At 40.8% G+C, this 129,240-nt stretch overlaps 4 protein-coding genes and 1 non-coding gene across 12 annotated transcripts in view; 2 read left to right on the plus strand and 3 right to left on the minus strand.

The window, feature by feature from the left end:
- Nucleotides 1-1,197, plus strand: part of fhdc3 (FH2 domain containing 3) — a 7,373-nt gene extending 6,176 nt beyond the window's left edge. For all 3 annotated transcript variants that reach the window (XM_039617933.1, XM_039617934.1, XM_039617935.1), the window contains one exon: nt 1-1,197. This exon is cut by the window's left edge and continues 145 nt beyond it. In XM_039617933.1, the coding sequence (XP_039473867.1) occupies nt 1-86 (86 nt within the window). In that variant the 3' untranslated portion in view covers nt 87-1,197.
- A 1,493-nt stretch (nt 1,198-2,690) lies between these two features.
- Nucleotides 2,691-34,497, plus strand: trim3b (tripartite motif containing 3b). 6 transcript variants are annotated; one of them, XM_039618866.1, is made up of 17 exons: nt 2,691-2,721; nt 4,120-4,191; nt 22,289-22,464; nt 24,342-24,471; nt 24,580-24,690; nt 24,843-24,994; nt 25,146-25,326; nt 25,541-25,642; nt 25,832-25,930; nt 26,787-26,939; nt 27,303-27,681; nt 28,199-28,302; nt 29,065-29,232; nt 29,397-29,565; nt 31,062-31,132; nt 31,246-31,386; nt 31,490-34,497. In XM_039618866.1, the coding sequence occupies exons 3-17, from the start codon at nt 22,331-22,333 to the stop codon at nt 31,640-31,642; spliced, it is 2,247 nt and encodes a 748-aa protein (XP_039474800.1). In that variant the 5' UTR covers nt 2,691-2,721; nt 4,120-4,191; nt 22,289-22,330; the 3' UTR covers nt 31,643-34,497. The 6 variants fall into 6 exon arrangements, with proteins under 6 accessions (XP_039474800.1, XP_039474801.1, XP_039474803.1 ...); XM_039618867.1 differs by having other exon boundaries at nt 2,718-2,779; XM_039618869.1 differs by lacking the exons at nt 2,691-2,721; nt 4,120-4,191 and adding exons at nt 6,702-6,764; nt 7,861-7,944.
- On the minus strand, nt 3,438-3,509 carry trnaw-cca. Its single transcript has one exon. It is a non-coding gene; the product is annotated as a tRNA-Trp (tRNA).
- Nucleotides 34,498-36,535: 2,038 nt separating the features above from the next.
- Nucleotides 36,536-47,834, minus strand: trim47 (tripartite motif containing 47). Its single transcript, XM_031754087.2, has 8 exons — nt 47,595-47,834; nt 47,018-47,229; nt 41,128-41,173; nt 40,894-40,989; nt 40,188-40,412; nt 39,286-39,308; nt 39,087-39,208; nt 36,536-37,946 (listed from the first exon to the last, which is right to left on the minus strand). Exons 1-8 carry the CDS (start codon nt 47,775-47,777, stop codon nt 37,417-37,419), a joined length of 1,437 nt encoding a protein of 478 aa, XP_031609947.1. The 5' UTR covers nt 47,778-47,834; the 3' UTR covers nt 36,536-37,416.
- Nucleotides 47,835-49,912: 2,078 nt separating this feature from the next.
- Nucleotides 49,913-121,630, minus strand: LOC116331405 (FRAS1-related extracellular matrix protein 2-like). The gene is given in 25 exon segments (XM_039618099.1): nt 49,913-52,520; nt 52,913-53,059; nt 53,170-53,357; nt 53,689-53,815; nt 53,989-54,123; nt 54,246-54,370; nt 54,465-54,590; nt 54,719-54,911; nt 57,065-57,396; nt 57,777-57,908; nt 59,459-59,762; nt 60,571-60,729; nt 61,168-61,298; nt 62,351-62,533; nt 63,967-63,997; nt 63,999-64,132; nt 64,515-64,712; nt 65,210-65,419; nt 65,527-65,676; nt 70,783-71,034; nt 73,130-73,255; nt 78,291-78,521; nt 94,282-94,428; nt 113,676-113,765; nt 116,490-121,630. Coding segments are annotated over 25 exon segments (9,384 nt in total). The 5' UTR covers nt 121,474-121,630; the 3' UTR covers nt 49,913-51,971.
- Nucleotides 121,631-129,240: the final 7,610 nt, after the last annotated feature.

Raw genomic sequence — 129,240 nt, forward strand, 5'->3', positions numbered from 1 at the left:
CCTGTCCCAGAAGGTTTGGCCAGGTGCAGAAAGAATGCACTGCCCCCAATCGAAGGGTCACCCTCGGAGTGCACTTCCCAGAGTGATTCATCGGTAGAAACATCTGAGCAAAGTCCCCATTCTAACCAAGAGAGTCATAAGAAACCATTCCAAGTACAAAAAGAGGATAAAGACATGTCAAAACTGGAAAACAAAGAAGCCAAGAAGATGGAAAAGATCTCTCTGAATGTGCTTTGCTACCAAAAAAGCACAAAAAGCCTCAACTGTGAGAGAGGTTCAGGTACTCCTTGTCGTTTGCAGAGAGAGCAAGACACACTCGCTACCCCAAAAACACCTCGGCCTAGGACCAGAGACTACTTCTTTGCCAGCAATGGGGATGTGAGCTCCCCATGGACTATCCTGAGCCCTTTTACTTGCACTCAGAAAACCAGCCCTCAGAGAAACAGACCAGCCCACCAACGCAGGCTGTCATCCACATATGGTGGCGACAACCTTGATGATGGTGTGTGGAAGAGCGATGAGGGCAATGATGCACCCAAATCCCTCAGTGAGACGTCTCCATCTAGGGGTTCTGGTTTTCTTCCTGAATGCCCCAATCGGAGAGGTTTGTCGCAGGGTACCACCCACAGGTCTCGTTCTGTTGATGAAACTGTGCAGTCCCCTCCATCTGGCTTCCGACTGGGAGACCTGCTGCAGAAAAACGCATCTCAAAGGTCATTCTCCTCTGGCTCAAGGACGGAAAGTGTAACAAAAGAGGAAACTGGAATCAGTAAGGCTGGGAATAATGCAGAAGGGCAGGTGAGCGCCTCTGGATTTATATCCTTCTTCAGGCGTATTGGAGGCAGAAGCAAACCCGGTGATTTGGAAGAGCAAAATTGCAAAGGCTCTAGTACTTAATATAAGATTTTTTTTTGGAGATGGAAACCAAGCTTTGCCTTTTTTTTGTTAAAAACTTGTCTGTCTTTTTTTAATGTTATGGTTTTACCCTTCAGTGGAAACAAGGCAAACATGGACTTGCTTTGAACTGTGAAGGTTTTGATTTTTGAGAGTAACCACATTCAAAAATCGCAACAGGTTCCTCACTTTTTGTCTTTTTGTATTAAATAAAGGCTGACATTCTACCTTTTAATTTTTTCTGTAATATTGACTGTACTCTCAAATGGTAAATAACTTTTCAAATTAAATTGTTGTCTCATATACTGTTGTTGTGACTTTCTTGGATGTCTGACTGAGGGTAACTTCATCTTGGTGATACCTGCTCAGTTTCCAGTTAGCCTTTAACCTCATCTATTATTTCTGTAGTCCTTATTTCTTTAATGGGGAGCAAAGGAGTAAGCCTTGGATTTGAGGTATATCAATTATGCTTTTAGCTCACACAGTAGTCAGGGGCGCCTCCAGAATTGTTTCATAGGGTAGGCCATTTCGGGGTCGCACACCACAAACAGAATTTGCAGTTTTATTATTCTGCTTTCAAATATAGGTTACTTGGAAAATTTGGCAAAAAAGGGAGAAAGTAAAGAATTTGTATGCTCAGATAAGTTTATAGTGGAGTTTATATTACTGAAAATAGGTATGGATTTTGAAATCCATAATTGTTTTGATTTGTTTGACTCCCAATCATCACTTTAATTATTCTCAGCAAAGCTGAGCAGAAGCACCTTAACTCCCTTCTGGGAGAGTGAATCTCAACTTAAAAGCAAACTTGTTCAGAAAAGACAAATGAGTATTACATCATGTAAGAGTGTGAACTGTTGCCCGTCTATGTTGGCCCTGAGATGAACCAGTTTTTCTGCAACCTTATTACCATATTAAAAGCATAGGACAGTCTTGCCTGGGTCCCGGTGCCCCTACTGCCCCCTCTTTGATGGGGCCCCTGACTGTAGTAACTAAAATGAGCCTTTGCTGAGGACACATTGCTGTTGATCTCCTCATGCTGTCCTGGTGTCTCCGCTCAGCAGCAGATAAGATTTTGGATAAAACGAGGCATTCAGTGGTGTTGCTTGGGTTACAGGGTTTGTTTACAGCCATTTTGAGCTCACAGTATAATAATGCATCCTGGAACAAACTGCTTCATACAGGCTCCTTTCTGACTGTTCTTTGGCCTCCCACATCCATCCCTCCCACCAGCAAGTGCTCCGTGTGGACATTTGCAGTTGCCTGGCATTTCAAATTAAAGGGTAGAGTGAATAGGGAGTTTTGGAAAGATTTGGACTACTTGGTCTGACAAACTTGTGGCTATAAGCATGTAAAAAGCTCTTTAGTGTCAGAGGTGCTTACTTTCAGTGCATGGGCTTCCATTAAGTGGAGATGAAAGTAAAGGAGCACTACATAAGCAGCAACTGGCCTGTCTGATGTAAAACTAGAGCTCCAGAGTACAATCGGACCATTGTGATAGACTGTTGAGCACAGTGAGTCTGTCTCATGTGAGTCAACTCCCTAGGACAAGAGGTGACCTGCTGTCTTAGCCAAGCTGCACTCTCACCAGGGCCATGCTAATGAACTGTTCGGAGTTTAGTGTGTCCCAGTGAAAGATGAGAAAGGGGGTGGGGAGGGGGAAACTTGGACTGAGAAGTGAGAGAGGGAGGGAGACTTTCAACTTGTTTTGTGATGAAGCATTTAAGCAGAGAGGAGCATTTGAGAGGAGAGAGGGAGTCATTGTCTTCATAACACAGAAAACTAAAAGGGAATGTAGAGGACAACCGAGGAACACAAGCCAATAAGGTGACCACCCTGGATGTTTGTTTTGTTAAATGTGGGGACTGGAATTTGGACCAAAAAGGTAGATAAACACCAAACATATTCATAGAATGCATTACAACATAATAGGCAAGTGTTTTTAGTCAGGCGTTGTTTTAATTTATCCTGCTGAAAAATGTTTGTGTGTCTAGTGTAGTAATAGATAGAGGAGTTAGACTGTTTGCAAGTGCTCCATTTAGATTTGAGGTTGGACAGGAAAACCACGAAGAATCCACTCGTGATAAACTCAAGCGTGTTCCCAGAACAGCACTTTGAATCACATTAAAGGTTAAAGTCTAAAGTCAGGGATCCTCTGTGATGCACCTCTGCTTTACAGGGAAAAGGGAATGGTTAAGCTTTTCGCTAACCACGGGGAAACAGGACTGTGTTTGTGGTTGAAGACCATTCCTCAGCCTCCGTGGCTATCACCACATACGTGTACATTTTAATGCGCTGCTAAACCGATGTGAAGTTACTCTGACAGGTTATGATGATTCACTCAGGTTCGTTCAGATTTTTTAAAACTCAGATTAATAAAATTAACTGGACTTGCGTAAACGCACTGTCGGTAGACGGTCAACGTAAACGCATTCTTAAAGGGATTAACCCGTTCAGCGTTAAGACACCTTGGTTGTATTGTTTTTCCGTTATAATTTGCAAATTTAAGGCAAATTGCAACCGTGTGAAAGAAGAAATAGATATGACCCCGACGTGATTTGAACACGCAACCTTCTGATCTGGAGTCAGACGCGCTACCGTTGCGCCACGAGGTCTCTGCGATGGCCAGCCAGACGCCGGTGCTCATGTGGCTGTGTCGACCGTTATGTCTGCGTATTTTATTCCCCCGTCTATCCGTGCCGAACGTTTATCTCATTAGTCACTAAGAAATCGTTTCTTTAATGAAAGTTTCAGCGTGCTCCTCGAATACCAAAATCATCGCATGTGTTTCACTTTGTAAATACTTTCAAACCAAAAGTATTTACACCACACCTGTTGTCAGATTTTACCAAAATTTTAGATCTCATGTACGATACTTTGTCGGTTTATGTTTTTTTTTTTTGCACAGCATGTACGTCCACCATATAAAACAATTCATCGATCTCCATATTAAATATGAACGCGTTGCAGGGTCCAAATCTTTCAGTAGATGGCGCAATTTATCCGAGGTTAATCATAGAGTGCCAAGCCACAGAGGAATCCACAAAATAAAAGTTTTAAAATTCATGCTTTTGAAAAAGTAATGCAGTATGGTGAAGTGCACGTGACATATTGTGTTGTGTTGTTGGATGTAAATTAATCGCTCAAACGTAATGTCGAAGGTGTTTGGTTTGTTTGCTTTGAGTTATGCGGGTTTGTTGCTAATCCCGGCTATTCTCTGTCCAGGGGGAAAAGAATTTTGGACACTTACCTGCTGTCATTTATTAGCTGCTGGATTGTACATTGCAAAATGGATAGGTAAGTACATACAATTCATATAACAACTTATTTTGTGTATGTGTGTGTTTTCCCCTTTGACCACATTTTGTTTTTATTTTTATCATCATTATACTTTTTTTTAAATGTTCTGATACATCATTTGTTGTCATCACTGTAACCCAAAGCAGTCATATCCATTAGTCACATATAAATAATCCTGCACAGGGCTGAAAGTGGTTACTCACATTAGGCTGTTCGCTGGTGAGATGGGTGTTAGCATCATTGAGCTCCAGCAGTGCAGGGCTCATTGATTAACTGGGTAAATGTCAGCGTTGGAGCATGCAATTAATATTAATATCTTCTCTGGTAATTTATTTTTTATTGCAACTTCAAAGGCAAATTTACTTTCAGTCATTTTGTGATTTCATTTTAGAAGCAGCACTATTGACAGAGAGGACATGTTTTGCATGTCTATTAAAGTATCCATCACATAGCTGGTTTTGCACAGAAATTCTCGCTTAATATGAAGATATGCATGCCTAGATTGACCAACCCCAATAAACTGAACGTAGAGCAAACACTGTGACGTGTGCAAGCTGAGAGGCAGTCTGAAGTTTTCATATCTAACTTACAAATAAAAACACAATAAATTGTGCATGTTACCAGATTTTCATTTAGACCAAATGTTTTATATTGCCAACACTCTCGTTGAGTAAATACGATAAAGACAAAAAGAAGCTTTTGTTTGTTCTTATGGCCTCATACGATGGTCTTGATATTCTCCCTTTGTCTGGTAACAACCAGTTTTAGTTTTGGGATCTTATGCATGTCTTTTAGGCTTCACTTTAGAGTATCCATAAAGTGGTATGCCTTTTTTGAGCCATAACCAACAGTTTTAGCTGTTGTCATCCAATTATGGCACACACATACTGATTGACTTCACACCATATTTTCCCTGTGTGCAAAACTGAAAAATAACTATCAAAAAAGCCAAATAAGAATATAATAGTTTCATTTTCTATGTGGTAGTTTCCATCATATTAACAAAATCTGGAAAGGTTGTGACTTTTTGTTGACTTGTAACTTTCCCGGATAAGTATGGCAATAGACAGGGCGACCTTCTTCTGGCTATAATAAAAGGCCATCCCTTAATATACTCTGGGTAATAGTCAGACTTCAGAAAAGTGTATGTTCTTCAGAGCCAACCAGTCAAAATGTGGGACATTGGCTCAAGATGTAGTTTAGGGGGACAAGGAATAAAAATGTTGTGTTGCCCCACATAAAAAGGGACCCTAGGCATGCCTGTTGATGTGTATTTGTTTTGTTATTGGACAACACAAAAAGACTTATGCCACATGTCACAATTCCTCTTGTTGCTGTGAGGCAAAAAAAAAAAACACTACTAAAAAATAGTACTGAAAGACCTTCATTGGCTCCCAGTACAGTATAGAATTACCTTTCCTTTTTGTTAGTTAATAAATGGTTTGCCTCAGGGGCAGATCTACTGTGGTGGCATGGGGTGGTATGTGCCACCCCTAGTGCCACAGTAGTTTTGCATATGAATCAAAATAAGCTGGCATTAGGAATTTGAGCATAGTTACAACTGAGACCAATAACTGTGCAAGAGCACATTTTGAATTAATACCGTGGGCAATTCAGATTTCAACAAGGTCACATTTTTTTATGTAACTGAAATGTTTAGTAATTTGGGCTAAAGCCAATAAGAAAGTTACAGACTATGATTATATGAAATATGTGTATACCTGCTGCAGTTGATGTATTTTAACCATATGTAGTACATATTACAGAATGTAATACCTGCATATGTGTGACGAAATGGCTTTGATTTTGCCATCCCATCTGATTTCCATGCCACCCTTGTGTCACCCTAAAAAAATTCCTCTAGATCTGCCCCTGTTCGGCCTCACAGTTGATTTCTGACGTGCTCACTCTTTCTAACCCAGTCAGAGCTCTCAGGTCATCTGGCTTTTAACTGTTTCCAGTATTAACTCTAGGTGTGCTGAAGGTGCTTTCAGTTAATTGTAGTTCAGTTCTTTGGAACAAACCTGGAGACATGAAATAGGATACAATATACTTTACTGTCCCCTTAGGCAAATTTGTTGTGGACTTAAGTGCTGTTATAGGAGCTGCTTTTAAAGAAAGGAGAAATAATCAATAGATTAAAAACCAGACGTGTTTCTGTAATCACAGATCAATTACATATGTGCACGCATTTATAAACAGACCTTTTTATTTTTAATTCACACAAGCTTACACTTTTTAAAATCTCCTTAAAAATATATATATTGTGCTTTTTTCACTGCCTTACCTGTTATCATTCCTCAAATCCTGTTTTATTTTGGTAGTCATTTGCCACCAGTGCTTTGCATTTCCTTTTACTTCCCCTGTGGATTTATCCTAATTAGTTTCACCTGTGCCTCATCCCCCTGATTACCCCTCAGTGTGTGTCTGTGTGTGTGAATGTTAATTCAGTGCCTCTGGATTATTTACCCTTTAGTTGCCTCTTGTGGACATTACCATCCGCTTTAAAATAAAGCTCACCTTTTTGTTCAGCCCTGCATTCTGTTCTGGATTTGGGTTTGCTGCCACAGGTGAGCGGTGGTGAATCATGAACTCTTTTTCACTACATTTACTATAAGATCTTAATTTAGTTCTTGTTTATGAACGTCAACAAACCATAGCAGTGATTTACACTTTGAATGCATTATATGCAAATTGGCAAAAACAGTAATTTTTCAGTTATTCAACACAAAAGGCCGTTGACAAAATTTCAGTAGGTGCAGCTTTTGTGAATTTCATGTGAGGGATGAGAAGCTAACTGGACTGTTTGGGAAAGCGAGGGAGCAGCCATCTGCGTGTTCTGCTGCTCTGGATGCAGTCTCCATGGCAACATAGTGTTCCTGCAGCAAAAATCATGGGAAGACAGCTTGGTCCCAACCCCCAGGCGCATGCACACAGGCACTCCACTCACACTTTTGAGGCAAACGGTGCCTGTCCATACATATAGAGATCATACAAAAAACACTGCAGCAGTTTGCCTGTCAAAATTCTTTACGGTACTTTCCCATCTTCACCACTATGTTTCTCTAGATCTCTAAATAACTCACAAAGACGATGTCCTACCTCCCACCTTCCTCTGATTGTCTTTTATATGGCATTTAATAATTAATTTCATCACTCTTTTAAATTGATGTCCAACTAAATTAGAGTTTCCAACAGGGTTCAGGCGATTTTTGGTCCTCCCATCTCATCTTCCACATCTCTATGCGAAAAGAGAGCCTCTCCTCATGTCAGTGAGTGACTGTCTCACAGTTTGGCTGGTTGGAGATTTCTCATTATCCTTACACGCGCAATCAAAAGAGAGGCGGAAGAGTTGAGGGACACCGAGGGCAGGAAATGGGGAAAAAAAATCTGTCTTTGTTGCCATCTCCTCTTCACTCTGCTCATCTCTTACACTATTGGACAATTTGGCCCCCTCCCATTTTCACACCAGCCAGTCAGCTTGTACAATATCTCTGTATCTCTTGGCTCTCTCTCTTTCTCTCGCTCTCTCTCAGCTTCTATCTCTCCCTCCTGTTAGCACAAACATACATGTGTTAAAGCCAGATCCCACACGCGCACACACCCTGCTTCTGTCTGTCTTTCTAGTCTCTGTGTGTGAGGTGCTTTTTGCTTTGACAATGTCAGGTTTTGTGGACGGATATCGCTCCCTCCGGAGGAGAGCACGCTGAAACTTCCTCCCACCTCTCTTTCATCTGTCAGGAATCTGCTGTAAGTAAAAATTTTCCCCTCTGACATCCCATCTTATCTTTCACGCCATCCCACCGATATGCCAGCACATATTTGCTCCACCTACACAGTTTCCTTTCTCCCCTTTGCAGAGGGTGCATACCTCTCCTCCTCTCATGTCTCCCTCTCCACTCCATCACTCTCCCTTATTTCCCCTACCTCCCACTGGTGGATGCACACACCCTATGTTGTCTGTATGCAGAATAATGGTGCAGGCCATTTGCTGGCCTGAGATTTGGTTTTGCCATGTAAAATAACCTGAATAACCATATCTTGGTTGTGTATGCAAGACACCTTCTATGAGAGTGACTTGACTGTGATTATAGATGAGTGGCGAGATGATGTGTAGTTATCTGTGGTGAATAGGTTACTGTGTTCATAATCTGACATGATTGCAGACTCTGAGACACTCAAAAATGTAATTTGTGGCTTGAAGCAGCATGCTGTTAAAAGCTTTTTATACATAAAAATGGTTTGCATAAAGTATGAAAACACAGCTTGTTTTCAGCTTATACACCAATTTGCCATTATTATTCTCCACAATTTATAGGATAAATTATCTCTCACCATGAATGTTAGGTGACATCCTTCTACAGCCTGTTAGAAAGAAAAAATATCTTTCCAAGCTGTCTGTGTGGTAATAATGCTGTGGCATTATACTTGGGGCAAGATTGATTTCTCTGTTTCTGAAATGTCTTAACTAGAAGTGAAATGTAATGCAGGAGGTTTACACTTCAGCTGTCACCAGTATTACACTTTGATCTCAATGTAAATTCTTCCTAGCGCAACCTCACTTTGTTTTCAGGCATATGAGGGAATTAGTAGATGGCTATAACAGAGCTCTCAGATGGGATGGTCAATAAAGACTTGAAGCACTCTTGAAACAGTGATCCAGGAGAACGTTTGGTTACCAGAGTAACCCCGATTATCTGAAAGATCTCAATATGGGAAGTGCCTTGTGGACACCAATCTAACCATTCACTTCCAGGACATGGGTCCCCTGACCCCTTTCATAATGCCCTCTGGCCAAGTATCAGGCATTCTTCATGTATTTCTTCCATGTGCAAGTAGGGCAGTTTGGTGAGATACCTTGCTTGGTTTTCAGAGAACCAAGGTTACCCTGGTAACCAAATGTTCTCCTGGTTTTTGTGTATAGGACAAAGTGAACTTGCTCATGGCTGTCATTGGAAAATGGCAGTAGGCAAATAGTAGCTCCAGTGTAGGTACAGTACATAAGTAGATTGGATAACCTTAGAGTTGACGATGAAGTTGGAGGCAAAACTGCAGACAGGAAGTATGGCTAGATAAATCGTATCACTGATTGTTTTTGCCGTTGCAAAAGGACATTTTTGAGTGGAAGTGCCTTTAAGTCAATGTAGTCCAAAGGTAGTTCTGAGAGTGGCTCCAAGATTGTGAGTAAATCCCAGGACAGAACAACAAAATTAGGCAGTGAGTGAATGCCAACCCCAGCTCAGTAGCCAGACCCTGAACTTCAACATGTAACAAAAGCAGTGATGAGTAGACAGGCTGTGCTGTTGACTTGTAAACCTTTTGGTACATGGAGGCTTTGAAATATTCCCTTTTTACATGGGAGAGCTGGTCTTGGTGATGTGAGTGCAGGGTTTTGATTTGGGTGGAGATGATGTACCAGCATCTGCTTCTCCCACTTGGCATCCAGCTTTCCAGGCTAGTTAATGAACAGTCTGACTGCCACATCCTTGTATATCTCATATAGGTCAACCTCACGGGGAGATGGAGAGGCCTGAGTTTCCCCGCTGATGGAGCTGCTCCTGATAAGGAGTGCGAATAGCATCCTCCTCATCTTTATCCATTGTCATCTATAAGTTCCATGTTAATGTCATTCTTATCTTCTCCATACTCCCCTTCAGAGTCGAGGAGCTGCTTAAAAGAGGCGAAAATTCAGCCCCAGGGTCTCAAGTGCCTGCTGAGCTGGATTTATCATTGGGACCAGGTTTTGAGGCCACCAACATTAGCAAATGGTGTTCCAGGATTTTGGCTTGCATTCTGCAGCAATTCTGTCAGCGACAGTTGTGCCTGTTTGACACCCATACATGTGATGCAGAGGAGATGGAGGTCTTTCCTCGACATGGTCAACCCATAAATGGCTGAGCAACAGCAGACTGTGTCCCTAACCTTGCCATTGTCAGCGTTTCCTTGAGAGGATTCAGTGGTTGTCATAACCACTAATGCTTAGCTCTGACAACTAGCAAATAGTAACACAAGCACACTTGTACTTGACATATAAGCTTGATAAGGCATCAGTCTGCATCAATGTGACAACTACTACCAGAAAAATATATTTATGTAATGAAAATATAATTACAACATTATAAAAAATAATCCTGAAATCAGGAAAAACCCACGTTCGGGGATTACCTTGACATCCCAAACTGTAGGACAGATGAATGGATAATCCAGGTTCTTGACTGCTGAGGAGCTCTTGTGATCTTCTCAGGGAAGAAAGTGAGAGTGTTGTGGGGCCAGGGGCTGCTATTAAAGGGTTTCGGAGGACCCGTGACTTTGAGGTGATTGGGCTGTCTTAGACAGATGTAGGGGTAGTGGAGCTTCCGTGATTGGTCACGCCAGAAGGCGCCTCTCATAGAGATACTGAGTGAGGTTTGAAAGAGAACCTCTGGTCATCGTGGGGGGAAGTGGAGACTGGAATGTCCAGCTGGCACGGGAGGAATGTCACTGGAGCTGCATGGGAGGGTGAGAGCCAGGCGAGATGTAAACTTAACCATGAAAACATAATCAATGGATACTGTTACTACTGGATTTTCAGCTCTGTTTGTGCTGTAGCTGTTATACACACCTATTTGACTTGTTAGGGTGTTTGTCACAGTGTTGGAAAGCTGTTATGCTCAAATTTGTAATTGTTCCCTTCATGCACAGTTAAGTATTTACTAACAGCGTGACAGAAATATATTAATTACATCATATATCACAAAAGTAACAGCTGAGCATGATTTGTGAAGATGATCATCCTTGCGTTTTTTTTAAATTCTTTGTCTTCCTTGCAGACCTGAGCAGTGTTAAGATGATTGTGGTGCCTGTTGAACCCGCTCTGCACTGTCAAATGTTTGTTGCTGTTTTGATATGAACCCCTCAGTGAGGGGATCAGGTCTGTGATGAACATACTTATGGCACGCAAACACACAAGTGCAGCTCAAACTTAAAAGTTTTAACTTTGTGAAGTCTGAAGAAGAGTGTGTCTTTTATTATAGTCCATCTGAGAGATGCAACGGCATATATGAACTTTATGTTTTGTACATTTGCTATTTAGTTTCTATTTGAATTTGGTTTGTATCTGTGCCTTTGGGGCAAAAAATACATCAATAAAGTCAAAGATTATTGGCCAACATATCATTGTACTTTATATACATAATACCTATCATTGATACACATTGTTATATGTTGATAATGTCTGTAGTGTCCATTTCTTTTGGGCTATTCTGTTTATATTGAGAACAGAACCCAGTTCTTTGTGTGTGTACACATACTTGGACAATAAAGCTGATTCTGATAATAGATTTGCCAGGCACAGTTGGATATGCAGCAGTGAAGTGTTCCTTTGTGGATTCTTGCCCTTGTTTGTTTGCAAAATAAATCTGTATGTGTATGCTTACATATGCACAGTATTTATCTGTGTGATAAATAACTGAGGTTTTCCACATTTAGCTGTATTTATTTGTAAGTAGAGAGTCATGTAGTGACAGCTTAGTGACGGAGCTGAGAGACGTAGTCATGTCAATGGATATATTTAGACAGGTCCCTGTGGGGGGGCTCAGCAATAGTAAAGACCTTACTGTAAGAACATTTCATGTAACAACAGCAAACAAAGCTTCCATTTGGCACTCTTCTGTTACACATAGTTGCACAGAGATGCTTCAGTTCATATATCTTATACACTGTGATCTGAATGTCCAGAGAGGGTAAAAAAAATCTGTCACTATATACACAGGCATTTCCTGCTCTATGGTAGAGGTAAGGGTGTCCGCTGAATATACTGTACATACAACTGAAGAATAAATGGGTCGCTTATGTCAAACTGATATAATTACTGTCATGACAGTATTCCTAAAACAGATCCCAGATAGTTACTGCAATGGCTGCATACCAAGCAGGCCTGTGGAACATGTGATCTGTGCTACATGTTGTAATAAGTATGAGAAACAAAAACCACAAAAATTATTTTGATTTCTGTATACCACAATTTACCACTGCTAGAAATGAAAGAATTAAGACTGTGGTGTCTCTGTGGTTGTAAAATAGTGTGCACTTGCTAGGATCAGCAGGTTTAATGTTGTAGCATATTGCAGGCTGTAGCCTGACACAAAAACAATGTTTTTAAAGATACACAGGGCATATAGGAGAATTTACTGTGGATTAATGATGGTATTTTGTAGCTCTTAGTGTCTGAATGCTCTTCTGGGATCAAATTAAAATTGTAAAAGTACTTGAAATCAGCTTTGATCAAACATCTCTAAATAAAATATTTTAAAAAATGCTTTCCTCACGCTCCAAGTCCAGTTAGGAAGGCAGCTGATTTGAAAGATCATCTAAACTCTATTAGTATCTGTGTATGGGGAAAATCTGTCATTTTATTTATTTGTTTTTAAATGATATCCTTCCACAGTAGTGATGTGCAGCTGAAGCTTTGCACACCTGCACACTTGCGTGTGTTCATGCGTACTTGCGTGCAGGGGCGTGAGCGGTGTGTTAATATGTTGATACAGGCGGTTCCTGTGACACATTCCTGCACAGCTTGGCTCAGATCAGACCAACTGATAATTTTAGCTGTGTGCCTCTGTTGGTCTGTCCTGCTGTGTGTGGACAGTGAATAGAAGGTAGCACTTAAAGTTTGTCATCCACCGCATCATTCTTGCCAGAGAACCACACGTTGTTTGTGTGTGAGTGTTTGTAACATGTCAGTTAGCAATCCGTCCTCCCTGTTTTCCTGGTTTGCCAGCATAGCAGCAATCTGGCCTTAAAAGCAGACAGACTACTGTAAACATTAGGTTTGGCATCACAAATGACTGGTTGTTATAGTATAGTTTTAGAGAGAGGCAGCAATCCACTAGAATCCTGCAATCCTGAACTATACTTCCAAACTACATTTGAAAACCTTTTGAATTAAGATGGATTCGTCTCTGTCGTCATTCTGGTCCAAGTCTTGTCAAACTGAGCTGTTATTTTGTGAACCTGGAGAATGTTTTAAACATTCGTCCCAGGTCTCTGGTTCATGCACAGAGTTTGAAGGACGTGCAAATGATTAATCCGCTGACCTATCGGCGTGACGAACAAATGACGGAATTTCTAATCCCCTCAAGTTAATGACTTTTCACCCTGTTAGGGATCCCAGCTGTAATGCACATTTATGATTCAGCATGGCAAGGCCTGCTTAGAATGAGCACCATGAGAAAATACATTTTCACACTGAAACGAGATGTTCTGCCCCTTGCAACCAGAGAGTTAGTTTTCTCCTTTATGAGGTGATGGTGTGTTTCTGCTATGTGATGGGCATGTTAGCAAAATTCCCATCTCACGTGGTTACCTGAACTCCTAAATACTAAAAAAACCCATAGATGAGGAAGGTCCCATATACTTCAGCGTACCTGAAACTAATATCACTTGGTTTTATTATGCCATGTTAGATTAAACTAGCTGTTTATGTAAATATATGTTTAGCTCAGGGCATCTACTCCCCCAGTTATTTAAAGAAACAAATTATTTCAGGATCAGCTCCTCTACCCCGTGGCACATGCTCTTCTTTCGCTGAAATAATTCTCTCTGCTGGGAAAGGGAGAGTTGAATAGGGAAAAGAAAGAAATGGAAGAATCTGCGAATCATGTCATTTCTCTTTGAATGTGCTGTATCTAACTTCAGTATTCTGGACTATATTTTACACTGTGGGATAAAATTTGCACACACTGCTGTGTTACAGGCTCATAAATGGCTATTTGAATGCTCTGATGTTCTGTGTAAAAACCATTCAAGACTAATGAATACCAATGTCACAAGAACTTTTGTTATTCTGTTCAAATGAGAGCCAAAACGAGAGGGGTTGCATCTTTTTCTCTCCAAATTTGGTCACGTATTAGGAGGTTGTTACAATCTGAGAGTTCTCATACACTGGCCCTTAATCATACACACTAAGAGATGTGAAGGAGGCTGTATCTCCCTATCTGAGCTGCTCGTGTATCTGTTTCTCAAGGCTCAGTGCAGCTGAACTTCTGTGCTGATGTCTGCCTTGATCTTATTCATGCAAGAATCTCTTGATGAAGTTCTGTTTGCATCAAAGTGAATACGTCGATGGATAAAATGGCTTTCAGGTTGCAGCAGACACAGAAACATGTTTTGTTTATGGTTTATTCCACAGGTCTATCGGTTGAACATTAAACTCCAGCAAATGCATAAGGATTAAAAAGTGTTGCTCCAGGGTACGGCTTTACTCTGCTGCTACACTGATTTTAGAGGCTGTACTTGCCAATTATTCTGCAGGTTTTGCAAGTTAACTATGAAGACTTCAGAGTATGATGTGATGTTGTTTAAAGTTCATCATCAGAAAGGGTTTAGGGGTATGACATGCCAGTACTGAAGATAACTTAATACTCACTTAATGTTATTACCACACATAATAATATGTGTAAATAATCTATTAGCGGGGAATTATAATATTATTTTGACAGACCTTAATGCACATTGCCATCCAGCACAAAACAAGGAAGACAATGCAGTACCTGTCTAACAGACTGCTATGAAAACATGCAGGCAGTAGTGGCAATATTATCGAATGAGCAGGTCGACAATAATTGAAACAATTTGCCAGTGTTGTTTGAGTAGAAGAAAACAACACTGATTATATACACTGATTGACCATTTTATTAGCTACACTTTGCTAGCAGGTTATCAGAAGACAGTTACACTAGTCATAAAGGGATAGCAATAATACTCAAGTAGGATGTGGCATTTAAACAATGCTTAGTTGGCACTAAGGGGCCCAAAATGTGCCAGGAAACTACCCCCCACACCTTCAACCACCACTAGCCTGGATTGTTGATACAAGACAGGATGGATTCATGCTTTCATGCTGTTTACATACAAAAGTTGCAGCAGAAATCAAGACTCAGACCAGGTAACGAGTCCAAAGTTAGTTGACATGAGTGATGCCGACTGCACTGTTCTGTTACTGTGGCCCATCTGCTTTAAGGTTCAACACGTTGTGTTCTGAGAGATGCCGTTCTACATATCTTTGACTGTAACGAGTGGTTATTTGAGTCACTGTTGCCTTCCTATGAGCACACTGCATGTCTGCCCATTATTTTTTGACCTCTGGCATCAACAAAGCATTTTTTCTATTTTCTTTTTCAGACCATTGTCTGTAAAGCCTAGAGATGGTTGTGCAGGAAAAGCCCAGTAGATCAATACAGATCAGTCTATCTGCTACATTCAGAGTCACTTATATCAGCTTTCTTCCTCATTCTGATGCTCTGTTTGAACTTCGCCAGGCTGTCTTGGAGACGATCGCGCTCTACTTTCAAAAGTTTGCTTGCCAGTTTGGGTTTTTTCTGCTCATATACACAGCTTGAAAAAATTATTTCTAGTTGAAACTCTTTAATCGTGTAATTTCTTACGAACTAAATGACATAGTGGTCAGTGGGAACCAAAATCCTTAACCCTTTGAGGTTTTAGATTGTTTAAGTCCTCATACTTAATTTTTAATTTTTCAGCAGTTTACAATTAGAATATAGAACTAATGGTCTAAGAAGAGAGTGTGGAGTAAAAAGTGTGACATTTAACATTTACAGAATAATTCCAGAAGGAAATGTGTCAACACTATTGGTACTTAGACACTGGCCTCCGCTAATTTGTAAAGCCGAAAGGAAATTTGTGTTAAGTGGAACATCCGCTGCACAATTTATGCATGCACACACCTGCTTTCCCCGAGGCCAGCTGTTGTGTAAAGACAGCTTGATAACTGCCACTGTATTTGACAGAAAGCATCACTATTTTCTTTTCACCCATCAGTCAAGCGACATTCATGTACAGTATACCTGTGTTTACTGCATGCTGACAGTAACTGGTCTTTCTTACAATAGTAGATATATATAGTCTTTAGCATCTGCGTAGCCTAAAACAATCTGTCTGATGAATTAATGATCTGTATTTAGACAATAACTTGGAGAAATCCTGAACACTTGCCGAGAATTCAATGAGAAAACCTTATATAATAAAACGTTATGCAGGCATAACAGCCAGCATTATGCAAGTCAGTACTTGCTCTGATGCTCTTTATTTTTTTTCATTGGTAACTTTGCACACATTCGCACATGCTGATGGGGTACTAAAAAACAAATGAACCCTGACGTCTTTGTGGCCATGCTTTGAAGTGTTGATGCTATAGCCAGTTTACATGAATGTGTGCGCAAGAGCATGCATAAAAAGACTGCAGGTCTATACTGTGTGTGGTAGTTATGCACAAGAGAACCTGATGTGAATGTTTGGCTCCTTCTTAATGTTTGAGTCATTTTTATGCTGGTCATCTGAGGATCCCTGTGCTTTTGCACAGTGCGTTTGCAATGCTGGGCACGTGCCTGGTGTGTGAAGGGAATGAGAACTGATAGCTCTATATATAGAAATACATACATGTATGTAGGGATTTAAGAGTGGACTGCGCAAGAGAATAAAAGGTTGCTGAGCACACAAAGGGGGATTACACGTGCTGGTCCATACACACCGTCTTTGTATTTTATGCTGGTATATATATCTTTGTGAGAACAAATTTGAGAGTGAGGTGTGTTTTTTTTATGTGATTGCTGGCTGCCGTGTGACTGCTGTGGGGCTATAGTATGACTCAGAATTGAAGAGCTTATGTGTGTTTGAGGAATGGTGTCAGGCATGGAGCTGTCAAACTCTAGCACCATCACAGCAGTCTCTGAGATCTCAGAATCATGTTCCTTTTCATCTTTCCTGTTCAATTTGTAATTGTAGAATAAATAACCAACAGTATTTGGGTGTTCCTTGTGTTGCTTCTGATTAATTGTTTTTTCTAATTCTCTGAATTTCCATCATTTCCACATCTTTCCAAATGTTCTCAGCAGAGCTTCCAGAGAGTTTGGCAGAGGAACACTACATCATGTAGGTAGAGCACCTAACAGAAAACAAGATCAAGCAAAAAATAGCAAAATATCAGGTGTGCAGCACTGGGAGTCGCTATGTTATTGGCTCCAAGCAAGTACAGCAACACCCTTACCCCTTGTTACTCACGCTTATGTAACATTTCTTGTCACATCATTTGCCACTTTGTGTCAGTTCTCACAGGACTGACAAAAAGAAAAAGAACACCAAAGGCCCCACCAAAAAAATAATTAAAAATAAACGCAGCGTGAAAGCTATTTGATTACTTGATCATTCTTTGTTCACTCCCTGAAGTGAGGGTTGGATTTTATTTCTTTGGGGTTTTAAGGGAACGTCCCTTTCATTGCTGTCATTACTCCGACCCTGAGGCAGAACGGTTTCTTTTGACTGTTGACATTACACAAGTCGCAGGTTTGACTGCAGCTGTGTGTTCATCCAAAAGCATTAGTGTAATAAAAATGAAAAAGACTTAATTGCAATCTTTATTTATTTTGGAATAAAAAAGAGAACCTGTAATTCAAATAAAATATTTTCATATCTCAAAGCACATAATTCCTCTGGTCTTTTTCGGCACACTCCTTTCATATTACCTTTACTTATTTCAAGGGACTCATTGGTGATACCAGTGGTGGTTCATCTTCTTCCCATTTAATAACTGCAGGAGTCATATATTCTGAAAGAACTGTCGCTTCAGCAGAAACTGTGGAGAACCAATAATGCTTTCGAGTGCGAGTGCGAGTGCTCACTGCAGGGATGACAAGGGCCCTTTTGAAAAGGCGGCCCATGCTGCAGTGATGCATTGAGCATATTGGTCACACCAGATACCCTCTCTATGGAACACGAAAACAAGATATGCTTGTAGACTGTTTCATCCAATGGTGACATGTTAGTAAGTGCAATCTTGTAACTATCAAGTTGCACAAGTTTTCAAACCGCTTGTTATAAGTGGCTATAAAAATTCCTTGTGCTTTGAAAGTGCCGTACAATGCCACACAAAAATGTACAAAACTGTGCCAGAGCATCGATGAGGCAACAATAAATTCCCTTCAGACGGCTGCTCATATCTCATTCGTTCTTCATCCTCTTATCCCTCTACTTCCTGTTACATTCAGCACATCAGTCTGCGCTTTTGAGTTTAGGATGACAGAATTTTGGAAAAGTAGGTGTGTGTGTGTGTGTGGGTGCAGAGGAAGTAGAGCGTGGGAGGAGAGAAGACTGGACTTAATCCGAACAGATTAAATGTAGATTGATGTTTTTTGTCAGGGAATCGTCACCTCTGGCTTCAGATTATACTCTGACCACATCACAAGGACGGGGCATTTAAGGGATTGAGTGCAAAATTATCCCACGGCAAGAAATTTCATAATGATAATCCCCTTTTCAGTTCAGAGTGTCCGTCTTAATCCGTGCATATGTGTAATTTGATACTAGATGGAGAGGCATATGCTCGGATATTCTCACTTAAAGTTTGTTTTTTTGTAAGTGACTTCATGAATTATATAAGTCTGTTTTATTTGGCTGCCCTAAATGTGTCTGCAAGCATGCATCTGCATGCCTGGATGGCCAAGTAATGACATAATTCCTCATAACTGGATACTAGATTATACAAATATAACATATATTCTAATCATTGTGCAAAGTATTTCACAAATTTAATTATTACTCAGCAGGAGTTGTGTGCAACATGTTTTTGGATTGAAGATTTTTTGTCCAACACTCACACCCTCCAGTCCAGCGCAAATTGTTGGCCCATGATGCAATCCATCTTGCTTGCTGGTTTAGGTTTCCCAGCCAATCAGAGCGCAACAGTAGGAGGGCAGAGAGTGAGCTCATGCTTGTAAACGGCACTGACAGTAGGAGGGACTTTCAATTTTCAGTCCCACCCTTTGTTGTCAACCCCGCTCAGCCCTCTTCAGTGCGTGTGCCTTGCATGGAAAAGGGGAAAGCGAGAGAAGGAAAAGGGAAAAGGAAGAGCGGTCAGAGGAGAGAGACTAGAAGGCAAGAGTGTGTGAGTCAGGGCGTGTGCTGGTTCTTCAGTGCTACAGTGGCTTAACACAGAGTTGCCATGAAGTCTTCTAGAAAGAAGTACTCCACTTCACCGACAGTAGGTAGTCTCTCTGTCCACTTTGTTTGTGTTTGTTTTTGTTTTCATGTCCATGTTTGCCTGTGTGTGTGTGTGTAACTCTACAGTATCAGCTCACCTGTCATCACAGTGGAGTGTTGGAGTTTTGCGTGTTTACACAGGCTGTCAGCTCTTATCTGTTGGTGTTGCACAGGTGTATCACAGTGAGAAGACAACAGAGAGTATGATACTTCTCCTGCATTATTTCGGTGGCCTATTAAAATGTCTCGCGCTCTAACCAATCTCTCCCAACATGCTCCTTAAGCGAGAAGAAGACATTTAATATCCCGCCTTGCCACTTTTTCAAGTTTATCTGCATGTTTGTTCTGTAAGAGAGAGTTCACCCAAACTCTGAGGATCCTGTCGTACGGTAAAGCACCAGCAGAGGTTTCAGTTGTGAATGACACAAAGAACATGGTCACTTTAATGTTCTGTAAAGCCAATAGTGAACAGAAGGTGACACATGCGCTTAAGCACACACACAAAAACAATTAGCTCAGCATTCAAATACTATAATACTGCGAGTTTGGGGAATTACTTAATCTAAGGTCACCAGCAGCATTGCTGCTTTATTACTGTGTTTATAATGGCCAGGACAATTATGACACATTTTTGCTTTTATGGTATTAGTTGGCAGCTCTCTCAAAGACGCGTCCTCTCCATGCATAATTTTTCTTCATGCATCCTGAATGTGTTTGGCTTTATCCCATCCCACTGCCTTTAACTGCAGCGTCTAAATTCTAAATCTGCTTCCTTTCACTCACTTTAAAGCCTGTCAGTTAAAAACTGGTCATGGGTACTTTAGACCATCAAAACTAAGCATCGTGGCCTACTTAGGAGTTTAAGTGAGCATGAATGAAGATGGGGCCCGTGTCAAAACTTGGTCTGCTGAATTCATGTAACCGTGTACACGAACGAGTGTATTCAGTCATGTGCACCCACGGCGGTCAAATCTTCTTGATGTTACAGCATTTGCTTTTCATGTCTCCATCAAGTTCATTTTAAAGCTCGAAAGTGCAAAAGGCTTGCCTCAGCTATAGTTTAGATGCAAAAATAAATAAATAATTAAAAAAATGCATCGTCTCACACTGCTACTTTAATCTTTATTCCAGTGTTTTAAGAAAGAGTACTTATTATTTGGGACTTTTCACACTCCGCGTTCTTCTTTCACAGCGGTCCACCCAAGAAAAGTGCTGTGAAACCAGCAGTAGACGAATGGACACAAGTCACCTCACTGTCCTGCAGTCCCGAGGACCGGCGGTCTTATTTTAGCCTCACTGTCATTGCTTCCTCGTCTAGTCACTAATACACGAGTCTAAATTTAGACGGACGTCATAACAGATGATATTAGTATCGGTGTGTTCTAGTACAGAAAAACAGAATGACGGAGAAGTGTGAGAACTGTGCTGAAGAACTAAATACATCCTGTAGTTGATCCCCCCATTATTTCTACACTCGGGAGACATTCCAGCTTCTTTTCATTGGAGTCCAGCAGAGACAACTGGATACTCTTGAAATGCCGGTTTAAAGCAGAGGACTTATGGAGAACAATGCATATTTCGATTTAGACAAAACATAAGCTACTTACCACTAATCATTTCCGTTTGACACCCTGCATGTCTTTAACCCGAGTACAAATGTGACACGTTGTTCTTGGAGTTGATGGCTTAAGATATGACCTTTACCCCCCCAGTGTAGGGACTGTATGTCATTGGATCCTCTGTGCAAAGACTGGAAAGATACAGCTTGGCTTTTACCCACTCTGGTGTGTGAGTGTCCGTGCGCGTGCTCATGCTCGGTGGGCAACAACTAACAATAGGACATGAGCGGAGATGGGACAGGGGATTGAGAGCTGTATTAGATCCAGCAGCGACAGATGTGCAGACAGGAGGGAAAGTCTGGTGGGGGGATAATGATTGTCAGTGTGTGTGTGTGTGTGTGTGTGTAATGTTTATAACAACGTTCCTATCATTGTGTGTTTACTTGAGGCATGTACTACTCTTCGCTCACCCCTCCATCTGTATGAGCACATGAGTGCATGCCTGATGCATGAATAATGCATGTGCTGACCTACTGAGAAAATGTGGCTGAATTCATTGCTGTTAGCAACAGAGAGATGAAAATGATATGAACAGCATTCAACAAAAGTGCAAATTTAAGCCATGCATCGGGTCAAGCTATGTGGTTATGACCTCTTGTTACGTATGTACTATATTTGCACTGGATGCTTGTTTTCAGTTAACACCTGATCTTGCAGTAAGTGCACAGCGATGCTTCACTAGCATTTTTTTATTGCTGTAATTATTTTTGCCATACTTGCTGGCCTTGCACTGATGAATGTGAAAGTGGGCCATGTGGCGGCAGCAGGGGTTTGTGTTGCTAGGCAGAATATCCATACCTTGCATCATATATAAACCATTTTTTTCCTAATGTGAGAACAATAACAGACTTCTCTGTTCTGGTCACCCTACAATTGGATTTTGGCTTTCATGTAACTTCTACCTACAGAGGTGTACTGTGTACTGTTTGCTGTGAATGTGAAAATGTAGCTGTGTGGTTCATAAAATAAGAAATTAAGCCTATTCCAGCATAAACTCCTTATGTTTTTTTTTAATGTTTGTATGTTCAAAACTACGACTGTTTCAATGGATTATTGTGGATTTGTAAAAAAACCTTTTGTTGAGTGCTTACGTGCTCGTTACAAAGCCTTTTCTTTCTTACGCCTTCTTTGCTTATTTTTGTATTTTATAACTTTAATGTGTTACTCATGCATTTGGCCATACTGGTTCATCTGCATCTGCTGAGCATGAACTGCAAGCCTCTTTCAGCTCTCTTTCAGATGACGTTGCTCTGGTATTAACCTAGAAATAACTGCATAACAGTGTGCTTGTTCTGATCAAGGCATTAAACAGCTTTGTTTTGCTTTGGTTCCTGGTACCTTCTCTGAAAAGTTTGCTGAACCATAGCTCAGCAAAGAAGCCCGAAGAAAAAGCTGGAGTGCAGCATTTTTCTTTAATAGTTTCATCTTTCTCTTTCTCTTGTTAGGTTAACTGCTGTCGTTGTCCGTGGCTTTAAATTTCCTTTGCCATGGCCAAGCGTGAGGCTGGAAGTACCAGCCCTGTGGTGCGTCAGATAGACAAGCAGTTTCTGGTCTGCAGCATCTGCCTGGATCATTACCGCAACCCCAAGGTCCTGCCCTGCCTGCACACCTTCTGTGAAAGGTAACTAATGTTTGTGCTGTCTGCGTCAATGACAACGGTCAAGAGTCCTAATTACTGCTGCTCGCACTGTCTGCTGCATGTAGCTATTTCTGGCCATTCAAAAGAGCTACAGTACATTGTTTACCATACCTGTCTCTCTTCTAGTAAATCCTGTCTCTTACCCTGTTATCATAGAATTCCTGTCATACCTACATGCTGGCCAATAGAGGAACCTCATCTATTGCAAATCCCTACACACAATTAAAAAGCTCAGAGCGCTTCTCGTCATTGACGCTGCTGGGATAAGTGCATTCCTCAGCATCAGGGACTGTCAAGGACTGCAGTCTGAGAAAAGGCTCACTGTTGAGAGACACAATTACAGTGGCTCAATCCACAGTTTCTTGGGAAGGATGACACCCCCTCAGGCGATAATGCTAGAGCCGAGCCAAGCAGGAGGAAGCTTTTTGAAAGCTTGTTGTGGGTCATGGTGGGAGGCTGGAGAATGAAGAAGGGGCATGTTGTTGGCTACAGAAGAAAACCGGGATTATGTTTCAGACTGGTTTGCTCCTAAACCCACCATCTACCAAATATTTATCAAATGGCTTTTTAAAAGCCACACAGTATGAGATAATTCTCTTTTTTTCCCCATGCAGTCTGAGCTGCATTTGCCCACCGGAGGGCAAGTTTAATCCCTGGTTTAACTGGATAGCATGTGATGTGGAGTCCTGCTGAGGTGAACAGATTTTTGTCTAGGGCTATACGCAATATTTCCAGACAGATGTTTTAATGCTGGGGTGGGTTTATGTACTTTAAAGAGGGGTGTGGTGCAAACCCCTGCTGGGCCTATTCCTTTTGGGAGGGTGTTACAGCGCTTCATTTTGCTCCCGATGTCCTCTTTATGTGATAGTCATTTTTGCACATAACCTTAGGATACGACTACTTCATAATATAGAAATGATGCCAAAATATTACATTTTACAACAACAGTAAAAGCAATTACAGTAGATAAATGACATTTTCTTACCCTTGAATCCTCGCCTGCTGCTCCCAGCGAGCTTCGCGTTTGATTTTTGACAAAATATTTGATAGAAAAAAAATTGTTGTTCAACCTCTCAGTTGTTCTCAGAAGCAGAAACAGGGAGGCTTGGCTGATACGAGCTTGTATGGTGTCATAAATTAAATATAATTGTTCCAGCATGCAGCCCAAGCAGCTGCCAGACATACTTTTGTAAAACAACAGAGACGTATCCCGAGAACTGACTCAGGGTTTCTTACTGTATTAATCGCCAAATCATTAACTACAGAAACTAAGGAAATACAGCTGTACATCACCTGAGGGATGGCACCTGGGCTGCAGACAAGGAATGCATTGCAGTCTGCATACTGCACCTGAAAGTTACTGACTGGCTTTGGTTTTTTCCCTTGTTAGCGTCTAATGTTGTTGATGCGCTCCAGTGGGCTTGTTAACCAAACCTGGAAAAATAGCATGTAGAGCCAAGCAGGATAGATGTGACTGCTAGCATGCGTGAAGCCAGGCCAGAATCTAAACTACACAAACGCACACATAGATGCACAAACAGAAAAAGAGTCTTAAAAAATGCGCTTCACATGTATTCATGATTGAACTGTTTTGCCTCTTAGTGACTCTGTTAGTCAAATTGATTTGCCAGATGCTCACTTACTCAAAGAGAGTGTGCATGTTTTCTCCCAAGCCTGTGGGCTCTGTATTGATTTAAATCCACTCTATTCCCCTATTTGTTGTGACAGGAGCACTATTTAGGCACTGCCTCTCTTTATTATGTGACTGCTCTGTCTTCTTCACACCTTCCTCTTCTTTTTTTCTGCGGTATTGGTTATCTAAGTTTTATATTTATATATTTGTTGGACTCTTCCTTCAGCTGTCTCCAGAACTACATTCCCCCAGAGTCTCTGACACTCTCATGCCCAGTGTGCCGGCAGACATCTATCCTGCCAGAGAAAGGAGTTTGTGCCCTACAGAACAACTTCTTCATCACTAATCTTATGGAGGTTTGAAAACACAATGCATTAGCCAGATAATTCAAATGCGCATTACAAATAACGAAATAAAGAAATACTTCCTTGTTCCACACTGAATATAAGAATGTATTGCATTAGGTCCTTCAACGAGACCCAGAGTGCTCGCGGCCAGAGGCCTGCAGTGTGTTGGAATCAGTCAGTGCTGCAGCTGCAGGGAAGCCGCTCTGCTGCCCAAACCACGAAGGAAAGGTGAGAAGCTCTTTTGAGACATACTAGCCTTACCTAAATTCCTTTCCGTGTTATTTCAAGCAGTAATTGGTGTAAAAGAAACTGAATATTACATTCATTTCTTTTTCTGCAATTTTCAGCAAGAGAATGACTCACTCTGTCTCCCTCTGCAGGTGATGGAGTTCTACTGCGAGTCATGTGAGACAGCCATGTGTTTGGAGTGCACAGAGGGCGAGCACAGGGAGCACATGACTGTTCCTCTGCGGGATGTGGTGGAACAGCACAAGGCTGTGCTGAAGACACAGCTGGATGCCATACACAGCAGGTGGGGGTCTCGATACCTCGGGAAAGCTTTAAGCAGCTTAAGCATTTGGTCCAGACCTTAGGCGATCTGTGCACACCGTGCCTCGTCTGTCAGACATTTTCATTGTGTTCAGCTGCTATGGAATACATTTTCACCTTGTTTCATGTTGCAGGCTACCTCAGTTAACAGCAGCCATCGAGCTGGTGAGTGAGATCTCTCGACAGCTGAGTGGAAGGAAGAATGAAGCAGTAGCGGAAATTACAAGTACGTTTGAAGAGCTGGAACAGGCGCTGCATCAGCGCAAGACGGCCCTCATCACAGACTTGGAGAATATCTGCAGTGCCAAGCAGAAGGTTAGTTGATGACCAGTTCATTCACTCATGTATACGCACATGCATATGTTTTTGTCCTTGATACCACGGATTTATTGCTTTCTTGACATATAATTCCCAATTTTCCTCTTTTTATGTATTCAGCTGCTTTTTCTCATCTTCAGTATTGTTTTAACATGCTCTATTGACCCTCCTGTGTCCGTTTTCTCTTATTCCTTCTCATCCTTGAGCACAGGTCCTGCAGGCCCAGCTTTCAGCTCTCCTCCAGGGGAAGGAACATATTCAGAGCAGCTGCAGTTTCACAGAGCAAGCTCTCAGCCATGGTAGTGCTACTGAGGTGGGCAGGCAAATTGTTATATACCAGCAACCTGTCAAACAAGATTATAGGATTTGACTCTCAAGTTTCATGTAGCAACGTAGCAGAATGTCTGTTCTTCAGTAGTTATATAGTTCTGTATTAAAAGGTACAGATGGGGGGGGAAAGGGACTTTAAATAAAATACAGTATGTATCTCCTGTAAGAATAGGTGCTGCTGGTTCAGAAGCAAATGAGTGAGCGGGTAAACGCGCTGGCCAGACATGACTTCCCAGAGAAACCTCATCAGAATGCACACCTGGACTGCCAGGTAACGACTGCTGTCTGTTGTGACCTCTGTTTTTATTGTGGTGGTTTGACTGATTCTCCTCCATTGTCACATCGCAGGTCTGTGTGAGTCCTGACTAAACTTTTTATTTTTCATGTGACTGTAATTTGACTACATGTATAACAAGCAGTACTCAGAAAGGACAAATCTCCACCAAGGCAGCTCACTCTGTGGGCAGTGTTTTCTTATACAGGAATTTTTTTTATATTTTGTTTTCTTTGTTTTCTTTTTTTAAATGTAATGAAAGAAGCTTGTAGGGCAGCAAAAGTGATATTTACAATCCCCATATACCAGCATCATTTCCTAAATGTTGCCAATATAAACAATAGCAGTTTTAGATAGGTCTGTATAACATTGTTAGCACTCAGATGACCCTCAGATCAATATATTGACCTTGAAGGAGAGCTCAGAGGTCAGATGTAGCATGATAGTTTAAATCTTTTTATGGTATTTTCTATATGCTGACAATACACATCACACTTCTAAGAATAATATATAAACATAAGTTACACTTTCTTTTCAATTTTCGACCAATAAATCATTAAGTTGACCTTGAAGACTCTGATGGATGTGAGCTAAGTTTTAATGGACGGTTGGACATCATTGGACATGTCCCTGCTTTACCCCCAGAACTTTTTAACTGTTTACAGATTGAACAGCAGGCATGCAATGCTACAAAAACATTACCTCCTTGGTGTGGGTAATAAAACAAATGTATAAACCCAGTCGTAAAGTACCATTAGCTTGTTAGTAGTTACCAGCTGCAGACACAGAAAGACAAAAAAAATAATAAAAAGTATTAAGAAACTCAAAAATTCAAATGTGCTGTGTGTTCAAGGTGGAGACTGAGGGCCTGCGGCGCTCCATCCAGAACCTGGGTGTTCTCCTCACCACAGCAGCTGTGGCTCACACTTCCGTGGCCACAGGAGAGGGCCTCCGCCATGCAGCAACTGGGCAACACCAAACTATTACTGTGACAACAAAAGACAAAGTACTGTCTCTGAATTATATTACTTTACTATCATAATATTGTTCTGCTATATGTGTAAATTAAGCCGTTTACTTTTTGCTTTGGCTCTAATGGGTTTACTGACATTTATTTGCTTTTCTTGTGTGTGGCTATTTATATTTAGCTTTTCATTCAAATTCATAACATTTATTAGAGTCCGTTTCCAAAAGTTATTTCATGGTGGCTACTCTGGTCACCGAGGCAATTTTCAGGGATTACTTTTATCAAAAGAAATCTATTATAAGCTTCTCATGCATGTGTGGAAAGTGCTTCTTTAGTGGCTGCCATGTGCATATTGAAGAATTTGTGTTGTTCGGAAATTGACTCGGTGAACCCTATCTGCAGGACGGGGAGTTGGTGCGGACAGGAAACGCTGTTTTAAAAGCAGAGATAACGTCCGCTGATGGGAGCCGGGCTGCAGAGACGGAGATAACGGACAATAAGAATGGAACATACGAGGTGGGCTACACGTTACGCTCTGAGGGGGAGTACTCGTTTTCATTGCTGCTGTACGGACAGCCGGTACGTGGCAGCCCTTTCCGACTGCGAGCAGTTAAGCCGTCAGATGTTCCGCAATCTCCAGACGATGTGAAGCGGAGGGTGAAGTCCCCCAGTGGCACGGGGGGCCACATACGGCAGAAGGCAGTGCGACGGCCTTCCAGTATGTACAGCACGACTAAGAAAAAGGAGAACCCCATTGAAGATGAGCTCATCTACAGAGTGGGTAAGAGAGACATGGAAAAGCAAATAATGTCCTACACAAGTTACATTATCTTTGTTACAAATCAAGAATACTTATGTCATCATTTATTAGCTTCTAACCCACAAGACAGGCTTTTAAATTGACACACTCCACTCCAGGCAGTTGCAATTTCCAGTTCATACCAACAGACTACACAATAAAACTTTCATCTGGCTTGATTGTTTTATAGATTTTTTTTTTGTAGATAATTTGGCTTTGGCTGAGATAAAAAAAATGTCACTGGCATTCAAAGGTTTTGTAACTTCTTCATATGCTGCGATAGATTATTATTTAACTCAAGCAACTTTCTGTAATTTACTTTTGAACTCTTTTGCCGCTTTAAACATAAACTTTCCCAAGCCTGGGAGGTAGGAAATGAATCCAACAAAACTTATGTCATACTTTGGGAAATGATCGGCATGAGTGCACCGTGTATAAGACTGGTGAAAATGGTAAATGACACATTTCTTGAGTATTTGCCTTTTTTTTTGTCTGTCAGGTTCTCGGGGTAGAGAGAAAGGCGAGTTCACAAATCTCCAGGGGATCTCAGCCTCTAGTAATGGCAGAGTGGTGGTGGCTGACAGCAACAACCAGTGCATACAGGTGAGGCAGTGTAGCCACGTGTTTCACAGTGATCGCACAGAAGTGGATTGTTGGGTTTATCTAGGCACAAACCCCGCTGGAACACAAGACCAACAAACTGCATGACAAAACAGAACAAGACAGAGCTCTTTGTCTTTGTGGCTCGCGAGGGAAGTCGGTCGAAGTTGAGGAAAAGATTCCTTCACCTGAACTCAACCAACTTCGACTGATTCCTTCGCTACAGCCCTTTTTATTGTCAGCAAGCAATCATTCATGAATATGCAATTACAAATACACGTGACATTCTTAAGCAGGCACATCTGAACAACATCAGTGTCTGTATTCTGTGTGTGTGTGTGTGTTTCCAGCTATACCATACATAGACATATGACCTTTCAATGAACTTAAACTGTATGCAGAAAAGCAGAAGTACTGTAAGCGTCTCGCTAAATTATAAGAACAGGAACATGCAATAGGTCATGTCTTAAACGAACATTTAAAGGTGTGAAGTCTTACACTTTGAGATAACGAACAAGACAGTCGGGTCTCTACAGCTATAATGGAAATTATAACGTCAAGGCTGCTTCTTGTCATCTCATGGTACACAAGTGCACACAGAATCTTATCAGACCTAATAAGGATATGATTTTTATCAGCATGCAAATGATTAAATATTTCTAAGCATAAATGACAATCTTAAATTATTAATTCTGACATGGATATTCAGACGAGTGTATTCTGCAGTACACTCTAAACAGTTTGCTTTGATGGACACATTTGCAGGTTTTCTCCAATGACGGCCAATTCAAGATGCGCTTTGGGGTCAGAGGTCGGTCTCCAGGGCAGCTGCAAAGACCGACGGGTGTCACTGTTGACATGAACGGTGACATTGTGGTGGCCGACTATGACAATCGGTGGGTCAGCATCTTCTCTCCTGATGGGAAGTTTAAGGTAAGATCTCTGAGTTTGTGCTGGCTGAACAGCACTAAATGCCTCATTTAAGGGTTATTCATGTGCAAAATCTATTAAAAATAGTCTTTGGTGTTTTTCTGCCTCACCATTTGCCTTCAACTTGAAAAAGTACTAAACTACTTTTTTGTCTCTCTGCATTACAGAATAAGATCGGTGCAGGCCGGCTCATGGGTCCCAAGGGTGTGGCTGTGGATAAGAACGGACACATTATCACTGTGGACAACAAGGCTTGCTGCGTCTTCATCTTTCAATCCAATGGGAAACTTGTGACCAAGTTTGGAGGCAGAGGGACTTCTGACAGACAGTTTGCAGGTGAGAAGGAGGCAGCCGCTGACGGGGAGGAGACGAGCAAACATCTGTTATGAAATTTTGAATATTTTGCAAAATAATTGAAGTGAGTTAAAATATACTGAAAGAAATAAAAACACACTTCCATTATTTAGGATAACATTTTTTAGATTTCTTTAAAGGAAAATAGCAAAGGTAAATATCTGACTGCACAACAGTGAAATACATAAAAATCAACGGTTTATTTATTAAAATAATTAATCATTAAGGGAAATATAGTTGGTATAAACTCAATGTGTACCATTCGAGTAAATTTCGTTTGACCATATTCCATTAATGTAATGTTGTACACTGTAGTTACATGGAAAATTTACATGTAATCAGATTACTTCAAGTCTTCATTTTATGCGTAAATATTTTTTGAGTGTAAGTAACAGGATTTTTTTAGTAGACAGTAAATCATTAAGGATTTTGAAAGTGTTTGCAACGTGTTTTTCATCGTTTAGTATTAGCAACAAAAAAACCCTCATTGTGAGCACCATTACTAATGTAGGCACAGTTTAAAGCGTCAGCTCTGAGCAGCAAACAGCATGAAGAATATTAAAGACAACACTGGCTGTGTGCCTGTAACTCCCACGGTATTACTGCATTAGCCAGGCAGCAGCACCCCCCTGCACCTCCCTGAGCTTTTTCTTCTTTGGATGTCTTTATCTCTGACTAGCTATTTTTTTTCCTTCCTTTCTTTCTTTCTGTTCTTCCTTCTGTTTTCCAACTCAGAAAAACTTGGCCCAAACATAAATAAATCTGGCTCAGTTTTCAGTAAGTACTAAGTGTGGCCTTGCTGCAACCTTAATCCCACAGTGCAGTGCCCTCTGTCTAACCCAAATCCGTGATCATGTGTCTGACCTCCTGAGATCTCTGATTGTTTAAAAAAAAAAACCCTGCAGGATGAAGCTGTGCCTGTGCAACAATGATCAGAGATGAGATTACATGCCATTGTAATAATTACATGAATCATAATTATTCTTTTTTAAGATAAGTTTGTTGTGTGTATTGTGTTTTTGGTGAAAAACAGCTATGAAAAGAGAGATCAGTGTCAATGAATTTTACTGTTTCCAATAACTCATTCTGTGCTAGTTTAATATAATCAGTTTTGAGATCTGCTTAATGATAAGTTAACTGGACAAGTAACCCAACCATCAGTGTAAGCACTTACAGTATGACTAAGACAATATAAATATTCTGTGATTGGGCAGTGCATGCATAACAATGATTTAGGCCTTGAGCCTCTCCATATAATTTAACTTTCAGTATTGATTTGAAATGTTGCATGAAAAGAAGCACAACATACTACTCGCGTCCAATCAGAAGGGTTTCCTATTTTATAATTGCAGCTTTAGACAAACTATAGATGAAAACTACATTTAGTCAGCCTACTAACAGTGAAGGCAATGCATAAACAACAGGAAACAGTCTCTGGTTTAACTACCAACATAACCTGCTTCTGTCTCCTCATCCAGGCCCACATTTTGTTGCCGTGAACAACAAGAATGAAATTATCGTGACCGATTTTCACAATCACTCTGTGAAGGTAAGAAAAAAAGACGACCTGTCTGAGCTTGCGACCTTAGCTGTGATTTTTATTTTAAAGGGAGGACGTGCACATGAAGATGCTGACCAAACTTTTCTGGCTTTTTGCCTCAGGTGTACAGCGCTGATGGGGAGTTCCTGTTCAAGTTCGGCTCTCATGGCGAAGGGAACGGCCAATTCAACGCTCCCACTGGCGTGGCTGTGGATGCCAATGGAAACATCATTGTAGCTGACTGGGGTAACAGCAGAATACAGGTGAGGCAGCTTGCAGTTTACATGTGGATGTAATTTTAACGCCGTTGCTGTATTTTGTTGTGACAGAATTGCTGAAAATTCTGACCTTTTTTTCCTGCATCAGGTGTTTGACAGCACGGGGTCCTTCTTATCCTACATTAACACTTCGGCAGACCCGCTGTACGGCCCCCAGGGCCTAGCGCTCACCTCAGATGGACACGTGGCTGTTGCAGACTCTGGCAATCACTGCTTCAAAGTTTACAGATATCTGCAGTAGACTGAGGGGAAGACGTCGCCGCCACCACCAACTCCTGCTTTGAAAATCAATGTCACATATTTCTTGCAGAGAAAAAGTTGCAACATGCCTGCACGCTTCCCAGAGTCTCCATGTCCACAAATTAATTTCCTGTTCATTTTGTCTGTAAATACTTCAAGGATTTAATGTCCAGAGTTTAAGAACAAGGAATGATATTAACAACGAACTTCCAAAACGTGCAATTTTAATGTTTTCAGAGACAAAATTGGCTAGATATCACAAAAACTACTGCAAGAATAGAAACCATAATTAGTGAAACGGCAGTGAGTTCTTGGATTACTTCTATCTTAAAAAACAAACAATCAGGTAAACATATCTCATATAGAGACTTTCAAATACTCACGTTTTTTTTTTTAAAGAATGTGAGATAGGGGCAGGAAATGCCTCCATACTTTCAACAGCCTCTGCTCAACTATACACCTGCAAAGTTAAATGACTACATCTTGTACAGTCGCGTTGCTGTTACATGGCAAAATAGGTCCATAGACAGATATCCATACATCCTAAACACCTAAACAATCAATTAGGCATGTCTATATTTTGTCATTCTTGGTTTGTCTAACTTAAACTGTCCATAAAGTTGAGCTATAATGCTTCTCTCCAACTCATTTTTTTATTCTTGGACTCTACTAGAGTAGCTTTGCATGATTCTGTCTGAAACAAGCTGTTTTAGTTTGAGGTTTGAGATGGGCTTTATCAGCAGATGGGCAGTGTTGTGCTTCTCACAGAGCTGCGTGCCTGAAAATCAATAATTTGATTTGGGTATCTAAAAATTTTAGCTTAATAACTTGAAATGTCAAGTTATTGAGGGAAACAGAGTGCTTTAGGCAGCTAGAAGCCTGAGCTTTTAGCGCATGGGAAATATTTGCACAAACACTTGGCTAAATTTTTATTAGTATCAATGTCACAGTAAAAAAAAAAAGGAAGTGTGTGTGTGTGTATGAATGACATAGATTAGGTATAAGCATAATAGATTACTTTGATTGGCTTTGAGCCTAAAACTAACCAACTATCCACAGGAAAAAATGAACAGGAAATTAACCCCCTGGCTCAAAGGCCTTTTAGCTCTATTCCCCAAGTGTATCTTCACAGCCTGTCAGTCTTAAATTGTTTTGGCAATGCAGATGGGCAACACTCCAGTATCCAGCAAACAAGGCAACGCAATGAAGATTCCCTGTTTCCTGAAAGGAACATGATGCTTTATGAGTAAAAAAAAAAAAATGCTCAGGCCTTTCCTTGAACAACGTTGCATGTTCGTGTGCTCTGAAAATTATCTTCTTGTCACTGCCTTACAATATTCATCAGCGAACTCTGCAGAAACTTCAGGAATGTGTTGTTTTAAAAGGAACTGCTTATCATTCTCATTCTGCACCTTATCAGTCTGACATGATCACTGCACAATTAAAATTATTCTTATCATTGTTTTTTTTTTTAATTTCTGTTTAGCCATAAGATGAGTTTACGTATATGCAAGTTGTTTCATTTTGGGATCCAAAGACAAGCATCAAAAAGCACAGTAGTTTAAAAAAAAAAAAGGCTAAATATCTGAACCAGCTCCCCTTCACCCTAAAGTCGGAGCCCTTCTAGCAAAACAAAATAATAGTAACTAGTCCTTGCACTTTCGTATATTCATACCTACAATTCACTGTAGTTGTGCATATGCATATTTACATGTATGTATATATATATATATATATATATGGATTTGGTGTCTATATAGCCTACATATTCCAGCACTTAAACAGAAACAAGGTCACGCCAAGTAGTTGTCAACTGAATGAATGAAACATCAGTGGAACAAAGTTGTAATAAGTACATATTATTTGCTGTATTCTTTTTTTTCCTTTTTGCAAAAGAATTTATTTATTTACAAATTTCTTTTCTACATAATTTGTTTGACAAATTATTTTTCTAATTGGTCGGTTTGAACCTTCTCCTCCTCTTTGCCAAACCTAGCTATACCATTGTAACTTGTAGCACTCAAAGCTGTTTTGTTTTTGACTCTTCCCGGTCAAACAGTGACGTTTCCTTCTGCCAAAACCTATTGTTGTAAGTTGCTGTTGAACATTGCACAGAATACAAATAATGAGAGTTATATAGTTTGCAAGAGTAATATATGCCTCTATGTATAGTTCATTTTGACATAATCAGAACATGTACTGTATATTACAATCATATTCCTGTTGTAGCTGACAAGCACTTTTATTGTGGATTTTCCAGGATTTGTATTCATTTACTCTGTAGTTCAATGTTTAGAGGTTTTTGTTTTTTGTGCGTGTGGCTCTTACAAAAACAACACCAGCTAATATGCAGTGACACAAAATCATCTCTCACCTGTGTTTTATAAATACTGTCTGTCCCCCAGTACTGACTCTTTCATTCTGATTTTCCATCTGCATTTCCTATTTATTGGAAAACTGACAGATTGAGCTAAACTTCCCTTCTCATTAGACTGTATTTATTTTTGTCATTGCTATGAACTGTCAAAGACATGTGGGGGAAAAACTGAAGCACATACAGTATTAATAAAATTACATCAACCTTTGTGTATACAACTGTGTACTACAAGAGGCCATTTACAAGTAATCAGTCCGTTCATGTATCACGGAGAAGGTATGATTGTAAATTAAAGAATGACTAAACTACTGTGCAAATTGCCTGCTTTGTATAACTAAACTTTAGTTTATGTATTAGGGTTAGATGCAGGCAAGTGCCCTTTTATCTGAATTTTCAATTGTTTTCCTTTGTTTCTTGGCCAGATTAGATATCAGCGTCTCTCTTCGTGCCTACTTTGCCTACTAAAGATTACGCACTCAGTCATGCCAGTTGTTTTTTTTCCTGATGTCCTCTTTTTCTATTATTCTATTGTCAAATAAGATAAAAGGGCACTTGCCTGCATCTTGGCTCGACATCGTTGGGACTTGATAATATGATTCTCATGTCTTAAGGCTTTTTTGCACAGAAAAATGTTACTTAATACTTTATAAAACACATTTACAATACACTGACACGAAGCCTCTCTCTAGAGACCTTTGTATAAATCAAAGGAGTCATAACAGCCCGGCCTTTCCAGTTTCTTGCAAGACACCCCAGCAGCCAATAATATTTAAGCATTTGATGAATCAGTCTCCTCTGCTGAGGAAGATCCCAGGTGTATAACAAGTGTTTGCTACACACCAGGCATTCAGTGGTGCAGTGTATAAATAGTTTTAAGCCAACCTTAGATTTAAAAAATTTTCTGGTAAAGTTTTGTTTACAAAAAAAAAAAAAAAAAAAAAAAAAAAAAGGTTATAGGTTAATATTCATTCACTGTGGCCAAATTTTATTTTTTTTATTTTTTTTTTTAAATCAGCTTAATTGAATAAAACCCTGCCAGAAGAAAACTTTAATCAACAATGGTTCTCTGAAGTATTACTGCAAGTATGCATCTGATTGCCAACTGGAACACAATGGTCATTTGTATGGCCCGTCATTAAACCCAAATTATTTTAAGGAGTCAAGAACAAGTCAGTCATTATCAAAGAAAGGAGGACACAATAAGAACAGCCTTCTCACCTCTTCCTTAAATGTTCTTGCAGTATGAAATTAGCAAGACCACACCCAATTTCAAGATTAGGGAATGGAAGGATGAAAACATTGGGGCAAATAGCAAGCAGCCTGTTTTTGTTAGTAGAATGAACCAAAGCTATTAGCATTTTTAACAGCTGGATGTAATAACTCTCAGCGTAAATGAAAGCCGATCAAAACTACACAGTCATGGTAAACAAAAGTACAACTTCTTTAAATTCAAAAGGTGAAGTCTTAAAAGTAAAACCTCAGATAAACTACAAAATGTGGCCTTACACCATGGCATTTAACAAAAATTACACCCAACCACAGGAACAGCATGTGGAAAACATAAGTACACACTTAATGCTTTCATAGGAATTAAGGTGTCAGGTAGCATCTAATTGAAGACATACAAAAGTTTTGAAAGTCTGGAGAGTCTGTTAGGTCATTTCCAAACAAGTTCAAGTGTGTATCATTCTGTAATGAAAGATATATGCAACTGGAAAACATTCAGGACAAGTTTTCAAAAAACAAAAAACAAAGCCCACCACATTTGGACACCTAAAGTTTAACCCAAAGTATTCTAGAGTTCAACGTAAGGCCATCTGTCTGACAGCTAAAGCATGGCAAAAACTGAGGCATGTAACAAGACAACGAGCTCAAGTGCAGCAGGAAATACTAGATTGCAGAGACTTGTCTTGTTTTTGATCTTTAGTAACCTTATAGCAAAGATACCAAGTTCAGTTTAAAGGAAATTGCGGAAGAAGTTGCAATACTACTTTTCTAATTTCACTGCATTGTCTAAATACAAAGTGTTTTAAATGAATGACAGACTTACAAGTCACAAATACACTTTGCCTCTTTTAATCCTAATGTGAGAAACACCAAGCACATTAATAGAAGTCCCCCCAAAAAAAAAAAAAATTCAATACATTTCAGCAATAAAAAGTATGTATTGAATGAGATACACCATCTGAGACAACATTTACCAGCAAATACTCAAAGTTAAAGAGTAGAGTTTCAGTCCCAACGTGTGATGGCAGATCAACAAAATAGAATAGGGCTGCCATTCTCAAATACTGTCAGTGATCACATGGTGCGTTTTAAATGAGACCATTAAAAAAAAAAAAAAAAAAAAGTTAAATGGGACAGTAAGACTTAAAATACAATGGTGATGACTTGAAAACAAAATTCTGTTTATGACAAAAAAAATAAAAAAAAAAAAAATAAATTAGTATTGTGTAGGTTTTTTCCTCCTCTCCCTTTTAGGTCAGTCTTTCCAGTCCATGAGTTTCCCCAATTTTGTCATGACAAACAACAAGTGTGCACGCAAGTGTATGCAACAGCTAATGCTTGCTGAGCTGCAGTTAGAATACTGTGGTCGTTTTGCCTTCTATCCAGATCAATACCAACACGGACTGAAACTGATTTGCTTTCAACACCAGGGGGGAAACAAATTTAAAAAATAAATAAATAAAAAAAAAATTGCAGCATCAAAAATAAGCTGCAAGAAAGACGCAACTCAGCAATATACAGAGGAAAAGTCCAAAAATGGCAAGTGTGTGACTAATTTTATATAAGATGATAAAAACGCAAGTGATTAAAAGGTTTGTGATAAAATGATTTGTACTGATGGATGTTGCCACTTCCATTCATTCCTGGAAGTCTAATTGTGAGCTGAAATCAGTACAATATGGACAAAATTGAGTGTTCAGTCTCATATTGATGAGGGAATGTTTACCATGATAACTACAGACATTCAAACTATACCAGACAATGCTTCACCACCGACCCTTCTAATAGTGAGCTTTTATAGTAGTAGTATGGCATAGTTGTTGTTAACGGGATAACAGCTCTGAACAACAAGAGCATCCGAGGCATCTGCAACCCAGCAGACACAGTGATGAACAGCAAAGCACCTCTCCAAACCCCCAGCCAAAGGAGTCAGAGGTATGAGCCTACAGTGTGTGTCCAAGTTGAAAACTACCAAATTTGTGTACACCTGGTACTTTTTATTCAATGTAAAATGTACTTTCTAAAAACCAGTAAGACAACTCAAAAGCATACAGTACATGACTTCAAGGGTCAACATCAGCCTATCACTCCAGCCTGATCTATGAGATAAAGCCTTGCCAACAGGCAGAAATGAACACACTCAGGCGTTAGAGTTAAACTCGTTTAACCTCTCAGTAATAGTGGCATATTTGCAGTCTGCTGCCTGGGTCATTTTTCCCTGGGCTGAAGAAAGGGTAGACGGGCTCCTCAAAGCAGGTGTCAAACATGTACAGCCTCTTCATTGTTACAGCATCATAGAAGCTAAGACGCCCGTTGTCATAGTCCAGGTACACACCCACGCGAGGAGAATTCCAGTAGTCGGCAACTGGAATGCGTCCGTCCTCCCCATTGGCGTACAGCCGGTCCTGCAGACACAGGCTCCAGTATCCTGCGGAGGGGGTGAGGCTGACGAAGCCCTTCCTGTTGCTGCACTCTGTGGTCACTCCCAGGTACCACACACCTTTGTCCCTCACATCCACCTCCCAGTAGTGCTGGCCACTGGCATACTGGGCTGTGGAGAGGACGCCACAGAACCGATTGAAGCGGGCAGGCAGGTCTGGCTCCTGGCTGCGGACACGGCCCTCCTCCACTTTGGTGTCAAAGTCCGAGATAAGCAGGTTCGGGTGAGCGGTGTCTGGGTCCAAGGTGAGGTTCTGGGGCACTATGGAGACGCCATGACAGATTAAATGACATTAGTCTTAAGCTGACCTGGTACTACATTTTGAAAAGATTAAAAGAGCACACACTTGGTAGACAAACTGCCCTTAGAATTCCCTTAGTAAAGAGGCTCATGCACCCCAAATGGCTGGAGTCATGACATAGAGCCTCTTCAGTATGATTATCAGCAGCTGGGAACATCACCTCAAAGATGAGAGCAAGCCTCACTCCAGATCATGTCCACTGCAATCTTCAATTCATTAACTGAATCATTTGTAAACTTTGGATACTTGTCATTTTGACAGAAAATAAAGTTTGATTTAATTCTAAGCTTTATTTAGAATTAAATCCGGGGGCGATCGTGGCTCAAGAGTTGGGAGCTCGCCTTGGAATCGGAAGATTGCCGGTTCAAACCCCAGCTTGGACAGTCTCGGTCGTTGTGTCCTTGGGCAAGACACTTCACCCGTTGCCTACTGGTGGTGGTCAGAGGGCCTGGTGGCGCCAGTGTCCGGCAGCCTCGCCTCTGTCAGTGCGCCCCAGGGTGGCTGTGGCTACAACATAGCTTGCCATCACCAGTGTGTGAATGTGTGGATGAGTAAAGCGCTTTGGGGACAAGTACAGGCCATTTATTTGAACTAATGGACAGTTTCCCATTTGCACATACTACTAGCATTTTATTTTTGTTAATGTTTTGATTTATTTAGTAATGTTAAAAATACATTTAATCATTTTCAGATTCATATGTTTCCTGGATCATTATTTTTATTCGCTGTGGGACATAGGTGGGCAGACTTGAGCAGGTGAGGTACTGGAGCGTAGAACAACAGGTTTGCCCACAGGAAGCAGAGATAAGAGTGATTAAAATAATCATTGATAACAGACTTATCAAAGAAAAAAAAATTAGATTAGTCAACTATCAAAAATAATCATTAGTTGCAGCCCTATTAGACAGTAACCCAAGTTCGTTTCAAAAAGAAAGCATGCAGAAAAGTTAACCTACATTACTGCGGTTTCTTTAGAGACTTTAATATATTCACCATTCAGCAAGCTTCAGGCTTAAAATGCCCGACCTCATGCCTAAAATCAGTCTTACACTTCAAATAGCATCTCTTAAGCACTGACAGTGCATGATTCTTCAACTTACTGGTGTGCAGCACATGCATCATCTTTTTCCACATGATGAGCTGAAAGGGCCCTGAGAAGTCTGTAAATTCTGTTGGACAGTTAACTGGCTCCAAAGAGGTGAAAGGCTTGCACTGTACAACTCTGCAGAAGAAACATGGAAATTAACACACTGGGTTTTTGTAAAGCATTTTGTAATAAATGAACAAAAAGCTACTTACTCATTAAATGTCTCAGCAAGGCTCTATTGCAGGGGGGGAAGAAAAGAAAGAAAAGACTTAATTTGTTTAATGTATAATTCAAACCCTAACAAACAAGTTTCATAACATTTCTGTTGCTTTGAGCAGCCCCATGTGCCCATATGCCATTTTAAGGATGCTTTGATCCTTAATCCTTAGTGCACAGTGCTAAACTGTCATCAGGGTGTCTGCAGTTTACCACAAATTAATATTTAAAGTCATTTCATAAGAATATGAAATCAGACCAGTTTCATGACCGTTCGTCTTTGCATGATGAATGGCCATGCAGTGTGCTCACGTCCACAGCAACTCTGCTTTTAATGGTAATTTAGAGAAGCTTGTCAAAATAAAGAATGTTGGATGATGGCGGCTATTTGCTGGTGGGTTTTTACGTCACGTTTGACTGCCCATGTGACATTTAAATACAACAATTTGGGTTCCTGAGTATCTACAGTAAACAGTATTTAAGGCCACTCTGGTTGACTAGGGGCGTGTTCCTAGGTCTAATTTTATAACTACAAGTCTGTGCACCAAATTTTCCCATCCCATTGTCAACCTAAAGACAATGGCTGTGCTGTTATTTCAGCTTTAAAATGTATGATTATAACCCAGTTATAAACAAGCATTTTCACTTTTGTGTACAGTTTAAAGGGCATGTTTGTCATTTTCAGACAGCATGATTGCATTAACACAAAAAGGTAAAGGCAATAGTGCAGCCTGCTAAAGCTGTATTTAAGACATTCTCATTCTTAAGAATACTGCTTTATCCTTTTTGAAGCACAGCAGAAGGGGTTGGGATGGGGGACGCAGCAATATCGTTATGCAACTCTTATGCCATAGCCATGGTCTGACAACTTACAAGTTAACCTTTGAAGTCAACTGACCTCAAAGTTAGTTTTTCCATTGATCTGGCTGTGGATAGCTGCTATAGCTTTGTCCACGGCTGCTGCTTCCGTTTCCACAGTCTTCAAGTTGTCATCTATAACAGCCATGGTGGCCACTTCCTCAGCGTCCAGGCTCTCAAGCAGCGAGTCCCTCTCATCCAGCAAAAACTGGACCAAGGCACCGACGTCTGCTTCAATCTTTTCCTTGAGTCTCTGCTTTTTCAACTAGAGCAAAAGAAAAGTTTAAGATAAACGTGTCACATTACAGTTCTAGTGAAGCCCACCACAAACAACACGGTTGGTTTAAACTATGAATGACACACGATCTGCGGTTTAAGTCATCTTTTAAATGTGACCATGCATTTCCAAATAATATGGCAGAGTCATTTGTGCAAACAAGCATGTCAGCCTGAGCAAAGCGGAATAAAACAGAACTGAGAATCTGCTAGAGTCATCCTGACAAGGCTCTTACCCCCCACCAAAAAAAAAGAAAAAAAAAAAAAAAAAAAAAAAAAAGCCCCAATATTGACTGACCAGAACTATAATGTTAACATAACTTTAAGATGAATGCTCAAGAAATGCATGTTCAGCAGTCCACTAAAATTTCACCATGTACAACTGAATGTTTGCATGCAATATGCAAACATGGCCACTTGAACAAACACCAAGTTCACAAAAAGAGCAAGCAAGAATGGTCATTCCATACCCTCAGTTCACTTTTTGTGAGCTCATCAGCCGTAACGACTTTTACACATTGAGACTTCTGCCAGTTGAGCTCCATTAGCCTCAGTTTCAATTCCATCTGTAACAAATGTACAGGAAGACATGTAGTCAGGAAATCAGGGCAACAGTGCAAATACTAGAGCTGCAGTAAATAAGAGTCTGGGTTACCAATACAAAATAGGAGACTAAAAATAAATAAAAGGAACACTACTGCTACCTTCATGTCATTCACAACTTCTGGCACTGGTGCCACATCATGGTGTCTGAAACAAACCAATAAGCATGTTACAGAACAATTTGTTGCAATCAAAAATAAATAAACATTGGACTCACTGTGTCATCTAGAACTTCCTTTCAGACAGATGTTTAGATTGTGTTTCTCACAAATCCCAATTGATTAACTTTCCACAATATATTATTCAACAGAGCAAATGTTATTTTACATAATTCCTCAGCTGAGAATAAAAAGGAACAAATAAACACAATTCATGTGATCTGTTTTGCATACTGTCTCCTTTATAAGAGTTTTTTTTCTTGTTGTTTGAATTAACTGGGAAACTGCTATGACAGAAAAATAGCAGTTTCAGAACCTCTCATAGTGGATTAGAATGGTTGAAAATTTTCAGCGAGTCCTTTTAGTTATGAATAATGTTTAAAAAGTTACATGTAAATACCCCTAAGACAGGAACTAGCCACAATCCTCAGTTTTATGTTTCAGTCATCTTTCACTTTGATCAATTAACATTATTTCACATCAGGTCACAGAGATTACAAAAGTGAAGGATATGACATCAATATGGAGACAAATTTGCCTCAAGAGGGTTGCAAAAGTGTATGATATGATCCACAAGCATAAATTAAGCTTTACAAATGTGTGCAATGTTGTGTGTAACTTATGGACTCATGAACATGTGCTTCAATAAATAAAATATAAATAAATACTGATCAGTTATGCACAGTGAAGTTGAGCTCACAAATCTAATAAGTTTTCGAAAGGTAAAATTTTCTGTGTGTACAAATTGATTAATAATACTTTATTCATACCGAGGGAAATTGGGTTAAGGCTGCCAGCGCCATCTTACCCTTCTGACCATACATGCATTACATGGGGAAGGTCAGAGAGGTATAACAATGGAAAATGCACAACATGATGGAAGACGGAAAAAGGGGAGAACTCCCCCCAGACTGAGCTCCAAGAGGAAGATCAGTTTCAAAACACAACCCCCCCAGCACATAGCACATGAATCAGCACATCACACAACATAGAACCCACACATAAGCTTTGAAGGTCTGTGTCAGTGTACATGGGGAGTGTAGTGTTCTGTGCTGAGAGAAAGTGTGTCACCCGGTTGTTCAAAGTCAACAATCCAGATGACACGGGTGGCCTTGAAGGAGGGGGGAGAGAGTCAGTCTTGTTATCTAAGGAGAATTTTTGTTATTCCCGTCAGCTTTTGCCTTGAGCATCCAGCTGGCGCCAGGGGGGCCGCATGAGATGAAGATGGTAGGTTTTTGTTAGTGCAGAAAACTGCTTCCAATTTTACAGTTGGTCAAAATGTCCATCACTGGTCACCAGGTCTCTCAATGCTTTTTCATTCTTCTCCAAGATCTTATCCTATTGCAGAGACATGTGAAATGAGTTTTTCTAAGATCTTTTTGGCTTTCACCCATATTGTGTTCAATAAGGCACATTGATGGACACAGAGTACTCACAGCCCTGCCTTATCACTCATTAGCTACTATGTCGACCAGCCAGCAAACTTTGTGGGGTTTTTGAATAGCTGACCGTAGTGTGCGTGTGTAAAAGCTTGTTTCTTTAGTTCTGCAAGCAAGACAGGTCAGGGTGAAGAGCCAGCTCCAATCAACCAGAACTATGTTATGACGTGGTTGAGGCAAAAAATTGGTAGATGTTTCATGTTCAATGTCCTCCATCAATAGTGTTCTGCCAGACACTCGATATCTGAACAAGCGCCTTTGTTACCATCAAGTATCCGCAGCAAACTTCAGAAAGATTCAATGTCCAGTCTGCAGTATCTTTCCCAGAACAAACACGTTCAATTGATTAAACTAATTACAGAGAAGTCCTACAAAGGTAGCAAAAGGTATACCATTGGCAAAAAGGGTTAATATACTTAAGCGGAAGTTTAAATAATTGTAATTTTATACAGTTGCTGTGATTGATGTTTTGTTTCTGCTGGACGTCTTTCTGCTGGAAAAAGTCCATGCTCAGCTGCAGATGGGGGAACACCATGGTCCTACATCACTGGATCATCCTCTGCAGTAAGTATATGCTCCATATTTTGAATACAGATATAGTCGAGGTAAAGTGGAATAAACCCTTTATGTTAATCTGAGCATTCTCTAATGAAATCAGGCCAACATTGATGTTAGCTTAATTAATTATCCTTAACACTTCAGAATGTGGCAGGCTAGTGTGTAGGGTCTGTAATTAGTCCAAAACCAGAACTATTTCTTGTCCAAATTGGGATTACCAGCTGTTCTGTTTATTTGCCAGAAAAAACACAACACCATCAGTATCCGGCAGCAAATGCTTGAGGAATCAACTCTCCCAAGGCCAGATGTCCCAGTTTTTACACTGGGATTTGAACATAGCTTATATTTGTGGATCTGTAGCTGGTAGCGTTAAATTTGTCTCAAAGCCCCACATGGGCATAAGATGTGATCTGTGAGTATCGGCAATTCGGCCACACATATTTAAGGTTTTGTAAGTGAGCAAGAGAGGAGTTGCGGGTAGTTCTTAGATATTTGTACACACAGGAAGGTTTTCAAAAGGTAAAATGACCAGATTTGTGACCTAAACTGCAAAAATGATCGGCATTTATTCAGGTTTGGATGTATGCATTTGCTTCATATTTGTGTGGATTGAAGCATGCAGCTGTTGCTTGATTCACATGTATGCAATGGAAGGCCAGAAAAAAAAAAACCCTGCCGTTCACACTGAACACACAAACAAACAACAACACTCATGAGGGCAAAAAAAGTACACATTTGTATGAATCTTAGCTTGTGTGTGTGTGATCATATGTGTGTGTGCATTTGTGTGTGTGTGTGTGAGGCAGATTTCTGAAGTGCAACAGAAATTTGGCACATCAAATATTTTCTGTTTAGGGTAGGTCCATCTGGAAGGTTTCTCTAAAAAGTCACAGTGAAGCCTTTTCTGGGACTGATCAAAACAAAACCCAGATCAGTTTTTTTTAGAAAACAAGATCTGAGGTCATTTGTCTCATGGGCATAAGATGACCATCGGCTCATACCATATTTAAGCTTTTGTAAGTGAGCATCTGTATTTGTACACCTGGAGGTTTTCAAAAGGTGACCCCTGCAAAATATCCAGGTTTTGTATGCATTTGCTTAGCATTTAACAGATTGGACCAGTGTTGTAGAATGAGCACCAAGTTCCTTCTAAGTTAGGACAACCGAAGCCTGAAAGATTACTGCTTCACAATGCATTTAGTTAAGAGAATGGTGAGGTCAGGAACTTTGAGTATTAAGCTAGTTGAGACAGTCTAAATGTAGAGCTACAGAGGTGCACTTCTCTCATCTTTTCCTTAGCAACCCCTTGTGACAAGGGAGTGGCTGCAGAGGGTAGCTATGCATGTACGATTTGGCAATTTGAACCAGTAACCCCTCACCTGCCCAGTGAGCAAAGTAGTCACCATTTATCATGTTTGTACCATTTCACACCATCAGCTTCTGTTTGACATGCCAAGCAAAATTTGAGAAACAAATAAAGATGCAAATGCTTGCAAATCAGTTTCTAGGATACAGTTAAAAGCCATGACCAATGCTAGTTCTGAAATATTGTTTTGCTGAGCAAACAATTTAAATTTGGTCAGCTAAAGGCATGTCCACATAAGCACCAATGCACTCATCCCCGATTTGTTTATAATAACAACTTTGTTTATAAAGCGCTTTCAAACAAAGTTCTGAACAGTTATTTGAAGATAAAAAGATACTTTTTTAAAGTTGCTTTTTTGCAGACACTTTGTAGTTGACTAGTAGACTTTCCAGGCTCTGGTTGCCTAGGTACCACCACATGCTCATTGACAAGTTATTAGCAAGTAGAGCTGGGCGATATAAAATTTTTTCATATCACGATATGTTTTTTTTCCATTTCAGGCGATAACGATATATATCACGATATAAGCCAAATAACTATATTTGAAATAATCAGCAGCTTGTTTTGATTTAAATATTTATTTCCCATAATAAGTTCAACAGGGTAGATGTACTTAAGGAACATGAGTCTTTTTCAGATAAATAAAGGCAAATATTGCAAACTACACAAAAGGCAGCCACTAAAGCGTTTAAGTTTCAAAATAGAACAAACAAAACAGACTACTAAATTGTCAATTCCACTTAGAAACAAAATATTAATTCTAAAAAAAATAAATCTTAGTTTGTTTTACAGAAGAACAGACAAAATTGACTAACTTTTGTCAATATCAAATAAACTGAGAACTAAAAGGAAATTCTCAATCTCTCCTTGTTGTATAGCTTAGCTTTTCAAAAAGTTTTAACAGTTACTTTAGTCTGACAAAAGCCGAATGACAAAAGCCGAATGACAAATTAGCGCTTTCAGTCAGAGACTGAGCATGCACCGGTTTATTGTATTTCCAGACTTGCTTTCGGCACAATTTACAGTGCGCGCTACTCTGTTTTTTGTCAGACTTGAAATAGCTGAAATACCTTCACACTAAGAAACTTCTATGGCCCTTCCGTTCGACAATCTCTCCGGCATTGGAACCATCATCTGTTTTCTCTTCGATAACCTTCGGTCACGCTCTCGGTTGATTTTTCTCTAGTCGGCACACTCATTTCCTCCATTACCCGGGTGGCACGGCGGCTGGCTGCTTCCCAAACAAATACAGACGTGCGGCTTGGCACTTGTGCTGTACATAACAAGTCACGTGACGTGACGCTGACGTGACGCTGGTTCGGCTCTGCGCTACTTAATTTGGATTGGCTGTTCTGTTTTTTTCCTTTTTTTTTTTTAAAGCGCAAGAGAGATGAGGCCTATCGCGATAGTTTAATTTTTCTATCGAGAAAAAGTTATTTCGCAATACATATCGTTATCGTTCTATCGCCCTATCGCCCAGCTCTATTAGCAAGTGAACTTATTTTGGGTAATCAGCATTTCCTACACTTAAATGTACTGAAAGAAATTTGTTTCTCCTACAGTATGACCTGAATTGAGCAACCAAACCCATAAATGCAGGAGAAAATGATTAACAGTTGTGGCAGAGGGCAGTTTTCCCTATAGAGCTCCAAAAGATGGGAAGTCTTTTAGAACCATAACCAACATGCCCCAGTGCATATTTAAATAAAGCATGTTTAAAGCACTTTTGCATTGGCTTCACTTTTCAGAGGTACATCCTCTATATAATCTATGTGTGAGCCCCACCCACTTTGTCTGCCCTTGCTATAAGTCGCTCAATGTCTTGCTGAGGTCACTGCACACTGTGTGGCTGCCCCTCCTCAATACTGGTCTCAAACTAAAGTGAATTCACAGATGGACACTCGTACACTAGGCATTCACAATGATGCTTCCAAATTTCGTTGCCTTGTACCTGTGATGTGTGCAGTGACCATAAAGTTGAATCATATTCTATTCCAAATGTGTCTTGGGTACATCAGTGCCAAAAATCTCATTCTACAACACTCCTGTTACATTTATGCCTGGGATCTTACTATGAAATGAAAGAAGATATACTGCAGTGCTTCCCAAGCTTGGCGCGACCCATGCTATGGGTCCCAATTTCCAATGATAATGGCTGCATTAGTAAATGCTTGCAAGTTATTTAGGCTATACAGGATGCAAAAACAAAACAACCCCCCACAAAGCTACAAACTAAAAGTAAAAATGTGAAATTATTCTGCTAATATTAAGGTAATACCATTAAGCATGGCAGACAAAAGATAAGACATAAATGGTGCTTTTTACATCGCCCCTTATTATTTAAAAATCTGGTTCGTACTGTCCAGTGTACTACTAATATCTCACATTAATAAAATCTTTTCAGGGCACAGAGCTGTGGTGCGACATTTGTAAAGTCAATCATAAAAAACAAAAAACAAAAAAACCCAACCTGTGTGATCTAGATTCCCTGCAGACAACACAGATAGGCCTCTTATCGGTCTGGCAGTAGAGTTTCAGCTCTTCACCATGATGCTCACACTTTTCACCAAATTTCACAGGCTTGGAGGGGGCAGGACAAGCACCCAGGCACTCCAGATCATCCAGTTTGGCCACCAAGTTCTGCACCAGATAGTTCTTAGTGAAAGTCCTCTTGTTGAACACCTGACGGAATAAAGAAAGAAGCTAAGGACGACTAACCAAGCACAAGGTTGCGTACATCATATCATTTTTATTGGAGCTAAGCTTTTAACCTGCCAAGTGTTGACAGGTTGACTATCGTTAGCTAAGGGAAGGAGGAAAAAAACCACAACAACAACCAGCTATCATAGCAACTGCAAAATGCACTGCGTAGGTAACCGTTATTTTATTAGAAACAGTAGCCAAACACGCGGTGTTAGTCCTCGTAGATATTTATAAGAGAAAAAAAGACCTTCGAAGAAACACTGGCACCGCCGTGTTATTGTATTTGCCTTCAGACGAGGGTCAAAAAAGAAAAACAAAAAGGCGTATATAATGTATTAACTTACCGTTCGGCACTGAGGACACTGATACCCATAGTCTCCGCCATTTTCATCCCAGTGCATACAGATGCAAAAGCGGCAGAAATTATGGCCGCATTTCAGAATGACGGGGTCCTTGAAGAAGTCCAAACAAATAGCACATGTCAGCTCTTTCCTCAGGTCATCTCCAGATGTACCAGCAGTCGCCATGTTTACAAACCAACCAGCAGCGGAGAACTGCCACTGCAGGAAGTGAAGGAAGAGGATGGAGGGAGGGAAGTGGGCACATTTGTGGAGTGTCGCTTTCGCTCTCAGCCAATCAGATTTCACTTTCTCTCTATTCAATTGTATTTCAATTATATACCCTTGTCAGATGAAACATAGTCTTCAATCTAAGAAATCACAAATTGCACTTTTATTTTACTGCTTCCCAGGGGAGCATTTAAAACATTTTTCCCTACAGACATTGTGGAGCCTAACTCATTTCACTGACAGTCATAATTGTGCCATTTTTTCCTTCTTAATCGTTCCTACTTTGCCTAGGAAGGTGATTTAACAATGTGTGTGCTTACAGGTCAGCTGCTAACTGAGCTACTTTAACTTATTGCTCATCAGTCCAAATAAGCTCTTAAGTCTGTGATAGCAAATGGAAAATTACTAGTACAGTGGGGGAAATAGTCCCTAATTTTTATGGTAGTTTCACTTTAATGGTGAGAGACAGAATATCAACCAGGAATCTAGAACCAAAACACATTATATAAAAATTGATTTTCATGTCACTGAGTGAAATAAGTATTTGATCCCCAACAACCCAGCGAGAATACTGGCTCCCACCAATTGGTTGTGTGCCCACGTGGCACATAGATTACAGTTAATCAATTAATCAGTCAATTAAATAGAGATAGTACTGATCTCAACTCATTATGTGTATAAATCACACCGTTCACAGCATAAATATCTTCCAACCTCTCCCCCATCATGGGTAAGACCAAAGGACTTCGGGACCAGACTGTAGAGGGGCAAAAGACTGGGATAGACCAGAAGACCATCATCAAGAAGCTTGGTGAGATGGTGACTGTTGGTGTGATTCTTTGGAAATGAAAGAAGTATAAAATGGCTATCAGCCGCCCTCCGTCTGGTGATGCAATGCAAGGCCTTGCCTCATGGGGTGAGGATGATTATGAGAAATGTGACGGAGCCCAAACTGCAAGCGAGCAGCTTCATGATCTGAAGGCAGTTTGGACCACAGCCACCAAGAATACCACTGGTAACATGTTTTGCTGTATAACATGAATAACTGGATTGAAATGTTGAAGCGCCCGCAGGGTCCCCCTGTTTAAGAAGGCGCATGTACAGGCCCAACTCAAGTTTGTCAGTGAACACCTAAACGATTCAGAGAATTGTTGTGGGAAAGTACTATGGTCAGATTAAACCAAAATCGAGCTCTACTCGATCAGCTTGCAATCAACTTGACACATCATGTTTGATGGAAGAGAACTGCAGAGTGTGACTCAAAAACACAATCCCCTCAGTCAAGTCCACAGAGGTGGAACCATTATGCTTTGGGGTTGATTTTCTGTTCAAGTTATACGATGACTTCACCGCATTGAGGGACCAGTGACGGGGGAATGTAGTGTAAAATCTTGGACGAGAACCTCCTACCCTCAGCCAGAACACTGAAGATGGGTTAGTGATGGATTTTTTTTCAGCAACAAAGGAGTGGCCTGAAGAAGAACCACATTAGGGTCTCCAGACCTGGAGCTTCAAGTTGCCAAGTGGCTGCCAAGAAACCTGAAGGATTAAGGGAGTATCAGTAAAGAGGAGTGAGCCAAAATCCCTCCTGAGATATGTGCAAACCTGATGACCAACTGCAAGAAACATCTTACTGCTGTGCTTGCCAACAATGGTTTTTGCACCAAGCTTTAAGTCATGTTTTGCTTGGAGATCAAATACTTTTTTCGCTCAAAGACATGCAAATAAATTACCAACTTTTATGTAATGTGTGTTTTCTGGAGTTTTAATTGATATTTTATCAACTACTATAAAAATGAGAGAGGGTTCATTTCCCTATAAGTAAGCAAAGTTACAAATTCAGCAGGGCATCAAATAATTACTTCCTCCACTATATGTTTTTGTTTCTATGAACATAGACCAGTAAAACAGATGATTTTAACATGACAGAGACAAATTTGGGGAAAGTATTCTCAGTCTCAAAGCAGTGAAGTCAAATCAAGTATCAAAGCCTCATTTTCTTTGCAGCTAGACTAAAGTTCATATGCTCAACCCCACCTCTAAACCTAAATGTACTGATTAAATCAATGAAAATAACAAAAGGCACCGGTAAACAGTATTTATTCTTAAATACATATACATAAAAACCCATTCATAAAAAGACACAAAGTAAATATCAAGTTTGATTGTGCTAAATTTGTCATATTATGGGAATAACTGGCTGTGGGGTATACATTACATTGCATAGCTTGTAGTGGCGTGTGAGGGAGGCGATGCAAAAAAGTGCATTTGATGCCAGATATGGTGTTATTTCCAAGTTCATCAGGGTAGAATAAAAAAAAGGAAACGAAAAATAGAAAAATACACACACATACACACACAGCTGGCAATCAGATGTATAAATCCTGACATACCTCGAGGATTCGCACCTCAGCTGCTTTCCGGCTCATGTCCATCACATCAACTAACCCTGATGAATAGTAGAAATAATTATACAATGATGACTAACAACACCATAATAAGACAAATATTCAGGAACACTTACATCAGCATGTTGTATATTCATAGTAGAGTAAGACATAGTTTTAACAATACACATAAACAAGAACCTTCACCAGTGACATCGACAAAATTATGAGATTATATCAAAAGTCTCAAATGTGATATTTTCCATAGTGACATACTGATCTGTGAGCAGCTATTTTCTTTGCATCATTTGTTTGGGAAAAACAAAATGAGTCAGAACACTGAAATCCCACACAACACTAGTGACAAATAATATGAACATAATGTGGGAAGAACAGGGGGTTAATTCATTGGATATGGATACAGTATTTGAATGTTCACAGCACCACACTTATTAGCAGTGTAACACAGACGTTGAAAGTGGCTCTGGAGAGCTCTCCAGTCAGCAGTAGTAAATTGTGTTATAACACACAGTCCATTCTTTGTAAAAGAAATAACTCCTGAGATGCGTGTCTCATTACAAATGTACCTTAATCAGTGTTAAATAAAGAAACAAACAAAAAAAAAACCCTCAAAATGACAGAAAGTATTAGAAAAACACAGAGCAACAACACTGTGAGGATAGCAGTGACAGCAGTGAACATTGTGCTATCAGACGCAATGATGAGCTGAAAACTAAAGTGTTAAAACTGTACTAGTAATATTTAAAAAACTAAAATAAAAAGGAGCAACAGAGATGCCAAATACATGCAGGAAAACACTCTTCGGTATATGGTAAGCATGATAAGGAACAGTAGATATGGTAGAGGAATAAAAAAAAAGTTTAGCTGGTGATTAAACAATAAATTATATCAGTAGTTGTTTTCAATTCCTGGAGTTTGATAATAAGAGTTTTGCAAGGTTTAATTCACAGATAAAACACAAGTGGTGCCATCTTGTCTTTATGACTGCCCCAACAAATATCTTAAGACTAAACTGTAGGCTTAAAGGCACAGTTCACCCCAGATTTAACATGAATGTGCTCATACAGCAAATGCTTTGAAGCCAAACACTTAGTTCGCAGAAGTCCAGTATTTACCTTTTGTTTTCTATTATCTCCCACCAGTGGATGGAGTTTATAACAACCTCAGCTGCACAGCATGTGTACCGTAACCTATTTTATCCTCAGCATACTGCAGAAATGATGGGATAGTTTATCATTCATATTTTTAAAGGAAACATCTGAGGCTTCTTTGTGAGATGAAATATTCTTTCCTCTGATGCACATATCGTTAATATCTAGCCTCCTTTCCCGGAGGTGCACCCGCGGCGCTAAATCTCTCGACTTGTCCTGTGTGACGCTTTATCGTAAATGTTCACTGGGTGACTGGGACTGTCCTGAAGGGATGTAGTTGCTTCAGGCACTTTAACACCACAAAGCCACTAAGCGAGCACAGCAGTATTACGCTACTTGCAGGACAAGTCTGAGTATTAAATTAAAAATGTTGCTTTGCTGTTGCAGTGATAAGTATATATTCTGTACTGTAGAGCTCACCCCCATTTACAGGCACACTTAATACCATACGTGATGACTCTTGTGTTTTGGTGTTATGAAAGCAATTTAATGCCATTTTTTAAATATATTTTTTTAAGATATTCCAAAGAAAAACTTATAAAAGCTCCCATATATTTCCTACATGTCCATCTGTCTGTCCGTGCATTCATTGCTCAGACCTCTGAGCTGTTGCGGCAGTCTTGCATCCTCACCACCAACATAGGCTCTGTACTGACAGACCCTTTCACCACTTCCTGCACGCCCTCCCTCCATCCTTCCTTCCCATCCTTCTGTCTGGATCTGAGCACCAGCACAATGGAGACAATAATGAGGACGATGAGCAGGAGGCCGATCAGCGCCCCTACCACAGTTACCAGACTCTCCTCTTCGTCATCTGCGTGCAGCTCCCTGGGTTCCAGACCATCAGCAAAGAGTTCATTTGGCCCCGCTGACCTATGCTTGGTGCGATCCAGAGCTATGTGCATGATGTTAGTACCACGGTTCTTATCTACTCCAATATCTTCAGCGATTTCAGGAACTTTATTGGCAGCTGACCTCCTCCAGCGGTGGCCTTTTGAACTGGATGGGGTCAAGGCCACATCATTGCTTGTGAAAGTCACAGAGTGGTACTCTAGGCTGCGTTTTCCAATCCCTCTATTGGCATTCTCCTTGGAGCGAACTGTGTAGATGGTGTGAATGTACCATTCACGACCTGCAGCAACCTAAGAAGCAGTAAAAATGATGGATGTTTTAGAATTATATTCACCTTAAACTGATGCAAAAGACACAAAGACTAAAATCAAACAACTAAAAAAATAGAAACTGTAATCCTTAATTGTTCAAAATTAGCTAGTGCAATGAAAATCTGCTATCTATAGCCAATTTATAGTCAGTTTTCTACTGGCCCTAATTTAAGTAATTTTTTAAAGATTGAGATTTTTTACATCCCTCCAAGTAAAAGCATCACAAATGCATAAACAGGATTATGTTATTCTCCTCATATCCTGCAAAGTTGCAGGGTCTCGCAACTTCGTCATGCAGGTTATTTCTGTAGCTTTTGATTCATACAAAAAAATGAACTGTTGGCTTCAGGAAACATTAGCATATAGGATACCTGAAACATGGCTGCAGAGTCCAGTCTAAAGCCATCAGAACCTGGTTGCCAGATGAGTGACATGGCTGATGGATCGTCCGCTGCCAATACAGCATTAAAACTGACATCGCCGAATGCCCGTGCCTGAGTCTCCGGCTGAGCCTTGTCCTGGTGGAGTATTTTAGATCGAAAATCAAAAAGGGATGGAAGATTATTAAATGTTATTTTGCATGTCCGTGCATAATGAAATGTTATCATTAGAAAACAAGAATACTCACAAGAATCTTGAATCTATACAGCAATGAAGGGGAGTCTGCCAGGCATCCAAATTCAAACTTGGTCGGGTTATATTTGGGTACGTATCCATCGGCACCTGTGCAGAGGAACACCTTCTCGATGCTACAGAAGAAAGAATTTCCCAGGTTCTGCACAGGGTCCACCATGACACGGCCGTATATTGTATCACCTGAGGAAAGTAAAACGTAAAATCTAAATCGTACCTTTTTTAATTTATTTTATTTTCATTTTTGTCCAAAAACGAAACCATAGATGCATAATCTGCTGCCACTGCTTTAACAATTATTGTCAATCAAACCAAACCAAAACTCTAAATTAAATGCTTTGTAAAAAAATCTCATACGATATTTTCTTTTAATAGTATAAAGCAAATCATTTACTTGAAGCAACCCTATGTCTGCATGAAAGGTAAACATTTTCCTTTACCAAACTGACAAAAGCAATGTGAAATATTTTAGACTAGTATAGTTCTGTAAATCTTGGGACCTAATAGGTCTTACCCTCAGAAAAGGCAACATCACCCTCCTGTCCAAAACCCATGGATCCATCAGAAAGCCATAGGCTTCTTTTGGACAGCAAGAGCATCTGAGTGTTGAGACTGAATTCTACTGCAACTGGATCACTCACCTAAAAATGTATGCACATATTTAGAAAGTGATAGCATCATAGAAGAAGACAGATTGCCAGTGACAGCTGGAGACAGAGAATGGAATAAATAAATGAATACAAATGAATAAATCCTTCCTACAACAAGGAAACATGCCACTCTTGAATCTTAATCTTAGCTGATGCTGACTTACTTGCTGGAATCTGATGTCCAGATCAAAGGTGATGGGTTCTCTGGGACTGCAGGCAGGTGGAACAGAGTATTCCATATTTTGGGATGTTGTACAGGGAATCAGCTTCACTGTGTAGGTACCAGAGTAGTCTCTCACCTATATGCAGCAGTGGGGAGATATATAAAAACATCAGTCTGCATCTGCCCTTGTAGCTGCTTTGAAACAGACTACATGTCTCAGATTACATCGTGGCATTTAAAAGTTTCATGCAGTCTTACTGCAAAATCAGAGGTGAAGGTCCACTGCTGGACCGGTTGGTTGTAAGTGGGCTCACTCCTCACTAAGGTCAGATTAAATGTCATGCCAGGGTTGTCCACGCTCATCACCATGGATGACATTGAGACTGCAGGGTAATTTTGAGAGCAAAGTTTATACTTTATACTAAAATAATGGTCCCAGAATACAATTCTGATACGATGACAACATTTCAGTCTCACCAGATCGTTTTATTCTCCCAGAAGAATGAGACTTCACAAACAGACCCCTAAAGTGAGCTTTGGTATGGAAGTTTACCACCAAACGTCCCTGCTCATTGATGCGCATGCTCGTAGGATACAAAGCACCTTGAAAAAAAACACACACACATATATACATTCTGAATTCTCCAAGAACTGGTCTTGTTGATGTGGAGAGTATCCTGTGCAAGAACAAAAACACAAGCTATAATATTCTTTCTGTCTTGGTGACATACCGTGTAGCTCTGCCTGTGGGGGGCTGCCGATGCCATCCTTCCAGAGGATGGCCGTGTCGTACACAAAGGTGAGGCGCAGCTCGGACTGTAAATCAAAGTGCTGCCAGCCACCAGCAGCCACAGGGGAGTGGAACACATACGATACATAAAGAGGCACACGCAGGGTCACGTAGGACTGGACCAGGTTCAGCACCTGTAAAGATGTTTCAATGAAGAACTGGTCATTTGATTTTTTAAAATGAAACGAGCTTATTGAACTAAAGGGTGAAAAGACAACAGAAATCCTCAACATTGATGAAAACAGGTAAAACCTTTTCAGATTAAAGGGCGATTGTAGGTCGGTAAGCTATAATAAGTGCAGAGAAGATGTAACAGATGCACACAGTGTTCTCCTCCACAAGGTGTTTAATGTTTGAACTCTTTCACTCCTACTCAGTGTTTCTACAGAGATGCAGAAAACCCCTGTGTTGTACACAAAGAACCACAGTGGGCATTGGTGTGGGCTTGCATTGTTTTTTAAAAGGTTTTCCAAACATTTCAAAAAGTATAATTCATGTTGATCATTGATGAAATAAAGATGTGAAGCATATTTCCAAGTATTTAAAAGTGATTTAATTACATTTTGCTTTTTCTGCTGCTACAAGATATAGGCAATGTCCAGTGTTCCCTGGTAACGAACAAAACAAAATCACCACTAGGTGTCTCTGTTCACCAATTTATTTTTAGCAATGTTGTCTGACTTCACAGCTTTTGAACTATTTTATGTTCCTTAAAAAACATAAAATAGTTCAGTTTGACAGAAGCTGAAACTGTAGTAAATTATCATTGTTTGGCTTGAAGTGAAAATTACTCGATTTGCATAGTCAATAACAGAAGTGAATTCAGAGGGGAGATTAAACGATGAGAGAAACTACGAGAAGCAAAAAATGATTCCGTAACAAAAAAATTAGTGCGATTTTGTTCTGTCTTTTCTTTCTCTGATCAACTTTTGCTTGTCACTTGAGGACAGTTGATTTAAAATCCAGTCGTAGTTCTAAAACAGCATTTACATGCAAAGCACTGAACCGGTACTGAAAAAGGAAATCAAAAGCTGGCTGACTGAGAAACAAACTCGCTCTGTCCACAATTTCACTACAACGGCTTCCTAAAATTAGCCATTCTTTCCTTACTTTCTTGAAAAATCATTTTCTTGCACTTTTCTTGGGCATTCAAAGTTCCACTTTTTCAAATACACGCGCTCCACAAAGAACAAAATAACCTCGCAGTTATACAGAAAAGCAAAGCTGTTATAAAAAAGCAAGAATAAATCACGGCTCATGATTATTTCACCCAAAACTCAGGCAAAAGTTTGTCTTCTGACTTATTACATTTTTTTCTGTGCTCTTTGATATGAGCAGCTGCATGGTAGCGCCTGTCTTTTTTGTCTTCCACAGTCCTTGAGGAACCTAACAAATGACATGGACTAGAGACTAGTGGAAGACTTGCATCATGTGCAGCTAATTGGTGTTTGCTGCATGCTATGACTAGGGACAAGTACATTCATGTTTCCATCTATAATTCCCTTTCTCTCTCTCTCTCTCTCTCTCTCTCCATCTCTGTTTCACACACACACACTTAGCAGTCTGATCAACAGCAACAAGCTCACAGATAAAAAGCCAGTGGAACACTAAAGAACAGCAGGACATGAGCAAGGGAGCAAGGGTCTGTCTCCACAATAACAGGAAGCAAGAGAATAGTCCTTATAACATCACAACATTTGCAACATCTGCTGCAATGATGCAACAACAGAAAACAGCAACTGGAAGCTTGTTAGCACATAAATGACAGATTGCCACATTGCCAAAATTGAATGCGGTGCTTGACTTGGTAGTGAGCCCGACAGAAAGCCAGTAAAAGTACCAAAAAAAAGCTTTAGAAAAGCTTTTAGGTACCTTAGAATTGGGGATATTGGTGTAGATGCCCAGGACTCAGAGAAGATTTCATGAGGATGTAAGCTTTAGTGCTCTGTGTTGAGAATAGTATTGAGTATTTATGAGTGACTGACTGGCGTGTGTGTGTACCTTCACACTAAAAGCTGTCAATCAAATGCTTGTGTATAAAATTGGCAAACACACACACACACAAGCAGCAAATGAGACATAAAATGCAGGCAAACAGCTCTGGTGCCATTGAGTCTGGGTGTCCTCCTCATTCACAAGGCTGCAAATAAACTGAACATACAGGCAAGCACACATACAGGTGAGCACAAGCACTCACAGAGGAGAACAGTCAAACAGATGTACACACAAAGCCCAGATTGGAATTTATACATTGTGGAGAAAGGTACACAAACAAACAGACTCTCACCTGTCCATCAGTCCCTATGGTGCCTCCACAGTCAGTAAGCAGCTCAGACATGTGGTAGTAGCTGGTGAACTCCCAGAGACAGGCTTCCAGGTTGAGGTTCCTGTAGAAGCGCAGTGTGCTGTTCCCCCGCAGAGAGCTGCTGAACTGATACGGCGCAGAGTCCCCCATGCTCTCAGGGCTGCCCGTCGATGCAGTGATGAAGCCGTGAGCTGTGGTGACCTCGGTGTAGTCAAGCAAGTTAGAGCAGCGGTGGTTTCCGACCCGGGTTCCATCGGGACTGAGAGTCAGTTCAAAGTTCGTGAGACGGCGAGTTGAGATCACTGGAAGCATTCCTGCCAGACAAGGACATTTTTGATTTTGAGCGTGTCCAACTACCTTTGATATTCGAACTCAGAGAAACGATTATTGAAAAAAAAAAGTAATCCAGAGAAAAGAAAGAGTAGATAGACAGTTAAAACTGACGGGGGGTGAGGGGTGGGCATAAAAAAGGAGAAGTAAAAAGATGAAGCAGAAGGAAACTGATTAAAAATCAAGAAAGGATTGTTAAGTAGCAGGTGTGCTGGAGGGTTTCTACAGCAGGGTTCGGTACAACCCAGCGAGATCTATATTCTGGCTGTCACGCTCCTGAGGAGCCCCAGACGTGAATGTTACACACACTACATTACACCTCACTTCATCTGTGGTACGAGCTCTGCCTTCAGCTCCTACATACCATCTATGTGAGGCATGGTGACAGTCACTTTGATGAGGTTAGGGTGTTTTGGGTCGTCTGCTCCAGTGTAGCGTAGCTTGGCAGAGAAAGGCTCGGCACCAACAGTCCCCATCTTGCGTGGTTGACACATACCTTTTAATGACAGAAGAGCAGAGAAGAGATATTCTAACACAAGAACAGACACAAGACAGTTACAAAACATTAGAGAATGCAAGATATAGTAACTGGCAATGGCTTACAGCTAATTACATGTGATAAATCCTTATTTAGTTATTCTTTTTTTTACACATTACAAATGCAATATCCTCTTAAATCCCTTTCTGTTCATAACCTGCCCGAACTACTACTGAGTCATATAGTGATTTCCATATTTCTAAGAATACCCTGTGACCACCCTGAGAGAGTGAGTCTGAACTTGTTCCATTTGGGATGTGTAGGTGGAATGAGTGCGGCATAAGTGATAGCATAGCAACAGCAAAAAATTATTATTTTTTTCTTTCCCATTTGAGAAACGAGTGAGAGCTCTGACCCATTCTCATTGCACATAGCTTGTAGCTGCATTGGATTATGATTCATTAGGGCTATTGTAACCAATGAAAATGGTCTGTGGGTGTGTGTGTGTGTGTGTGTGTGTGTCTGTATGCCACTTGATTAATCTTATAAAATAGGACAAAGTTGCAGATTAGACAGTGTGTAAAATTGGTTCAGATCTTACCAGCTACAATAAAATTCCACTACATCAATTACCCAATAAATTATTCTTTAAAACTATAACATATGTAGAGGACACGGACCGTTTTCTCAATTAAGCGCTTTTTGTTTTATAATTAAGTACAGCAATAAGACTTACTTAATTTGATCAAGTACCATTGTGATTACAACCCTTATTTTGTTTAGTTTCCTTGCTGGCATTAATATTTTTTTTAAAGATCTGAATACTTGTCGAATAATTTAAATCATAATTCAAAGATAAAAATATTGAACTTCAGGCAACCTATCAATTTAATCACCTTATATCAGTGCCGACCCAAGTCAGTGGATTGCTCAGCTGTGGATTCAGCTTGCAAATCTCATATGGGAATCACTATTTAGACTGCTACAGCCTGCGTACATTTGCTGCTTCCTGCTTGCATGCAAGCCGCTTTGCAACCCACCTTTGCCTCCAGCTCATCATTTTCATCCTGTTTCTGACTTTTATCATTTTCATCTGTGTTGTCAATGATGGTACTTATAGAACATGTTTTTCTACCCATATTGAGTACTCAAAGAGTTTTGTTAATAAAAGCCTTATTCAAATATTTATGTGGGTGAATGAGGCAAAGGAGTTTTAATATAACGCTCACATTCCCTCCGATGCATTAATTGGAGTGTGAGTACGAGTGTGGGGATGACTGGGGATTCAGTATCTTGTCCAAGTATACTTTGACATGCAGGTTGGAGGAGCCAGGGATCGAACCATCACCCTTCCACGGGTGCCGCTTGTATACTTGCACTGATGTCCCCAAACAGGGCCAAATATAAATGACAGCTTGAATACCAATCCTATTTTATCAAACATTGCCCTGACTGAACAAAGCTGTAATGTATAGTAGGTTGTTTTTGCGATTCTTGTAGAATAATTCTCAAAAAAACACCTGGAAACATCAGGCCCAGATAAATTTAATTCATTTTTCAGTCCTCACCTTCCACCTGGCTGATTGTGACAACAGGGCTGCTGAGCTCTAAGCCCTCATCCCCGTTCGAATTAACAGCTCTAGCAGCACACTGGACCCTGGAGCCTGCTTGGAAGTAGACTGAATCCAGTGTGATCATCTTGGAGGATGTAAAGAATGTGTCAAAGTCCACCTCCCTCATGGGACTGGTGACGCCATCAGGGCCAGCTGGGGCACTGATGAGCCAGCGGTAGCGGGTCAAGGTGTTGTTGATGTGCTCGCTGACACAGATAGAGCCCGTCCTGTCATAATCTGGGTATTTTGTGTTGCAAGCCTGGAGGATGGATAAGGAATTTAGCAGGAGTGGGTGGGTAAGCAAGGACAGCAGAGAGATGGAGAAAGATACAGCACATGCCAGAGGAAAGAAGGAGACAGATAATACAAATGAGTAAGTGATGGTTGCTAAGGAAATCCAGATGTTTCAGTGGTTTATATTCTCACATTTGTGGTCTTGGAAAATTTTTTTTTTATATTTAGAAAGCTACAAATATTGGATCGAGGGTTAAGCCTCAAATAGATTCTGTAGATTTCCTTTGTAAACCTGTTGACACTGAGCTTCCTGCTACAGCACTCAACACTTCAATTTCGACAAGACTTCTTCATTTTGCCTCTCCAGGGAACCTCCTACGCAGCTGACCACACTGCACGAAAATAAACACACACATGCACTCTCTCTGCTCTCTGTCTCTCTCGCACACACAAACACACAGACACAGTTCTAGCCACATTCAGCAGTCACCTGAGGAGCAAATGACTTAACACATCACGACAATCCATTTAAGTTTCTCACTGAACACGTTTTCAAGAGTGGAAGATTCTCCTGTGTATGAGAGCATGGCGACTGTGGCCTACCAGGCTGTGTAATGTTTGTTTTAAGAACAGAATAGCTGATTCCTGGTGGACAGTTTGATCCTGAGGAAAAGCAATGCTACCTTCGTTACTGGAAAAAACCGTAATAAATGTAACTGTTTTCTATTAAGCTGCTCTCCCAGGTGTTTCTAGAAGGCATGTTGTTGTAGAGTGAGCAAGACTCTTCCTCCAGGGCCACTTGTGTCCCTAAATACCATTTAAGCTTGACTCACTGTGACACAGATGAGTGGATAGCCGGCTGGTGGGTGGAGGCTGTCTGGTGTCCTGGCGACATCATCGTAATGGAGCAACGACGCCACATGAGGAAGGGAGGGAAAGGTGACATCAGCCACGCTGTTGATCTCCTCGATGTAAACGATCACTTTAGTCACCTGGTTCAGAAAAAGAGCTTTAAGGACTACTGACACAGAGGTGTTTCTGAGTAACGAGTTACTATCAGTGAATGTGTTTAAATTCTCGGACATTTCACTCTTCAGACTTTCTGTTTCCTCTTTTATTTCTCTCTCTACTCCTTACTTCTCCTCACTTCTTCTGTCTTTTTTTTTTTAACATAATCTATTATTCATTGCAAAATGTTTTCATTGCCCTTTTGGTTGCAACTACAGTAAAGTGCTGCCGGTGTCTGGGCCAGGACACCCTTGTAAAAAAGATCCCTGATCTCACTGGGACTGACCTGGATAAATATGGGTCAAATCAAAAAAAAAAAGCTTTTAATCTTTTTACTTTTTCATTAAGCTTTAAATTCCTGAGCTGTCAGTTTGGATTTGTGTGATCGCTCTGTGGCGGTTAAGCATGCGCGCACTTCTGACCTGAGTTTCAGCCACCATGTTTTCATCAGGCTTCAGATGGAGAGTAAACGCTTCCCTCATTTCTCGGACTCCATCAAAAAGCACCTGCACCTCCACCACATTTTGCTTATCCCCCTGCTTGAACTCAAGGACTGGGCACACACAAATATAGAAACACACAATCATCAGGGAAACAGTTGGAAAATGTAACTGATTAACTGTGGACAAAGCACACGATATAGCACAAATAGATCATTATTAGCAAAAGTGTACTGCACCGATCGATATCTTTTCCTGAGATAAAAGTAATTGACTTGCAAGGCCAGATTTCCACCTCTTTTTTGCCGAATTTACATTTTTACAGGAAATAAAAAGGCCTCGCAGATTAGCCCAATGCACGTTTTATTGCTTCAGAAGAATATATCACTTAGCTAAAAAGCATTGCAGGTTTCTATTTGCATAGTGCCAAAGGTGGTCCATCTCCTTGCACGGTAAGTAATAGAGCTTTGCATTAGAAATGTGCTGCGGCGAGAAAATATTGTGCAATATGAGAAATTCACGGCTGTATGATTCAAAACTGCGGGGAAATTTTAACGGTGGGTAGGCAGGTATAATTTGAATTGACTGAATGTATTCTATAAATATTTCAAGCCTTGATTAAGCTTAGAAAAGTTCACTTTGGGCTAAAAGCTGAACAGATAGAACAAAAGACCTCATCCTGCTGACATGAAGACTGCTGAAATTTTATTAAAAATTACATAACCTCCCACTGGACTATTGCAGAAATCACCTTTCTCCATTTGAAATTATAAATTAATGACCCTTGCCCAAATAAAACCCTATGCCCACTTTCATTAATCTAACATTCCTATAGGGACCCTTGTTTCACCTCTCTGGCTGCCGCAAATGCATAATAGAAATCAATCAGGAGGATATGTGTAGGCCATTAAGTGCAAATTTGGTGTATCTCGTGATTACTAATGGTGCTGTAGAGGTTTATATTTATTAGTGAGTTACTGAAAGTTCTGCTTCACATGTTTCAACGCCACTAACGTGCTGAGAAAAGGGAATCAGAAGGAGAGGAAGACAGCTTTTGGTCTTTAATGGCAGTTCAAAAAGAGAACTGTGCACTGCATTGAAGCTGTTTTATGCATCTGGGGCTTTTAATCATATCACACCATAAGAGGATATGTGTGGGATTTACCTTGAGATACAGGATAATAGTCTTCTCCTGAGACAGCTGACCCATCTTTAGTGTGAACGCGAACCACCGACACTTTTGATGTGTCACCCACTCGTACCACAGGGATCTTCACAGTGGCTACAGCGCTGGCTTCCTTTGGTTCATTAACACTGAACTTGGTGTCCAGAAAACGGATGATGGGTTCTAAGGTGGACAGAATTAAAATGTAAAGCAAACTCATTGAAATGTATGCAAAAACTTTTACAACATCAGTTCCAAGTAGATCAAAAAACTGTGTAAAATGTAAATAAAATACAGAATGCAATAATTTGCATTAATTCATGCTTTATTCAGAGTAGAACATAAAAAACATATCAAATGTTTCAAGTGAGATATTTTACTATTTCATGAAAAATATTGGCGTATTTTGAATTTGATGGCTGCAAAAAGTCTTCAAAAAGTTGAGACAGTGGTAAAAAAAAAGGCTGGAAAACAGGTCAGAAACACGATTGGGAATAGAAAGAGTTTCTCAGAAGAACAGGTGGGCAGAGGTTCTTCAATGTGCAACCCCCCCCAAAATAATAATAGAACAATTTCAGAATATTGTTCATCAACATAAAATTGTGTAGATGTAAAATACCTCATCATCTACAGTGCATAATACCATCAAAAGATTCAGAGAATCTGGATGCAAGTAGTTTTCAGGCCTCTGAGTGGACGGCATTAAACACAGGCACGATTCTGTCATGCAAATCACTGCATGGGCTCAGAAACACTTCCAGAAATCATCGTCTTTGAACACAGTTCACTGTGCCGTCCACAAATGATGGATAAAGAAAATTTAACCAGTTCAAGAAGGATTTTAAATGAAAAGTTTATTTAAAATGTGGTAAATCATTGAAAGTGGTAAACCTCGTCCTCTGGAAGAGGAGAAATACCATCCAGCTTGTTGTCAGCGCTCAATTCAAAATCCTGCATCTATAGTGTCTATTGCACTGGCAGCTTGCATATCTAGAAAGACACCATCAGTGCTGAAAGTTATATACATTTATTTATAAGTCTTAGAGCAACATAAGCTTCCATCCAGACAGTGTCTTTTCCACACCTTGCATATGTCTGCAGCTATTACTGTCTAACAGCATTTATAGTAGTATGGGTGTTGACCTGACCTGCCTGGAGTGCCGACCTTTCACCAACTGAAAAAATTAGCTGTATAATGAAATTAAAAATAGGAAGAGCCAGGGCTGCTGAACAGCTAGAATCCTATATCAGATAAGAATGGGACAACATTCCTCTCCCAAAAATGCAGCTGGTTTCCTCAGTTCCCAGATGTTTACAGACTATTAAAAGAAGTTTAAACATTTGCTTTGCTTTCCATGTTCTCTTGTGAATAAAATAGAGGTTTTGAGATTTGCAAATCACTGCATTGTGTTTTTATATATATTCTACAAAGTGGCACAACTTTTTTGGAAGTCTGATTGTAATTACTACCTGGTCATCAACAATAATGATGTATTGGTGTACTTTAAATTTTCTCTGTGGATTATATTCAAAGCCAGTGCTCTTCATCGGCTTCTATTTTTTAAAGCAGTTAATTTCTGACCTTTTTCAACCTCTGCCTTCTTTCTTCCACTTACTGTCTGCCGTATCCTTGATTTTCACAAGCGATCTCATTCAGAGCTCCAACTGATGCGCCAAAATGTGAATTGCTCTTCGGGTTCCCTAAAAGCAGCCGGAGCTCTTCTCCATCCTCATACAGCGTGTCATCAACCAGAGACAGAATACACGGCTTCTCCACCTCGCCTAGAATGTACAGCAAAACGGGTGACAAGATGTGACATGTCAAAGAAATTGAAATGGAAGAAAAAAGGCTTCTACTCTTCTTTTATCTGTAGAGGATATAAAATCTTATTTATACAATTATTCTTCCCTTTATTCAGTCCCTCAATGGTTTAAGGAAGCTGTTTGCATGCTGAGTATGTTTGAAAAAAAATTAAATAAAGAGAACAAAAACAAGAAAAAAAAAGGGAACCGTTAAAGCAGTATTGGAGTATGTGGATTTTTTTCTTTTTACATTTCTGCGAAACTTGTTTATTCACCTGAAAAGGTGTCAGCTTTCACAGCACAGGGAACAAAAGAATTTAATGAAAGCATGCATGATGTAACAGTGCAATTACTGAAGAACCTGGTAAGAAACTGATGACAGAGGCATCTGTGTTTGGCCGCTCATCAAAGTCTGAGGCGACCTGCGCAGAGCCCTGACGGGTGTAACAGCGGACAGAAGATTTATGTCTGATGTCACCACTGCGGTACACCGTTGCTGTGATCTGGCCATCGCTCTCCTCTCCAGTGTACACCGGCTCACGAAACTGGACCTTTGGCACTGTAGTCAAAAAGGATAGTTCAGTCATTTCATAAGATTAACGCAGAGATAATTTCTCCCTGCTGGAATTGGAATAAGCTGAAATGAAAGACCAAATCAAATAACATAGCTGTCACATCAAGCTAACAGTGGTAATGATTGGAACTATGAACACACTGTGACAAATTAATTATAACTTTGCGTTTACTAAAGCAGCTAAATTAAAATCTGAAGAAGTTTGACAAACTTTCTAAGGCTTATTTATATATTTCTATACACATATATTAACAAATATCATTAATTTTATTATATCATTATCATTAATATAAAGAACAGAAAAAACAGGCTGGATAGTGATGCTCTAGCTCAATGCTAATATCATTTTCCTACAGTAATGTGTTCACAGTGCAATTCCAACACTTTGACCGTGTAAGTTTGAGTTAATCACATTAAACATAAAGTTAAGATGCCTTTATGAATGTATTTATGAAAATTCTCGGCAATATAGAGTGACTCACAGTCAGACACTGAGTCATTTATGAAGACTGTAGCCTTGCCAGGTTCTCCCAGGATGCCATTCACTGGCATGCGTAAGACCAGCTCAAAGCTCTCAATCCCCTCCAGCTCTGGCTGTCCCAGGTCATCCAGGATGATTACCCTGAACGTCTGCGTGCTGACGCCTGGAGCAAAGTCAAGGTTGTGACTGATGCCAACATAGTCAATACCGGCTGTAAATAAAATATACAGACACGCAGATAAATGACAAATAACGCTACTGGTCAATTCAATTATTCTCATCTGTCAGAAGCAATGCTTTAACTGTACGGGAGCTCACCTTCTGCAGAAACGGGCTCTGCCTTGCGAGAGCTGACAGTAACGGCTGCAGATTTGGACAAATCCGTTCCCGTCCTCCACACTTTGATCTCCACATACCCATCGCTCTCATCCACATGATACTCTACCTCCCCAAAGTAAAACACAGGAACTGGGGAGCAAAGACAAGAAATAAATAAATGGCTGTAATTACTGCTTCTCAATTCCAGACTACAGCTTCATAATGTCCATGTAGTTTCAATGATTTCTGTCTTTAAATGTATTAGTTGACTCATTTTTTTTTTATATTAACACTCTGAGATATTCAGTATTTGGGGGCTTTTAAGGTCAGCACACATGTGGCTTTTTCTTCATACTTTAACTTGACAGCTGACGTAGCATATATGAGCTAAATCAGCAGAAGTAGTGGTACTAATCTATAGATCTGTATAGATCTCCAGCAGCCACTTGCAGCCTGGCATGATTCATTTGTATAGCCAGTAGCTGGACACAACGGTCAAAAAGCGGCAGGCCATTAGTCTGAAGTTAAACTGCAGGGGAGTGTGACCTTTCAACATCTATCGGCCTTAAATCCACACATTTTTAATTTTAATTGTTTCTCCTGACAGAATAATTAAGCACTTTTAACAAATATGGATGCTGTTAACACTGAAACAAAGCCTGTGTGTGTATGTGTGAGTCTTTTTCCCTGACTGTAAAGTAGTGAGATGGAGAGACAAAGAGAATGCGGCCCCCCAGACTGCTCAAAGGCTTGTTTGAACTAGGATTGTTTCCTGAGGCAGCAAAGTGGAGGCAGTCCAGTGTGTATTTGACAGTTTCATCTCTCACAAGCCGCCCCCCCACCCCCACCCCTTTCCCCCGCACCCGCGTCGAGTCATAAAAAGTGACAGAATAAAAGTTCTTCTGTCTCCATTTTAAACTGGCCTGTTTCTTATATTCCGGCATATAATCCAAAAATAGCACGTGTGTTATCGTGTTTTCGTGTCACGATCAAATACTTAACAAGCCAGAGATTTTTTTTTTTATTCTGAATATTACTCTACTGATATATGAACTTTCATATTTTATTTATATACTTTAACTAGGGCCACATAACAAAAGCTAAGTGGAGTACTTAACAAAGGGACCGAGAAAAAAAAAATTCTGCAGTAGCATTTTGACTGCCAGCTTCACATAACAAGTGACAGCTCAGGGTAATAATATCCAGCGAGTATTGCACATCAAGTGCAGCCTGTGCCCTCTCTCGCCCCATCCAAAGACTTCTTTCCTCAATGCATCTGTCTTTCTCATTTACCTTTTCTTCCTACACACTCACTGTTATCTAACAGATGCATCACTGGCTTGTAATGCAAACAGAATGTGTGTATTTGCACAAAGGCAGAGTAAAAAGCAAAGTAACAGACTGCGTAGGTAGGAAAAACACATGGATAAAAACGTCTGACCGTAAACACTGGCAAACAAGGGGCTTGTAAGAGTGTGGACGTGTAGCTTATCTTTAAACACTAAATGCAAGCAATCTGGCTCCAGTTCCTTCTGTGCTCAGTGAGGACACTTCTGCTAGGATGCTAATAAACATGTCTGTATTCACACATGTCTTGACTGCGCTCCCCTCTGCGTGACACCACAAGAGGGAGGTGAGTGATGACTGATGAATGAGAAATGAATCCTCTCTCCCCTCTGGGACAACGCCTGTGGTTTAGCACTCTGAAGTGTGTGTGAAGGCTGGGGAAGGTGTAAAGCCAAATTATGATAATTACCAGTGTGTGGGTGTCTGTAGCCATTTGTGTGTCACTGCACCTTTAAATGCAGTTTATAGCACATTCTCAGCTGTCCTGTAAAGAATGGGCCCTTTTTTTGCAGGAAATGCAAAGTCTTATAGTATTTCACTTGGTAGGGAGGCAGGTAATAAACTGGGGCGACTGTGGCTCAGGGGTTGGGAAGTCCTGTAACCGGAAGATGGGACCTCTGTCCCGGTCGTTTGTTTTGGGCAAGACACTCCCTAATACACTGGTGTCTGCCGATGCAGTATATCACTTGGAAGGAGGCAGTGTTTTAGTAATGAAAACGTCATATCGGATGCGTGGAATGATTATTATTATTATATCGGATAGGATTAAGAAGGTAGGTCATATCTAACTATAATAAACAAACCTTTGTCTTTTAGTTGGCATTTAGCTTTTATTAGCTAGAATAGTGGAAAGGGTTGAAAACAGGGCATCGTGACACACAGGGAACAGGCTGGCTCACATTTGAACCCATGCCCCTGCAGCAGCCTTCAGCATATGGGTCACCTACTCCTCCAGGTTTTCTACAGTGGCACCTGTGAAATCTGTTGGTTTTTGGGGTTTTTTATTGTTCTTTTTTCTCCTCCTAGACCATCAAAACTTAGACCAAACCCTGCCACACACAGACTGCTCGAAGAAATTAAAGGAACACTTATTAATCAGAATATAGCATCAAATCAATTAAACTTTTGGGATATTGATTAAAACAGTGCTGTAAGTTAAACAGCAGAGGAGGTTAATCAGTTTTAGAAGCTGTACTAGAGGGGCAACAATGAGACAACCCCCAAACAGGAGTGGTTTTACAGGTGGAAGTCACTGACATTTTTTCCCCTTCTCATCTATTTTGAATGTTTTTGGGTTTTTTCATTAGTTTTGCATTTGGCTTGGTCACTTCTGTTGGCATGAGACGACACCTGGACCCTACAGAGGTTGCACAGGTAGTCCAACTCATCCAGGATGGCACATCAATACGTGCTGTTGCCAGATGGCCATGAAGGAGAGTCCAGCGGATGGACAGTTATTGTAGGATAGCTGGACAGAGCCATAGAAGGTTCTTAACTCAACAGCAGGACCAGTATCTGCTCCTTTGTGCATGTTGGCACATTTCAGTAAACGTGCAAACTGAATTTCAGTGGTCATATTTCGCATTTCCCTACCAAAAAATTAAGAAATAATGGGTAGTTGAAGACTTATACTGTAGAAAAATAGTATTGCTGATAACAGCACAAACAAAAACTCTCCTGTTCTAAGTTCACCTTCTGAAATGCAAAGTAACCCGACTGTTTCCCCTCAGTCAGGGCGTACAAAATAGCCAGAGGTATTCTGCAGCTTTGGTGTGACCAACACTCAGGCTGCCCTAATATTGAAATGAAGGCCTGGGTTTCCAAGAGATACTCAGAGCTAATCTACAATTCTACAAACTCAGCTGTGGCCATATGCACCCATCCGAAAAGTCTGCGCGTTCGTCTCTCCTTGGCAGGGTACAAGGAGATGACAACACTCACTTTGAGTCAAAATGTGCAACCATGCAGAGCGCAACACTCAGGGCGACAGGTACTGTAGAGTTTAATCTGATAAAGTACTAAATCAAGCAGATATCTCTGGGACTTTTTTTCTCAGATGAAGTGAGAAAACCCTGTGTGTGTGTGTGTGTGTGTGTGTGTGTGTGTGTGTGTGTGTGTGTGTGAGAGAGAGAGAGAGGTATAGTGGATAAATAGATGGAAGGAGAGCAGCCAGGTGAACTTGACTCTAACCTGAGGGAAGGAAAAATGGGGCTAGAGAGAGGACTACCAGTCACACTTAAGTGTTCTTTAAGTGCTTTTCTCACCATTTACCTTACCTTACCTTCACACATAAACATCCATGCAGATGCAAGGAACCATGTGACACAAGTAAACACATGCTGCATTACTCTTGTTTCACTATTTTCCTGGCCAATTGGAGGTTGCACTAAAGAAAATGAGGCTGCAGTTTGACTGCCTGGGTGCAGGTATTAGAGCACTGTCAGACAGCGTATTATCCTCTGGGAGGCTAAAAATGACACATAATCTCTCACTGGAGTTGGGCTCTCACAAACACATTTCCATTGCTTTGAACTCAGCACCAAGTCTGAAGTCTTCTGACAATTTACTAACAATCAGACAATGTGTCATGTTTCTTGTTAACTAGCCCCCAGATGCCTCCCCGCACATATGCACAGTCAATTTGGCACAATTGTCTGTATCCCTAAATGAGTTCTCAGTTGTAAGTCGTCATTGTTTTATTTATCCCAGGCTGCCGTTTGGCAGTAGCATGATGAGGCCTCCGTGACACAAACAGTTCATGACAAAATCAAAGACGTCCTAAAAGGAAAGCAAGATTATAAAATGTCTGTAAAATAACACTTCATTTTTCTACATTTTAATCTTAAACCCAATAAAGAGCCTTGCCACAAACTACAGAAAATGAGTAAGGATGTGTTCTCAGCTTGATTATATATATTACAATTTTTTGATTTGACTTTTTCCTTTGTCCTAAAACGTTGGCTCTTACTCTGCTGCTTTAAATCTGCCAGTCTGTATTTGTCCAGATAGATGACAAATGGGTGTCTGAACAACAAGCGTGTAAGCTGAGAACCACGTTGCGCATAAAGGCAATGAAGACCCAAATTCATTACAGACATTACAGCCTTATTTCCAAAAGAGATACAAAATATTGTGACTTTTACTGACTTTCACTTTTTAATCTATATGGTGGCATTTAGCAAAAAATCCAGAGCACAGACATCATTCTGTCACTGTGAAGTCTCTAAAGTAAATCAATGCAGAATAGTGAGATGGTGGAGAACGCATACAGATTGCAATAGGTATTTCCCAGCAGGCATGTCAGTCCCCAGATAAATCATCTACACATTTCTCTTGCTTTCAGAATATTTAATCTACTTTGGTCCATACCATGCTGTAACTGGATGAAAGCAGACAAGGGACACGTGTGATAATGCAGTCCCACCGGACTTGTGCTCGCTTCTCGACTGTAATTAAAAATTGTCAGAATAGCAGCGTGACAGGAGTTTGATTCCATCTGTCTGCTGTGAGTGCAGGGTCTATTTCAGCACTCTAATCCTGCGTGCCTTAACACCCGCTAAGTCTGTGAAACAAGCATAATTAAGAGAAATTCTGTGATATGAGGGCTCCGAAGACAATTCAAAACAACAGAAATTCAAGCACTTGTTTGAAAGAGTGCATATAAGCACGTGCGTTTTAACATTAATACCAAGCTGAAATAAATCAAATCTTCTAAATCTCTGGAGCGAGACAAGAACCTTTTGCAAAGTTCACCACAGCTGCTGTGGTTCAGGTTACGGTACATCACATCTGGCGGCAAAATGGTTTGACCACAAATAGATTTTGAAGTTTTCTCTATGAAGCTGTTAGAACTTCTAGAAATGATCACTTGAAATATAAAGTTAGAAAGCTATTATTAGAATGCATTACCATCATCCATATCTTCCAAGATGTTAACTTTGGTGGTGGGGTAGTGCATTCCCAGACGTCCTCCCACAGGCAGTGACAGAGTAACGTTGAAGCTCTCTTCTCCCTCGTACAGGGAGTCGTCTATGATCACCACGCGGCACAGCTTCTCCCTCTCACCCTTGTCGAAGCGAAGGAGGCTGCTGTTTTCCTCGGGACGGGAGATGTAGTCCGAGTAAGAGAGGACAGTGGTGGGAATGGTTCCTGAGGCCGAACCTTTAAAAAGACCAGCAACAAGAATGGTGAGTACAATGCACAAAAACATAAAAAGAATCAAATATGGTTGAAAAGACCTAATGAAAAGACCATAAATGGTATCCTCTGTACAAAGAGGATGTGTTATTGATACAAATCTTTTACTGTAATACACTGTTCAAAAAAAATTAAAGGAACACTTTGAAAACGCATCAGATCTCTGTGGGAAAAAATCATCGTGAATAATTATATGGATATGGACTGGGTAAAGTGTGTAAGCAATGGAAGGCTTGTCTAATGGAAATAAAATTTATCAACCTACAGAGGTTTGAATCAAAGTGAAAAAATGATGCAGCAGCTTGCCCATTTTGCTAAAATTCCATTGCAGCAACTTAAGATGGTACTCCGCAGTTTGTATGGCCCCCACGTTCTTGTATGCATGACTGACAATGTCGGGGCATGCTCCTAATGAGATGACACCAGGTGTCCTGGAGGGTCTCATCCCAGATCTGAACCAAGGCATCCTGGACAGTCTGGGTGCAACATAACAGCATCACAGGGACTTAAAATGATGTGCTAGAGGTGTTTTACTGGATTTATGTCAGCTAAGAGTGGGGGCCACTCACTGCACCAGCGTAGGGTCTAAACATTTGTTTCACGGTTTGTTCGTCTCTCCATCTGTGAACGATGTTACAAGCAGCATAATGTTCTCTGCGTCTTCTCCAGACCCTTTCACATCTGTCACATGTGCTTAGGGCGAACCTGCCCTCATCTATGAAAACAACAGGATGTCAGTGGTGGTCCTACCAATTCTGGTGTTCTTTGGAAAATACCAATCAGCTTCACAGTGTCAGGCAGCGAGCACAGGGCCCACTAAAAGATGTCGAGCCTTCAGGCCATCCTCATGAAGTCTATTTCTGATCAGAGACATTCACACCAGTGGCCTGCTGGAGGTCATTAGTGTGACCTGGAGGAACAGGATGGCAGTGCTCTTCCTGTTTCTCCTTGTACAGAGGAGCAGATACTGGTCCTCCTGATGGGTTAAGGACCTTCTACAACCGTGTCCAGCTCTCCTATAGTAACTGCTTGTCTCCTGTAATCTCCTCCATGCTCTTAAGTATGTGCAAACCTTCTGATAAACCCTCACTGTGCAATCCTGGATGAGTTGGACACTGAACCTACTGTTCATTTCATTAACACCAAAGTAGCTGAAACTAATTAACAACTCTCTTTGCTACTTAACTGACCAGATGATATTCTCTGATTAAAAATAGTTCCTTTAATTTTTTTGAGCTGTGTATAACAACTTGGATTAAGAGCATAAAAATAAATATGTAAATAATGAAATGAAGAAAACATGAAGGTGTTGTGTGTATCAGTGCTACAAATCTGTATTTGAATTTCATAAGATTCAGATTTTCAGCAGAGCTAAACTTTGACTTTTAATTGCAGCAAGTCCATTAGGTCTGTCAGTGTATGGCAAGGAGCACAGAAGTAAATTTCCATCAAGTTTTGCCAAATTTGTTAGAAATCTTTCATTTTTCACATGCTGTCCACTTCATTAACCGTGAAAAGCAACTAATAGTATGGCTGAATTATTAAAAGGGAAGAGGATGTTGTGGAGCATGTAAGGAATCAAGAATTCTTGCAAAACTTAACAGCTAAGTGTGATCCTGCTGTGCTAAGGCTGCTAACATGTGATTTGTGAAAATGCAAATGCCGTGTGAACAGCTTCTTTTCCAGAGAGCTGACTTGACTTTAAACAGATTTAATGGGTACTGTCAAACTGCATAGGTGGTGACAAAAGCTGCACCCGACACTCCACCTACACATGAATATAACAAAGACATCGCCTGTCATCCAGACGCATATATCACAAGACTGAAACATGCCTCGCTTTTCAGGTTTTAACAATTATATGAGCTATTTGTTTTGTTATTTGAAGTAAGGACAGCTGAGACTTCATTATACAGGTGAATATAACGTATGTAAATCAGACCCAGCTTTTTATACCATTAAACAAGTGGTGCGATCACTGTGTCCGCAAATATGGCAGGATTGCAGCGTATACTGGGGGGGAAATGGGTTAGATGAGGTGAAAAAGGCCAGCCTGTACCCTGCTGTGTGTAGCAGACCACCATGAGCTCCTCGCTGATGTCTCCACTGCGGTGCACTGGGATGAAAAGCTCTCCAACATCTTCCTCTACTGAGCGGATCTGTTCAGGGAAAAATACAGTCGACTCTGTTTGGAAGGGGAAAAGAGAAAACGAGACAGTGAAAGAGAGTGAGAGTCAGGGGAAAAAAGGAAAGGGTAATGATATGTATAACAATCTGCAAAAATCCACAGTGCATTAGGCCATCAAGGACTAATACAGGCTTTTGTTCTGGTTCTGCATTAGCGAGCTGCAGCTGACATTTTCCTTTAATTTTTTTTTTATTCCATTGAAGTGGTGGTCCTGCAGTGTGCTTATTCATATTCGAGAATAACTCTCCATCGGTCTTTTGGTTTGGTGTAACCAGACGGGCTCTTCAAAGAGACCGCTTTAGAAGTTTTTCTTCTTGCCTCACGTGTCGCGGACAATTACACATGCAAGAGTCTGAATTCATACCATAGAGTAAATCAGCTGTTAGTTTCACCCATCTACAGCTCCATACTCAGAGGGGTCAATCATCTCTCTCATATTTTTTTCCCCGCCTTTCTCTCCGTCTCTGACTGGAGTTTTTGATTGAGGGAGAAACTTTGAGCTAGTGAAAGCATCATCTATCAAAGCGCAGAACTTACTGGCATTATAGAAACAATAAATTTTGGAGGCTATTTTCCACAGACGCACTGGGACCAATAAAAATACTAACAGAGTGGCCGAAGCTTCAGCTCGTCCCAGTTCTTCGCGTGCCTTCGTTTCGTGCGCTCTCTGAAAGAATCGATGACTGAATGATGGGAGGTGAAAAAAACTGACGAAAACTTCAATTAAAAAGGCGAGGACTGGAGCGTGAAACAGATTTATATCTGACTCAATGCCCGGCGTAAAGAGAGATCAGCAACCTGAGCTGGCTGTTTGGGATGAAGTCATCAACATAAGACAATCTCACACACAGCTGGGGGGAGGGGGCAGGTCGAATATTTCTTTTCTCTTATGATAAGTCGCTAAATTGTTCTCACAGTCTTCTTCCACCTCCCCGACTTTTTTTTCATTCTCTTCCTGTCCACAATCTGTCACTCCCCGGGGACTCATACAAGGAGACTGAGGTCCACCGCTTACCTATTCCACACACACGAGTAACGTTACAACCTGATTTTCTTCCCTCTTTCCACACACGTACTGTACACTTAGTCTCCTCCTCGCACTCTTCTATTGCCTCTAAATCCACCTACGGTTTGGAAAAGCACATTTTCAGCCAAGTGGGTCAAGTTCACCTCTTGGAGGAAAACCCACAGTCATTTTTAAATCATTCATGGGGATTGGAACATAAACACAGGCTTTTATGCCGGGTGTTAAAACGGCGAATCCTTGCACCTGATTTTCCTATTGTTTCACCAAACAAAATAAAAACTGTTTTTGTTTTCTTTTAGTCCAGCTTTTCTTTTCTTCCTATGCCTTGAACTTCTCCATTATTGATAATTTCATAAATATTCTATGGATGCTGGGATATTTTCCTTGCTGCTGCTGTTTGACTGTGTTGTGATAAATGTGCATTTTACTCATTACCACCTTGTAATGCTGGTCATGCCCAAAATGGAGATGCACATGTATAACAAATGAGCCTCTAAAAACCTGCAGTTAATAGCACAATATAAGTAAAACACAATACAGCGTAAGAAGATGTAGCTCCTCGCTTGAAAGCTCTGTGTTTACGACTAGAGACAAGTGTCCATGATGACACACAAAACACAAGTACGTTCTTGTTTGTTTAGCAGAATGACCCTGGTGCAAACGCAGTAAAAGTTGTTCTGATGTATTGTGTTCTTACTGAGAACACAAGAACTATACGACCACCTGTAGCAATGTGGCTGCTGCTTAGAGTATGCAGTCCAACAACAGGCGTTTCCCGTCATCTTTAGTCATCATTGCGTATGCATTACATATATAAAGAAGAAAATTTTAGCAATCACATGGGCAAACTGCAGGTAAAAAGTAGAAACACACTCACACATCTCTATAAAGTATGTATTCTTGCTTAAAACACCAGAGAAAAACTCCCAGCATCGACACAGACAAGTGCAGTTTGTTCGAGCAAACTCCACTCCTTAATTTTGGAGCACTTTTACTTAACGATCCTCTCTCCTCCTCTAAAGCTGATATTAGCCAAGCTGACATGTTCTCCAGGGAGTGACTCTCCGGGATAACCAGACGACCAGACAAAGCCCGTTTTCATCATTAGAGAAAGAAGCTGGAGTACAGCTAACGCCACAGGCATAGCTAAAGCTTCACCAACCCATTAGAGTACAGAGTGGCACATCTCTGTCACATTAGACAGTCCCCCGAGAAGACGGAAAACAAACCAGCCCCTGCCCTCCACACACTTCATAATTAACCCACTGGGGAGGATAGATTGAGGAGGGAAAATGTGGCATGGGGAGTGATACTGAGAAACAAAGGACAAGAAAACAAATGAGAGAGGGGTTGAGAGCAACTGCTGTATGTCACTATAATGGACGCTTCAGCGTTTCCATCTTTGGTGCTCAACTGTAATTACTTGGAAGTTGCACTGAGGAGGGGGTAATGCATGCAAAAAACTGAAAGTAAAAGCAGAAGGAGAGTAAATCTCGTCTGGATGGAGCAGAGGAGTCAGTTTGTCGCACCACTCAATATTCCATTAACATTTCAATTTGCAGGAAAAGACACAAAGAACTATGAGAGTGAAAATGGCAGATTATAACCTATTTAAGAAAGAAAGCGAAAGACACTGTGTGTGTGTAGATGTGTGTGTGAGTGTGTCAGGGTGTGATTATTCTTCTTTTTTTTATGCCTTATTGGATTTTAAGAAGTACAGATTGTGCTCAGTATTTCCATTGGGTATAAAAAACACTACTACCATTAAGAGATGAGTATTATCCCTATAGTAATTTTTCACTGGCTATCATGTCAAATATGTATTTCTACTCCTTTCCTCAGGGCAGAGCTGACAAGGCCTTATATTAGAAAATACTTATATTGACAGTTCTCGATTCTGCGTGTCAGGCATATGTATTTTTCAGCCTTCTGTAAAGAAATACTTGAGTGACAGAGGAGAATCTTTGTGCTATGCTTTATGCATTGCAGAAACTTCGGTGAATCTTCAGCTGTATTCTTCGATCTGGGTTAACAAAGAAATTATTTCCACTATGCACAGTGGTTTTAATTGATTTTAATTTGTAATGCTGGGTACATCCTTCAGAATAAAATAACATTTTAGTTAACCAGTAATGATAAATAATGTTGTCTCAGTTCTTTCTACTGCAGCTCAATGTATAGAAGTAAATAAATCATTTTCAGCTTTCATGTTGTGTCTGTTGAGAAAACAAAGGACACAAATCAGTTTAGCAGGAAGAGCGAACTGGATCATCTAAACTACAATGAAATAAAATGACTGTAGATGCATGCCTCTGTCCCTCTTCCTTTTCTGTCCAAACACATATAATAAATACAGGTGACAGATTAAAGGAAAAACTTTCTTAAGAACATGACTTTCAGATACTATTGTTGCTACCCTTTTCATTTTGTCTTCCATTTCATGTCTAGTTTACTATTTCTTAAGAACATGACTTTTTGAAGGTTTTGTCTTCCACATGTCTAGTTTACTCAGATTTTTTGAAGGACACACTGTACACCATGTCAAGATATCACAAGTTTCGGGCTAATAGTTCTTTGGGAATCACCTTGTTGAGGAAAAAACATTTTCTGCCTGTCAAGCTCTGTTATTGTTGGCAGATGGGAACAAATTATGTTTTACGACCACTTGCCAGTAAAGTGCCTAAAGATATTATTTAAAATAGTTTCTTAATTAATTGCATATCATGTGTAAACATAAAAGTGATTAATCCCACGTGTTGAGTTCATTTTTATGATTCATAAGTTCATGTTAATTGGCTTAACAAACAAATATAAAAACATACCTGGGAAAATGGTCAGGTAAAAGATCTGAGCTCTTTGGAAGCCAAAAAATGAAAGAAAAAATGAAGACACAAGGGGCGGCTAGATAGTTTAGCACAGTAATATAATTTACCACATGCCTGTGTATGGAAGACGTAATTAAATAAAAGGTATCATGTGCATCATTGTTTGACCAATAAAACAGAACATAAAGTTGCTAATCAGGCTGCAGGGAGGCAAATATGGATGCTGTACCTACATTTTCAAACCAGCAGCACAAATGCTTTATAAAAGCAACACATTTCAAAGGTGGGCACCAAAGTGTCACTAAGTCAGTGCTCAAGCAGTTGTAACCTACTGTCACAAATGTGAAAAATGGCAAAAATGATGATGCTGTAGTGAAGGAGACCTTGGACTTCTAGGATATAGAGCACTTAGTATTGTTAGATTAAAGTATAGATTTTTCAGTTCTGGTCAAAAATGTGTTTTGCAAAGTCAACATGAGATTCTAATTAGTCCCTCATTTAATGCTTTGGCCAACTTTAGCAATATCCTTAATTATGGCTGTTTGAACATTAATAAAAGCTGCAACAATTTACTTTGTAAAACCATATCCTGTTATTTGTTCATGATTTGTTCTTTTCCATTTAACAGTCAGGAGCTAGCTTACCTGCAGTAACTCTGGCCATTATCATGCTTTTCCCGGTAATGTCACTCAGTTCATCTGCCTACTTCTCCCACATCCAACACGCTTTTCTCTTTTTATCTAGTACACTAGAGGCCATGTGCTCTTCTTATGAGATAATTCTCCACCTGCATCATTTGTGAATAGTTAATGTTTGGCCTCATCTGGACATTAGTTCATTAGAATTCATAGGAATTACCTTAAGGTTGCAAGCATTAAAGGGGCCTTGTTGTAACATCTTGAAACAGTGTGAGCAAGGATAATATATGTGCAATATTACATCATAATTCAGTAGGTGATTCTATAATGTGTCTGCAAATTATCAAGTCGCTAAAGCTCTCAGAAAAATCGAGTTATGAGAGCAATAACTGCCTTACTTAAGTAAATGTATTTTACCACTCATCACCGCTGATAATTGCCACATAAAACATCTGTGTGTGTGTGTGTGTGCGTGTGTGTGTATGTGTGTGTGTGTGTGTGTTTTGAAGGCAGGGTAAAAGGTGCATATGGTAAAGACTGACCATCACTGGGATCCAAGATCTCAACTGTTGCCATGACGGGGAACTCTATCACTCCCATCACCGGCTCCGATAATAAAATTTGAAAGGTCTCTGCCTGCTCGTACTTCCCATCATTCAGTATCCGAACACGCCACGTGGCTCTGGTCTGTCCCGGGTTGAACTGAATTTGCCGCTGGGACCTGCCCTTGAAGTCCTCCTCCTTCTTTGCGCTGCCGTCCTGGGTGCCAATCCCTGAGAGGTGAAGGCGGTGATGGGCATGAAAGAGAAGGAAAAGACAAGAAAAGCAAACCAGATGAGTTAAAAAAAATAACAAAGGAGCGGAGACAAAGAAAATGACAATGAAAGGGTGACAGGCGGGAGAGAGAAACAGATGACAAACAGATTAGATATTCACACCCTTTAATGTTGTTCAGAGAGGTGAGAAAAAGAGTGCTTTGCTTCTGGTTTTTTTTCTCCACTGATCACTACAGTGCCTCAATGTGTGAAATGAATTTGTGACTGAAGGATTTAAATAAGCATATTTTAGCTTACTGAGATGGATTAGCTACCATAGTTGTTAGGTACGCATACATGAATGGGTATATGCGTGTGTGCGCGTCACGACCCTTTCCCTTCAAATGCCGCTCACTTCGTCTATAGCACGTCTTTCATGTGAATCCACTTTGCAGCAATCCATCAGACATTCATGCTCGCTGATACATTTCATAAAATGAGGAAAGCTTACTGGTACCAATGGGGTTACACATTAAACAAAAAGGAATCCAGGTGGCACAGGCCATAAAATAAAGCCTTACATTTGCAAATATGCTGCTCAGATTCCTTCCTCTATATTCATAGTAGCTCATGAGAACAAGGTGTGCGTAGCCAAGCTCATGCATGTGTGTGTACATAAAAGGATTTGTTTTCTTTTTCAGATGCTCCCCCTCCCACAAAAAAAGGAGACAAACGTATGCAGATGGGCCTGGATCCATTCAATCATACGCACAACAAGATCGCAGAGGCGAGTATTGTATGCAAAATCTGAGCTGAAAATAAACACACATGCCGGAATGAAAACCTTCGGAGATTATAATTATTTGCAAAAGCTCTAATATTGCTGTACATGATTTTGGAGTTTCTCGTCTCATTTCCTTCTATATTCTTTTTTCAGTCCACCAAATGCTTCTCTTTGGGCAAAGTGCTTTGGATGATGTTCAACAATAACAAAATCAAGTGAAGCACACTGACGGTCAAACCCTGCCGAACTGTAGCCGGCAACGCATTCAGGGTAACATCCGCTTTTGCTGCGTTTTTGTCAACAGCTCCACAAGTATCACTCGGCCTTTACGTTTCCTGTTTTTTTTCTCTCTTTTTCTGTTTTTTTCTCAACAGGAAAAGCCAAAGATGCTTCTATTGCTCGGTGCAGCCAAACTATCACAACATAGAAAATCAATTTCTCTGGGGGTGTTGAAAGCCTTTCCAGAAAATCTAAGACATGCCTAACGGAAGTGCAGTCAGGAGAAGTCTTGGATCCCTTTTTCTTACTTGCAGTGCTATCATCTTAAGCTGGGTATGTGTCTAAGTGAGAGCTGGCTGGTGCAAGCCTGAATCCAAATGTGAATTCAAATATCATTATTGTTACAAAACTACTGCTAAATAACGACATTGTTGGATAGACTATCAATGCTGGTTTCATTTGCTATCAAGTTTAAAGTCCTGTTTCAGTTTCTTCATTTGAGTTTAAAGTTAAATAAAGCACAAATGCTTGGTTGATTGATTTCCTTAAAGCACAGTGGAAATCCCATCACCTTTTTCAATCCTAAACAAGACATGACGTCTGTCAACACGGTGACCTTCTTATAATGAGTGCTAGTAGTCATTAATCTATTATTTTGTGATTACGATCAGCAATAGATCCACCTCGTGATTCTGTCTGGCAATCTGTGTGTGTGTCGTCACAGCAAAATGTGGTCCTCGAGACATCAACTGTAGTGTGAACCACTACAAAGACAGTCTGAGTAGTTTGACAAGTGCTTTTGTCTGACTGTCACTATGGTGGGCAGCTTTACTCAAAACACCAGCCTCAAAATGTAACGTTCAAAATTCAGTCATGAAGCTCCGCAGGTGTCTAGTAGTTTGGATCAAAATCAAGGCCGAGTTTGAAGATGAGTGTGATCTGAGCGCTCGCTGAAGACTCGCAGGGCTGAAACATCAACATGCTAATGATCATCCCTCCTGGTATTTTGCCACTGCAAGATGGTCACTATTATTCATCATTACGCAGAACTTATGGGTCAGACCATATTTGACATGATGAAACACAGACTTACACACCCACACAGAAACACAAAGTGAAAACAATACTCTTGCAGTTGGTAATAAATGCAGCAATGACAGTCTTTGCATTATTAAAAGCAAGAGTAGGACTGAAATCGGTTTTGCAGGTACTTTTATGTGCTGTTTAATGTTCTGCAACCAAGCAGCTAATTAGCTATCAAGCTTTCAAAATGAAGTTACCCAAGCACTAGTTAATGTTTATAAGGTTGTTGTTTAGAGTCCGTGGGTCTTGTGTTATGTAGCAGGGTGCTTATTTTCTCACTTTGACTGTCTCTGTTGCATAGAAGGATGATAATGGTATTCTGTCAAGTGAAATCAAAATAAGTGGGCAGAGTCGTTAAAGTAAAAAGTATAAGTTTCTTTCTTGTGGTTTTTTCTTTTTTCTTTTTTTTGTCTATGAATGGGATTACAGGGCAATTAATTTAGAGGAAATAGGCAAGGATGAAGCAACACATTGAACTAGAATCTAATGTATAAAATTATTGTCAATTAGTACTATTTAAGTAAAAAGAAATGTGCATCTTCCATTTGTAGTTGAGTTGTATTTGTATTTGGGAGCATGGCTCTGTTCTGGGACTTTTCCACCTTTCCATGTGCAGACATAAAAAGCCTGAAGCAGATCAGGGGAGGTCTGAAACAGCACAAAAGCAAGCAAAGGGTGGGTTGTAAAGTGGCTTGTTGGGGAAGCAACAGCAGTAGACCAGCTGAAACAACCTAAATAATATGGACAGAGTGTCAAATTTATAAACTAAATGCAAAGAATAGTATCAGCTAAGCCATCAGCTAATTTGGGAGTTAACTTTGTGGTGATGATATCTCTCAGCAGTAGTATTATGTCAACCAAACTGGGGATTAGTTTCAAGAAAGCTTGTTCACAAATCCTTCATTTATACTCTACCGTATTCATTATGCAAAAAACTTTATGTTTCAATGTGTTTTTTTTAATGGCTACAAACAAGTTGAAAAACAACAACCCGTCTGCAATAACCATATTGACATATTCAGACAGTCTTAACTGACTTATTTACAGTAAAATAAATTTTCATTGCTGCCAGAAACTTCAGCTAAAAGCCAAACAAGGGTTATTACTGGTCAGAAGAAATGGGGTCACTTTGTAGTGATTTAAAAGAGAAAAGAAAATAATAACATACATCAGGGAAAACATGTTGGTGGGAAAAGAAACGTGAGGTGAGAAAGGTGTTGATGGGAATTTGTGACCAAATGCTGAGGGAGAGCTAAAGCCTCCAAGCCCTCCCACTCCTGTGCAGTGTGAGTGATTAGACCATACACCTTGTTGACATCTTTTTGTAATGTTGTTGCATAGATGGATGGATGGATGGATGGATGGATGGATGGATAGATAGATGGATAGATGGATAGATGGATAGATAGATAGATATGTTCAGTGTGTTATGATTATGTATGCTTTATGCGAGTTCTTTAGAGTTACATTCTAAAAACCTAATTTGGAGGCCAAGAAACATGTAAGCAATACAGACTACATGAAGAATTTTTTAAAAGTTGCTTCAGCATTGATTCATGCGTGTTGCAAATTTAAAAATAAATCTGTGAGACTCTTAAAGGTCTGTAGACGATTCAGAACAGCAGCCTCGCTCTGGGCAGCTTCTCTGTCAAGAATGCAACACATGTATCTGTTCAGAGCACAGAACAAATGATGGTGCATTTTGATAAAGAGGAGATGACAGTCAGTGCTGTTGTCTGATATGGAAATACTGTATCAGGACTTGTTGTCATTTGCATTAAGAGGAACGTATGCAAAGAATCCTAAACGAGACAGCAAACTTCATCAATAACAAGGAAAGCTATCGCGCAATGCAAACACACTGAATGGCCATCATTTCAAGAAACACAGGATTATAACTTTAAAGAAGGGAAGCATGTTTGCTCATAGCTGAGTATTTCTATCTTATCTTCCTATTCTGATGATCTGTAGATCCACATCACATAAAACATCCGTACACCATGGCGTGCCTATTGGAGAGAGGAAGTGCTGTCCTTAAAAGGGTGGTGTCTCACTACACCACCCTCGATGGACTCCCTGGAGGGAAGAGGCACACAATTCCCGAGGTTGCGCTGGGGTTTCTTCTCCACTGGAGGATACATATCCTCTCGAGTGTTTTTGATCTCCATCGCACTGTTGCTTAGAGCCAGAGCGCCTTGTGTTTGTGTCTCCACAACAAATACAGACTCACAGATCCAAAGAGTTGCTTGCAAACACAAACACATATTCTTTTTCTAGCTGCAAACTTTCCTTGCGTTTATTCACTGTTGTAGTTTCTTTAGCTTCTGAGTAACCTCAGCGTGGCTCATTGTAACATGCACAATTCAAAAAAGAAAAAGCATGATGATTGCATGTTCATTATACTAGACTCATTTCACACTGAGGCAGCAGAGGTGGAGACATGCGGAAAAAAGACGAAGGGGTCCAACAGATTCTTTTCTCTCCTGGTGAAATGCAATTATCTCTTCATCCCTTCTGCTTGGCAACAAAAATGAGGTTGGAATACATCCCACAGGAGATAATATATCTTAACCTGGCAAAAGTACACCTCGTTAACAATTCATCTCTCAGGGCAAGGACAGACCAGAGAAGGACAGTGCTGAAATAAAAAAAACAAGTCTTCAAAGGATGAGCTTTGACTTATGCAATAAGTAAAAAAAAAGAAGAATGAGAATTCAATTCCATCTTGTGTCCCTATGGGGTTCCTCATATTACTCATACAGCAAGGAAGACAGGAAGCCAGAAGGAAATGGAAAAAGTAGAGGAAAAGAGAAGGCAAAGAAAGGAAATGAAAAGGAAGGGAAGGAAAGATGTACAGGAGATGTGGATCTGAGAATGGAAGGTTATGTGAAGGGAACAGTGTGAGAAGGTGCAAATGGAGAGACAGAGCTGAACCAGCAGATATGCACCGAAATGTGTAACAACCAAACAAAGGATACAACAGAAGAGGAAGGCAGAGTGGGAATAAACAGCCAATGAGCACAGCATTGGACAGACCAATATCCACCCAATATACTGTCCAAAATTTGGAGTGAGACTGAAGGGAAAAAAGGTAGGTATAACACAAATAAGGGAACTTATAGAAAAAAACAGTTGATGTCAAACACCGAAGGCTAGACTATTAGTCAGTAACGGCGCAAGAAAAGGAGAGATGGTGCCTTTGATGAGCAAAAGGAGGTTAGAAGCAAAAGGACATCTCTACCGTAAGATGAGGTGAGGTGATTACGGATAAAAGGGAAAGAATGTGAGACGAGCTAAGTGGGCCGACAAATCACTGGGATGGATGCTTTGGCAGAAGGAAAACAGCGACGGGACTTAATTAGCGGGATTTAGGCTGCACGTTTACATGTTTGGTCGAGAGTGGAATTTTATTGCTTTTATAAAAGATGAGAAAGCAAGGTGAAAGCTTAAAAAGTAAAAGAAGAGGATAGAATTCGGTCTAATCCGCATGGCCTTGTCTAGCCCTGTTCTGCCTGAGCTGTGCTTTGCGGGAGCATCTTTGAACCCTGATCTTATCTCTGTGTTCCTCCTTCACTGATCCTCTCTACCTGAACATCCTGTTGTGATGGACCATGTGTAACAACTCTCCTCCACTGTTGCCTGGCACCACACCAGCTTTCATCAGCTAACCCTTGCAACAGCAGCAGCAAGCTTCTGGCAACATCATCAGGCGGTTTTCTCTCTGCCTTTCAATCCTTGACACAATCCCCATCAAATCCAATGCAATTTTTCCAACTATTTCCACATACGTTATATACTTTTAACATTTTTTTAGAGCTGTAACAGTTTCATAATGGGATCCACGAGTCTGTCAGTAGAATTAATAAAAATATTCTTTTCAGATGCAAATATTTTGCTGCATTTTTTTTTCTGTTTTATAGTAAAGCTATAGTAGTTATTAAAGTCATGCACCTCACCTCAGTCCAGCTCGTGTTTCCCAAGGCCGGAACAAAACCGCAGAACAAGCAAGAAATGAAAAAAATAGCTGTTCTGCAGCAGTTCTCCTTGTATTTGTGTAAAAGACTTTAGACACTGGCTGCCACTTATTACCGAGTCTACTGAAAGGTAGCGAAACTTTAATGCCAGCTGCCATACGTGTCTTTCATTTCATCATCAAGGTTTTCCTCTTCTGCTGGATCTGAGCTTTGTCCATCAAAACGGGTCTCGTAATGAGCCCTCCTGAATTTCACTCAGAATTCTGTCCATTTATTTCTTTTATAACTGCAAATGCAACAACACTCATGTGTTAATATTTTGCAATGAAAATAAAAAGGGAAAAAGCTCATAAGGCAAAATAGAGTTTGTACCATTCTAACAAACCTGAAAGTCAATATTCGCTATGATCGCCTTTAATCTTCAACGCCACCTGAACTGTCTTAGGCAAACTTTGTTGTAATTTCTTTAAGTAATCTTCAGGAACAGTTTTCCAGGTTTCTTAAAGGACATTCAAGGCTCTTCTTTGAATGTTGGCCGTGTGCTGTTACATTGAGTAACGGTGAGGTCAGGCCATGACTGATGAGTTTCTCCCCGTGTGTTTGGGATCAATGTCAGGCTGAAAATTGAAGCCACTGCCAATCACATGGTTTCCTTCAGAAATCTGATGCTACTTTTCTGTTCATAATTCTATCAGGTTAGACAAGAACCCCAACACAACTGGCTGAAATGGATGCATCAAACCATGACAGAACATCCATCGTGTTTTACAGAAGGCTGCAGACTATCATTGTTGTCTCTATCCTGACCTCCTCAGTACATACTGACAAAGACTTGAAACAGAAATTTAAAATTTGGGATCATCACTCCATCAGAGCTGTTAGCAGTGATTTTTAGTCTAGTTCTTGTGTAATTTGGCATACCTCAGCCTTTTCTCTCTGTTTTAATTCTTTAAGAATGGCTTCTTGACAGCCACCCTTCCACTGAGACCATTTCTGCCGAGGCTTCAGCAAAAAGTACCTGGATCAAGTCGAGGGTAGGATACATCTCTCAGGTACTGTGTCGGGTTTTGCTGGATTTTTTTTTTCATCTGTCTTAAGGACATGACTTTCAGATACTGTTGATCTGCTGTAGATATTTTTTAGGCTTGCCCTTTTCTTTTGTTCTTCATTTGTCCAGTTTCTTCCAATTTTGAAATATGAAAAGGTCTCGGCTAATAGCTCTTTACCTGTCAAACTGTGTTATCTTTGGCATTTTTTCATAAATAACCTAAAGACAGGAACAAATGATTTGCTTTGCCAACAGGCTGCTAGTAAAGAAAGTGCCGAAAGATACAATTTGAATTGGTTGCTTGCTAAGTTGTTAGTTATGTGCAGGCACGACACTGGCCCTTGTGACTGTTTTATATATCTTACTGCAGTTTTTACATTTTTGCAATAGAAATTAATTAGTTTTAAATACTAAACATAACTATAAATACATGTCTGTGTATAGCAACAACAACAAAGCAACATCCCTTAGCTGACAGTTAACAATAACAAGGGAGAATGAAGAAACCTATGAAGAAAAACATGTTGGTTATTTTTTACATTTGTACATTGATCACTGTTGCTCTAGACTTCACCATATTTTATTATTAGTGCCTAAACAGTGCCACAAAGGCCATATTAAAACAAATAGACTGAAATTTGAACACTCCATGTGTATTTGCACTTAGAGTGATTTAGGTTGGTGCTGTGGAGGAACGGTGCACTTATTCTCTTAAGACTAACGGCACTTTCAGCTACTCTCTTATTTCCCAAGGGATCACCAGAGCAGATGGTAAATGGTAAATGGACTGATTCTTATATAGCGCTTTTCTACTCTCACGGAGTACTCAAAGCACTCTATACAACATGCCTCATTCACCCAATCACACCCATTCTTACAAGCACTTTATCTTAGTGCTTTCTAACAAATTCATACATTCATACTCCGATGGATGCATCGGAGAGCAAGTTGGGGTTAGTATCTTGCCCAAGGATACTTGACATGCAGACTGGAGGAGCCAGGGATCGAACCGCCGACCTTCTGATCAGTAGGTGACCTGCTCTACCTCCTGAGCTACAGCCAGTCAGATGGATCTGTATCTTCTGATTTGGCTCAGATTTTATACACAGGATGCCCTTTCTGATGCAAGACGCCCATTGATCGAGGCATGGGAACAGCACTTGAAATTTGCTTGTTAGTGGCCCCCAGAGGCTGGGTTTATGTCCCTCACTAACCACTACACTGGGGTACAACTCCTATGCTCTTAAGACTACAATAAACATTTCTTTCTTCTTGATTTTTGCCTTCCTCTAAAAATGTACTAACCATGTAAGTGCACATGGATAACACATTCATGCATAGCGGCACGTCGGCATGCCATGTTAGGCATTCCTTTTAAAATGCTGGCTTGAAAGTCGATGTGTGCGTATGTGTGTGTGTGTGTGTGTGTGTGTGTGTACTATGTGAGTGTGGTCAGAGATAACCAGGTGCTCACACACCAACTGTGCAAAGAGATGAGAGTCTGAACGCAAGCTTTCATGTGTGCCCAAGAGATACACTTAAAACCTTCCCAAGAGGAATCAAATATACACACACACACACACATACACACACACATACACACACACGCACACACACAGGTAGATGAGTCTTAAAGCCAACATTAACCGCTACACTGTGATGCTAACACCTGACCCCGCGATTAACAGGATCAGAATAATGATGAGAGGTGAGAGAGAGTAAAAGCTGCTTACAGCTGCTACTTCTCACAGGGCAAACGAGCTGAAGCATAACAAAGTGCTAAAAGGGCCGTTCAGGGACAACATCATCACCATCCTTTTAAACTTTAAACCTCCACAAACACTCAGACATAAGCACAAAAACATGCTGGGTTGTTCTTTCCAACACAAAATCACCTCCATCTGCTGGTCATAAGGCTTATTAAGAACTCAGGCAGTGATGTTTGTGCGACTGGCTGGATTTAAGATTTGACTGACACACACCAGCATGTTCTCCGCCCACACTGTGTTATGTACATGGATGAGTGTCACAGGCAGCATGATGCCTCCTTTATTTCAAATCCGATGATTCACTTATTGTCAACATTCAAAAGAGGGGACAAAATGCGCCTTTGTCACTGCTGCCATTGTTTTCAGTTCCGTCTGTTTGTTTGTCTCTTAGCAGGATTACATAAATACTACCAGGCTGATTTTCCTAAAAGTTGGGGGAAAGTCAGAGCATGGGTAAAAGAGGATTATATTAAAATTCTGGTGTCTGCGGCCTGCACACACCATAGCACCACCAATGAGTGGGGTACCTTTATAAATACAGATAAATACCAGGAGAACAATTTTCACGTCAGTGTTGGATTTCTTGGCTCAAACCAGAATCAGAAGACATCATTTTCCATATTGGATTTTAGTTGTATTAGAAATTATGAAAAAACAAAATACTTTTTCAATTCTCAAAAAAAATTGATCTTTAGTTCAAAGCTTGCAAATATTACCTTATAGATTTTTCAGAAGTATTTCTCTCTTACAGCCCATTGATAAAGTAATAATTAAAATCATATATAGACAGGGTGTAGGCTCTGGGTCAGAAAAGTGATGCCAATGTGACTTACACATGATTTTTTCTTTGTGAAAGTAGGGCGTAACTTTGGCTGCAAAAAGAAGTGCATTGTATAAAAGTCTGTGTGTAGTCTAGTGCTGGTCCCCAGCCTGGATGAATGGTGAGAGTTGTAACATCTATGTTACTATGATCTGTAGCGCGAGTAGAGAGCAGGTCGAGGAGAGCCTGGAGAAGTGGAGATGTGAACTGGAGAAAAGAGGAATGACAGTAAAAGAAAAGGGACACAGGTGTAGCAGTAAATCTGCAAGGAGCAGAGTGTAAATACCTGGGATCATCCATCCAAAACAAAGGGCAAAGACAAGAGAGGAGAAGAAGAGAGTGCAGAGAGGGTGGAGATGAGTGTCAGCGGTGATTTGTGACAGACGGACAGCAGCAAGAGTGAAAGGGAAGATTTACAAGATGATAGTGAGACCTGCTATGATGTACAGACAGGAGGTGGCAGAGCTGAAGATGTTAAGATTTTCCTTGGGAGTGACCAGGATGGAAAAGATCAGAAATGAGCACATCAGAGGAACAGCTGAGGTGAGCAGTTTGGGGACAAAGTTAGACAGGCGAGGTTGAGATGGTTTGGACATGTGCAGAGGAGGGATAGCGGATATACTGGACAAAGGATGTCGAATATGGAGCTGCCAGGGGGGCGGAACAAAGACAAAACACCACAGGGGCGGTTTATGGATGTATTGAAAGGGAATATGCACAGGGTTGGTGTTACAGAGGAGGATGCTCAGAACAGGGTGAGATGGAGGCAGACGATCTGCTGTGGCGACCCCTAAAGGGAACGGCATCAACCGGAAGGCTTGCTTAATTTATGACCTTAGTAAAGATATTCCCAGTGACTTTATGGTCTTAATTGCTAGGCTCAAGTCAAAATATCATTTTGTGAATTACTGTCCCATAAAGAATAAAGGCTTCAAACCAGGATTTTACAAAGCAATAAGCCAGGTCACAGTGCTTTGTTTTATATTCAGTTATTCGGGCGCCTGCATGGACACAGGATTCAGTTTCACAGATGTTACATTGTAGCACACAAGCACCATCAATAAGCAAAAATGCACTTTTTTCAAATAACTGTGAGTGTTTTTGACTCCAATAAATATTCCAAATCATTTTTCTTTTGCATCGACTTAATGTCGTATTAATCATTTCCCTGCTCTTTCCTTTATTTTGCAGCTCAGAGTGCTGACTCATCAAACCTGCCAGCAGCTTGACAGTGATCGACTGAAGCATATAGGCCTGCTTTGCACCTCCTCTACTGTTTTCAGTTGCACTATGCACTGCAAAAAAAACAAAACAGATAACCTGTGTGAGAAGAAAAAAACACAAGTGGTCTACAATGGAGTGCAACTAGCATGCCATGAGTGATACCCAACTCTGCTTTTGGAGGATTGCAGGAGATGGGGATTGGGAGCATGGGGAGCAACCACCCGCACGCAGATGCATCTTTATTTGGAGCGCAGCGTGTCAGAGTGGTGCTGTGGTTAGCAGGGCAGAAAACCTGCTCAGGCAATGGGAGACATGCAAACTACACATAGAAAGGTCCCAGCTGACTAGAAAGCTGTTTATGTGAGGCTCTGCTAACCAGTGCACCACTGTCTGCTCAGTCAGTGGACAGTCGGCCATAATCGGCAGACAAAGTGACCAAGTCCAAAGTCAGAAGAGAAAAACATATAAATATTCATTCACATCTACAGCTTTGTATTACTTAGAGACAAGGTGATAATGGGGTGAGATTTCTCTTGATAGGAATGATAATGACCTAAGTGTGCAACAGGAACGTAATGCACAACCTCAGTAAAAGCCTTTAAACTGTCAGTGTTTTCTTTGCAAATGTTGCCACAGCCATCTGGTCAGTGCATTTTTTATTGCCTTTTGACATGCACGTGTTTTAATATTTATTTCATATCCTTTCTTAACCATCTGGGACAAATACAGCAAATGAAAAATTATGGGTTGCATCACACCGGTTTCCTGTTTGTGCCATTGCAAAAAAAAAGGAAAGAGTTACATCTCTGTACATAGCAAAGCACTGACCTTGCAACTCAGCTTCCTAAATCTAATAAAACTTTTTTTTTTTTTGCAAACTAAATTGGCTTGAAGCCAGAAAATATTACTCTGACTTTGAGGACAAATCTGGTCAGTATGTGCGTTAAAAGGAAATTCTGCAATAGATTTTTAGCTTCAATAGCATTTTGACTTTGTGTGTATGTGTGAGCTTTTGTTTAATTTTTTTTGTTACAGAAACAGGAATGTGTGGCCATGAAAAGCCTGGCATTTCAAAAGACACTGTAAAGTACTGAAATTTTAATTGAATTCTACAGAAAAAAAGACAGTAAGAAAATATCAATTTGACATCAAAACTAACAGGCCATGCTGGAAGTACTGTAAAGTTGTACTCTTTGCTTTTAACTAAATGGTTGCCAGCATCCTCTCCGTGAATCGCTACCTTATCGTGGTGGAGGGGTTTGTGTGTCACAGGGATCCCAGGGGCTATGTTGTCTGGGGCTTTTGCTCCCTGGTAGGGTCTCCCATGGCAAATTGGTCCTGGGTGAGGGACCAGACAAAGAGCGATTCAGAAGACCCGTATGAAAAGAACATCAGGGAACAGTTTACCCTGCCCGGGATAGGGTTACCGGGGCCCCGCCCTGGAGCCAGGCCCGGGAGGGTGCCCGAGGGCGCGCCTGGTGGCCGGGCCTTAGTCCATGGGGCCCGGCCGGGCACAGCCCAAGAGGAGACATGGGCCCATCCTCCCGCAGGCCCACCACCCGCAGGAGGCGCCATAGGGGTCGGGTGCAATGTGTCGGGCGGCGGCCAGGAGCGGAGGCCCTGGCGGACCGATCCCCGGCTGCCAAGACTGGCAATAGGGACATGGAATGTCACCTCTGGTGGGGAAGGAGCCTGAGTTAGTGCGTGAGGTTGAGAAGTACCGGCTAGATATAGTCGGGCTCACCTCACGCATGGCTTGGGCTCTGGAACTAGTCTCCTGAGAGGGGCTGGACTCTGTCTCAGTCTGGAGTTGCCCCTGTGAGAGGCGGCGGGCTGGGGTGGGTATTCTAATATCCCCCGGCTTGCTGCCGGTACGCTGGGGTTTTTCCCAGTGGATGAGAGGGTTTGTTCCCCGCGCCTCAGGGTCGGGAACGGGTCCTGACTGTCATCTGCGCTATGCGCCGAGTAGCAGTTCAGAGTACCCAGCCTTCTTAGAGTCCCTGGGGGGTGCTGGAAGGTGCCCCACCTGGAGACTCTGTTGTCCTACTGGGAGACTTCAATGCTCACGTGGGTAACGACAGCGAGACCTGAGGGGCGTGATTGGGAGGAACGGCCTCCCTGATCTGAACCCGAGTGGTGTTTTGGTATTGGACTTCTGTGCAAATCACAGTTTGGCCATAACGAACACCTTGTTCGAACATAAGAGTGTCCATAAGTGCACGTGGCACCAGGATGTTTCTAGGCCGCAGGTCGATGATCGATTTTGTAATCGTATCACCAGACTTTGCGACCATATGTTCTGGACACTCGGGTAAAGAGAGGGGCTGAGCTGTCAACTGATCACCACCTGGTGGTGAGTTGGATCAGGTGGCGGGGAGGACGCTGGACAGACCCGGTGCACCTAAACGCGAGTGAGGGTGTGCTGGGAACGTCTAGCAGAGGCCCCAGTCCGCGAGATCTTCAACGCACACCTCCGCAGAGCTTCAACAACATTCCGAGGGAGACGGGGGACATTGAGTCCGAATGGACCATGTTCAGCGCTCCATTGCCGGCTGCTGCATTGAGCTTAACGCAAGGTGGTTGGTGCCTGCCGTGGTGGTAATCCCCAACCAAATGGTGGACACCAGAGGTGAAGGGAGCCACCAGGCTGAAGAAGGAGTCCCATCGGGCTTGGTTAGCCTGTGGGACTCCAGAGGCAGCTGACAGGTATCGACAGGCCAAGCGGAATGCGGCTCGGGCAGTGGCTGAAGCAAAAACTCGGGTGTGGGAGGAGTTCGAGAGGCCATGGAAAAGACTTTCGGACTGCCTCGAAGAGATTCTGGCAAACCGTCAGGCGCCTCAGGAGGGGAAAGCGGTGTGCTCTACCTGCACTGTGTATAGTGCTGGCGGTGCGCTGCTGACGCCGACTGAGAAAATTGTCAGGCGGTGGAAGGAATACTGAGGACCTCCTTAATCCCACTGACACGCCTTCCGAGGAGGAAGCAGAGTCTGGGGATGAGGGAATGACCCGCCAATTTCTGGGGTCGAGGTCACTGAGGCAGTTAAACAACTCCTCGGTGGCAGAGCCCTGGTGTTGATGAGGTCCGCCCCGAGTTCCTGAAGGCTCTGGACGTTGTAGGGCTGTCCTGGTTGACACGCCTCTACAATGTTGCGTGGAGATCAGGGCAGTACCCTGGACTGGCAGACCGGGTGGTGGTCCCCATCTTTAAGAGGGGAGACCGGAGGGTGTGTTCCAACCACAGGGGATCACACTCCTCAGCCTCCCTGGGAAAGTCTATGCCAGGGTGCTGGAAAGGAGAGTTCGTCCGTTAGTCGAACCTCGGATACAGGAGGAACAATGCGGTTTTCGCCCTGGTCGCGGAACACTGGACCAGCTCTTTATCCTCTCGAGGATACTTGAGGGTGCATGGGAGTTTGCCCAACCAGTCTACATGTGTTTTGTGGACTTGGAGAAGGCATTCGACCGTGTCCCTCGGGTGTCCTGTGGGAGGTGTTTGCGGGAGTATGGGGTGTCTGGCCCACTGCTACGGGCCATTCGATCCCTATACAACCGTTGTAAGAGTTTGGTTCGCATTGCCGGCAATAAGTCGGACTTGTTTCCGTGAGTGATGGGCTCCGCCAGGGCTGCCCTTTATCACCGATTCTGTTCATAATTTTTATGGACAGGATTTCTAGGCGCAGCCAAGTGGCGGAGGGCTTCCACTTCGGTGGCCTCAGAATCTCGCCTCTGCTTTTTGCGGATGATGTGGTTCTGATGGCTTCATCGGTGGGGGCCTCCAGCTCGCACTGGAACGGTTCGCAGCCGAGTGTGAAGCAGCAGGAATGAGGATCAGCACCTCCAAATCTGAGGCCATGGTTCTCAGCCGAAAAGGGTGGAGTGCCCACTCCGGGTCGGGATGAGTTCCTGCCCCAAGTGGAGGAGTTCAAGTATCTCGGGGTCTTGTTCGCAGTGATGGGAGAAGGGAGCCGGAGATCGACAGACGGATTGGTGCTGCGGCTGCAGTGATGCGGACGCTGCACCGGTCCGTCGTGGTGAAGAGGGAGCTGAGTGTAAAAGCGAAGCTCTCAATTTACCGGTCGATCTACGCCCCGACCCTCACCTATGGCCACGAGCTGTGGGTAGTGACCGAAAAGAACGAGATCGCGGATACAAGCGGCAGAAATGAGCTTCCTCCGAAGGGTGGCTGGCCTCCCTTAGAGATAGGGTGAGAAGTTCGGCCATCCGGGAGGGGCTCAGAGTAGAGCCGCTGCTCCTCCACATCGAAAGGAGCCAGTTGAGGTGGTTCGGGCATCTGACAAGGATGCCCCTGGGCGCCTCCTGGGTGAGGTGTTCGGGCATGTCCCACCGGGAGGAGGCCCAGGCAGACCCAGGACGCGCTGGAGAGATTATATATCTCGGCTGGCCTGGGAACGCCTTTGGTGTTCCCCGGATGAGCTGGAGGAGGTGGCTGGGAGAGGGAGGTCTGGGCTTTCTGCTTAGGCTGCTGCCCCGCGACCCGACTTCGGATAAAGCGGATGAGGATGGATGGATGGATGGATGGTTGCCAGCATGCAAGCATGTGCTGCAGAATGCAAAGTCAGGGCACCAACATATTTATTACAGATCATCTCGACGGGGGATGATCTGAGAGTTTTCCAACAGTTGTTTAGAATTTGCTTACATGCTAAAGTTTCAACCTCTGCATTTGATGAGAGATCGAGGTCTTTGATATGTTGGCCATGAATATTCATACAAAAATTGTAGCAATCCACTGGACATTATTGTTCAATGCCATCCCTGGAAGACAAAATGCTAGACGATAGAACACATGCCATCTGATCAGAAAGGGAGACTGACAGAGAGATAAACAGACTCACCAACGAAAGACGTCTCTCCCAGGTATCCTCTTCGTCTGAGCACCACGTCCAGAAATTTCTCCTCCTCATCCACCACATAGTACTCTTTCTCCAAAGAAATCCAGGCCCAATCCAGACGAAACTGCTGTCCTTTCAACTCGTTCCCACCTGAAAAAATCCCAAAACAACATAAAAACACTCCTGACTGTAAACACGTTTAATATTTTATTAAAAGTCTCTCACTTATTAGAAGTTTAGCCATTGATTGAATTCTGTTCCTCCTTAAACAACTCATACAGTTTTTCTAAATATGGGAGTACTACAGTGTTGTGTATGTGCTGAGGTGGATCTGGACCTGTTTATGTGTCTGACATAAAGACTACATGCTGCATTCATTTTCATTTTGTAAAAAACTAGAAAACTATGAGTGGAAATTCTGCCACCCGTGGGGGTAATTACCGTAAAACTGAACGAAGACTAAGGGTTTTAATTATTTTTCAACGCACAGTCCAAATGTTCACAACACATCTGCTGCAGATTTATGAAAAAGAATCTGCACAATTTTATACCATCCGAGGCAATCTTCTTCTTTTTTTTATGTGCCCTATAATTATATTTCAGCTTTCCTTTGGTGAACTGTTTTTCCTCCATCTTCTCTGTCATCTTGATGATTCAAGCACACCAGCTAACCAGTGTTATGAAAGAAAAGTTTGTTGAACAAATGGATGTATTAGTGCTAGGTTAATAGAGCACTCAATAGCTGCCACTTCAACAAGTGGGCAAGGAGGATAATGCTTTGTGTAGCTGATTTGCCCATCTACTGCTCGCAAAAGTGGATTGAAAAAGGTAGAGGAGGGTTTTTTTTAACTTCATTGCGTAGCAATGAACAATGCCTAACTCTGCATGCCATTCCTGGAAATTATGCCTGAGTGGGTGTTATAGTGGTAGAAGATAATGTAGAAGTGAAGAACTGTTTATGGAACCGTTATTTGTAGACCGTCAGAAAGGAAATCTCATTTAGCTCCTCTGACGACAATTTGCGCAGCTGTTTGTTCTTCCAAGTCATTTATGCAGCTTACATTCAGAAGCAGAATTGCTGTTGAAAGCACACAAATCATAGCAATTTACCTCCATCATCACAGAGGCATCCCAGTGCCTCTGGGGGAAAAAAAGAAAAGTCATTTGACTCTTTAAAACTGTAAAGTATATTTACTTAAGAGTATAATAAAGACTGGAAAAGATATCTCAAATTTGTACTTCTGCTGTGAATTCAGGTTCTGCTCATGATCAGCAGAGGTGAAAAGTTAAGTACTTTCCAGCATGGCACAGACACATACGCACAACATGCTGAGGTGAGGAGACAGCTAATCAGAGTTCATGCATCCTCAAAAAAGCCCGTAGGCCAAGTTCAAGCTTCATTTAGCAGGTGCAAATCCAAAATTGCACACATGCGCATCGCTTCGATTCTAACTCCACTGCAGCCTGCAACCTTGACTTTCATCCCGGCTGTCCGTTAGTAAATGCAGCATAAGCCTTCTGAAGTCGTAGTTGTGTGTGTGTGTGTGTATGTGTCTGTATGTGTGTGCATGTTTGTGCATGTGTGACCTCTCACACTGGGAGAGTATCTGTGGACAGACAATAGGGATCTGAGTCAGTGGGCTTCAGACTGTCTCATTCCTCCAGCCTTTTGGAGGGATAAAAGACCTCTCACATATGCTGACCGTACAAAAAAAAGCAGCTTTGAAATCATCCTCAATAGAGCTAAATTCGCTTTGCAGCGTCTTTCAAAGGCTTTCCAAACAAAAACTAAGCAGAAGCTTTTTTTTTTCCTTCACCAATTAGGGCTTCTAGTTTCAGAGCAATAAATTTTGAGGATCAAGTTGCTCTGAGAAATCTGAAGATAAAACTTTGATACTTACAGTTCTGATGCTGCGTTGTGATGTAGGATCTATTTCATGGCACAATCACTGACTGCTGTGATGTCTTACTGCTGTGTGTTTCCTCCTTTCCACTCTATTTTCTAAGATTTGTTATCCAGTTTACCAGCACACTGCTGCACATGATGTGAACTACTGTATCTCATTTGGCTCCTTGTAGCTTGACTCAACTTGGGTAACAGTTTAATTACACAGTAAATGGTAAATGGTAAATGGCCTGTATTTATATAGCGCTTTAACAGTCCCTAAGGACCCCAAAGCGCTTTACATATCCAGTCATCCACCCATTCATACACACATTCACACACTGGTGATGGCAAGCTACACTGTAGCCACAGCCACCCTGGGGCGCACTGACAGAGGCGAGGCTGCCGGACACTGGCGCCACCGGCCCTCTGACCACCACCAGTAGGCAGCGGGTGAAGTGTCTTGCCCAAGGACACAACGACCGAGACTGTCCAAGCCGAGGCTCGAACCGGCAACCTTCCGATTACAAGGCGAACTCCCAACTCTTGAGCCACGATCGCCCCAGTAAACTATAAAAAAACAAAACTGGTAGATCCTCAATGTTGCATAATTAAAGCACCACCTATACTTCTATATATTATTACTGAATCAAGTTACTACACATAATCTGAAAGGGTTGTTTGAAGCATCGAGCTGTGGAACTTACAGCCAACTCTGCCTCTACAGGGTCTTAAAAGGGCTATTCACTGTTTTGGTTTTATGCCCTGAAAAACACTGTTTGGTTCAGTCTCAATGCTTTCATTAACCCCACTGTCAGGTGGAACAAACAGCCCTCTTTAGAAAAAGAAACACAAAAAAACCCAAACTCCAGTACCCACTGCATGCTCCTCGAAAAGCACTAAAAAGGAAAAATGCTAAGGAGTTACAACTTACAACAGAGTTATAACAGAGCAACCTGATTAAATTACTGTGTAATTGCAACTGTAAGTCGCTATAGTTGTGAAGAAAAAAACGCATAAATACATAAATTAGGTACATAAATTGTTAAACAGAAAAACAAATCTACACTAACATTCCCAGGACTGACTGGAGACAGATAAAAAATAAACTGGCTGTTGGACAGAGTTGAGAAATGAAATAATAAAAATTGGAATACATTTGGCTAATGCAGGTAATATCATGTCAAAACAGTAAAAGTGCCTTTTAAAAAATAGTCTTTTCAAAGCACGCACGAATCTCATAGTAACCAAAATCTCAGTTTTTCCCCTTCAATGTTCTCCTTTTAATGATATTTAGATCTTTAACCACCAGAGGAAACCCTATTTGAAGCTATAATTCCAAAAGGCATCAAAACAACTGTACCTTCACACAGGCCTGAGTATCTGCTTTGTTCTTGAATATGCTTCAGGGACCAGCCTAAATTCTCACACTTTGGGCTTAGGGAGGTTTTCAAGTCACAAAACTTGAGGCTATGCAAAGTCAAGAGATGTTAGTGTTAAAGTCAAAGTGAAGTTGAAAGCAGTTTTTGATTTTATAAAGCTGAATCTCATTAACTTCTGAATCTGACTGAGCCAAAGCTCTCAGATTCAGCTAGTGAACTATCTGAAGTGAGAGTTTAACGAAAGGAATATATCAGCAATACTGCAATAAAAGTAGATTAGGCTGTAGAAAATGCTGCTATGGCAAAGGTTTTCTGTTTTAAATTTCCAGCCATAATACTGATAATAGTCATTAATCCCCACTGTAACAACTTTATTGACATTTTCAGAGTCTTCCTCCTATTTTACACAGTGTGTTGCTATGCTGGGTGGTATAATGGAACAAATGCATTTAAAGTATCTTAAAATTTTCTATAATTTTTTACAGTTTATTGTGTTTTCTTTTTGCAACCCTCCATCTTTTTTTTATAGCAATTAAACATCCTTCAGCTATAAACAGACATAAAGAGACTACCTTGTTAGCTGGCGGCACTCAACGTGTTATTCAGTGGTGTAAAGGCGTAAATTTAGCAAATACCAGTGTTACAAATTATTAATTGTTTTAAAATCTCAAGTGATTCATGGTATTTGCTGCATCATCCTACTGACTGGGGTCCGTGCAGACCCCAGAAGTATATTTTTGTAATATCTCATAGATATATAAATATATAGAGAGATTTTTTTTATCATTCCAATTTTGTATGACTTTGTGAATCATTTTGTTCCTAACGATGCCACATCATTCCTTTTTATTTTTCTATGATTTGTGCTTTTTAAAAATCCAAATGTTCTATGAAGTTTTAATAAAGGGAATGATTTGTTCACTTAATGCTTACAGTGAGTCTTAAATTAAAGTGTCACACAATATCCGGGCAATAGGGACACTCTGACACTCATTTAAGGAAGAAAAACTCAGATGCCATCACTTCATTCATCACCTGGTTATCATAATATTGGAGACATTGTCAGATCTACCTGAGAGATATAGAGGTCCTGATCATGCAACACATAGCTACACTTAAAGCCTTATTTTGAGAAGCAATGACCCTCCTGGGAGTGAGGGAAAATTTCCAATGCACCTTTGTTCCCGATTTGCAGACAGGAAGGTAGCACTGTTAGTTCCTACTGTGGCCTTAGCAAAGCATTAGGCAAATTGTGTGCTATAACTACCTTTAGTGTGTGTTTAGCCTTAGTTTCCAATGTTTGTAAAACAGTAGTGAGAGTCTGGTCCCCTTTGGCAGTAAAGAGCCAGACTGGTTGCTGGGTGTGGGTCTCCGCCAGGATTGCTGCTTCTGACTGATTCTGTTCTCATCTCTGGTTTTCACAGATGATGTGGTTCTGTTGGCTTCATCAAGTATTGACCTCCAGCTTGTTCTGGGGCTATTTGCAGCCAAGTGTGAAGAGGCTGGGATGAGAATCAGCACCCCCAAGTTTGAGGCCATGGCTCTCAGCTGGAAAGGAGTGGAGTGTACATACTGGATTCAGAACGAGTCGCTGCCCCGAGTGGAGAAGTTTAAGCATATGGGTGTTTGTTCACATGTTAGGGAGAGGGCAGCATCAGATTGACAGACCCATGGTAGTGGTATGGAAGTTGTACCGATCTGCTGTAGTGAAGAAAACACTGAGCATTAAGGTAAATCTGTTGATTTACCGGCTGATCTGCGTTCCTACCCTCGCTTTTGGTCAGGAGTTCTCTGTAGTGACTGAAAGAATAAGATCACAGGTGCAAGTGCCAGAAACAAATTTCCTCAAAAGAGTGTCTGTGCTCAGCCTCAGAGATAGAGTGAGGAACTCAGTCATTTGGGAGGAGTTCAGACTAAAACTGCTACTCCTCCACATGAAAACGAGCCAGCTGAGGTAGTTTGGGCATCTGACCAGGATGCCTCCTGGCCACCTCCTAGGTGAGGTGTTTTGGGCATGTAATAGAGGCTCCGGGGAAGACCCAGAACATGCTGGAGAGATTACATCTCTAGACAGCTGGTTGTGTGTATAATTTTATAGTGGGATTAAAGTGACCACAAATAATATCTACTTGAAATGAATGAAAACTAAGCGATAACAGATTTAAAAGATGCTGAAAAAGCTCTTAAATAATTTTGTGAACTGCATTTGGGATAATAGTTCAAAGTTGCATTCAATAAAACTATAGATTTTCATTTTACAAAATATGCAAATTAACAGTAACTTTTGGTTCTTTAGATGGAATTAATCGTGTAACTAACAAAGCATTGAGATTGCTACTAGTATTATTATTATTGCTATTTGTCTATGCAATAAATTATTCCCCATGTAATGTTCAATGTCAGTAGTAGGAGGGTTAATTTTGGGTTATTAATTTTTAAATATTTTTTATATACAACATACTGATTTAATTATATTTAAATGTATTTAAATTGTGTAATTATTGGCTGTTGCTTCTAAGCTGTGGCAATAAGTTAAAAATATGCAAAATTAAAACAGCTCTGGTTTATTGTCTTACTATAATACTTTGCCTGCAAACTCTTCTAACATGATCAGCAGTTTAACCACCAACATTTGCACACAGGTACAACTGCAGGATCTAATCTACCTAGCAACCACATAATAATTTATTACATTATATTATAACAATTTGCCCATTTGAAGCATTTATGATATTAAAACGCCTAAAAGCGGATTAGCATTTTATTTCATTTAACTCATTTAAATGCAGAAAACTTGAACTAGGCATGATATATCATGATGTCACCATGTTGCCTAGCAACCACCACCAACAGGTTAAAGTCACAAACAATAAGTATAAAATGCAGATGCACTATTACACTAGTACCACTTTAACAACACACAGCTGTATAGATTATGCATGTTCAGTCACATGGTTTAGAGTGTGTGTGTGTGTTTGATTATTTGTGCTTTTAATGAAAGTGGCTACTGTAACAACCACCAAATAAATGTCTATGTTTTGGGGTTTTGTTTTTTTTTAGAATTCAACACCAAAGTTTGTTTTTTAGCATCTTTCCTAAAAATCAGGGCTGCCTTCAGTTGTGTATAAGTGTGCGTGTGTGTGTGTGTGTGTGTGTGCTTGAGACTTCACACTCAAAATCAAAGGAAATTTTTCACAGCAAGATTGTGCCGTATGCGACACAGTACTTCTCTTCTGCTGCTGGCGGTGTGGCCTTTCCCTCACTGTTATGTCTCCATCTGCCTTCTGTACTCCTTTGTATTTCAATACCCAACTCCCTCTGCAACTGGCAAACAGAGCTATATGCAACCAACAAACTGAATGATCTCTCACCATGGAAAACTTTTGAGAAACAGTGGTCTACGAAGCAAAAACTAAATCTAAAATTCTATTCGTTCAGTTGCCATAATGTTCCTCTTTTACAAACCACATTGCATGTTTAAGTGCTGGGACAAAAATAGACTACCAATAACATTTCAGTAGTAACAGAAGCCCACGCATCATCCACCTGAAAGGAGTGCCACACTACATAAATTTTGATGGTTGACAAAATAGAGATATCTCACACCCCCCAGGATGTTTCAGTAGCTTTTAGTTTATCCTGACAGATATGTGGCAGTCATTCTACTGAGAGGCTTGGCATGCGTGCAACTAGTGGCAAAGAGGATCAGAAAGACTGTGATGGGTTTTGCACTCAGCTGTTTCTTTCTTCTAAGAGTAGTGTGTGTGTATGAGAGTGTGTGTGCATGTGTGTGTGGGGCTAGGCTTATAGCAGACAGAAAGCAAGTTATTTTGCAAGTCTTTTAGCAGCACTATAATGCAGTGTGTCTGTGCATAAACTGTACATGTGTATTCCACTACATTTACACTTCACTCAAGGCAATCAGCATGATAGCGGATATCTCCAGAGGTGTAGGGAGTTATCAGTAATCTGACCAGGAATTCACAGCCCTGGGCAACTTCAAGCATTTAAAATGCTGCTCGACTCAAAGGCAAATATAAGCCAACATGTGTGAAGTATCTTTGTTGTTAATTTGCAAGGATCAAGTACATTTTGACAATCTTTGTGTGTGTGTAGGTAATTAATTCTCCTAGTCATCGTGTTTGATCACAGGAGTTCAAACTAAACCAAACGTAAAGTTGAATCTTATGCTGCTGTTTGTGCATCAGAGAGCACTATGTGTGCCTGTGGGCTACAAAGGAAATGAAGTGCACATACATTACTCCCCACCTACCCACTCGTAAGAGATAAAAGTTGAGTGTGACAGAATAATGCATTGTTTCCTGCCTACCTTCAATAGCCATTAGGCATGAGAGTACCGCAGAAACACCTTAAGCGACCTTGCACATGAAACCATTTGAAATTGACATTTGGGGCAAAGAATACTCAAACCTTTGAAGTTCTTGCAATACAGTTAATAAATGTGAGGTTTTTTACTGATGTCTACAAAGACAGCCTTATACAACCTGCGGCATAGCTTCAAGTGTAAAGGCTTGGGGACAAAGACAAGGTGGAGTGTAATATTTAATTAGGTTAACTTAAGCTTCCTTGCATTCTCTCTCTCCCGGCAACCCTGAATTCACTTCTTCTCAACTATTCGGAGTTTCTTCCCTTTCATACACTTTGAGCAAACAAGAATGGAGAGAGAAAGTTTCTGGAGGAGGATAGAGAGAAGAAATGTTCTATGTAGAAGCCTTTTATCAAGTGGTGTACATAAAAATGTCTCACCAACACGTGTTCTAAGTTACTACTGGCATAGCTTACGACTGACACTACAGAAATCAAGGATTACTCATTTTACAGCTTCGGGTGCTAGCATTTCTTCCTCCTCCTCCTTTGGACCACATCAGTGCTAATAATCTTGACATGGTGCTTTACTGGCAGTGCATAGATGAGATTTTAGGACCTCTGTTTAAATGTTGGAGCTATCTACTGCCACTTGGGAGCAGTGTCAAAAATATCACCAATCACCAATCTAGTATTTAAGAAAACAAATGATAAATTCATCTGTTTGTCAACAACAACGACAAAAAATGTTGTATCATGCACAGGAGTCTGGACCAGAAGTATGTTTTTCAGGTGTGTTTATATTTGTCTGTATTTAAAGTCATGTGAAAAATTAAGTGGGCCCTCTTTCGTTTGTGTATGAGGGCATAAAACCAAATCATTCAGTCCTTAGCAGGTCTATAAATTAAATAAATACGACCTCAGATAAATAACAACATATCATATTATTTATTTAACAAAAGCTATGGTAAAATAAAATGCCCAAATGGGTGAAAAAAGCACACACTTAATCTTTCCACAGAAATTAAAAGAATAACTAGCAGCCAGGTGGTTTTAATCAAAGCATAGTTTTTAGCAGTTCTCAGGTCAGGTTCAGGAGCGTGTTAACAAACTGTTACTGCCCATCTAATCTGGGAAAGGTTATAATAAAAGGTTATATTATTCACAAACATTGAGGACAGTTCCTTCCCATTAGTGAACGTCCCAGCACATTCACCCCAAGGTTAGACTGTACGATTGCTCAGAGAAACTGCAAAAAACAAACCAAACCCAAGAGTTACATTTAAGACTCTACAGGCTTCAGTTAGCATAACAGTACAATTAGAAAAAGACAAGAGTTTTGACTTGTTTTGAAGGTTTGCCAGGTCTCTAAAAAAAATGGCAGCACAGATTAGATTTGCAATGTTGCACCAGAGCAAACCAAAAGACTTCTGGAACAATGTCCTTTGGACAGATAAGGCTAGTGTAAAGATGTCTGGCCATACTGCCCAGTGCAATGTCCAGTGAAAACTAAACACAGTATATGAACACAAACATCTCATCCTAACTGTCAAGCACAGCCGTTAGAGGACTGATAATCTGGGCTTGTTTTGTTTGCAATCGTTGAGTCGACCATGACCTCCTCTGTATACCAAAGTATTCTAGAGACAAATGTGAGACCATCTGTTTGACAGTTAAAGGTTGACAAGACTGTGTCATGCCACAGGAAAATGATCCTGAGCACAGCAGCAACTCGACAACAGAATGGCTGAAAAGAAAAGGATCAAGGTGTTGCAGTGACCCAGTCAAAGTCCAGACCTCAACATGATTGAAATGCTGTGGCAGGAGAGCCGTGCATACATAAATACCTGCAAACCTCAACAAACTGAAGCAATGCTGTAAAGAAGAATCGGTCAAAATTCCTCTGCAGTGATGTGAGACACTGGTAAAGTCATCAAATCATCATTTCTTGTTCTTCAGGCTTTTGAATCATGGGTTATATTTACTTTTTCCAGACACTGCTTCTGCTTTTTGGCTTATTTTTTGTTAAATAAATAATGACACTGTATAATATTTTATGTATTGTTTACAACCTGGAAAGGAACAAATGATTTTTCATTCTGTCCTGATACATAGAACTTTAGATTTGAAAAATGGTGTAGTTTCTTTTTCACTTGATTGTATGTGTAAGTGACTGCAGTGTATGTATACATTCTTAGCTTCTTTTGTTTTTTTGGATGAATGATGACATTTAAAAGCATTTATTCTCCTGCAGGATCTTTTAGTGCTCATCACAAAAAAGGAACTCCAGCATGCATATCAATCCAGCTTCAGCATACATCTCCCCATTCCTCCAATGTAATATTTAACAGAGGGATGAGTTTAATGTATCGCAGGACAGTTACTGGCACTCCTGAGAGCAAACTGTGCCTCAGCAGAGATGATAAACTAGCTACTGAAAGCTCTGGTTTCTTCTTCTCTTTTTTTCCTCTGCTCTCATTTCCTTCCATCATCTCCTCAGCCTCCTTAAAACAAAATTTTATTTTGTCAGTAAATCCTCATTTTTACTTCAGCCAATACAATGATTATCAGTAATGTTTACTTTTAGATGTAAGGAAGTAAAATTGTAATTGTATAGCACCTTTCAAGATAAACATCACAAGGTGCCTCACATTAAAAAGCTGGATTGATTTATTTTTTTTTAATCTGAGCGATTTAATAAATAATGAATAAGAGATCAGAAAAGCTCTCATTTTCACATTAAGATGAGACGCTTATTAATTTTAACAACAAATTAAAGCTTCATTAAGATGCATTAAAAGATAGAAAACAGTTTGGTGAGCTGGAATGGTAATTTTCTTCTAATTGTACTTTGTACAGTGTGAATCACACCCTTATATGACAGAGGAAGGACAGGGTGAAAATTGGAGAAACTGCGAAGAAAGAAAAGAGTGAAATGTGTTTAAAAAAGGCAACTAAGTCACTAAAAATGAATGAAAATCCAGTGCTGAGAAGTGGAAGCAAAATAATGAATTCATATAAATGGAAATGTTTACATGGCAAGAAAAAAATGCAACAGGGAGTTTTTGTTTACTCCAGAGATTCGATGATGTTTAGCCGTGTTTCAGTGTTTGAATTACACGTCGAGCATCAGCTGTCAGCCTGGACAAACACAGAATCAAAGATGATGAATATGCTGAAAAACCCCTACACGTCCCTCAAAATCGAATGCTCTCGTTTCAAGGTTCTAATGAGATGCAGATCATCACAAGCGACGCTGCGCGATGTGCCGTAATCCTACAACAGAAAGAGTCATCAGCACGTTGACATCCACACAGCAGGCGGGGACAGACGGCGGCAAAAGACAGCGAGGGTTAGACAGTAAAACCGAATCCTGATGCCTAGGACAGCCTCGACACTCGTCACGATAAACCGCAACACATCTTTAAAATTTCACTCGACGAGACAGGGAGGTAAACTCGTACCTCGAGAGGAAAGGAGGACAATGATGGGGACACAGTCAAAAATAACACTAAAGAACAAAATATATAATGAACACGGATGCCGAGCTGTGTAAAAGAACTGAAAATGAATGAAACACATTGAGCACAGATCTAATAGTGACAGTGTGAGAAGAGGAGATGAAGAGGATAAAGATAGGAGAGCCGGGCCCTGGGAGAAGAGTGACAGTAAATTCTTGAATGCAGACAGATGAAGAGAATCCTCTACTAAAGCCAGGGGATGCTTTAGTGTGTGTGTTAGTGTGTGCATGTCTGTGGAGCGTGCTGATATATCACCTTGCCATTCTGCCCTGATCAGTACACATTGCTTTAACAACAACAGAAAAAAAGGCAAACAACAGAGAAAAGGTCAAAGGATTAAGCTGGTCCATTTGTGTCCATGGTGACAGCCGGTTCAACCCTCTAATTGTTTTCCAGGTGCCTTCAAGTCAATCTGAACTTTCAAAGCTCACAGAAGAGCCGGAAAATAAAGTACAACGAATACTACATGAGTTTATTTTGCAAACAAATTTAAACGATGAAATTCCGCTTTCTAAACTTACATTTACGTTCCTCGTGTTCATAGATGACTACAGATTTTTGAGCCATGCCTTACGCATTATGAGTCATTATTCCACTGGTAAAAGTTATTAAAGACGTTATTTAAAAATCTTTTTCAATAACAATTTCTTTCATCCATTGGAAAGAAAATCTGTATGTACATAAATAATTTGCAATGCTTATCATTCAGTAGAGAAGAGGACAAACCAAGGAGGTCATTTCATCTTAAAAGTTGGCACTCCTTTTATGAAAAAAGGCCTTTTGAAGAGATTAGAAAAAAACCTCAAAGTGGGCCCACAGAGCCACAACCAATCATACATCACGCACAAACAAAAACTGATGATAAAGAAATGGTGACCTTGCAGTATATATGGTGATAATTAGTCTTCTAATGCTAGGAAAGGAAAAGTTGCACACAAAGTATTTTGCCATGAATAAGACGAATGCGTGAGGACTCAGAACTACATTTAATGCGGACTGTGCGCCGTGAAATGTGAGTAAAATTGCACTATCAAAGCAGCAGGGAGCGCTTTAAGTGGATATATTGTAGCAACTTTAGATGAAGCAGTCATGTGTCTGAGCTCCTCATGTGCACGCTGGGGTTGGAGGGGTGAAAGGGGCCTATCGTAACAATCAGTCTCATTTGCATTAGGGTGGAGAAACAGGTAGAGAAAAGCCAGGATCACGGGCAATTTTTCTTCCTTAGTACCATTTGTTTTGAGGTTTTTTTACCTGAGATTTTGAGACATCCACTGGTGCTGCTGCTACCCGCTGCAGCTGAATCAAATTTTATTTCTAGTGTTAAGTGATTTAAAAATTTAACAGTACCATCTTTTGAGGTACAACGTTTTAGCTACTGTGAATACTCTGAAGACCACAAAGACCTCAAATAACAACTATACCAGCACAGTTTCAGTGTTATACCTTTAATTAAAACCATCAACTGCAAAGTAACTGCACTATTGCTCATGAAAAAATAATATTACATGCTGATATTCTTTTTGTATGTTTGTTTCGGTGCACCAAAAACTCAATTTTATTCACCTACATTGGGACCACATCTTACAGACGTATCTTTAATCATGCATGCTATTAGAGTGAAATCTAAGAAAAGTAGTGCTTTCAGTTAGCTTTTAAAAGTAAAACAAATAGTAAAGTAATCACATCCACATCAACAACTGCTATGATCATCACAGGATCTTTTCAAGCAAAGTCCCCCAAAATGTTTGATCTCTAGCTTCTGTAATATGTATTTCTGCTTTTGTTTTTTTAAATAATATTTTATACCTCTATGATGAATCATTTAATTGATAATTGAAGCCATTGTTATCCTCTATTTCAGATTTGCACGACTAGTAATCTCTGTTGTTTTCTGCTGCTCCATTATTAACTTGCTGCAAAGAGAAGCCTGGGAAACAAGTTGTGTTCCAGCCCGTTGCAGTTAAGTGCAGCCGTCCTAGCTTGTCTTAATCTATGACAGAAGGTTCTTCCTGCCACTTTTCTCCTCTAGATGAGCCTGTAATGGGGCCACACAATTACCAGTTCTTGCCTTGGAGCTCTGCCCCGCTCAGATGCCCAAGGCTCTCATTACCCGCAATGTTGCCTGGGCTCTTAAATATCAAACACCTCTTTGTGGTGGAGGCCTGGACGCCCCTTTGCCTACGGCTACCCCTCTGTTCTCTGCTCCGCGTGATTGTCTCCATGAGCGTGTACATGTATCAGTACATGATTGGAAGAGTGTCTTAACATACCTTTATAACATAAGAAAAGATTTGCTTACACATGCATTTACATAATAAGAACATAATGCTAAAATCTTGTATAATGGAGTCTTTTAAACTTGTTACCTTTAGGCTTTTAAATATATTTGTCCTTACTTCTTAAATTCTATATCTGGAATCAGTTTGCAATAACACCAACACTCCAGGGGAGGAAGGAAGACCAAGTGGCTCCACAAACTTATGGACCGATGATGATAGGCAGTCATGTACTTCAAGTAGTGTTTCTTTTAAAAGCCTAAAGCCTTTTTAGTTAAACAAGAATGTAGCCAAGAGCAGAGACAAAGAAAAAAAGCTCTAAGAACTTTTACAGGAGCATGGACAATCAATTAGTCAGTGTTTTTGCTTTCATGTGCATAAAGGAACTGTTATTCTTTTATGCATTAGCACTTTCTTTAAAGTGCATTAGAACCAGAGTATGAAAAATGCTTAAAAATTGGGTCTGAATGAAATTCCCAAAACCAATAGTTCATGTAGTTAGTCCAAAAATGTACGATGCAGGAATTCGTTCTTGAGTTGTTTTGCAGATTGTATGAACAGGACTGTTATAATTTATTCAACCAAAGCATATAAGTTTGACCAAATGTGATATACTTTAAAAAGACATTATATAGTATTGTGCAAATCACTTAAGCCGTCCCTTATTTCTTTACACTTTGCTTCTAGCGCTTCCTGTAATTTTAGTTTCCTTTTCTGAAGGTTTTTCTGTGGATATATGCTGCTTTCATTTTTAGTCCACTCCAGGAGTGCTTTTTTTTGTTGTTAACACTGACCTGTGAATCAATCAAGCACAAAAAAGGTACCTTAGACAAGGGCTGAACCAATGTTGTGTCTACACATAACAGACAACTTTGCAAATAAACAATTTGAAAATGTGTCTTTATGCACTTTGTTACTAGCAGCCTGTCACAAAAACACATAATTTGTTCCCATTTCCTTTTCTTGCAAAGATAATACCATTTGACAGGCATAAAATTGTATTTTTGCACCAACAAGGTGATTCCCAAAGAGCCATTAGGTGCAAACGGCATATCTCAGCATGGTGTGGGGTCTGTCCGTAAAAGGTTGAGGAAACTAAAAAGCTGGAGGACAAAAGAAGTGGCAGATCAAAAATAAAAATAAAATCCTCTATAGCAGATGAACAGTATGTGAAAGCCATGTCCTTAACAGGAAAAAAATGTGGCAAAACAGGACCTGAGAGATGCATCAGATCCTTCGATTGATCCATCTACTGTTCAGTGAAGGCTCGTCAGAAATGGTCTTAGTGAAAGGTTGGTTGTCAAGAAGTCATTCTTAAATGTTCATCAGTATGTTTAGAAGATGACAGAGGAGAGGTACAGCAGTGAGTGTCTACATATGACAGAGTGGAATCTCTGTCATGATCGAGGGTTGCATTTTAACCAGGGGTGTTTAGTCAAAATTGATATGTAGTGTGAAAAAGTGTTTGCCCCCTTCCTGATTTCCCATTTTTATACATGTTTGTCACACTTCAATGTTTCAGATCATCAAACAAAATTAAAATTTAGACAAAGATAAAACAAGTAAACACAAAACGTCAATTAACTGTGGTGTATCACATCTTTGAAAAGCTGAATTCAATTTCTCTAGCCACACCTATGTCTGATTACCGCCACACCTGTTCTTAACCAAGAAATCCCTTAAATGGGACCTGCCTGGCAAAGAGGAGATGACCGAAAGATTCTCAAGCCATACATCATGCCGTGATCCAAGGAAAAGGCTATAAAACCATTTGTAAAGCTGTGGGACTCCAGCGAACCACAGTGAAAGTTAGCTCAACCTTCAGGTTGAGGTCATGTGTTCATGACCATGACTTGGGTTCTGCAGCTGGACAATGATCCAAAACAAGTCCACCTCTGAATGGCCTAAGAAAAACAAAACTATTCCAAGAGCATCTAAGACTCATCTAAGAGGTCACAAAAGACCCATTCGCTTTGGTCACTTGCCTCAGTTAAGGTCAGTGTTCATGACTCCACCATAAGAAAAGGAGTGGGCAAAAACGGCCTGCATGTCAGAGTTCCAATGGTGACCAAAAGGAACATAAAGGCTCACCTCAGTTTTGCTAGAAAAATCTTGATGATCCCCAAGACTTTTGGGAAAATACTCTGTGGACTGACGAGACAAAAGTTGGACTTTCTGGAAGGTGTGTGTCACATTACATCTGACGTATAATTAACACAGCATTTCAGAAAAAGAACATCATACCTACAGTAAAATATGGTGATGGTAGTGTGATGGTCCGGGGCTGTTTTGCTGCCTCAGGACCTGGAAGACTTGTTGTGGTAAATGCAACCATGAATTCTGCTGTCTACCAAAACATCCTGAAGGAGAACGTCTGGCCATCTGTTCGTGACCTCAAGGTGAAGCGCACTTGGATTCTGCATCAAGACAATGATCCAAAACACACCAGCAAGAATTGCCAAAGAAAGATGAAGACTTTGGAGTGGCCTAGTCATTAGGATCGACCTGAATCCAATTGAGATGCTGTGGCATGACTTTAAAAAGGCAGTTCAGGCTCGAAAACGCTCCAATGTGGCTGAAGTACAACAATTCTGCAAAGACGAGTGAGTCAAAATTCCTCCACAGGGCTTTAAAAGTCTCATTGCCAGTCACCACAAACGCTTGATTTCAGTTAAGTTCTTATGTTAAGTTCTTATGTTCTTATGTTTCAGGTACATGGGTCACCTGTTATTAGGTTTAAGGGGGAATTAGTTATTCACACAGGGCCATGTAGGTTTGGATTTGTTTCCCCTTTATAATAAACACCTTCATTTAGAAACTTCATTTTGTGTTTACTTGTGTAATCTCTGTCTAATATTTAAATTTGTTTGATCTGAAACCTTTAAGTGTGACAAACATACAAAAAATAGGAAATCAGGAAGGGGGCAAACACTTTTTCACACCACTGTATTTATGAGGACAGAAAAGTACTGTAAGATTTCCTTCCACCATTTGAAATATGATTGGCAACAGCCTAATTTTTCAACATGTTTCCAAACACGCTGTCAATGCAGTAAAAGCCCTGGCAGAGTGTTTGGGTTTATAAGTAATGGACTGGCCTCCTCAGAGCTTGGCCCACCCAAAGAAGAGCTCTGAATGTCCTTCACGAAGCCTGAAGAGCTATTCCTGAAGACTAAAAGAAAGTAAAGAAAGCTTATCTAAGAGAGTTCAGGCTGTACTGATGAATAAAGCTTGTCATATTAAATATTGACTTTAAAGTTCATTAGAGATGTGCTCTAGTTTTGCATTATATACTGTTTTTTCATGTACGGCATGTTTTCAAATGCTCAAATTGCTGCACCTGGTTTCCATTTTAATAGTAAAATATGAAGAAATGAAGGAGGTTTAAGATTTTTGCACAGTACTGTATTAACTCAGTCCTCAATGATACATACTCTTGTACATAATCTTGTAATTCACAGAGAAGCTGTGTTGGTAATCTTTAAAGACGCTACATCAATTACGCTGTGAGTGAGTAGTCTTTAATGTATTGTGTTGTATTGTCGTGCCTGATCATAGAGGAGGAAAATGAACAGATGGACTGAGCTGTGGTGTCAGCTGCACCTTGTTTCAAATGTGCTAATATAAAACAGATACACCTGTGTTTGTGTGTGTGTTTTTTTTTTACTGTACATTAAAAGCCAGGCTTTGTGTTGATTTATTCTGGATGGATGATTCTGCTCCAGGAAAACTTTTTAACTTTTTATAAGCTCGGTGTAAAACTAGAGGGTTTTAAAAAAATCTGTAGATTTGTAATAAAATGAAATGAAATGGCCACTGCAACAGAACCTACATCACTTACACAAAATTGGTGCTGTATTTGTAATACTGTACGTTAACCTCAATTCTGTGTCTCGGTACAAGACAAGGTCATCAGTGCATTGCATTATTTATAGAAGACAGATGTAAAGAAACAAAGCCAACAGTGACTAAACTTGTAATCCAGTTATCTGACTGTTTTAAAACAGCTTAAACCACACTATGATCACATGGTGAAGGCATCTGCTGAAGAAAATTTGCATTATATTTTATTATAGGACTACACCATCCCATGTTCTTATTTATTTATTAACATACTGCTTTGCTTTACAGACCCCTTTATTTTGGTTGTAGTGATACGTAACTTTCAGGCTCACCAGAGCAGCTCCTCTGCCTCCCTCTCACCCTATCACAAGAATCCTCCTTTGACGCACAACCCTCTGCATATCCTGCTTCTCTACATCCTTCTCTGTGATTTTTCTCTTTTCCTCCTGCTGGGTAGCTCCATCTTTAGCATCCTTTGTGTAGTATACCCACTATCCCTCCTTTCCATATGTCCAAACAATCTCAGCTTTACCTCTCTAACTTTGTCTCCAAAGTAGCCAACCTGAGCAACCCACTCATTTCTGATCCTGTCCATTCTGGTCACCCCCAGTGAAAACCTCAGCATCTTGAACTCGCCCATCTCTAGCTGAGCCTTCTGTCTTTTTGTCATCACCACAGTTTCCAAACCATATATCATCGCAGGTCTCGCTACCATCTTGTAAACCTTCCCTTTCACTCTTGCTGCTATCTTTCTGTAACAAATCAGCCCTGACACTCGTTTCCACTCACTCCACCCCTCCTGCACTCTCTTCTTCACCCCTCTTGTGCATTGTCTCTTGCTTTGTCTGGCTGACCCCATATATTTAAACGCACTACCTGTACTCCTTGCAGCTTTACTGTTAAACCGCTCTCTCTTTCATTCACACACATGTATATTGTCTTTGAAGACATAAAAAAAAGAAGAAAATGCTTCAAACAAGACGGGGATGGCAAATCTTTTGCATAAATTTTGGTATTTTCAATATATCCCACTTAGAGGGATTGTTTGGAATGATTCTACTCTTGTATGTTTCTGCAGCAATTTTTTCATGCAGAGCACATTTTCAAATATTTTTTCCTGTGCAAATTTTTATTCAATAATGAGCATATATATTCAGTATTATGAGGTTTCTTCTTAGATTTAGTCTTAAATAAATTCAACTGCATCTTAAGCTCTTCCTCCCTCACTGAGATTTTTGGCATCTGCTGATTACTTAATTAGCAGCTGCCTTCATAAAAGGATGCTAAATTAATGCACATTGGAGAGATGCATATAGCATAAGATATGGTGACTTGTAAGTGTTAATTTCATGTGCAAATTGGGCCCCAATTGGCAGTTATTATGCATGTAATGTTGGTTTGAACCAAAATAGAAAGGAGGTAATATTTGCCAATGTCGTCACACGTAAAATAGAAGCAAGCGGTTATTTCTTCAAACTAAACTGTTCATCGCTCCGTTTATGAAAACTGTACATAAACGGAGACTCTGCATAAAACCACCTTATGTCAGTGTTTATTTTAAATACACATGGTTAATCTTCTGTTCTGCCAAAAAACTCATGAGAAATTTTCTTGTATTCAAGATAAAATATGCACTAATACTGCTTGGCATGTCCTGTCATATTTACAAATTACACAGTCTCATTAACTCGATGAACTGTAAAAATGATCTTCACACCACAAAGAGTTTTCTATCTTCAGTGACCCTGGACATCTAATCAGTTCCCTGGTAAGTTAATACAATGCAGCAGTACACAGTTACAGGCTGAACACCTCTGCTGGCCTATGCAGATTTGTCAGAATTGATATTCTACAAGGCCGCTCTGAATGGCAGATCATTTTATGGGCAAATCCTGAATCAAATGCAATCAGAGCAAAAATAAACTTCACTGATCTGTTTATAAAATCTGCTGGGAACAATTTGCAAAATTACATAACTGATCTCAGTCTGGGTTAGAATAAAAATGCTTGACAGCTGACTTGTAGGTCCATCTCAATTCTGAAATACTGAATGGTTAATTAGTTTTTTTTTTTTTTAGCCGGACAGCTATTGTAGAAACTCAGAGCAAAGAGGAGTAATACTAACAGAAGAATTATGCAAATCTAAAAGAAGGTGAAATCTTACCATTATCCTCAACAGAGAAATGGAAGACATCAGACGTAGCGTTTTCTCCACTCCGCAACACATAGCAGACGCTCAGGCCATCGATATCGGCTGCAATAGAAAAGTAACTTTAGTTTTTTAAAAAAAAAAAAAAAAATCTTTTTATGAATCTTTCTATCGTGAAACTTTGAAGTGTCAAATCAGGTGTGAAAATTAGATCTGGAAATAAAAGCACAGTGAACTGAAAGTTTGTGCAAACAGAATAAAACTCAGTCACCTGAAATCCAACAAAGGACAAAAAACAAAAATCAAGATGATAAGCAAACAGAAAAAAAATATTTTTTAATATAAGTAATTATAGAATGCAAATGAGTGCCACTGTAGCCTGCTTTCCATTTTAAAGTCATGTCTTGCACTGTGAAGTGAATGTGAGACGATGCACGATAAACAATATCAGTTTGCTCCAACTTAAAGTAAGGTGATGGCCAAAAGTACTAATTTCATCGTGAAGAGATCTGTCCTCGTCGAGATTTTTAAAAATACATATTTAGTAAATAAAATTTGCATTTTAAGAGTGGAAAAAAAGGCCCTTCATGTTGTGTTTCATGCTGACTACAGAAATAGCCTCAAACACACTTTGAAGTTGCATTATGGCTTGTTCAAACACTCTCTCTGTCAAATAATTGCTCAAAGATGGAAGCTGTCCCGCTCCAGTACCATATCAGCTACAGTAACAGCAGGTCTCTAGTATCACACTGATTCAGTTCCTTATCAGTACTCAGCATGAACAATTTTCCACCAGAGAAAGCATTCTGAAAGTCATGCATCCGTAATCCAGGACGATAAGGCCGCAACCCCAAATCCAACAGAGCTCAAGCTAAAGCAACAGAATACATTTAAACCCAGAAACGGCCAACTCTGTGTTTCATCAGCACTGAAAACCAGGTGACAGTGGATCTTTTTTAATGACAGACAAGGCAAGAATGTTAAAACCAGAAGTTTCAGCAGGCACACGCACACACTTCCACACCTGTTTTTCCAACTTTTCTGAATTACAGGGCTCTGCCTACATTTCTTTTTCCCACCAGTCTCTGCAAACACCCATTACAGTACAGAAAAATCATCAAGACTGTGAAAGGGCTTTGCCCCTTCAAACCACCTCCTTTAATAATAGATGTCAGAGGAAGGAGGTTCATAAAAGTATAAACCCCCGACTCCTGCCTGGGACGAAGCTTAAGTCTGCTTCTCTTGTGCCGAACATGAAAGGTGACAAAAAATATACCTTTCATGTGATGCAAAGACTTTGTTCGCTTCCAGATTGCTGCTCATGTTTTTCAGATTATTGAGTGTCGAATCTAATCGAACGGGAGGTGCAGCCTGAGAAGGATCCTCTCTGTGGCACATACTTGAACCTGAGGGCCTTACAAATACAAAGTCAACACTGTGAACTAGGGGCACATTGTTCATTAAATATTTAAAAAGAACGCCTCACGGGATGTGCCCTGGAAATAGGATGAGTAAATAAAGAGCGAGGAATTGTCTCTTTCACCTGACTGATTCTTCTGACGAGCCTGTTTGCTCTCTCTCTCTCTCACTCAATGTCTCACGCCCCTTCCCTCATTCGTTATTTCTCTCATGTCACCCACACATCCCCCACCCCTCCTCTTCTCTTGCCTCTTTTGCACTCTCCTCCACTTTACTTGCTCTCTCTTGCCCCTCTACTGCCCTTTGTTTCTCATTCCCGCTGCACTCTTGTCTCATCTATGCCCTTTTTTTTTCCCAACGACTGCAATCCTCACAGTGGTTGTCAGAAGTGTCCATCTCCTGCAGACTCAAGTGCTGCTTTTTTTTGGCACTGTGTTCTCACACCATGTATGAGCTTAAGCCAAGCTGTGTCACAAGCAGGTGGATTTTCTTACTTGTTGGTCTAATTGCCTCAGCGTGATATGAAATACGGCATTGATTGCATCGCTTTAAACCTCAATCAACGGCATTGTTGTCTTGAATCCCCGCCTGTAATATCAGTCACCGAATGTGCACAAATGCAAAGGAAATGTGTTCAAACAGTTAAAGCGGCACAGTGTGCTCTGCGTGTTGGTATAAAAATGCATTTTAGTGAGAGCTCTCTGCGTTTCAACAAATTCTTTCAAATTGACTTGACCCTGGTCAAACTATCAGAATGTGCTGCAACTCAAATGCCATCCTGTCACTCGAAGCTCCGCGCTGACCTTTTCACACGATCCCCCTACTTCTGTCCTGCTTCATTTAACAGACCACTGTAGAGAACATCAGATGTGAACATTTCCCCAGAGATGCAGAAATAATAAATTATTCATCCCTAACTGTCTACAAGACATTTATGCGAAACATCAGCCTCTAACTTTGGTCTGCTAATTATGATTTGATGAGCAAGGCACATCTAAATCAGGCGCACAAATTAACTATTGAAATTCCCAGGCCTGCACTTGTCACACGTTTGAATAATTATTACTCCATAAATTAAAGTCTTTGGTGGGCTGGAAAAATTAATCAAAACTTACACGTTTGCAAGGAATTTTGATGTCTAACACTGTGCTTCTCGGGACGATCTTGTATTTAAACATATATGATTAAAGGGATAATCTTTTTTTACATTTTCAAGGACAGGCATGCTGAGGTCATTTTGCTTGCTAAAAATAATAACTGATAGACTTTTCTTATAGAGTGGAATGAGCATTCTGGTTATTAGATATGACTGATTACTAAACAAAATCAGTGCTGTTTGATTATTTCCTCCACATTCAATATTCATGCTGACACATTATAGAGGTGGTAGGTGTTTTGTTCAAAGCTTACCTTGACTGAAGGTGTTGATGGAGTTGTTGCCGTGCCCGAGATGAATGATGTAACCATGTTTTGGCTGGGTGGTGATGTGGAACAGCAGCGAGGCCGGACTGCTGTCTCTGTCCTCTGCCTTCAGCGCCTTGGAGCTGATGGGGAACCCCAGGTGACCCGTGGCCAAAATCTTCAAAGTGGGAGCACCTTTGTTTACAACAATTTGGGGGATGCCACTGTCGACTCCCACGATAGTAATCTTGAGAGTTTGAGGGCGCCTAGTCTCAAAAACAGTGTCGGGGAAAACATAGAAGTCAGTGTGTGTGCCATCGGTGACAGTAAAGGAGAGCGAGTCCTCTGATGATTCAGTTCCGTCGTGCTTGTAGCTGATGAGGTTTTCATTGAGGTCTTGTTTTGTGAAGCTGCTGATAAGTGTGGACTGGTTGTAGAGCAATTTGCCATGAACAGGAAGCTGGATGACCGTAAATCTGATCAGCTTCTCGGCTGTGTCCTGGTCTTCAGCCGTGAGCTCAAAAGGTGTTATCAGCTTAAGCTGCCCTTCTGTGACAACTAGATCATTTACAGTCACAACAGGTTTTTTGTTATCGACGTCCACAATCGAGATTCTGAATGTTCTGAAAACGGGATTGTAGCCATCAGTGACTTCAAACTCAAAACTGTCCATTTTCACCTCATCGTCTGAGGTATGGATGTAGTAAATCTTACTGCCAGCCAGTTGGAGCTGGGTAAAAGAAACAATGGGAATCCCAGGAGTGTCTGTGCACTCTAAGTGGCCTCTAACAGGGGCCCTTGTGACAGTGAAAACCAAGTTCTCATCAGGACTGTTGAGGTCAGTGGTACTTAGGAGATCAGTGGTCAGAGTCACCCTGCCACCTTCTCTCAGAGAAACACCTTTACTGACCACATCAGGGAAGACCATGTCAATGCTGTCCACTGTGATGTAGAAATAACGATCGATTAGTGGATTTAACCCATCAGTGACATCAAATTTGACCATGTCTCGAACGCCCTCCTGTCCACTGTGTGTGTAAACTATGAGCCCTGCATCGATTTCAACTTGCGTGAAATTCATGCCCAGCGTGATGTTTTCCAGAGACCCAGATGGGGTTTTTCTCTGAAGCAGACCCTGACCAGGCCCGAACCGGATAATATATGTAAGTGTACTGTCATCTGAATCTAAATCTGTTGCTTTGAGCACTTTGTTGCTGATTTCTTTGGTCTCCCCAATTTCCACCTCTAGACCATCATTAATGAGCATTCTGGGGGTCTCGTCATCGACAGCGATGATCATAACCGTGGCTGTTTTTTGAACCAAGTACTTTCCATCACTCAGAATGACATCAAAGCTGTCCTCGATTGTCTCTGAGTCATCGTGCTCATAAATAATACTTGACGCCTCTCTAATCTGCTCTAAAGTGAAATTAGTCACCAAAATGGAGCCTGTGGCTAGCTGGTTTAAAATTGCACCATGTTTGGGAGGTTTGGAAATCATAAACACCAGCTCCTCTGATGGGATATCGGCATCAGCTCCATTCAGAATTTGTGAGTCGATGGCGATGTTCATCCCCTCCATCAAAACTATCTCTCTCAAGTAAATCTCAGGTTTTTCATCATTGGATGGGATGATAACAATTGGGAAGAAATGGTTCTCTGAGAAATTTATACCATCAGAGCACCTAAATATGAATCTATCATCTACTGGCTCGACCCCCTTGTGAATGCTCTGCACGTAGTAGATATTTCCCTCCCTGATGTCTCTGATGGTAAAAGCACTGATAGCTGTTCCTGACCTGGACTTCTCTGAGCCTGGAGCGGGGGATATATTCTCCACATAGCCGGCAGTGGGCTGCACAATGATAGTGCAAAGGATATCATCAGTTGGAGTGTCGTTATCATCAGCGTTCAAGTGCTGAGGGCCAATGGCATATTTTTCTCCTTCAATGACACTGAACTGAATACCAACTCTGACCTCAGGGGCCTGACTGTCAACAGGAAGGATGGTGACCTGAACATGGACTCCGGTGACCTTATTGCCACCTACTGCCCAATCATCAGACATGTCACTAAGAGTCAAATTGAAGCCATCCTGCTGAGAGGTGAGACCTATCTCACCACCAGTGTGTGCATAGACAACTACACCGCTAATTATGTCAGCCTGAGTAAACTTTGTGGTAGGGACTCCTTTAACTAATATTTCACCCATAAGGGGGGGATCTTCCACAATAAAAGTCAGCCGGAGGTCATCTGTGTCATCATCATGACCTTGAATCACATTAGTTGTTATTTCTGTGGCTCCATTTTCCAGCACCTCCATATGAGACCCCATTGTTCCCGCAGGCAAGCTGATGGTTGGAGATTCATCATCGACAGGCTTTACATTAACTTTGACCATCACGGTCACAATATGAATCCCATCACTGACATCCAGCTGAAATTCATCGTTTACTGTCTCTTCTCCACCGTGAATATACAATAACTTTCCCTCTGAGATATCCTCAAGTCTAAAAACTCCTTTTTTTTCCAGGTCAGTGAATGCAACCTGGATCTGGCCATGCTTAGGAGGCTGACTCAGAGTAAAGGTTATTTGCTCCCTCTCAGTGTCGGGGTCTGTAGCATCTAGTTCAGCAATTGTGATGATATGTATGCCCCGTTCGAGCACAGTAAAGCCGGTGTTTGTGATTTGAGGAGGTTTGTTGTTAACAGGCTGGAGATAGATGGTGAAAGCCCCTTCTATACTGTTTCCAGCTGTGTCTTCAACAGTATAACGAAACTGCACAACATGGGCTGTGATACCAAGCTCAACATCTGGGGGCTCGTAGGAGACCTTATGGTGGTTAATTTGAGCTTGTGTGAACTCTGTTACTTCAGTGCCGGGGCGCTCTGTCAGAACCAAAGAACCGAACACAACAGGGTTATTTTCATCTGTATCTGTGGGGGGCTGGATGACTGTATACTTGAGGTCACGGTCCTCGGAGTCCAAATCAGTATAGCGCAGAACTTCTTTGCTAAAGTGAATGGGTTTGTACTCCTGAACAATCATTTGCAGGGTGGTGCCAGGGAACAGCTCGGGGGGTACGTCATCGACAGGTAAAACTCGGATTATAAACACACACTCTCCTGACAAATTAGGGGGGTCATTGTCATCCTGGACTGTGAATGCAAACTGATCCGTGATTGCATCTGTGTTGTGAGGGCCTGTATGCTTGTAAAACAACCTCCCATCAGTGATGTCTTTCTGAAGCCACTCTGTCACCTCTTTCTCATATACTTCATCCTCAGCATTAAATTTCCAAGAGGAAGGGTCCTCAGGGGCGTCTGACTGCCTTAGGAGCAACATGCCAATAGAAGAAAAAGGGGGCACAATGATGAATTTAATAGTTGAGTCCTCAGAATCAATATCAGCAGCGCTGAGCATGAGGGGAGATATGGGCATCATTTGATTTTTGAACAGCACCAAACCGGTGTTGGCATTTATAATCGGTGGCTCGTCATCAGTGGGAACAATTGTAATGGGAAAGAGAAATTCAACTTCATTTTGCCCATCTGTCATTTTGAAGACAATGTTGTCGCTGTATGTGTCAGTCCCGTCGTGCTGGTACACAACAACTCCTGTTGCGAGGTCTGCGGGTGTGAAGAATTTCCTGTGAGAGCCCAGCACTGTGAGGTCCCCGTGGCGCAGCCCATCCACCACTGTGACTCTGACAGAGTCGAGGTTGTCCTCATCACTGATCTCCAAGTTGTGAGCGCTGAAGAGAGGCCGAGACTGCCCCTCATAAAGCAGCTGACCCGTGTTGCGTGTCACGACAGGGGCCAGAGTGTTCATGGGCTTCACAACAATCATAAAAGCAAATGGGTCCGAGATGGCCCCGTCTGTGTCCACCACCTCAAATTCAAGCTGGAAAATCCTCTCAGTGTCTGAATCCAGGGAGGGGGGCTTATAAGCTATTTTAAGATCACGCAAGTCTCTCTGGTAGAAGGAGGTGATGGGGAGGTTTCTGTCATCAGTGCTGACTATATAGCCCTCCTCGTAAGATAAGGGGGAAGTAATATTGAAAATAAGCTTGTCTGGGTCTGACTCGGCATCTTCAGCAGCAAGCATATCAGGGGTGAGGGCGGTCATGACAAACTGGCTGACCTCCATCATCATCATGGACACAAAGCTGGGTTTGGGGGGAGTGTTCTCCTCTCCCCCTTTGATGCGAATCATAAGATGAAAATACTCCTGTTTCACTAGGTTGCCTTCCTTATCGTGCAGCTCCACAACCATGGGGACATAATCCCTGTTGGGGGACTTGCGCTGAAAAGTGTGCTCATAGCGGATATCAGCTCGCGTGAATTCATCACAGTCCATCATTGCAGAAAGTTTACCCCCATCGATGAGTTTCCCGTATCTAGGCAGCGAGTTGCTGCTGCTGCTGCTGGACTGGGATGTCACCTCGCATTTGTGAGATTCTCTGTCATAAGTGAACTCTAAAATCCTCTTATCAATAGGATTACTGATCCCTTTGAGGTGATCAACAGTCAGAGGCATGTTTTTGGTGATTAACTCGAGCTGCGTGAACATTACTTCAACCTCCATCATAAACGGGATAATGACCGTTTCGGTTTGCGCGTCATACCTGAGCTGCATCCTCACTCTGTCTTTAGCCGGACTTCTCGATCCGTGGTGGGAGTAAGTCACATCATTTGGACCAAAATCGCAGGGAAACTTTTTGGGAGACAGATGACCCGGTCTCTGCGAGAGCGGATCATTATCGAGCACGTTGATGCTGCACCGGTCGCCGGGCTGTGTCTGAATGACCAAATCATTGATTGGATCGATAAAAATCGACCTCCCGAAAGGCACGCGTATTCCGTTGTTGGCCACCAAGATAGCGTCTTCAGACAGTTCTGATCTCAGTGCATAAAATAATCCAGAGCTGTCGGACTGCGCGAAGACAATACCTGTTATGGAAAAACACAGGAGAAGTCCACAGGACAACATGTTCACCAGTTATGTGAGCTCTGCCAAGGTGCTGCTGTAACAAAGAAAATATTTTTCCAAAGTGTCTGTTTTACTTAACAAAATAAAAAATTCCAAAACAATAGGGAGTCAGCGGGGTGCCCACGCAATGACTCCCGTGCATCTATCCGTGCGGACCCTCGACATACTCCGCGAGAATAGCGCTCAGGAGTTTTAACTTCAGCCGCTTGAGAGCCCTGCGTAAAGCGCCACCGCCCATCTCTGCACATATTGGAGGATTTTGAAGGCTTGTTAGCTCAGCCCTATCGCTAATGGGCAGTACGACTGACAGTCACGGAGAGGTGGAGACTGGAAGATAAACTGAAGTAGACGGATTGATTATAGCTTAATTACCAAGCGTGTCCTCTTGGTAGAACTACTTTTTTTTCTCGAACGATCAGAATGGAAAGACGAGTTCAAATAAAATCCTCCTTTTAAGCACTCTACCTAACACAGATAATATTATCATGTAATCTTTGGACATGCAGACACTGATGAAACTGAGAGAAACGGCAAATTTATAATTGTTTATTTTCCACGGTGTGCCAGAAAAGGTCATTTCAACTCCACCAACATTGTCATTCTTCAGGTTTTTAACTTGAGAAAGCTGTAAAAGTACGCATCATACAAGCATGTAAAATTATATTCCTGAAACTAGTTATCTTACTAAGTGAACATTTGCTGGGACATATGCAGGATATAGATAATTTATCTGTTCCTACACGGCAACCCATTTTTCGTTTATAAGAAATTACAGACAACCCTTTAATTCCATTGATCACTGTTGTATGCCATCTGCCCCCAATATTAATAATACATTTTAAGATTTGAGCTGTATTCCCTACTTAATGGGACATCTCCATTAGTCATTTGGTAGCTGGGCTTATTAATCCCCTGTTGTGTTCCCCCTCACTTGCTCTGCAGTAACTCCTCACTTTCTGCACAAAGTTAAAGTACGAAGAAGGTGAGGACGAATTAAAAAAAAAAGACCGGGTTGCCCATTTCTTATTCATGTATGGGTTCATCCATTTATTTATTTAGCTTTATATTTTGAAGCGAATACGCAGTGTGGACCTCAGAAAGATGCTGACCTTCCCTTAAGCAAGAAAAAGCAACAATAAAAACCCACCCACTGCCCATTAATGAGAACGAATGACCCTGTCCTTGTCAGTCCAGAATAGACTAGTAATCGTAATACGATAAACAAAATTCCAGCAATGTGACCATAAGCAGGAGCGCGGGGACGTGAAATACGCATTCAGCTGCCGTGGCATGGACCAAGACATATTGCAATTGTTGCTTCGAACTGGAGGAAATCTAGTGCTAGACCTTGGCGAACCTGCGAGGAGGGGTGGAGGGGATTTGTTTGAAATCTGTCAAGGCTAATTCATGAGAGAATAAACCCACTTCCCCCTGTTGCTTAGCAAACAGTTTTTATGTGATCAGATTTCTAAGATTTTAACATTTATGCATTTATTTTATTGATTTTTTTTTTTTGTTGGAACGATATTTGACGTCGCACTGGCAAATGTCCTGGTCAAAGAAAAAATATATGTTTGACATTAATAAAAGATGAGCCTGCCAGGAGTTATGTTTTGGCAAGAACGAGTACACTTAACGAAAAACAAGGTCATCTAACAAGGGGACAATCTTCATCAGCCTGATTCATAATTTATCTAATGTTACTATGAGGCAAGATCTCACAGTTGCTGTAAACCAGTTGAAGTTTTTGTGATTGTTCTGATACTGGTTATAAGTTTTGAACATGAATATTTAAAAAGTTCCACACTTGCAAATCTGACAGCTTTGAGTCGTTAAAATCATTATACCTAAAGCTGATCCTTAGAAGAACTGCGTGTGACTACGTTTTGTTCTCGACTCTACCCAGGTTGAAGATGCCAGGTGATTAGAGGGTTTCTTCTGCTTTGTTTCTTTCAAAGTACAAGGCACCTCCAGCTTTTCCAGCTGTCACACTCGCTGCATGCTCAAAAACACTCATCTTGTGACTTCACACGTGCATGTTAGATTCGCCACTATGGAAACTGAAATTGTACTGAATATTAAAACCCGATACTTCCGAGAAACAAACTGTGACAAAGATTAAAGTGAATGCAAAGATCTTAATTAGGGAGACAAAATAATAAGCTATAGAAAAAAAATTGCACCTGGAAATTTAAGGTAATGAAAAACAACAAGAAAAAGTCAAACCATGATGGGACAGAGTTTATATCTATATATGATTCTGTTCCCATCTGACTAATTAATACAGAGAATCCGGCTCATCCCTGCAGCATCTCTATCACCTGCTAAGCAAAACAGAATTTTGGGGGGAAAGTTGAGGCTAATATTCATGACATTTTCACACTGTACAGGTTGTGGGGTTCCTTGAGCACAGCAGCAGTTCTGCTATTATAAGGCCACATGTGGAGATTTTTTTTCTTCTGTTGATTGGTACCTATATTCAGGACTGTCAGGTAATTGGGTATGCCAGTATGAGTGTTAGGTATACATCAGATTTTTACATTTGCATAAAATTATCTGTACAAGTGCGGCTGAAAGCCAGGAAATGCTCAGCATTGCAGTGTAATCACTGAGCCGGGAGCACACCAAGTACATTCATCTAAATCAGTTCTACATATTTGTGTCATTCTTACAGTCAGTATGAAAATAGATTGAGATTAGAGTCTGTAATACTTGGTCATAGGGTTTTTTTTTTGTCTGGTTACCAGGTACCAATATAAATTAAAAAATTCCTGAAACATCTAAATGATAAATTCTCACTGCAAGGTGGAGTCCTTGAATTCTGACTGCACAGCACAGAGAGATTTTTGTTTGTTTACAGACACACACCACCCACATGCCACCGTCCCAACAGAATCAAGAGGTAGGAGTTTTAATCTGTGATGCTGTGACAAAGCATGTGACAGTGAAAGTAAACAGTGCTTTTTAAAAAAACAAAATGGAGATATTTTACGCTCATGATTTATCTCTTACTTCACAATATGCATTTGCTGATGCTCACTAGGGTTTGAGGCAAATCACAACATTGGCTCACTGTCTATGGTCGAGCTCGAGATTCTGCATCTTATTTAGAATATGCTGGCTGATTGCTTTGGGAGAAACATGCACTGATCCGAATCTGATCTGAAGTCCCTTTGTTACGTAAAGACCATATATTATTAGGCAATTCTCCTCCCAAGTGCAGTCATATTTGTGATTCCTAGAGTTTTCAAAAATATTATGGGAGCAGGGCATTTTGCCATCAGCCTTCTCTCGGGGTAAGTCCCTGAACCATCTCTTAGTTATGCTGCTATAGGCTCACACAGCTGAGTGACTTCCCATGAGCCACTGAGGAGTTCTCCTACACCTTTTTTTCACTTTGGTTGCTGCTGGTTTTCCATGATGCACTGACTGTTCCTTTTCTTCCACAGTGGGTCTTTTGTCCTGTCTTCCTCCCATCGTTGACCAACAGGTTGAGGCACAGGCTCCACCTCCCGAAGGTTTTTTCTCTTAAAAAGGAGTTTTTTTCTTCACACTAATACCAAGAGCTTGCTCATAGGGGATGTCTGATTGTTGGGGGTTTCTCTGTATTATTGTAGGGTCTTTGCACCTTGAGGCAACTGTTGTTGTGATATACAAATACAAATAAAACTGAACTGAACTGACTTTATATGCATTGCATGTCATTGAGTTTTTATCTACTCTCTTCCATAGTTTGTCTTCTACCCTGCTTGTTTTTTTCTTGTTAGCTCCTCATCTCTGATGAGCATAACCATCAAGACACATGGCCACTCCAAATTTTAGACTGGTTATGCTGGTGGTCATTTCCTGTTCTTCCTTCCCACTGTTCCCCCACAAGTTCTTGCTCTTTAAAGTTTATCAGATAGCAAGAGATTTCCTTCCATTAAGTTATCTTTACTGTACAATACAAAGCTCCATGAGGGGAGTGTTGCAGTGTTGTGGTGCTATATAAATAAACCTGAATGCAATTGAAGCTTTTGCGGTCAAATGCATTAAATAAACAAGTCATAATAAAACTAATGTATAATCAACACACAAATTCAGTCTTGTTATTCTTTGCCACTTTATACTTATACTTCACATTGAATAGCTTTTTTTCATATCAGTAATTTAAATATAAACTTTTGTGGTACATAAATTGTTTAAAGGCGTCTCTACTCGCCTGGCAACACCATCACACAGCTGTTACTTTTGTGCTTTCAACGCCCGGCATCTACGAAAGGCAGCGGGCCTCCTATCACTCTCTGTTCTGTCGCCACTATCTCCATAACCACAGAGAACATGTTTCTTCTTGAGGAAGCACACACATAAAAGCAAAAACTCAACATGCAAAATCACTGGTTATATGTTACTGCAGAAGATGAAACAGCTTCTCTGTCTGGGTCAGCTGAATGTGTAATAGAACCCCCCACTTGCTTCCAATTTGCACATAAGCATTCTCACAACTGCGTACATATTCACATCTGGGCTTTCTTTGTTCATATGTTACAGTCAGAAAATGTAGGCTTTCAGACGACACACCAGGAACTCTTCTCCAAACACACTTGTTAGCTCCGCTGCTGCTCTGTAATCATCAGCACAATGACTGTGTGAGTTTACATTTACACAAAGTGCCATTCTGGTTCGAGTTTGCTGTCTCGGGAAACCGCGGGTTTGTTCCTGCGTCTCACACACTCATTTCCATTACAGATGACAATGCTCTTGCCCCTCAGTTAGGGAAACAGTTAGCATTATAAACTAGAGGGGAATTGGGTAAATATCTGTGTTTCTGTGAATTCTAGATTGATTGCCAGGCAAACTGTAAGAAACAGAAGGCGTTAAATTAAATAATTAAACTAGTTTCTGTTAGTTTTAGTTCTGGGTAGTGTACTTACAAACAAAAAGAAAAAAAGAGAAGAAAAAGAAAAATCTGTCACCCAGGTTGACATTTACTGCTGAGACTTTTATCTTAAATACAGAACAGACAGTAAACAAAACTGGCTCTAATGATTTGTTTACATCTTGTGCGTGAGACTTCTTCCAGTTGGTTGGCTTTGTGACATGCCCTCTATAGAGCACATTCTCTCTATTTCATGTGATTTTACAGAGGTGATGAGTCTAATAAGGGACAAACCTGCCACACTTCATCACACATCAGACAAAGCACTCAGCTCTGAGCCCTCCAGGCAGTGTCAATTTCTGCTGGTTGTTGTCGGCTCTCGTGGCCTGTTGGAGGTGAACATTTGTTACAGTACTTCCGCATCATTTTCTTTTTTTTCTCCGGTGAATTACTTTATTACAAGAGAAGAGCAGTGATCCATCCCTTTTACCATGCTTTCAGCGCTTCCCCTTTAATTGTTTTCTATTTAATAGAATCCTTTTGGAGCAAAAGTACAGATAAGAATAGAAGGCCCACAGAGAAGAACAAATTAAAGTTGTTTATATTCCAGATATTCCTGTGTTGCACGAGCACTATCTTGCATATTTTTTAGCCACCTAATAGTATAACCAAGTTTATCTAGGATAAAAGAAAAAACAACAACAACAACACACACACACACACACACACACACACACACACACACACACACACACATTCTTCTAAATCAGTAAACGGCTTAAATGCAGTCATGACTTTCATCTAAATAAGACAAAGAAAAGACTTTCTTAATAGGCTACTGCTCTCTAGTGGTAAAACTCGGTAGGGCAGTTTAGCAATCAGCTCCTAAGTCAAGTACTGTTACCAGATTGAGAGATTAATCAGAAAAATTAAAATAATTCTCCGACAGGTTCCGATTCAAAACTGAATCCTTTCTGTGCTCATTGTTTTTACCTATTAATAATGGCAGCTTGTGTTACAGAGAACTATTTAGACTGACGTTTGCATTACTGTTGCCTGAAAGTGGTAAATAAAAAATCAGTTGGTAACCACCTTAGACCACACACAGTACACAAAACATCTACTTGCAAGCTAATGTCAGTCCAGATTTTTAAACCTGCACTTACCAATACAGACATCTATGTGATCACTGTGTTTAACCTGCAGTGAGGAGATACACGCTTTATGGGAACTGTGCGAAAGGACTATGTTAAGTGCAGGCATATGTATGAGAGAGACAGAGAGAGAAAGAGATGGTCTGAGTGCCTAATTATAAGGTTTGAACCCTCCTAAGTGAACTAAAAGTCAGAACACAAGGTGAAGTGGGTTTGAAGGTTAACAGTCCTGCTTTCCCTGTCCACCAACACACGCTGTGGACAGAAATACACACTGTGCAAATGCTTTCTGGAATTTAACATCAGTGTAACAGTGAGATCCCTGTTACTAAAGGAAGGCTGCTCACTGCAGGGACATTAATGCTTTTTATCTCGTCAACAGTGCCTTTAGTTTGTGGCAATGCTGCACAACATGTAGACTTTCCCACAGGGGAGAGGTCCAACCCTGTTTCCAGAAAAGTTTGAATGTTGCCTTAAATGTAAATGGGAACAGAACATGATACATACAATGTTAAAATTTCTATTTAAAAAATATGAATATGCTTGTGGCACATTTCAAAAACGTTTGGTCAGTGAAAGGCATCAAATGCTCAAAACAAAAATCCCCTGGTTTAACTCCTACCTAACAGTCAATGCAGTTAGTAGCATGAGTGAAAAAAGAGCTTCCCAGAAATCTGAAATAAATGTATTTTCACCAGAACAAGTTGTCTTTGTGAGTTTTATTTAGCTTTTGCAAAGGGGTGAAACAAAAAATACAAAATGTGGCAGCAGCCTGCGTATTTGGCCAAGAAGAATTACAAGCAGAGAGGTATGGCCTCAAAAGTAAAAATGTGGTGGGATTTACAACTGTGTGATAGACTGCACTGCACGGCAAATATTTCAGCATTTTCGTGTTTTTCAACATAAAAATACAAAGAATACAGTGATTTAATAATCTGTGATATGTATCACTGAAAGATTCTGAGAATGAAGAGAAACCTCTACATGCAAATAAACAGGTGATAGTTTCAGACCATGGGGCAACACTGTAGAAGACAAAATGTTGTGGTAATTATTAGATGAGCTCAGAAACTCTATTTGAACCCTGTGCAAACCTGTGAATTTAGCAATAGCAGCAGCAGTACACCGTATTCGATTTTGTCTAGAGCTAATAATCACTCACAGTAAGTTTCTGGTTTGCAGCAGCAGTGCTTTGTGCTAAACGCTAACCTGAGTGTGCATAAATACGCTCAATGAAAACATGAAATCACAATTTTTAGTGTAATATTTCCGTTCACTATCTTAGGCAGTCGTCCTTTGCTTTTTAACAGTATACAACAAAAGTGTCCTGGTGCTAAAGTGAATTAAGGCGTTAGTTGATTTTATGTCATAAACAAAAATCTCAACTGATGGTGGCACAGGAAATTAAAGGATAAACTCTACTGAAAAGTAAATGAGCATCAAATGTCATGATAATCCATTCAATTTTACTAAAAGCTTGAGTATCAGCCAAGGCTGTTCTAAAGATAAAGTCGGGGGATGATCTGAGGATCCATTGTCTAGGCAGCATGGGTGTCCAATCTACTCCAGAGTATTTGTGGAGCTCTAAATTGCTCTGGCTGCACACTCTCACAGCATGCTATCACTGAGCGCACATGAACTGCTGTTGGAAAACTACACTGGCTGAGCCTGCTTTTTCTGTTTTGTCCAAGCTGATGGAGTGCACATTGCCCGTGGCTGTTGTGCCCTTAAAATACACTCTCTAAGCAATTTATT

This window comes from Oreochromis aureus, linkage group 10, assembly GCF_013358895.1.
Source record: "Oreochromis aureus strain Israel breed Guangdong linkage group 10, ZZ_aureus, whole genome shotgun sequence".
NCBI classification, from domain to species: Eukaryota; Metazoa; Chordata; class Actinopteri; order Cichliformes; family Cichlidae; genus Oreochromis; species Oreochromis aureus.

What these genes read in the sequence shown, in the direction of transcription:
- trim47 (XM_031754087.2), bottom strand. Translation starts at nt 47,777, where the DNA reads ATGGCGACTGCTGGTACATCTGGAGATGACCTGAGGAAAGAGCTGACA. An exon ending in AAGTTGTGAATGACATGAAG is followed by an intron (nt 40,990 to 41,127) that starts GTAGCAGTAGTG and finishes CATTTGTTACAG; the next exon opens with ATGGAATTGAAACTGAGGCT. An exon ending in CTTGCTGAGACATTTAATGA is followed by an intron (nt 39,209 to 39,285) that starts GTAAGTAGCTTT and finishes TTTCTTCTGCAG; the next exon opens with AGTTGTACAGTGCAAGCCTT.
- trim3b (XM_039618866.1), top strand. Translation starts at nt 22,331, where the DNA reads ATGGCCAAGCGTGAGGCTGGAAGTACCAGCCCTGTGGTGCGTCAGATA. An exon ending in TCTGCAGTGCCAAGCAGAAG is followed by an intron (nt 25,327 to 25,540) that starts GTTAGTTGATGA and finishes CCTTGAGCACAG; the next exon opens with GTCCTGCAGGCCCAGCTTTC. An exon ending in TGAGCTCATCTACAGAGTGG is followed by an intron (nt 27,682 to 28,198) that starts GTAAGAGAGACA and finishes TTTGTCTGTCAG; the next exon opens with GTTCTCGGGGTAGAGAGAAA.